The sequence below is a fragment of the Dipteris shenzhenensis genome, chromosome 32 (assembly GCF_047967505.1).
Source record: "Dipteris shenzhenensis isolate YYH24624 ecotype China chromosome 32, Dip_SZ_1.0, whole genome shotgun sequence".
Taxonomy (NCBI): Eukaryota; Viridiplantae; Streptophyta; class Polypodiopsida; order Gleicheniales; family Dipteridaceae; genus Dipteris; species Dipteris shenzhenensis.
Window position 1 is genome coordinate 10,735,166 of NC_141627.1, and position 144,179 is coordinate 10,879,344.

General features: G+C 43.6%; 2 protein-coding genes across 4 annotated transcripts; both read right to left on the reverse strand.

Moving 5' to 3' along the window:
• Window positions 1-10,720: 10,720 nt before the first annotated feature.
• On the reverse strand, window positions 10,721-55,542 carry LOC147880293 (uncharacterized). Of its 2 annotated transcripts, none has more exons than XM_087371030.1 (8): window positions 55,357-55,542; window positions 55,077-55,231; window positions 54,688-54,977; window positions 47,511-47,583; window positions 17,964-18,057; window positions 17,681-17,785; window positions 17,505-17,565; window positions 10,721-11,335 (listed from the first exon to the last, which is right to left on the reverse strand). In XM_087371030.1, exons 3-8 carry the CDS (start codon window positions 54,718-54,720, stop codon window positions 10,886-10,888), a joined length of 816 nt encoding a protein of 271 aa, XP_087227156.1. In that variant the 5' UTR covers window positions 54,721-54,977; window positions 55,077-55,231; window positions 55,357-55,542; the 3' UTR covers window positions 10,721-10,885. The 2 variants fall into 2 exon arrangements, with proteins under 2 accessions (XP_087227156.1, XP_087227155.1); XM_087371029.1 differs by having other exon boundaries at window positions 54,688-54,981.
• A 27,549-nt stretch (window positions 55,543-83,091) lies between these two features.
• Window positions 83,092-125,189, reverse strand: LOC147880294 (Leucine-rich repeat (LRR) family protein). 2 transcript variants are annotated; one of them, XM_087370583.1, is made up of 11 exons: window positions 124,957-125,188; window positions 124,572-124,725; window positions 114,487-114,558; window positions 114,143-114,214; window positions 95,523-95,594; window positions 95,294-95,437; window positions 94,954-95,034; window positions 85,964-86,035; window positions 85,727-85,798; window positions 84,112-84,183; window positions 83,098-83,897 (listed from the first exon to the last, which is right to left on the reverse strand). In XM_087370583.1, exons 1-11 carry the CDS (start codon window positions 125,036-125,038, stop codon window positions 83,807-83,809), a joined length of 984 nt encoding a protein of 327 aa, XP_087226709.1. In that variant the 5' UTR covers window positions 125,039-125,188; the 3' UTR covers window positions 83,098-83,806. The 2 variants fall into 2 exon arrangements, with proteins under 2 accessions (XP_087226710.1, XP_087226709.1); XM_087370584.1 differs by lacking the exon at window positions 85,964-86,035 and having other exon boundaries at window positions 83,092-83,897; window positions 124,957-125,189.
• Window positions 125,190-144,179: the final 18,990 nt, after the last annotated feature.

The following is a 144,179-nucleotide window of genomic DNA, read 5'->3' on the forward strand; positions in this document are numbered from 1 at the left end:
ACGGTGGGATTCGCAGTCTTGCGGGTTGGGCCATCTCTCACAATCTGCTCGCAAACAGAAACACACTACCAAATCTTCTTGCTAAAGTCCAGGCTCTGATACCATGTAAGAAAATAATACGTCGTCTGTGCTCAACAGATAATAGGATCTCATACGCAAGAGAGAAAACAAGATAGTATGGAGAATCAAAAATTTGATTACTGTAGAACTGATACAATAGATGGCGCTGCCTCCCAACCGTGCACTCCTGTGAAAGAAGCCTCGATGGCGTGCTGGAAACAGTAAAAGACAGAGGCTGGATGCTAAGGAATCAGGGTTGCTGTAGCCAGTGATGAAATGGGCTTCACGGGCTTGCTCTTATATGGCCACCAGTCGTAGTCGGTTAGGCTCAATTGGGTGACCGATCCAGTCCGCCCAAAACGGTCGACTGGGGGTTGGTCTCAAAATAGGCCACCGATCATACGATAGAACCGGTGCGCAAAACAGAGCAACTGACCTACAGACACTGTTCGGCCCAGAGCCATCCGGGATCATTTGAGGCTCCAAACGGGCCCCGCAACCCGAGAGTGGGCTACCCCGAAAAATGCTCCGTCTACCCTCAGTGCGGTCAGTCAAAGGAGGATGCCTTCCCACACTTGCATGTAGCCTAGTTGGCAGTGTGCCAACTCTATTTGAAGCCGTCCAACCATCAGGCCACACATGGCCCCCATCTAGTGTCCAAACCAGGACCTATCGGATAACCGAGCTACTCAAATGCCTTCTCCTCATATGGGGTGCTTACAAGTAGAGTTAGCTGGTTCTCGCATAGTTACACGAGAGTGGAGCATTGATATCTAACAAGAGAGAGAGAGAGAGCGATTGAAAAACACACACACACACACACACACACACACAGAGGAAGATTGCCTTGGGAGAGCACATAAAAGAGAGAGAGAGAGAGATGAACAAGGTCGTGCCAGAGAGGAGCTAGGTTTTCTTTACATCACCTTCTTTATATACATTTCTACTATGACAGCGCTCAGAAGTGTTTTGTCAAAAGCTTACATGTGTAAGGCTTCAAACTTTGAAAACGTTGAATAACTTGAAAAGCGAAATATTTCTAGTCAAAAGCTGACATGTGTAAAGCTGCAAACTTTGAAAAAACTTTACTTGAAAGGTTTAATATCATTTTCACGGTTGGTCTATAATTATGAACGTGGCTCAAAAAACCAAAACTCGTGCCTACCATAACTAGAAATGTGTGCTTATAGCATGTTTAGATTTACTATTTTTTAAAGAGCAACTCATATGTTACATTTTTTATCAAATTTTTTTTATTTTTTTAATGAATATCTATTTGAATAGCTTAAACAACCATTAATAGTAACTTTTGTGTCATATTGGGATAATTAAAATATATTATTAATGCCAAGCAAGTTTTTCTGGGTTTTTGATATGTTTCTTGATAAACTTCATCTTGTTGTATTCTTTCACCATTGTATCTGATGTCCTTGGTTTTCTTTTCCTTTTTTAGAGAACATAATCGCTAATGAAAAAGGACATTAGAAATGACACAAGGTCCATTGGACATCATCCCCTATGAATACCAGGGGTAGTTCTTTTTTTATTCTTGATAGGCAAAGACCGCAATCATGACCTTTAAGATATTATCACCTAGACTTCAATCACATGGATGTTGGTATTACCTTCCAATGATTTTGCACCAAGGTCATTTTGTGTGACTATCTAGTGCTCACTCACCACCATCAACAACATGCATTAGAAAAGAGAGGTTTGGTTAGCTTTTGATAGCATCATTTTACTTAAGTGCAATAGCTTACTTAGACATATTTAATTGGTGAATAAGACCCCCTTTCAAAAAATCCAAATAATGATATTTGAAAACAAAAAACTGGAAAATAAGAACATAGTAAAAGAAAGAGGAAAAATCGATATGTGATGTATGGGGAGAGGAAGCATACTACCTCTCCAGTTATTTATAATATGAGAGCGTAACTTTTTATTGTTTTGCTTTCTGTAATATGCAATTTTCTTTCTGTAATTTTTTTCTGCTTTTAATTTTAGAAAGGTTACCTTTTGATGAGTTGTCGATATGATCCTTTGTGCATGGCAATGAAAATAGGTTCAAGATTTTAACATTTTGTACTTATTATATCTATCTCTAACATCAGAGACATCTGAATCAATAGAACCAAGAGTAGTTGAGTTTGCAGCGACCGCGGGGTGCTTTGAGGTGGCTTCGCAGGTCAGAGAGCAAGCCCTACACTGTGTGCCATTGCACAAGCAAGGGATTCAATACACCAAATTCTATTATTTATTCAGTGCAAGAGACAAAGATGATTAGTGTGGATCTACAAGAAATCAAGCAGGAGCGAGCTGCTGATTTTTGTGGACGAGATGTTTTTAATTATGAGTACTTTATCTTTAAGTTGTATACTCACACCTGGTTCTCTATCAAGGCTTGAGCCCAAAATTAAGGCTCTTCTTGGGGCAATGGATAGAGTGGGACAATGGCCCAGTGAGGTCCTTTGGGGTTTGGAGATGACTCCCTTGCGGTGCAGTGGCTAGACTTTCTCATCTCAGAGGGGAAAGTATTTGAATGACAGAGATTGATGCAATGATCCTTGTATCGAGGAAGTGTAATCTATATCTACATGCCGATGAAACAGGGTCACCATGGCTCAATCCCTACACTTCGTGCCCAATACTTCTTGAGGGAAACGTCTATGCCAAAAAGGTGAGCACACTGTTGAAGCATCCATTAGTGGAGCTATGTGAGTACAACCTCCGGTGGCAAGTGGATCACTACTACTACTAGGCTTGATCTTGGCTTCGCTGGGGGAGAAGCCAAGCTGAAAATACATGGTAGTACCATGAGCAAGCCAAAGGTCCACTCATCCATCATCTGGTATACCTGATGCTCCATCATCACATCGAAAAGCTTTGGAGTCCACTTCTCCACCCCTGTGGAGGCAAACTAGAGGATGCGAATCGGGCGGGTGCGAGATCCTATGAACTGATGCCACCTTTTGGGGCCTGCAAGATCAGAATGGTCAATTCCAAGGGCATGAAGAGGTCTCATATTTCAAAATAAGAATATGTTAATTTGAGAGTACCTATTTATATCTAATATTTTAAACATGGATGAATTTTCACAAGTGGTTATGAATGGTTTTATAATTTATTTTGTGATGGGTTTTGGAATATAGAATGAAGGTAAAGATAATAACATGGGTTGTTTTGGAATTTAGATTGAAGATAAGGATTACAACATGTGTTTTGGAATGTAGATTGAAGATAAGGATAACAACATGGATTGTAATGCAAATATTATCTAAATTATTGAAAATTTTATCTGGAGGGGTTATGAATGGTTTTATAATTGATTTTATGATGGGTTTGAAATGTAGAATGAAGATAAAGATAATAACATGGGTTGTTTTGGAATATAGATTGAAGATAAGGATAACGACATGGGTTTTGGAATGTAGATTGAAGATAAGGATAACAACATGGATTGTAATGCAAATATTATCTATGATCCTCAATAGGGACTGTATATTTCTCAAAGAATGCAAATTGATGACAAAGATAGCAACATGGATTGTAATGCAAATACTATTCATGATCCTAATCCTCAACATGGACTGCATATTTATCAATTACTACAAGATTATGCTATTTTGATTAAAGAGAGGACACCTATACTATACCCAATGCTTTAGATGCTCCTAGGAATAAGGTAACTCTTCTTGGACTATTGATGCATTTCTTTACCCTTGTCTATGTCTATTAGGTCTTTTTTTTGGATGATCTCTTTTGGGGTGATTCTTGAAGCATTGACTAGGGTATGGATTTCGATGTAGAGATGTGCTCCTTTGACACAAAGCCTCTTTGATAGCAATGTTGAAGGTCTTTCCCTTTCTTGTTGATTTGGCTTTATCCTTCTTTGTATTTGATCCTATTTCTTTAAAGGCCTTCAAGTCTCTATCCTTCTTGTCACTTTGTCTTCTCCCTAGAATTTGGAAACATGGATCAAGCATCATTTTTTTTCCAAAGAAAAGAAAATTATATTAATGCTTGAAAGACACCATACAAATCAGCTTCAGCAAGGAGCTAAAGATGGTAAGTACAATGAGAAAGAGGCTGTCATAAAAAAAACAACCTGTTTCTAGAGAACCAGGTCAATGCCTAGGGAGTCTCTAGAACAAGGGCTAACAATCATGGTGATGTTCTATACATCCAACAAATACCTCTAGCAAAAAGAGTATAAAAGATGCATGTAGGCCAAGCCTTGTAGAGACAGTCCCACCTTTTGGTGGTCCCTCTTGAATCTGGAGTCCCACTCTCCTAAGTGGCATGCAGAGTGAAGATGATCTCCTACCAAATGGTGACTATGGTAGTCGATGGAGTGACCGACTAACCCCCCATCACCTAACCACATTGAGCAACCTAGATGTTCCAAGCAGTATGTTCGACACCTCAAACACTGTCCTCTGGCAAGAAGATCAGTTGTGCATTAGAAGGAGGCATTGCATCATAAGTCTCTATCTGAGAGACCTACTAGCCATGAACCTTGTAAGTGGATCAATAGAGAAGACATGCCCCCCCTCTATGAGCCAATGCACCATCCCCTAAGTGAAGTCTCATTGTGTCCTCTGTGTGCTAGCCACAATCCTGAAGGTTGTTACCCAGGTCCTCTTTGCAAAACTGTACATCCCCAGAGGCAATGGGTGATCATCTCCAACGCACCCTCTCGGCAGGAGGCATCTGCCATCTTCCTGCATTTGCTTCAAGGGTTGCTGGATGACCCACCAACCAAAAGAAATAGGATATATTTTGTGGTCTTAGATGGTCTAGAGATGAGGCAAGAAGTTGGAAGAGACCTCCTGAGGGACATCCGCTCTACCTAGTGGCACTCCCTCGAGAAGTTCCAAGCTGCAGCCTCCAGTTGAATTCTCTGTCCCCAATACGAGTCATGTAAGAGAAAAAGGGAACCTCCTCTAGCTACTTGAGCTGGCTAGAGCCACTCGATTGAATTCCATTGTAAGTCCCAAAGGGGCCGGCCCTCTTAGAGGCAAATATACTAATTAGCTCCCTCTTGTCTTGAAAGGACTATGCTTAGGTCACTATGCCAAGCCTTGTCTGGGCGACCAACTATCCTAATCCTATACCACTCTAAACCATCCAAGGCTACCTCATCCCCACGGTCTCTCTTCATAGTGGCTTCTTGGACCCACCTTGTAGTAGCGATAGCAAAAGGACATGAGGGTCTCTTGGAAAAAATGGATCATGAGTGGTACTCCTGTCCAGCCCAGCAATGAGGAGTCTAAGGAGTATGTAATCCCTCCCACCCCACTCTGCAATGGTCCTTCACTTGGAGCAGACCCATCATAGACTTCCCCCCCTCCCCCCAAAAGGGGATCCGGTGGAGGTTCAATAGGCGATAGTAGAGCTTAGAGACAGCTTGAGAACAAACCCTACGAGGGATTTAGATGACATGGGTGGCTGAGAGGATCCTGCGGAGTAGCCAAGAGTTACAATGCCAGACTCTTAGATGAAGAGAAGCTTTGCAGGAGCAATGACCTAGCATCTATCGAGAGACTCCAGGAGCAAGATTTGGGTCCTAGTGGCTCAAGGACCTCCTAGAGTGTGCAAGACCTGGAGCTATAGGATTTGGAGGCCTGCAAAGCAGAGTTCTGCTATCACTCTTCCCGAGCCAAATGGGTCCATCATGACGACAAATTGACCGGACACTTTTTTCAGACCACAGGAGTCTATCGGACTAACTGCGACTCAGGGACTATGGACATATGCATACAAACCCTTAGGAGATCCTCGAGATGACCATGACCTTCTATCGCCAGCTCTTTCAGTTGAAGGAGGCTTCACCCACCACTCTTCTGGCTAGAGAGAGCAAGCTCCCTCAGTTGTTTCGCAAAGTCTTAGCAAACTCCTTGAGGCACCCTTCATTGATGAGGAGAGTGCTCCAAAGAGGACGGCCTAACCCCAACCTTTTTTCGATGCTTTTGGGGGTATCGCGGCTTCCCACAGTATTGTGCAGCCTATTCTAGGCCTACTAGGCATGCGCATGCGCCAGGTACCTCAATATGTGCTATCCACATGACAACCATGATGTTGTCCATGTGGCAGCCCCTTAATACTTTCCCTTGTTGTCTGAATGATGCCCACATGGCAGCCAAGATGTTGCCCATGTGGTACTCCCTCAAACCCAGGTTTCACCCCCCCCAATGCATGGGGCCATACGGACGGGGAGGTGACCTTCTATATTCCAACAGCCCCTCTCATTGACCCATCTTAGCCCGATCTCAATCCGCCGATGAAGATGCTCCAACTAGATTTGACTGATTCCGGCTTAAAAGATCTTTGTTAGTGGAGGCCAATCACCCTTCTTGACATGACTTAAAAGATATTGGCCAAGGTCTTAAGCTTGCGTCTGAGACCCCATTTACCAGACATCATTCACAAGATGCAGACCAATTTTGTCCAAGGTCGTAGCATCCTGAATAATATCTTCACTTTCTGGAAGGCAATGGGTTGGTGGTCCAAGACAGAGTCACTATCTCTTGCCATTCTTCTTCTTGAACTCGAGAAGGCATATGATAAGAGAGTGGAGTGGTCCTTCTTGGAGAGTACTATGACGCGGTGGAGTGGTCCTTCTTGGAGAGTCAACTTCTCGAAGAGATGGATCAGAGGGGTTTCAGCTCTTTACGCGAGCAGCTCCAGCCAGGTGATTATTGGGGGCCACACAGGAGAGGCTTTTTTTATTTCCCGTTCAGTGAAACAGGGCTTCCCTTTGGCCCCTCTATTTATTCGGCTTTGTAGCGAAGGCCCTATGTTACTTTCTACACTCTCAGACACTTGGCCTTTCGAGGATCAAGCTTTCGATCTGGCAAGAGCAAGAGCTCTTACACTCCGAGTTTGTTGATGATACAGCTCTCTATGTGGATAGCTCAACATCCAGTCTAGAGAAGATTAGAGGAGCCTTATTGCAAGGCTTCTGGAGCTCGCATAAATTGGACCAAATCTATTGGTTTCTTCACATGCCTGGAGGAGATCCGGGAGGTTCGAGATTGTGGAGCTGATTTTGGCTTTTGGTGGATCTCGAGAGAGGAGACGACGAGATACCTAGGCTGCTAGGTTGGCATAAACATCTCGGAAGAGCGACAGTTCAGCCTAGTCCTAGGGAGTGTTCCACGTAAGCTATTATACTAGAGCTCCACCAAACTCTCGCTTGCAAGTTGAGAGCTAATGCTTAACCAAGTACTCCTTGTCACGACCTGGTACATTGCCTCTTGCTGGTGTTTCCACCGCGGCTACATGGGGCAGCTACGGTGCCTAGTGGAGAACTTCCTATGGTCAAGATTGGATGGAACACGTAACACCAGAGCCAGGGTGGTCTGGCAAACTATGATTTTTCCCCATGCATAGGATGGATTGGGCATTATTGAACTAGAGATGCAGAGTTGAGCCCTTTTGGGCAAGCTGATAGTGACAGCCCTCCCCCCAGTAGCAAAACCTTAGAAGCTCCTCCTCCAACAGGAGCTTCTTGGAAACATTCCTCGCCCAAGAGGCCAATGGTAGCAGTCCTACAAGTGGATCTTCTCCAAGGCTCCTTTCACAACGAAGGGCACTCCATTAATGAGAAGTCTTAACAGAGTGTGGCAGAGATTAGCGGGAGGACTCATTCGGGCTAGGCCATTATGTAGGGAGGAGTTTAAGAGACAGCCACTCATATGGAACCCAAAGGTCAGAGATTCGGAGGGACACATGCTCGATCAACGGTCTCGCATTGGATGGGCGCAGTGGGACAGTGGACCATCTAGATCCTTTGGGGCGTGGAGGCCGCTTTCCAAAAGAGCCAGAGGCCCGTAGGCAACAAGCCCTCGCTAATGTCCGAGGAGCAGGTACCAGGATGGTGGAGATCGAGGCAATGATCCTGGATTCATAGTGGGATGGATTATGAAGTCCATGGGCTCCCTACTTGTGGTCAAGAAAGTTCTCATGGAACGGGGTACCACTCAAGACACCCTTCTTTCGTGAGTCTCTCAGATCCTACCAGTCTCGATTATATAGGGTGGGACCTGGAGGCTCGCTGTAGGCAGAGTCACAGGTGCATGATGATCCCACCATAGTTTTATCGACCCTGGAGGGATAACGTGGCGACGCCTATGGATTTAGGAGGGCAGACCCTTATGCGACATTTAGTGAGATCCAAGGAGTGGTTCTGGCCAGCCCGCATAGAGCAATCTAATCGAGTGGAGGAGGTCTCCTCCTTTTCCTACACGACTCGGATCGGGCATCACCTACCAATAGCATGGCCCCCCTCAAGGGAATGCCATAGGCTAGAGCAAGATATCCCACGAGAGGGTATTTCCCGTTTCTGGCCTCGCCTTTGGATGAGCTGGCACACACACAAGATCTATTTCTCCCGGCTAATGGCTCAAGGGGGTCTTCCCATTGGCCCCTGGCTAGAACAGATGCGAGTAGATGGCACATGCATTGGCTCACAGGGATCTTCCCATTGGAACAGATGCGAGTAGACAGATTTTATGGAGGTTTGATAATACATTAGAAGAGTGGAAAGTCTACATGAATTTGAAATCTTTCAGATGGAAAGGAAAAAAGTGCTCATGACGATCAATGGAGAAAGCAAAGGAGCACGCATTATTGATTTTAGCATGACTTGCTAATGTAAGGGACAACATGAAGGAAGATTCATGGTGGATAAAAAGGAAATTAAAAAGAGGTTCAAATAGTCCAAGCTATTCTAGGATATTGGAGAAGTAATCCATCTACAGTTCCATTTAAGTATGTGTTGAGGATATGTACTTAATGTTTATTAAGAGAATAATCTTCCTCACTTCTTGTTTCTAGATGTTTAATTCTTTTAGCATGTGTTTCTAGTAAGATATGACTTGCAATTTAAACTTTGCATATAATGACCTTTTGTTTCTATTGTGAGATGCAAATTATAATTTAAATACTTGTAGTTGCAAATAAGTATGTTAAGCAAGATCTACCAAGTGGTGATTAAGAATGACGTGCATGATAGACAAAGGAAGGACATGAAGTCATACTAAGTTCCTAATGTACACATGGATAGACATGAGTAACATAATTTTGCAATTTATTAATGTATGATTTCGATGTATAATTTCGATGGGCTTGGTGATGCAAAATGCAAGGGATTGAAGGTTTTCGGAGTGAAACATGGTAGAAGTTTTGGAGAATGATTCTTGATTAGCAACGAAATCCCCATCTATGGGCATCGTCCATTTCATGTGTACCTTATGCGACCCAAATATGATCTTTATCAAGTCCTAAATGCCATTGGCAATTTGGATCTGCGTGGGTGGAGGAACAAGCCAATATCATGACTTGCAAAAGACGTAAATCACTGTGTTCTAGGACAATTCATCCTCATCATATTTCTATTGTTGTTAATCTCTCCTTCTGTCTAAAGTTTGGTGTTATGGAGCAAAAGGACAAGTTAAGTTTATTTTTCTTGGGAGTGGAGGATTGTGGTTTGGAAGAACCACTATTGATAGAGCAATTTGAAAACGGATAGAGAAGCACTAGAATTACTAGAGCCTATGCAAAAAAATAAATAGCTCCCAATTGTAAGTCACTAGGAAACAACTTTTTCGTTGGTGCACAAAACCCTTCTCCCTGTGTAAAGCTATTGATTGCAATATGTTTTGCAATTTGGTTGAGTGTGTTAAGACATAACCCAGATGCTTTCTATGTTGTTGCAACTTACCCTAAAAGCGTCTTTTTTTAAATATTTGCAAGGTGTGAGATGCAAATTGGGCAACATAGAACTCAAATGATTTATACTCATACATTCATAATTTCAAAATCAAGAATAAGTTTGTGCAAGCCTCAAGATATTGTATGAGTGACCTTACTCTTGTATGCTCCATCCAAGCATGTACATGCCAATGGAATGCTTCCTAAACATTATTAACCATATGGAAATTGAGGTAAGGATAAAGAATACGATGAGATAGAGGATGCTTTGTACAACATCATGTATACCCAAAGATAACAACTAATCTAGAAACTCCAAAGGTCCCATGTCTATGGTTGGGCAAGGTCTGTCAAGCTAATAGAGAGGATCTCAAACTTAAGTCGCACACGTACAAACTTACCCATTGTCTCTGAGGCTGAGACACTTGGCCTCATCACAATATTAGTACTCAATGTAGACACAAGAACAAACAATAACCATAGAAAGTTAAACGGTAAAGCAATAGTCATGCACCACTATTATTTATTGATCTCTTGTAGATGTGAAAACACATAATGACAAAGGATACATGTAGGCATGAGAAATTATGAATAAGGCTTCTTGCCTATAAAAACGCATAGAATGCCTACATATAAATACACGCATGAGAAATGGTAAAACAGGCCCCTTGGAATTTTGTATTATAAGCCTCTCTCTCTCTCTCACACGCACGCGCGCACACATGCACGCACACACAAATATCAACATGTGCAAACATATGAAGTACAATCACAAAAAGGGGCGTTTGGCTCGTACAGCCATCCTTGATATTTGTGACCCCTCTCACGAAAAAGGATCTTGTTTTTCGGTCATACAGCCCCCCCCCTCTCTCCCTCTCTCCAGGCCCCCCAGCCCACTCTCTCTCTCTCTCTCTCTCTCTCTCTCTCTCTCTCGGTCCCCCCAGCCCACTTTTTTTTTCTAGGCAAGGGGATAAAAACAGGAATGTGCACCTGGAAGCTCGGCAATGACGTGTGTACAGGTAAATGGTTGAGGAATTCCAAGAGAAGTGCACAGGTTATACATTGACCAGAAGGGAAGGAGATGAGAAAAGCCAAATTTTTCACCTGTACGTCAATTCTCATCTTCACAGTCATAATCTTCCTCTGGTTGGAGTACATTTTTGTCATCATGTAATTGTGATGGGAGAACTTCCGTGCTGTAGCCTTCAATGCCAGTCCCCATCCATTGAGAATGAGAGAGTTTTTCTTCTTCTGCTTCTTTTCGCGCAACCGCTACTTCACCATTCTCATCCAGTTCCATGTTAAGGTCAAAATCTTTTGGACATGACTTCATTTCAGCTGTTTCTTTGCTTGCTCCACTGGTCTCACCTTCATGCATTTTTGTGTCAGCAGCTGGTGACTTAGGACTAGTTTCACACTCGTCACTAAGCTGAGGTGATGATACAGTGTCATGGTCTTCAGGCTTTTCATACTCAACTACCCTTGTTTTTTCGCTGTTGCCCTTCCTTCCTCGACCGCGGCCTCGGCCCCGGCCCCTGCTGCTAGGAATTGTCTGTGAATCCTGTTACAGAAGACCTGTTCTTCAGGATCATGCACAAAAATCCCAGGGATAAACATTGCAACTAGAGATCACTAAACATACAGTTTTACACTTTCAAATCGTAGCAGCTGGAAATAACTAGGACAATGTTATCTAGAGTACCTATCTACTACGAAATTAAACAAGACTTCCATATTATTCAAGACTAAAGAAAAATATTTAAATGCCAAACATGCAAGCCAAACTGAATCAGAAAAGAGGAAACCCTACAAACCTAAGACTTTGACTGTCTTCTTCGCACGATTGCACACGCCCTACCAGGGGCTCCTCACCTCCTCCCTTGGTTCTGAACCATTACAAACAGAAGGGCGTTTGAAATTTTGAGGAGAACCGGCACTTCATGGGAGATTTTGACAGAGAGGGGATACACTCTTCCATTTATTGGCATGTGTGTTGTCGTTCCTTGATCTCATGGACCATCCACAGACCATTTTGATATATTGTAGACGTTAATACTCTCTCTCTCTCTCTCTCTCTCTCTCTCTCCCTCTCTCTCACTCTATATATATATACATATATATATATATATATATATATATATATATATATATCTATATCTGTATCTATATATATATAGCGGCCTCCGGAGATGGACTTTATCTGGTGAGCTCACTTGTTTCCCATATGGCGGGGGGAGAAGTACTGTGGACTACCTGCTCGGCCAACTAGCCTTTACCCCACGGATACATGATTTTACTGTGCCTCCCCCACTCAGGGCCGACCACTCATACCTTGCCTTTTGTATATCGGTCGCCACCATGCCAGCCATGAGGAGGGCCTCCCCGCCACCCACTCACGTTCAGATCCATTTTGACGGTGCTCGACCCGGTGTACACGAGCCACCTGGCTTCTGAGCTTCCACTATTACTTGGAGAGGGGATGGACCTCACACATGCATCAGATACCCTTGTCTCACGGATACAGGACATTGCTACCAGATCCTTCCCCACGACACGATCTTCGTGTGTCCCAGATGGGAAGATGCCCCCAAACCCTTGGTTCGAAGATGAATGCAAAGAGATGAGAGCCCACCTTACACGTGCGCCAATACTTGGACACTTCACCAGAGGCATAGTGGATCTCACACCAACTAACACGGTGTAAGGAGCTAGCTTTCCTCATACACAGGATGGATGAGGTGATCAGATCCTTTTGCGGAGGAAATCCTACCACGGGATGGGGGCTCTTGTCGGAGGGGAAGTCGCCCATCCCCATCACAGATCCAGCAGTCTGGCATACATATGCATGCTCTCTATATGATGTCCCAAGTCAGGCACCACCTGGTATGTCCTCTATGCCCAAACCTACTACATCTCATTTGTTTACTATGCAGAATGTACGGGCTGCCCTTCTCCGGCTTCATAACCGAAGATCACCAAATCATGAGGGACTACGCACTGAGCACTTTGCACATGGACAGGAGACATTGACCCTGATCCTACCACAGATGTTCAACCATGCCGTATGCCATGGCTTCCCGCCTACCTAGAGCACTACCACCATAGTACCGATACACAAGGTAGGTGATCCCATGGACACTAGGAACTACCGCACTCTCATGATTGGCCACACTTTGGCTAAGATACATGGGTTGGTACTAGAGAGGGAGATCAGCAAACACACAAAGGGTCACGGGCAGCGGGCTCTTGGCCAGGCACGTTTTCGAAGACAGCACTCCACCCTAGATCACATTTTCACCTTGAGGGCTATTATTGAGGCGGCGAAGTCGAGGCATCGGAAAGTCTACACTTGCTTCATAGACTTTCGTAAGGCATTTGATATTGTCACACGTTCTCACCTGATCAAGAGGTTATAGGAGTTGCACCTCCCAGAGATCATGATTTGGGGGGCCATGAGTCTATATGAGTCCGTTAGAGGGAAGGTACGTGCCCCATAGGCCTATCAGTCTAGGTTGAGAGCACTATCAGAGTAAAACAAGGCTGCCCCCTCTCACCGACTCTTTTCGGGCTCTATATCGAGGAGATTACTTCTTTTGTCGATCGACTAGGTGGAGAGGGTTCGCTTCTGGCTGTCTTGTAGTGCAGATATTGCTGTGCGCAGATGACATAGTCCTCATCCTCAGCAAAGGGACTGTGGAACTGTCTAGAAGCAACCCCACCTTCAGCCCCCTCCGTCGGGCTCTCTTGCTCCCCGTTGTCGCTGCCCCTGCTTCTCCGCTGTCGCCTCCTCATTGTCTTCCCCCCCCCCCCCCCCCCTCTCGTAGCCTCTCCCCCAGCCTCTTGCCTCGAATTCCCCCTCTCCCCTAGCCTCTTACTTCCTCTTCGTTTTCAGCCCCCTGGACTGGGTGTACCTCCCGCCAGGGGGGGGGCTCATGCTCCCGTTCCTGCACTAGACCTGCACCGAACACGGGATCAGTCAAAAGAAATGGGGAAAGGTGGCAAAGATACGGATAAAGTCGCCAAGAAAGACAACAAAAACAAGAAACAAACACAACTGAAACTCGAGGATGTGAACACACGCTACAACCGAAGTGGACTCGGAGTTGACAGCAAAGCAAAGGCGGGGTCCACCTGAGCTTCAGCTTCAACTTCAGCTTCAGTTTCAGCTTCACTCTTAGCTTCAGTCTCAGCCCCTTCTACATCCTCATCTTCAGCTTCAAAGCCAGCCTCAGTTTCAGCTTCAGCGGCAGCCTCAGTTTCAGTTTCAACTCCAGTTCCAGCCACAGCCTCTACATCCTCAGCTACAACTACTGGCAGTGACATACCCATACCCATGACATCAATTGCTCCACCCTCCCTTGGGATAGAGGGGTTGTCACTGACATCATCTCTTCCATCTCTCCCTTCCTCTCCCGCTACAGTTTTCTCACCGATTATGACACCTACTTCGGAGGGGTCATACACTGTTCCGCACTACACCTCGATCTTTATCTCCCCTCTGCCTCTCAGTCAGCCCACGTTCCCACCCCTGTTGGGATCGCCTCATCCAGCCACTATCATCTCCATATCGCACCCATCTCACCTAGTCATCACCCAGCCTCCAATCTCATCCTCACACTTTCATGCCACAGTCTTTTCAATTTCTGCTAGGGCACGGACGAGCTGACCCATCGGAGGCTTGAGAGAACTTGCTGATGGAGGTACATAGTTATCCGAGAGCGCGAGATGGAGCTGTCACGCTTCGCACAGGAGCAGACACGCTTCACCCAGGAGCAAGCGCGTCTCATACAGGAGCAAGATCATGCTATCTGAGACCAAGCTGATCTTATTCAAGGACTCAAACAAGAGATCTCACAGATCACTGCTATACGCACACTCTTAAGGAGCACTCCAGTTGTGCAGGCACAGGTTGCGAGCATGCAATCTGCCATCGAGGAGACGTCCAGATGGGTCAACGTAGCCCAACGGGAACCTCCAAGGATAACCGTTTCGGCTATCCTCCTGGAGTAGCAGCAGAGAGCCACTAAGGCTCTCAACAGAGTACGTGGGATCCCACGCACTGAGGCTACACCATTGGCAGATGCGACGGCCTTCGTGGCCACTACTCTAAGGGTGACTGAGCACAGGATTGAGAGAGCATGGCGGGTGGGGAGAGACCCCAACCGAGAGCAGCCCTTAATCGTACGGTTCCATGACGCTCAGGCACGACTTTCGGCTTTACGTCGTAGGTCAGTCCTACGAGACCAGCTAGCGATCTCCATGGATGAGGACCTCACTCCACTACAGGTTGAGGAGAGACGCTTCATGTTGCAGCAACGGGATCAGGCTCGCAAGGAGGGAAAGTGGGCAGTAGTACGAGATGGACGACTTCTTACAGGCGCCCGTCGGTCACCCACCTCCCCTCCCACATAGGGAAGCGGAGTCTATGAGACTCGGATATTCGAGACCCTATCCTGCACCATCTGGAACTGTAATGGTACCTTATGGTCAGAACCAGGGAACTTCTCAGAATCCTATACAGGTCACAACATAGTCTTTTATACAAAGACACATCAACGTCCACCGCGTCCACTACCAGTAGTCAGCGGGTATACATGGGAGTCTGCCTACAGAGATGAGACAAGGGATACAGGGGGAGTTCGAGGGTCAGGAGGAGTCGCAGTCCTTTACAGATCCACACTTTTAGGAACCATCTCAGTAGAGCAGAGAGATGCACATTCAGGTTTCTTTGGATCCGCATTCGGCACATGGACAGCCGGGATCTGTTCGTTGCAGTTTGCTACTTCCCCCTTGAGACCTCCCACTTTGCCAGAGATATTGGATGAGACATCTCCATTTGCTGCATTGTTGACTTCTCTAGCCGCGGAGAAGTCCTCCTAGTTGGGGACTTCAACGCGAGGACAGGTGCTCGTCAAGCACCACTCCTCAAATTCAAGGATGATTCCACTCTACTGCCAGACATTGACCTTGAGGAGGCAAGTATGCTACGGGTTTCAGCTGACAGACGAGGTCCGTTCACACCTTATGGGCAAGCCCTATTAGAACTCGACAGGATGCATGATCTCATTTTTTATAATGGTCTTGACAGATGGCCCGCCTCTGGTGGTTTCACGTGCTTTCCACATGGGGGAGGCTCCAATGTTGTCTGCCTTCCCATCTCGCATCACTGACTCTGGACTGCGTAGACAAGGGTTATAATTTTGTAGCTATCGTTCATAATCTTCCTCTGCATGGCATTCAACAATCTCGTTCAAAGTCTTGGTTCATTATCATAATACGTATTGTTAATGTTTCAACTTTCGTTTTCCCTCACGTTTAATCTAAACTGAGTTTCCAACTTTCGTACAGCTACCATATTTGATATATTGATATGTTTTTACTGTCAAACTCTCAAATGGTTCATGCTTAATTTATATATATATATATACCTTTGTAAGACTAGAATAAGTCCAATCATACAAATTTAGAAATTTTGTTGTTCTAAAGATCAAAAATCTACAAAGAAAATAAAAGAGAAAATGAAAGAGAAGAAAAAAGAGGTAAACAAAAACTTTTAAGAAAAACAAAAGGAAGACATACTTAGCAAGCAAAGCAACACTTATGTCGTCATCAGTGCCCAAGCATAAGCAGCTATACTGGGTTTCTAAAGACCCGCGGAGTCTCTTGCTTAATTTAAACTAACTTACTTTCCGTTTTTTGTACAGCCACCATTTTTGATATATTGATACAGTTTTTACTGCCAAAGCGTCTGTTATTTTATAATACGCATTGCTAAGGTTTGAACTTTTCGTTTTACTTCACATTTTATGTAACTAAGTTCTTCTCAGAGGTCGCTAGAGGTTTGAGGTGCTGCACATTCAGCCTCAGCCCTCAGGCTTTTTTGATGAGTAGGGATTGACCCTCTCAGGTTTTTCTCACGCTACACATTGTGTACTCTTGTCTTGAGCACTTTACTCTTGGGGCTTTTTTCATACTTAATAGAAGTCTTTCTCCAAGAAACAATGCCCACATTTGTTGTAGATCTATCATTTAGTATAAAGCATAGATCTGTTTTTTTTCTATGTACTGTCCACACAGGTAAATGCTTGGGCAACAAATCTTATATGTCTAATATATTATCTGAGACAAGACAAGTATGATATGCACATTGTTGCTGGTTGCCAACAATACCCACATGTTCTGCTTGTATTGTTTCTCACTCAAGCATAGAATGTCATGGCACTAGCAAAACAGGACGATGAGCAGCACACTTCAGCTCAGAGCATACTTCTTTTGCAGCTTAGAAAGGTGAAAGAGTAGAAGGAATATCTCATCGGCTTTTCCTTTGGGGCCTTCGTCGGCTTTCCTCTTGGGATTTTGTGATGATATTCTCGTACCCCAGAAACCACTGTGAGTGAAGTGGGCCCAGGTCAGGGCAAGGGCAACTTTTTACAATGTCAAGCTTCAAAACTTGGGCTTAGCATATGTGCCAAATCGAAGAATACAGATCACCGTGCAAAAAGTCACTTCAATGCCGGTTGCGGCCTCTATAGATACATCACGTCACACTGTTTGAAGAGCATCACATTTTTACAGCTGCATCAAATCAAACTCTTTGTAATTACACATTTCTCAACCTGAAAGGCACATTTTTGCCTCATATTTTAAAATATGTCGCGTGCAAAACAAGCACACAACCATGCACACAAAAAGATCCAGACCTGTGTAGAACAGATCCGCTTTAAACATACCGCTTTTGGTCGTTTCACATCCTCTTCACAACTGTCATCATTGTCACCCTCTGCAACTTTCCTGTGCAGATGCAGGACGAAACATTGAATGAAGAGACTAAAACAGACTTCTTGAAAAACACAAAGCTCGTAGTAATGAATACATTCAAGTTCACAAATTAAGAAGTATCTCCTACCTCCGGCGTCCCGTGTCTCCTCCGATTTCAGAATCAAGATCAGGAACTCGAGAGACAATCTCTCGTAAGAAATCAAAAACACTATGGCTGCGAACACATTCCTTTCTGCAACATTATGAAACTTGTTCAGGTTCTTCGTATCTAGGTTCTCCAATTACAAAGATCCAGAGAGGATCTACTATGGCACAACCACAAAATGACAAATAGACCCATATGAGATATTTGCACTCACAAAGGATGCAAAAGATCTAAACACAGAAATATAACAGAGTCTCAGACTCACAAATGGTGTGAATTCATAGTCTTTGCTCCCCTCTTTAGAGTAATTTCATAAGTTCTGTCACACAAGTCTTGCAAAAAAAGCTCCAATGCCTTGGCTACATACACAAAGCAAACAGTCAGAATCTCTCTCTCTCTCTCTCTCTCTCTCTCTCTCTCTCTCACCTACTCCATTCCGGAGAACATACTGCATAGATACGGGCTCCTCAGATCCAAAATGCATATCTTCCAACAGTAACAAGTGATCACAGATTTGAAGTTAAGACTCTTGGAAGTGGAATCACCAGTCAATGCTACAGTATTCAGAATTGGTGACAATTGGACAGACTGAGAAATGCTTCAAGTTCAAAAGACAAAGATGCTCATGACAATAGATAAAAGGGTCACAATAGGGAGCCCCCCCCAACCACCACCACCAAATACACATCTCTCTCTCTCTCTCTCTCTCTCTCTCTCTCTCTCTCGGAATGCAGGAGACACATGACGTGTTAGAATGACCCAACAGAGGGTACGCACAGCGGAAGACTGATAGTAATGCCAAAAAGCTCACACAGTGTGCGTGTGGGGTGTGGAATCACAAACTTCTTAACTTAAGTGCATAGATGTGCAAGCCAGTAAATAGAGAATGCTCAAAAACAAATATAGAAGCAACTCTTTATATTTCCGTCCGTCCACAAAGTAGGACAGGATACAATACCAAATTCTCCTACTAGATGTCAAGCACTTCTAGAACTCTGAGCCCGCGTGCTCTACCTCGAGCAAATGTAGACTCTCTGTCTAGAGTGATCCTCTCCACCTTGCTGTCTGGAAACCAGCCTAGGTGGGCAGTCCTTCTCAGCTTAGTCTGCAGCTTCTCTGTACCTCCTTCACCTCCTGGATATAGGCCCAAGGTAGGTCTAGTGCTGCTCCTATCTGTTAGCTGAAGTGCTGCTCCAGAAGATGTTGATCACAACACCTCGCTGCCCTAGAAGACAGCCAAGGTCCAGCCTCTAGGGAACTCAGACTGCAGCACACCTTCCACTCTCCTTCACCCCCAGTGTGAGGCCCAAGGGAGTGGCTTCTGGCTGCTCCTGTCTGCTCCTGCTCTTGCTGGATAGTTGGATATGAAATGAGGCCCAGGGCCTCTCCTTTTATAGGGCTCAAGGCCCCCTTGAACCAACCGACCAGCCAGCCCTAAATGGGCCGACTGGCTGGTCTGTTTGGGCCCACCAGTCTGCCCCTCCCCCCCAGTCTGTAAAACCGACCTGGTTGGGGCTTTTCTTCAGACCCTAGCCAGGCCCTTTTGGGCTGCTGCTAGGCTGCCCTTTTGTTGCTGCTGGAGACCCTCTTGCAGGCTTCATACCTGCCAACAGACCCTCGCCATGCAGCTGTACTGCAGCCGTACAGGTCTGCACACCCTGCTGATGTCATCGCGCCTCCAAGGATCTGCACAGTCTCGTACAGCCACGCGTCATCACCCGTACTTAGAGACGCTGCTGTCCCGTACTGTTCCTTCAAGGATCCTCCTCTATTGGCTGTGAGGTGCTACCCATGTGGCAGCCCCCTCCCTCTCTCTTCTCTAGGCATCTTCTACCCTAGGTCTCCCTCCCCCACGCTCTCCTCATATGGGGGCTTACAGATGGGGAGGTGACCATTCCAACATGACGGTGTCGGACTGACATGATTGTGCCACAGAGTAGAGTAAAGATTGCTATATGGAGCTATAATGGCACTCTTTGGTCAGATCCGGAAAGGCTTTTCGAACACTCTTAGAGAATCATTCTACGCGGAGACACACTGATAGTCCGAAGAAAGCGCTGGCTGTAGTAAAAGGCTACACATGGTAATCAGCCTATAGGAAGACACTAAGGAGAGACACTAGGGTCCGAGGCTCTGGGGGTGTAACTGTCCTCTTCAAATCACATTTCCGCCCGCTCATATCTGTGACGCGTAGAGAAGAACATGCACAACACATGTGGATTTGGTTGCAGCCACAAGATGCAAGGGCTATTTGCATTGCAGTATGCTACTTTCCTCCAGACACATCATCGTATGCCCGTGATGTCACCACAAAGGGGCACAGCCCGTATGAGAATATATGATGACATTACAGAGTCCTCCAGGCAAGGTTGGAGATGACTACCGTAGATTGACCAAAGAGATCAATGAAGGTCTTGTCCCATCAGCTGAGGATTGAGACAGAGGAGCATTTCCTTTGTACTTGCCATGTATATACTGAGATTTGAGGACGATACCATTGCTTACCTCTCTTCCGGCTAATCCATTTCTAGGACCAGGTCTACATCGGTCTCTATTTGATTGAGATGCGACGACATAGAGAGACCTCGATGTGCCGCATTAGAGAACAGGAGGAGACAATGGCCCTTGCAAACGAGCTAGACCGTGCCCAACGACAGGTTACAAACTTTTACAATTTTGCGTCCACCCCTAGACAGTGGAGCCGACTCTCGAGGAGGAGGAGATAGATGACATGAGGGCTGAGTGGGCTATCGGGACCAGGCAACAACATGGAGAGACGCAGCCAGAGATGCAGAGACAGACCAAGGCATGCACAATGGAGGTCCACCCCATCGCAGCTATATTCAGAGGAGATCGTCCGACTAGAGGGATCACTATCAACATGGCCCGTCAAATACAGAGATCATGAAGACCACGCCTCCCACCGCCGAGACATGGCCCAACATACACAGATACGAGATATATCCGCAACTCATAGGAGAGCCACCCTGGCACCAGGCTATGTATTCCGTTCTTGAGTTTGAGTAGTAGAATTTTGTTGCTTTTGTTTTAGCCTAGCGCGTAGTACTTTGCAAAGAGCCTTAGCAAGCCCTTTGCTTCGGCCCACAGCGGCTTGTATGGGTTTCTTCGGGTGGAGGAGGAGCTAGCTGATATGCGGGCAGTCTAGATCAGCAAAGAGAGCTAACACGATGTCGCACAGAGAGAGAGAGAGAGAGAGAGAGAGAGAGAGAGAGACGCAGAGACCACTCAAGGCACGACTAGAGCACGAGTGGCACGACTAGAGCACACTCTATTGAGGTCCGGCCTATCACAACTTTCCTCAAGGGAGACCCTCCAAGACGAGGGGTCACTCTGAACATAGCCCAGCGGGTTCAGAGATCGAGAGACCATGCCCCCCCCCCCCCCCAAAACAACATGAGACAACCCCACAGACGTAGATCCGATATATTTTCACCGCTCACAGACGAGCCACCATGGTGCCAAGCTTCAGTTTTCGAGAAGCTCTTAGTCTGCTTTAGTTTGTATTTGATTTGTATTTGATTTTTGTTCAAGCTATTGAGCTCTTTAGATCAGCATAGTACCGGCGTGCAGCCCATTGAAATTTGAAGCTTGTATGAGTTTTCCCTTTTTGGTTTACTTTGTACTTTGTCCCATAGCCTCCCGCGGACGTTAATACATCTTTCTTTCTTTCTTTCTCATAGGCCCTTGAGGCCTCCAGAGGACGTAAATACATCTTTCTTTGTCTCTCTCTCTCCAGAGGCCTCCAGAGACTTGCAGAATTACAATGCGTACACAAGGGTGTGTGGAAGACACTTGGGGTAAACAAGCACTCGAGGCTGCCATAAATGCCTACACAGCAGGAGGGGCACCCGAAGGTATCACGGAAGTCATTTCTCACTTTCATAAAATTTGTCTTGTGCTAGTTGAGAAGGTTGATGGTTTGGAAACCACCAATGTGGCAAAAGCAGGGTGCACGGATGCAAGAAGAATGGCAGAAAGAGAAGCACACGAAGGAGTGGGAGAAAGAAAGAGTAGCATGGGAATTAGAGAGGACTAGCCTTAAAGAGCAAATGCAAGCATGGGAACTGAATTGCACAAGGAGTTCCGGAAGGGACATGTAAGGCAATAGAAGAGCTCAAATCTGAGAAGAAAAACTCAGGAAAGACTTAGTATTCTTGCAGGCACTATGCAAAGTAGGCAAAGTTTTCACAAAAGCTCACTAAAGGGGAGGCTGCAATTCTTGAATGAAATCAGCTCACATAATGGAGATGAGGAGAGACAGTGGGGTACGAGTCTCACGAGGCTCTGGTGGTGTGGCTGTCCTTTTCAAATCCCACTTGTGACCACTTATATCGGTTATACGGAGAGAGGAACACGCACACTATATGTGGATACAAGTCCAGCTGCCAGAGGCACAACTGACCTTTATAGCAGTGTGGTACTACATCATCATACGCATGCGAGGTCACCATAGCAGTGAGGAGAGAGAGTGGGGTACGAGGCTCTGGTGGTGCGGCTGTCCTTTTCAAATCCCACTTGTGACCACTTCTATCAGTGATATGGAGAGAGGAGCGCACACACCATATGTGGATACGAGTCCAACTGCCAGAGGCACAACCGATCTTTGTAGCAGTGTGGTACTTCCCACCAAATACATCATCATACGCACGCGGGGTCACCACAAAGAGACATAGCCCATACGAGACGATACATGATGGCATCATGAAGTTCTCCCGACAGGGAGACTGTCGGGAGACACCCTCCTTGGTGGTGACTTCAATGCACGCACAAGAGACAAACAGGTGGGACTGCTTGACTTTGAAACCGCTCCCCTCATTGTACCTAAGTTAGATGCAACAGAGCTCGCGATAGTCAGGCACTTAGAAGATGCGCCACATGTGACAACATATGGCCGACATCTACTGGATTTGGGTGCAATCCATGATCTGATCACATATAACAGTCTAAGAGATGGCCATCATCTGGTGGGCTTACTTGTTTCCCACATGGTGAAGGGGACAAGTACAATGGACTACCTACTGGTTCCCTTACCCTTTGCTTCTCGAATATATGACTTTGGGGTTCCCCCTCCCCCACTCGGTGCTCATCATTCATACCTAGCCTTCTATATCTCTACTACCAGGCCCGTCACAATGAGGGCTCCTCCCACTGCCACTCGTGTCCAAATCCACTTTGACCATGTCCTTGTCCCAATGCATGTGAGCCACCTAGCTCAAGAGCTTCCAGCCTTGCTTGGAGATGATACAAATATAGATCTCGCCCATGCCTCCGACACTCTCGTCTCAGTGGTACAAGATGCTGCCACCCGATCTACACATGCCCTAGTCGAAAAGATGCCTCAAAACCCTTGGTTTGACGACGAGTGCAGAAAGATGAGGGCTCACCTCACACATGAGCGAGCCTTGGATCACCTAACATCAGCTGAGGCACAACGGATCTCACGACGGCTAACGCGCCATAAGAGGCGGGTTTTCCTCACACGCAAGATAGATGAGGTGATCAGATCATTCCGAGGGGGAGATCCTACCATTGGGTGGGGACTTTTATCGTAGGGCAGGTCACCTATTCCCATCACAGACCCAAACACTTGGCACACATACGCATGCTCTCTCTATGACGCCCCATTGTTGCAGGCACCACTTGATATATCCTCTATGCCCAGGCCCACTACTTGTCATCTATTCATTGTACAGAATGTGCGTGCAGCACTCCGTCGTCTCAATAATCAGAGGGCACATAACCATGAGGGACTACGGACTGAGCACTTTGCTCATGGGCACGAGATCTTGGCACCGATCCTAGCGAAGCTAGGAACTACCGCACTCTTATGATTAGCCACACTCTCGCCAAGATCTATGGATCGGTACTAGAGAGGGAGATTAACGGCCACACAGGCCCATGGACAACGAGCACTAGGGCAGGCAGGATTTCGAAGACCACAGTCCACAATGGACCATATCTTCACCCTGAGAGCTATCATTGAGGAGGCGAGGTCGAGACGCCAGAAAGTCTACGCTTGCTTTGTAGACTTTCAAAAGGCCTTCAACACCATTCCACGATCCTGCCTTATAGGCTACAAGAGATGCAGATTCCAGACATTATGATTTGGGGAGTGATGAGCCTAAGCGAGTCTATCAGAGGGAGAGTTCGCACCCCACGAGGTCTATCGGATTGGGTGGAGAGCACAATTTGGATGAAGCAGGGATGTCCCCTCTCTTCAGTCTCTACATTGATGAGATCACATCTTTCATAGACCGGCCTCGGAGCTGTTGGCTGACCTGATGATACAAATACTAGTCTATGCAGATGACATAGTCCTCATATCATCTTCAGTAGAGGGGTTGCATAGACACTTGGAGGCCCTAGAGGTGTTTTGCTGAGAGAGAGAGACCTGACAGTCAACCTTGGAAAAGTTAAGGTTATAATCTTCAATACCTCACGCGCGGTTCTACACCGACATAGTTTCATTTACCGAGGTGAGGTAGTGGAGATAGTGTAGTCCTTTCATAGGGCTAGTTTTCACGATGACCCATGCAGCTAGAGCACGACTCACACGAGCTCGAGGGGCCTTGTTCACCTAGAGAGGCAGTGCTTCCGGGCACACTTACAGGACCCGCCAACAAAAAGTTGGCTCTATGACACCCTAGTAAGACCAACTGCCATGTACTCTACATCTTTTTGGGGGAGTGATCTTCCGGTGACAAAGTGGAGGAATTCTGAATGGCTACAGGTGACTATGGCATTTAGAATGATGATTCGGAGTAAGCCCTCAGTCCCCCATCAGATAGTACAAGCGGAGTTTGCCATGACACCCCTCCAGATTGATGCCATCTTTCAAACAGGGACATTCCTCCATAGAGTTTGGGCCCTACCCCACTGGAGACTACTGAGGCTAGCACTAGAGTCATCCAGGCGACTAGCAGAGAATGGGATGGATACAGTATGGTATGCACGCATATCCACTTGGTTTGCCAGACACGGTATCCAGATAGACCGACTTTCCTCCTTTCAGTACAGCATGGATGCACCACCTGAGTCGTGATCCCACGAGATGAGATTAATCATATCATACGATTAGATCTCCTCAAGCTCCATATGTCTCGGACTTGGGGAGGGGACCAAGAGTTCCCCACCAAGATCCGATTCTACCACGATCAATTTCTAGGAGAATCGAAGGATGGACTCATCATTAGACCCCAGTACGTCAAGGACAGAGGAGTCACATGCATTGGGAATCGCTATTGGCAGACAGTGACTTTCCTCCACATAGTATAGGCCTTACCTTGCGAGAGATTACCGAGACTAGCACTAGAGTCATCCATACGATTAGCAGAGAGGGGAGCCAATGCAATATGGTCTGCACGTGTATCCACATGGTTTGCCAATCATGGTATCTAGATGGACCAGCTTCCCCCCTTCCATTACAGCATGGATGCATCAACCAAGTCAATCCCTTGAGATGAGATTAACCGTATCATATGGTTAGACCTCCTCCAGATACATACATTACGGGTTTTTTTTCTTTCTTTTTTTTGGTGGGGGGGTGGGAGGGGTGGGGGGAAGGGGGACCAAGAGCTCCCTACCATGGTGCAATTCTATCGCGACCACTTCTTGAGGTTATCAAAGAATGGACTGATCATCAGACCCCATTACCTTGAGGACAAAGGAGTCTCACATGCACTAAGAATTACCATCGGATAGTCTCACATGCACTAAGAATTACCATCGGATAGATGCGGGTCTCATTACATCAACTGGGGATTGAGGTAAGTAGAGCTGCAGAGGCTTGCACACTGGGGGAGATTGAGATAGAGGAGCACTTCTTATGTGTCTGCCAAGCCTACTACGAGATCCGAGGGCAATAGCACTGCCTCTTTCAAGAGGGACACGGCTTTGGTCCACCCTCACAACTGATCCGTTTTCAAGACCGGGTCTACATTGGGCTTTATTTGATTGAGATGAGACAGCACTGAGATATGCTACTACAATAGATTAAACAGCAACAGGAAGGTACAGCATCACACTCTGTGTAGGCAAACCAAGCATAGTGACATGTCAATCCTTGAGTCGGCTCCAAGACATAGTGGGGTTGAGGAGGTAGATAACCTACGAGGGCTGTGGATCAGTGCCCGACACGAGGAGTCACTCTTGATATAGCCCATCGCATACAGAGGTCAAGGAGACCATGCCCTCCGCCACAGCGCGAGACAACTCAATAGATGCAAATCTGAGAGATCTTTGCAGCCCACCAGAGAGCTACTACAGTGCCAGGTTTCAGTTTCTCATTCATCTCCAGACTCTCACTTCCAATTTTTTGCTTGAGCTTTTGAGATCTATAGTTATAGCTTAGATTAGCATAGCACTCGGCAAGGACCCTAGGACGCCCTTTGTGTTAGACTTCTTATCATATTCTAGGCAGTGGCCAATGTAATGTAATAAGTGGGTTAGGGGCACTTTTCCCTCATAGAGGTTTTTCCCCCTAACCACAGTCTAATCCCTAGCTACAGTTAGTGATTAGATAGGGTTTTGTCACTTAGACACAACCCCTCATCTCTCTTTTGTACTTCACTTCACTCAGTCCACTATTGAGTGACCTACGTTCAGCTCACTCTCTTGCTCACTCTTGCTCTCCTTTCTCACATTTGGTATCAGAGCAATGTTTCTTCTCGGACCTGCTCCCAGCTCCCGCATGTGCAGCTCCCGTCCGTACAACATACGGACTATTTGTCCGTACTGCAACGTACGGACTATCTGTTCATACTGTTCCCCCGTATAACGTTGTATATCACCGTACAACGCCCGTACTAGACTGCACCGCCATCCGTGTTGCTACATTCCGTACGACCGTACAGTCAGTACGTCTGCAATGCCGTCTTTCATACTACACAGGCCGTACAACTCTCGGTACCCGCATTCCATACACAGGCTCCCCGTACCGCCGCACGTGCGGTGTTGCATCTGTGCTGCATTTCGTCCGCACCATCTGTCAGTCCGTACGGACTGACAGTTCCGACTGTACGTGTCAATACCGTACAGATCCAATCTCTGCACCGTACAGCCGTACGGCTGTTTTCGTACAAGTGCAGTTTTCAAGGCTTTTTTAGGAAGGTGACCGTACACCATACAATTTTGGTGAGCTGCAACAGTCCGTACAATTTGCTAGGTCTCGTTTTTTTGAAGGCGCATTCTTTGCTTTAAGCCATTGTTTGGCTCAGATTCAAGCAAATTTGGAGGAAGGTTTGTACACATTTGTAGGTGTTGAGCACATTTGGAGCTTTGGCAAACAAATGGCGAATTTGGGGCTTTCAGTCAATTTGCCATTTCACCCCAAAATTTGGGGCTTTTGGTTTTGAACTACACTTTCATGCATTTTTTGGGGTTTCAGTTAATTTGCCCTCTTTTGGATGCAATTTCCCTGAAGAAATTAAGGTTTTTGGCATTTGGATGCAATTTGGCAGTTGAAAGGCCCCTTGGGAGATTTGCAAGCAGTTCTGGACTCAGTGTGAGTCAATTTGCAGACATTTGCCACTTTTTGCAGATTTTATTTGCAGATTTTTGGGCATTTAGCAGAGCATTGTGGTGCATTTCGAGCCTTTGATAGGCTGTAACAGTATTTGTCACTATGGGCAAATTTTCTTTGGCAGATTTTACTTGTGCATTTTATATCCCAGAAAGGGATGTTACTTGTTCAGTTTGCTGTATTTTTTCGTTTATCTAGCAAAAATGGCTCAGAACAACCCCAATGAGGTGTTTGGAGTCCTCACACAGGAGGATAAGTTGGATGGCACCAACTACTCCTTGTGGAGTTTTATAGTTCGCAACATCTTGGTTGGCAGACATCTTTGGGATTATGTCAATGGAGATGAAGCAAGGCCACATTCTATGGCTACACCTGTCACTCCTACAGCTCGAGGTAGGGAAAGAGGTCAAAATGCAGCACAAGTAATTGGAGTTGCTGCTCCAGGGGCTCCCACAGCAGAGCAAAAAAGATGGGATTCTAGAGATGCACAAGCTCTATCAGTGATTTCTCTCTGTCTCAAGAGGTTCATTATTCCTCATATTCGCTCATGCAAGACCTCAAAGGCAGCTTGGGAGATATTGGAGAGTATGTTTGCAGCAAGAAATGATGCCAGAGTTTCCTTCCTAAAGAGAGATTCCATGAATACTCGCCTCACAAAGCTTCAGGATTTAAGGGAGCAATTGCTGAATATTGATGAAGTCATTCCAGATTCAGAGATGATTACCACCACTTTGAATTCTCTTCCTGAGTCCTATCTTGGATTCCACACCTCGCTGAATTTGTCATTGAGAGGGGGCAGCAATCCTCTCTCTTTTCACGAGTTGGTAGGACTTCTCTTGCAGGAATAGCAGACACGAAGAAATATGGCAACACGGGCTGGCGAACATGCCATGCTTTCTAAGTTTAAGCCCAAGGGAAAAGGGCAGCAAAAGCAACATGCCAATCAGCCCACACATCAGCATAAAGCTGATTCAGGACAGCCCTTTTATAAGGCTAAGGGTGATGCAGATAAGCCTAGGAAGAAGGGCATTTGTCACTACTGCAAGAAGCCAGGTCATTATATTGGTGAATGCAAGAAGCCCATAGCTAAAGAAAGAGATTCAGGTTTGGCTGTGTCAGATGCATCAGCTCCTCATTCACATGATGGGGGAGATGTTACAGCCAACTTTGTCAAAGAGCACTATGCCTTTTTGTCTTGCATTTCAGATTTTTTAGTGGGTATCAGATGCTACAACCACTATTGAGGATGACCCTTATGCTTTCTTGACTTGCAGTTATGATCTTTCAAAGGATGCATGCTCTCTAAGTGTCAATGAGACACTGAATACTTGGTATTTTGATAGTGCTTCTAAGCACATCACTTCCAAGAAGAGCCTTTTTGCATCTCTGCATCCTCCACCTACTAAAAAGAAGGTGAATTGTGCAAATAATTCTTCTTGTTCAGTGTGTGGAGTGGGGGACATTATTCTCACATCCACTGATGGCACAGATTTCAGAATTTCAGATGTTCTCTATGTGCCAAGTATAAAGAAGAATTTACTTTCAGTGTCCTCTCTTAATAGAGGAGGATTTCAGGTTGTATTTGATGATGCCAAGTGTGCAGTCAGAGTGTGCAGTCAGAGACAAAGACAATGACTATGCTTTGATGTTGTCTGGCACTTTGTATCAGGGTCTTTTTTAGCTTGATATATATAAGAAAAGATCCGATCTTGCATTATCAGTGAGCACTCCCACTGCTGCGATGCAGAGTGCGGAGTTATGGCATGCCAAGTATGGGCACATGAGCTATGGCAGCTTAATGACACTTCAGAAGCATGCTTTGGTTGATGCATTGCCTACTTTAGAGTCACCTCCTCCTCATGCATGTGAGGGTTGCATCCTTGGCAAGATGCATAGATTTCCTTTCAAGAAGGATGGTGCAGTGAGAGCTACACGCACATTACAGCTCATTCACGGGGATATCTGTGATCCCATGAGAGAAAGGAGCTTGGCTGAATTTGCCACGACATGCCAAAGTTTGCAGATTCTGTGATTCACAGACAATCGAGACAAAGGCACATGTAGCCCTACAATGCCCCAGATATACACATATCAAGGACGACTACCAGCAGATACTGGTAGACACCACTCAGCTCTCATCAATTCTCACCATTGCCCCTCCTGCAACGTTGGGATCTTTGGTCACCCATCTTTTTTCGTACCGTCAAGAACTTGAAAATTCTCGACCCCTCCACATTGGAGGAGATTTTTGTACTGATGATTAGGTCCCATGCCCGAGGACAATAATAAATTCTACTTCTACTTCTACCTCTCTCTCTCTCTCTCTCTCTCTCCCCCACACACCACCCACGCGCAAAGGAGGAAAACAAAGAAATGGACCTGGTTGCCACAGAAAACCAATTGTTTAAAAGGTTGGGACACACAAGCACCAATCCAGTCACACCAGACAGCATCTATTCCAAATCAAATTACCCCTCAGAAAAATTGACAAGAACTGTGTGCACTTTATTGCAGTCTCTCACAATATAATAGAAGAAGAACATATTGTGTGCAGCTTTAATCTGTTCCCTTGTCTTAGCATTAGTTTCATAGTAGTAGTTGTTGTTTTCTCCCCCTGCCCACCCCCTCCCCCTTCTTTGGGTTGGGTTGTATTGTGGTGAGAATTTAACGGAATATAATTCTCTCTCTCTCTCTCTCTTCCTTTCTGTCTCTTCGCATTTTTTATTCTTATTTTCTGCTTTGTTTCTTCCTTTTTGCCATCGAAGTTTTTTGTTGTTTGGTTCAAATTTCAAAGCTTAGTAAGCACTAGGTTTACCCAAGAGTTCTGTAATCTTCTGAAACTAGATGGTAGGTTATGCTTGGGTACTGATGAGAACATAATTGTATCTTTGCTTAGTAAGTTATTTTTATTTTTATTTTTCTCATTTACTTAAATTTTTTCTTCCCTTCTTTCCTTGTTCTTTTGCTTATTCTTTTTTTTTTAACATGGGTAAGATTGGTTATGAAGATATAAAGTGTCTAGGGGTTCCTGTTTTGACCCCTTTATCTATCTTTGTGAGTCTATCATTCAAAGTGGTAAGCAAGAAAACAAATGAAACACAATGAAACGCCAACGTACATATAAAAAAACAATGAAACACCAACGCAAACACGAGGAAACAATTATTATCATTATTTTTCAATTAGTTTGTTTTTTATTTATTTATTGTAAAAATAAGAGAGAGGGAGTAAAAATATAATAAATTGTACATCCTTGCATACATACATACATATGTGTGTGTGTGCATGCAGCATGTGTAGGTGTTGGGCGGGGGGGGGGTACGGAGAGAGAGAGAGGGGGGGGGGGGAGAGAGAGAGAGAGAGAGAGAGAGAGAGAGGTATTAACGTCTTCAAGAGACCTCGCGGGTCTATGAGACAAAATATATGTAGCCCATACAAGCCACTGTGGGCTGAAGCAAAGGGCTCTCACTAAGGCCCTTGTTGAGTACTAAGTGCTAAAATGCAAAAAGCTTGTACAAAATATAATAGGAAAAAAAGAGCAATCAACTGCTAAGAACCAGAGCTCCATGTACATGTGGAGGCTTTATATAACCCGGCTCCCTGATGGTCCTTTGATGTGATGCAAAGAGCTCATGTATCAATCGGGCTGTCTCCCGCGGTGGCAAGGGGCGCACTCTCCTCGATCTCTGTATCCGATGTGCTACATCGAGAGTAATGCCTCGTCTCTGGCGGTCTCCTTTGAGGAGGGCTGAGATAGGTCGAACCTCAATCGTGTGAGCTCTAGTCACCCCACGTGCCGTGAGTGGTCTCTGAGTCTCTCGTCCAACCACATCGTGGTGACGGGCCTCATTGCTAATCCATAGTGCTCTTGTCTCCTCAAGCTTCTCCCTCTCGATCTCATCTGGTGCTGACGTGTGTCTGTGCTCGGTCTAGCTCGGTGTCCTGAGGCATCAACTGTAGCTCATCTCTGGACTGCCGCACAAGGGAATCTCTGTGTCTCCGCATCTCAATCAGGTAGAGCCCAATGCAAACCTGGTCAAGGAAATGTATCAATCGAGTGAGTGGGTCGAAGCCGAGACCCTCCTGAAAGAGACAGTGGTATCGCCCTCGGATCTCATAATAGGCCAAAAAAACACATAGAAAATGCTCCTCTGTCTCGACCTCCCCCATCGTGCATAGTCTGCAAACCCGCTGCTCTTTAGGTATGCCGGCCGCTCTCCCAGCCTCAATCCGCAACTGGTGGGACAAGACTCGTATCTATTCGATAGCAATCCGCAAGGCATGTGAGACTCTCCTATCCTCGAGGTATTGGGGCCTGATGATGAGACCATGCTCTCATATCCTCAGAAAGTGGTCATGATAGAACTGGGTCTTGGTGGGGAACTCCACCCAAGCCCGAGAGGTGTGAAACTGGAGAAGGTCTAACCGTAAGATATGGTTGATCTCATCATGTGGAAGGAGCTCCGGTGGTGCATCCATGCTGTACTGAAAGGAGGGAGCCTATCCATCTCGATATTATAGCTATCAAACCATGTGGACGCCCGCGCATACCATGCTGCATCAAAGACTCTCTCTACCAGGCGTCGGGATGACTCCAGTTCCAATCTCGGTAATCTCGACTGAGGTAGGACCCAAACTTTGTGGAGAAACGTCATGGTCTGGAAGAGGGCGTCCACCTGTCATGGCGAACTCTATCTGCATGATCTCATGGGAAACTGAAGGCTTACTCCGAATCATCCTAGATCCCATGATCACCTGTAGCCTCTCAAATCCCTTCCAGTCAGTAGTTGAAAGGTCACTCCCCAAAAAAGGTGCTGCATACATGGAAGTCAGTCTCACAAAGCCAGACCTTCGTCGGTGGACCCTGGAAATGCGCCTGGAAGCATTGTCTCTCTAATCAGGCCAAGGCACCCTTCCCTCGTATGAATCGTGCTCTGGCGGCATGGGTTATCGTGAAGCCTGGTCCCGTGAATACTGTCCCTAGGTACGTGTAGGACTACACTATCTCCACTGGCTCCCCATGGTAAGGGAAACTGTGTCGACATCGATGTTGATGAAGCACCGCTTGGGATGTGTTGAACATCATAACCTTGGTTTTCCCAAGGTTGACTGTCAGGTCCCTCTCTCTGCGAGACATCTCTAATGCCTCCAAGTGTTTCTGCAAACCCTCTATTGAGGATGAAATGAGGACTATGTCATCTACATAAAGCAGTATATGTATGTACCATCAAATCAGCCAATAGGAAGCCCTCTCCTCCTAGGCGATCAACAAAGGATGTGATCTCATCAATATATAGTCCAAAGAAAGTCGGTGAGAGAGGGCAGCCCTGCTTCACTCCTATGGTGCTCTCAACCCAATCTGATAGCCCCCCAGGAATGCGGACTCGCCCTCTGACGGAGTCGTATAGACTGATCACTCCCCAGAACATGGCCTCTGGGAGATGCAGCTCCTGTAGTTGCCTGGTCAGGCGAGAGCGAGGGACTATGTCAAAAGCCTTCCGAAAGTCCACAAAGCAAGTGTAGACCTTCTAGTGTCTTGACATCGCCTCCTCGATGATGGCTCTCGGTAAAAATATGGTCCAATGTGGAATGCTGTCTCCGGAAGCCTGCTTGCCCAATAGTCCGCTGTCCATGATCCTTTGTACAACTACTGATCGCCCTCTCCAGTATCGATCCATAAATCTTAGCCAAAGTGTAGCCAATCATGAGAGTGCGGTAGTTCCCAATATCCATGGGGTCCCCTACCTTATGTATCGCTACAATGGTGGTGTGAGGGAAAGAGTGAGGGAGTGGAGATGAAGACAGAGAGAGTGAGGGGGAGACACAAAAGTGTGGGTGTGAAGTGTTGAGCCACACCACAAACTCATAGGTTTTATTAGGATTAGGCTTTCACCCTATGACTGTCTTAAGACAGTCATAGGTGTCATAACTTTAACAAAAGGGTGGCAATGTGCCTTTACCCCAACAACCTCCCACCTAAAGGCCAATGTGCCTAAAGGGGAGAAAAGAATAAAAATTACAGCAATATACAGTTACTGTATACAAGACCATAAAATAAGAATGGTCTCATCCTAATCCCATGATGTGGCGGCAATGTGCAAACCGCTCTGTAGGCAAGCTCTTAGTGAGCAAATCTGCAGGATTATCATCAGTATGCACCTTCACAAGCTCAAGTCGCTTGTCTTCCAGTACCTCTCTGATGAAATAGTATTTCACATCTATGTGCTTGGTCTTTTGATGAAAGACCGGATTCTTTGCCAACATGATAGCACTCTGACTATCACAATGCAAAACTGGCATATCTCCTGTAATGCCCAAATCTCCCACCAGCCGAGTAAGCCATATTGCTTCCTTGCAAGCCTCAGTGGCTGCAACATATTCAGCTTCAGTGGTTGACAGTGCAACGCATTTCTGCAACCGAGACACCCATGAGATAGCACCTCCTGCAAATGTGAAAATATAACTGGTAGTAGACTTCCAGTTATCTGCATTCCCTGCATAGTCGGAATCTGTAAAACCATGCACCAATGCATCCTGCCTACCATAGCATATGCACAAGTCTTTGGTACCCTTGAGGTACCTCAAGACACCTTTCACTGCTTCCCAGTGCCGCTTGCCTGGATTTGCCATATACCTGCTGATGACTCCCACCGCAAAAGCAATATCCGGACGAGTGGCATACATCAAAGAACCAACTGCAGATGCATACGGAACCTTGGCCATTTCAGCCTTATCATCATCTGATCTGGGGCTGTCCTTACTGCTGAGTTTTAAATGTGGAGGCAACGGGGTACTAATAGACTTCCCCCCCTCCATTTTAAACCTCTGCAGTACTTTGTCAATGTACTCCTTCTGTGACAGAAACAAAAGTCCCTTGGACCTGTCACGAATAATCCGCATGCCAAGAATATGGTTTGCATCACCCAAGTCTTTCATGTCAAAAGACTTATGCAGTTGCTTCTTCAAAGCACTAATCTCCTGCTGAGATTTGCTGGCAATCAGCATGTCATCCACATATAGAATGAGTAGCATCAAACTGCCATCTTTTGCCCGTTTGGTGTACAAGCAGTGATCGGTCTCACACCTATGATACCCTTGGGACTGCATGAAGGCATCAAACTTCTTGTACCATTCTCTTGGCGCATGCTTGAGTCCATACAAGCTCCTCTTGAGCTTACACACAAGCTGCTCTTTCCCTTTAACAGCATATCCCTCTAGCTGACTCATCATGGAGATCTCCGTGAAGAAAAGCAGTCTTCACATCCATCTGACATAAATCCATGTCCTCATGAGCAACAAGAGCTAACACTGCTCTCAAAGTAGTCATCTTGACGACAGGGGAAAAGATCTCATCAAAGTCAATGCCCTTCTCCTGCTTAAATCCCTGGCAGCCAATCTGGCCTTATACCTCGGTAAAGCATTTGAATCCACTTTGACTTTGTAAACCCATTTGCATGGCAAAACCTTTCTGCCTGCAGGTAGCTGCACCAAGTCCCATGTATCATTTTGAAGTAGGGAGTCCATTTCTGACTGCATGGCTTTCTCCCACTTCCTTTTCTCTATTCTTCCCATAGCTTCCTTGAAGCTGGAAGGCTCACCACAATCTGTCAGCATGATAAAATCAGCCACATTATTGGCTCCTAGAACAAACCTGTCAGGAGGCCGTTGTACACGGGTGCTCCTCCTAACAAAATGTTCCGGATTAGGCTGCTGTCTAGCCTGTTCGTCATGCATGACGGGTGGCTGTACCACCATATTTGGCTGTTCTACAGCCCCATTTGCTGGCATATCCAGTGGTGCATCATTGGCAAAATTGTCTGGCTGATTTTCAGCCTGTATACCCTCTTGAACAAGGTTATCTACAGCAGCCTGCTGCTGCATATTAATGGGCATTCTTTGCTGTCCGACATCATCATAAACAACCCTCCTGTATTCCACAATTTGCACGGGTTCTTTGTGTACACTATCCTCTTTAAAGATGACATCATTGCTGCGTATAATCTTCCGTTTGACGGGATCCCATAACCTGTACCCCATTTCACCTTCGTCACCGTAACCCATGAAGATACATCTGAAAGACTTTGGCTCCAGTTTGGTGCGCAATTCTTTGCGTACATGAGCAAAGCACTCGCAACCAAACACACGTAAGTGCTTATATGAAGGTGGCTTGCCAGACCACACCTCTTCTGGCACTTTCAACTCCAAAGCCTTATTCGGCGACCTGTTAATTAGGTGAACTGCTGTTTGCACGGCTTCTGCCCAAAAGCCATGGGGCAATGCAGCATAAGACAACATACATCGAACCTTCTCCTGAATAGTTCGATTCATCCGCTCACTCACACCATTTTGAGATGCATTATGAGGGGCTGTGAGTTCCTGTTTAATGCCCTTAGCTTCGCAGAACTGTACAAAAGCATGTGACACATACTCACCCCCATTATCGGATCTGAGGCATTTCAGCCTGCGACCTGTCCGATTCTCAACCTGAGCGACAAACTTCTTGAAAGCATCTAAGGCATCGCTTTTATGCTTCAAGAAATAGACCCACACTTTGCGTGTGGCATCATCAATAAAAGTAATGAAATACTTTGCACCCCCTAGTGATAGTTGTGGCATCTCACACAAATCAGTGTGCACTAGATCAAGCGGTGCTCTATTTTGGGGAGTTCTCCTCTTATGAGGAGTCATAGAATGCTTGCCAAATATGCAATGATCACAAGTAGGCAAATTTGAAAATGAAAGAGACGGCAAATAACCCAAACGTGACAGTTCTTGCATTCCTTTAACGGACATGTGTCCCAACCAGCTATGCCACAATGAAACCTTTGGCAGCTCGGTTATGGCAACAACATGATTACCTACACTGGAAACATAAAGAGGGTACAAGGTATCACTCTTATAACCCTCAGCCACTACAACCTGGCCATCAGTAATCACCCATTTGGAATCCCCAAATGTGGTGTGGTAACCACTGTCATCCAACAAGCCAGTGCTAATCAGATTTTTCCTGATTTGCGGCACATGGCGAACACCATCAAGCATAAATGTGCGTCCATCAGGGAATACTATCTGTATACTGCCAATCCCTGCAATCTGACATGCATAGTTGTTCCCAAGGTGAACAACTCCATGAGTACCTGTGTAGGAAGTAAACCACTCCCTATGAGGAGTAACATGAAAAGAAGCACCTGAATCCAAGAGCCAGGTGTGCATGTCATGGCCATCAATAACCAATGTATGTGCAATTACAGCAGAAGAGCATAAAACATCATGTCTGTCACTTTCACTGTCCTCTGCTGCAACATTCACTGCATCCAAGTCATCTGCCTTGGCCTTGCCTTTGCCTTTGCCTTTGCTTCCACTGCCTGCATCCTTTGTCTCAGCCTTCTTGTCTTTCTGATCCCGTATAAACTTGAAGCACTTAGACTTCACATGTCCCTTCTTGCCACAATAAAAGCATTCAATATCCTTTTTGCCACGGGACTGACTGCGGGATTTGGACTTTCCAGCAGATCTCCCCTTCTGCTGAGTCCTACCTCTTTCCTGTACATGCAAAGCATTGGAAGACTTGGTGCCCATATTATTCTTCCTGCTCATCTCCTCCATAAGGAGAGAGCTCTCCACATTAGCATACATAAGAGTGACATTTGAATTAGACAGGGTGGTCTTGAAAGTGTCCCAACTCTCAGGGAGGGTACACAACAAGAAAGTAGCCTTGAACTCCTCATCAAGGTTCAACCCCTGTGCAATCAGCTGTGTAAAGACGGCATTGAACTCACTCAAGTGTGAGGTCATAGCTGTACCTTCCTTCATGCGAATATCGACAAGCTTCTTCAACCAATAAACCTTACTGGCTGAACTCTTTTGGGCATACAACTCTTCTAGCATCTGCCATAGACCATAAGAGGTCTTTTCAGCCTGAACATTGAACACAAGAGAATCGCTGAGAGTAAGCATGATAGCAGCCCTAGCGGACAAATCAAGCTCCTCCCACTCATCATCTGACATCCCAGATGGCTTGACACCCTTCACCCTTATGGGCTTAGAAATCTTCTTTAGCAGAAGAACATTCAAACACTGTTCTGCCCATAATGCATAATTGTGTGCCCCTTCCAATTTCTTTATGTTCAGAATTGAAGATTCACTTCCCCCTGATGCCATATCAAATAAGGAAAGTACCTGACTCCCTGTAAGTCAAAAAATGACTAAATAAAATTCTGATTTCTCAGAAAACCTGCTCTATCAAGAGCCAGGAGCACTCACAATAGTGCTGTTTTTACTGTCAAAAAATCTGCAGCAAAACAGAAAATTTTCCCTCCAGTCACTGTACCTTCTGACACACTGTACCGTGCTCAAATAGGCATAAAACAGTAACTTCAGAATGCTGCAGCTGTTCCACAAGTGCTTTATCAGTGCATCATCAGCTGACGAAGCACAAAACACTGCTGTCCTGGACACTTCTCCCACCTCAGATGAGGTATTGCACTGATTTTATATGCATAAACCACTTGTCATACACTGTTTTGTCCACTAAAAGAGTCTCCAAACACTTCAGCCTGTCACAAACCTGCAACAAAGAATGGGACAAATCCCAAGCAATCACCCTTCTGCCAAGGGGATAAAAGGCATCTGAAGGTCTCAAACAGTAACTCAAGTGCTCACAAGCAAAATCTGGGCAAAAGCCCCTTGATTTGACACCTGTACCAAGTGAAAAAACACCTCAACACTGAGGTAGCATACAAAATACAGCGCTCTCCTGGCACTTTCACCTGACAATGTAATGCATAAACGGCCCTGTGTACACAGTAACAACACAGATCCCAACGTACAAACACTGAAGAGAAAATCTTTTGAGCACTGTCAACGATGGACAGTTAGGGACCGAGTAAACTCAATGCGCCCTGGCCAAGCATGGCTCAACTGAGATTAAGAGCCTCCAATTGACAACGGCGACTCCATCAATAATCTAAGAAGGGGTCTACACCTGCAACAGCAACTACTACGTTTGCAGGTTGCCTCCTAGCAAGGCGACGCCTGTGACCCTGCTCATGCAATCACAGTTGGCTCATAGGCGCTTCCATCCTACAATGAGACGGTGACCCAGAAGCTCTCCACTTCTGCAACTACTCCAACTCAAGTCGTAAGGCCTAAGCTTAACGCTTAAAGCGGCGCCTTTGACGCTCTTCAACCGAGCCTCCACACAAAACAACATAGAAGGAGAATTGTGCAGAAATGTTGCCTTTGAATGGATAAACTAATGGGTGAAAGCTACAAACAGTTGTGGTGATTTTGCCTTGAAAAGGAGCCTGAATTGGGGGCATTGAGTGGTTTTGTAAATGATTTCCAAAACTAGGGTAAATGTATTAGAAAAAGTGTGCATAAAAGCTCTTTCAATGTGTGAAAGGTGGGCTTTGACAGGGTCCAATTTGGGCTTCAAATGACCAAGAAAAAGGGCCTTAAATTAAGGAGAAAAATAATCAATTTTTGAATCAAGGGCTCCCTTTTTTTTAATGAGAGCCCTAACCTAACCTAATGTATTATGGTTATTTTAACTAACCTAAGGGTTAATTTCTATCCTAACTCTCTCTCTTGAGTGTCGTACACAGAATGTGACCTGCAAGAAATGTCACTGAATACACTGCGGAAACAAGACCAATGTGGGCACCCTGGCTCCACACTGCCTCAAGGCATACACTGCATAAACTTCCAGGCAAAAGCCCTTTGAAATTGTCACCCGAAAGCTGAGATTTGCACTCAGCAAAAGCATAAAAGCCCTCTGCAAAATCAAGGCATTTGACCTTCCCGAAACAAGATAATTGTGCAACCACCACACACGGTGGCACTAGTCACCTCAAGCACAAGGGACACGAGGGTACTTGCTGTACCTTCAACACACAGTTTTGAGAACTGAACAACCGGGAATGAAGAGCAGAGTGCTCTCTCTTTTCCTTCTTCCCCAGAAAAAAAATTTGTGCCTCTTGTACCTGCTGTACCTGCGCAAGGTACCTGCTGTACCCTGTACCTGCGAGGGCACAAATCCCAAGAAAAAAAAGTTTCTGACCTGTACCTCCCTGACGCAATGTCCGTACGGCGGCGTCCGTACGGTACGGCTGCCTTGCTGGCCACGCGACCGTACAGCCGTACGACGACCTGTACGGATTCCGTACAACCGGTACGGGTGGCTGTACAGGTCGCTCCTGTACGGCTGCCCGTGTGCAGCCTGGGTGCGCGCTGGCTGCGCCCGCTTGGTAGCGGGTAGCAGCTAGCTGCTGCTGTTGCAAGTGCGAGCTGCCCCGCGCTGCCCTGTTCTGCCCGCACGCGCTGCCCCACTCTGCCCGCGCGTTGCCCTGTGCGCTGGCGCTGCCCCGATCTGCTCGCGCTGTCGTCCTGCTAGCCGCTGAGGGCACGAGACCCGAGGGGAGAGGGAGGGGAAGAGGGAGGGGTAGACCGAAGTGGAGAGGGAGAGGAAGAGGCTCTGATACCACTTGTGAGGGAAAGAGTGAGGGAGTGGAACGATGAAGACAGAGAGAGTGAGGGGGAGACACAAAAGTGTGGGTGTGAAGTGTTGAGCCACACCACAAACTCGTAGGCTTTATTAGGATTAGGCTTTCACCCTATGACTGTCTTAAGACAGTCATAGGTGTCATAACTTTAACAAAAGGGTGGCAATGTGCCTTTACCCCAACAGGTGGTAGTGCTCCAAGTAGGTGGGAATCCATGACATACTGTATGGTTAAACAGTTGTAGTTGTGCAAACAAAGGAGGGCATTCCTCACGTTCGCCGCAGTGAACAAGTGACAAGTAGTGGGTCTAGGCATAGAGGACATATCTGGTGGCATCTAACCTGGGATGTATAAGGAGCATGCATATCTGTGCCAAATATGTGGGTCAATGATGGGAATGGACCGTTTCCCCTCTTATAGGAGTCCCCATCCGATAGTCAGGTCTCCCCCTCGAAAGGATCCGACCACCTCATCAATCCTACAAGTAAGAAAAGTCCGCTTCTTACGTCGTGTCATCCAACGTGAGATGCAATGCACCTCAGATGAGGTCACGTGTCCCAAGGCCTACTCGTGTGTGAGGTGAGCTCTCATCTCCTTCCACTCATCATCATACCAAGGGTTCAGAGGCATCTTCCCAGCCGGGGCATGTGTGGGTCGAGTCGTACGGAAAGATATGATGGCAGCCTCGTGTACCACTGAAGCCAAAGTGGCTGAAACCTAAGCAAGGTCTACCTCCGCTCCTATGGTGATGAAGGATGGAGGGCAAGCCTAGGTGGTGTGGGGTGTGGAATGGAAGGGGATGGAATGATGGGAGAGTAGAGGTAGTGGATGAGGTGCCTATGGGATTAATAGGAGGGATTGGGATTAGCGGGTCTATGACTAAGGTATTAGAAGAGAACCAAAAAGGAGGGGATCAAACTTGAATTTATTTATTTTTAATCCATGTCAATCTCTAGGTTTGGCATTGGGCTAGACATCCCCAAAATAGGATAGCGGGAAGGTGGTGTGGACAAGTGGAATACAAAAGTGACATGTGAGGGGAACAGTGGTTCGTAATAGAAGTAAAACATGACGTGAAAGTAAGGCAATCATGCTCATCACTCTAGGAAGGTGAGGAATCGAAATTTTATAAACTCAAAGATCAATCGTAGTTGAATTAAAAATAGAGGCCCATGACTTAGATGACCATGATGGGCGAGATAGTCAAAGATGCTTCTATTGAGACAATGTGACCTCTTCCTCTCTAAAGCTCAGATGTACTTGTATAAGGACAGAGGTAGCCATGGTGGATATTGGAAGGGGAGATGATGGCAAAGATGATTGCAAAGGTGTGGTGATAAGAGGGGGAGTTGATCGTGAGGTTAGTGAGATGGTAGACACTCAAAGTGGAGACTATGGCAAGGATGATGATATGATTGAGATGGGGGGGAAGATGGTGGTGAGGATGGTGAAAGGTTAGTGGCAAACATAGGAGGAAGTGGAGCTAGCATGGCAATCCTGTGATTTAAAGAAGAATGTAAGGGTGGTGGGGAGTCAATGAAGAGGATGATGAAATGATACCATGGTGGAAAATGAAGGATTGATTTGTGGGAGGGATGATGTCACGCGGCAAAAGAATGAATGCATTGATTGGTTTCTTTCAGAAGAAGTAGAGATAGCCGAGACAGGATATGAGGATCCCTCCATGATGTCCTAGATATGATTTAAAGGGTAGGGTAAGACAATGAGGTGAGATGGGAGGTGTGATGTAGAGGGCAGTGAGGGAGATCTAAGTGAGGGCTACCAAGGCTCTGCAAACATAGAAAATGGAGGTAGCATGGCAATCCTGGGATTTAAAGAAGAATGTAAGGGTGGTGGAGGGGTAGTCAATGAAGAGGATGATGATGTGAATACCATGGTGGAAAATGAAGGATTGATTTGTGGGAGGGCTGATGTCACTCGCCAAAAGAATAAATGCATTGATTGGATTCTTTTAGAAGAAATAAAGATAGCAGAGACAAGAAATGAAGATCCCTCCATGATGTCCTAGATATGATTCAGAGGCTTAGCTCAGTGACGATTTACTATGATTTGGGAGGTTAAGACAATGAGGTGAGATGGGGGGTGTGATGTAGAGGGTAGTGAGAGAGATCTGAGTGAGGGCCACTGAGGGTCCGCAAGCACTACATGGGGGGGGGCACCTAGAGTAGGGTAGGGTCAGAAGCTCTCAAGCTAAGGGACTCATGTAAACTGGATCGAGAGTCCGCTCAAAGTGAACATGGGGCGCATGGAGGACTCTCTCTGTGACTGGCCTAGTAGTGGAAATACAGAATGTTAGGTATGAGTGATCAGCACTGAGTGGGGGAGGGGGTACTACAAAGTCGTGAATCTGAGATGCGAAGGCGAGGGAGCCCATCAGGTAGTCCACTATGCTTGCCCCCCCTCCATGTGGGAAACAAGTGAGTCCACCGGATGATGGCCATCTCTGAAGGCCATCGTATATGATCAGATCATATACTGCTCCCATCACAAGTAGGTGACACCCATACCGTATCACGTGTGGAGAGAAAGAGATATACACACACACACGTGTGTATGTGCGTGCGTGTGTGCGTAGAGAGAGAGACACATACACACACACAAACACAAACACACACACCTAAGAGTAGATGATCCCAAAATAGACAAACCTAAGAACTAAAAAAAAAGTGGGCACTTTGGATTTTGATTCTATGTTCAAGGATCCTAAACATACAAAGACACTTTATACTCAATACATGATACAACTGGCAATGGGCATTCGATTGAATGGCTCCCTAGAAAAGATCCAAGAATACAAAACATGATCACCAATGAATGCCTTGAAGATTTCCATCATCTATGAATACTACATTCATATTGGACCTTTCTATGTGGGAAGCTGATGTGTGAACTCTTTCAATTTGAAAACATTCGAAATCTACTCTTGTATGTTATCTTGTCAAGTCCATGGTAACTTGTACACAACCTAGCGGTGTTGTCCTAGAGTTGGCAAACAATTCCTAGGTTTAATGAAGATGATGTAGTCAACCAACAGTCAAGTTCCTCAGAGGGTGGCCATGATGTAGGTAGGAGGTCTTTGAAATTCTTGTGGTAGCTTCTCTTGCCTTTGATCCAAAGTTGATCAGAATTGTTAGTGTCAACAAAGAAATGTTACTTCGCCAGTTTTTCTTATGTCACCATTCTTCTTGGTGGTGTTGTGGAGCTGATGCCTTGATAAGATGGAATTTCGGTACTTTTTGCCGAGGGCATTTTTTTCTCATGCTCTTTGCTCACAATTATGAAATTTTGTACTAACTTGGACATATATACCTATGTTATCAAAATATTTACGTTTTCCTTGCTATGCACACTAGATTGCATTCCGCCCCAGTAGTTAATTGAAAAGTACCCTGAATCACCTAGGGTATGAGCCAAGGGATACGAGTTATGACAATAGAAAAGAGTGATACAACTAGTAAAACCGGTAGATCTAAATATGGGTAATGACAAAGGAGCCTGCTGTCAAGGACACAGAGAAATCAGTGGGCCGATGAGCTGCTGCAAGCAACAACCGCATTGCCTGATGTTAAAGATAAAAAGATTATCACTGAGCTACCTGAGCTGCTCGTCACCAATTTAAAAGATGCATGCCACGTATACAAGAATTTGGGTCCAAGTCCGAGGAGCCAGACAACTCTGAGCCATATTAGTTCCCCAATCCACCAAAGTCGTGGGACTGTTATCACTGCTCCGGAGGTCCACTAGATGCTGTAGGGTATAGGATGTAGAAAATTATATCACCTAGAGCTTAGAACAAGAGTCTTAATTTTACAATTTAAAGAGCGTATCTGAAATACTTTGGGGGCAAATCATATTTTATTGTCCTATTGCAAAGTTATCCATAGTGGAACTAGATGCCTTTATTAAAATTCGATTCCTATAAAAATAAGATAAATGTTAGTAAAAATGCTTGCATATAGTCACTCATTGGTGGCATCTAGAACCCATTGGTAAAACTAGAATTCAATTTTAGATAGGAATCAATTATGGAAAGACGCATTCAACTAGGTTAGTGTTCCTGAATTAAGAAGGCCAAGGCATGTCATTTAAAAGAAGAATATCTACATGACAATTTTTAATACCAGCATGAATTCCTACAAGGTGGATTTGCCTGGAAGGCACAAAAGCATAAGCTGCCATCTGGGTTTCGAAAGATTCCAGAATCTCTTGGGTAAACCTAGTGCTTACTAAGCTTTAAAATCGCAACCAAACAACAAAAACTTTGAAAGCAAAAAGGAAGAAACGAGCGAGAAGAAAAGCAAAGAGAGAGACAGACAGACAAACACACACACACACACACAGAATAGGAAACTCTTTTTCTTGAATGCTTCGAGAGGAATTAGAAACCTTAACAATACGAATCGCTCATACATAATCATTTAAAATCCAGCTTGATTGTGAAGGGACATCTGCCTCCTTTAATAAGTCCCTCCAAAGTTAATGGACACTAGGCAACATGGCTTTGAGATAGTAGCTTAGAAATCTAGGCTTTTTTGGACTTTTGTGAAACTTCCAAGCAACACAAAGAAAAGGGATACTTGGATTGCAAACAAACCTTGAAGACTTACAAAAACTCCAGTGTTTTCAGATCAGATCCTTTTAAGAAACTAAGACAGGGCCATAAGTTTTGGCAAACGAGTTCACTTCTCTCAAAAGACATTGTAAGTAAAAAAATTTGCAAATAAAAAGAAAGTTGTTGGAGCATTTGTCCATCTAAAATATGACAAATTTCCTCTGAATTTTTTAAGAAGAGTTTTGTCCTTTTTAAATGTTTAAAGATAGTTGACCTCCTAAACTTTCTTCCATTTGAACCCTGAGGTAATCAACCTTGGGTTTTCTGCTATACCAACTCCAAGCCTCAAAGGGAGTCACAGTTTTCAAGGCTTTGGTTGGATATCTGTTCCAAATGTGTGCTGCACACATTATTGCCTCCATCCAAATCTGTGTAGCAACCTTTTCCCTTTGATCATGCATTTGCCCATTTCCATTAGAGGCCTATTTTTTCTCTCAGCAATACATTATTTTACAGAGCTGTCTATGGGGCTGTACATCGACGCATAATCCCCCTCTCCATCAAGAAATATGTGAAGGCATCTGACATATACTCCCCCCTCTATTTGTTCTCAAAGTCTGCACTTCGCACCCAAGCCATAGCCACGGATTGCTTGAACCACTAAAGGATGTGAGTACTGAGCCCCGTAATTTGCACGGCGGGCAAAGATACACAACCATCCTCAACCACTCCCTATTTGAAGGTGGATGTTCCCTCAGCTAACCAATATGCTTCAGGGAGTCATGCCCCCATCGTTCGATCAGTTTCTTATGTGAATGGTCTCATAACTGGCTGTGGCTTAAGAGTAATGTAAGAGGTTGCAAGAGATCCACTTTGTACATTGGAAGAGGACCATCATTTCAACATGAGGCGGAGCGAATCAAGCACTTTGTGCAAGAGCACACATATGATCACTCCATTCAGCTCCTTTTGTAAATGCGAATCTATTCTTCTAGAGATTATACTATAAGTTTAGTGGAAGAGTTTCCAGTAATCCGGCAATCGTGATTTATAAATTAAATGCCACAAGGTAGGCCTCATTCTCCCCTAGATCTTGAATGATTTCGTGCCTAGATCCAATTTGCTTCCTTTGTCTAGATCCAATGGAGCTCTCGTTTGTCTGCTTGCTGGAATCAAGGAAATGGATCAACCAAACATTAATTCTGAAATGGCCAAAGCAAAAACAAATGCATATTTTAAACACTCAAAACTCCTTTCTGCAGCAGGCGTCCTCTTCAATATTGTGATGCGTGCTGTCGATCATAAGAAACTTGGATTGGCTTTAGAAATTCTGGCTACATCTTAACCCAAGACTCTAAGACCTTCCATCTCCTCCCTTCATTCCCTTGACCCTCCATATCCTCCTTCCTCCCAAAGTTGCCTCTTGTCTCTCCACCTCCCCACTCAAAGCCTGCCTCTTGTCTTTCCATCTCCTCCCAGCTCTCAAAGCCTCCATCTAGGAGCTCCTTCTTTGTGACATGTGGCAAGCTCTTGTTCTCTATGCTGCCACGTGTCCTCTCCTTTTTTTTGCAAGAAACGTGTCCTCTCTTTTTTTCCCTCTTGTCCCTGGTTAATAGGTTAACATGTAGTTTCCTGGACGAGCATCTTCACCTGGAATTAAACCCCAAAGACTCTTGCAACCAACAGATTGTTCACCATTAAACTCCACACGGTATAATTGGCGCCATCCAATTTATCATCCTGGGCCAAAACTCCAAACATATCTCCATGATTTTGATTCTGATCTACGAAGATGAATGCACAAAGTGTCCTAAAAAATTCACGTGCTGTGAATTATGTTGCATCAGCAAATATCACCGTTCCACAAGCCAATGCTTGGAAAGGCAAATGCAGCCTAATTGTGAAGTTTGGAGCTGAAAAGGGTCGGCTGTTTGAACAGTCCAAAGAGCACAATTGTGCTCCTCCAATTTGGACAGCATAATACCACATAGTCTACACCAAATATGGTAAATAAACCCCTGTTCATGAAACTAGAAGGCCTGACCAAGAACAGGGTTTTTGACCTCTATTTTTGACAGTTTCAGAACAGCTCCTGTGCAAAATCAAAAACTGCCTTGAAAATGCAACAGTTGCTGGACACTCCTTGGACAGAAACAGCTTATATGGCATCCAAATGATGGCAACAAGCAGAGGCATCTGTTGTGCACCTCCAAATGTGACCTGCTCCACAATGTGTACAGGCTGCTCTGAAAGCAGACTGCTGCAGGATACCTAGCAGGCAGATACCCTGGTCAGCAGCACGGGCCTCAAGATCTGCACAAGTCCTCCAACAGGAGCACCTTACAGGCGCATGTATTTCAGAGGTGGTGGGCAGCCTGTCCTTATACCCTAGCTGCTGCAGAAGTTGAAAAACAGCAGGAGCACGTGCAGAACCACCACCAGGTGAGTCGAGCTGTCACAGCAGTTTCAGCTTTAAAATAGGTGTATCTGCCCCAAAAACAGAAGAACTGCCTTGAAACCTGCATTACAACAGGTTGCCTAGCTGCAGGGCAGCTCTTGGAGTATAAAAACAAGTTAATTGAGGCTGTGGATACAGTGTCCTCGCAACAAAACTCCTCTCCCAAGCTTGGAGCGGAGTGGGCAGTGCAAGGGTCACAGCAAGGCTCTTGATACCAATGTAGGAGATGGCAAGCAAAAAGGTGAAGCTCTATTGAATTACAGTTGCAATAATGAAGATACAAAGGGCTGTCAACATGAAAAAACTTAAACCCTAGGTTAGCCTAGACTAGGGTTAGAAACCACACAAACCTAAACAACCACTAACTATGGTTAGGGGGGAACCTTAGAAGGAAAAAGTGCCCCCAACACCTTAAACATTACAATATTTCCAACAATATGAGACCCTTTATCAACTAATGAGAAGATCAAACAAGACACAGCTAATAAGAGGGATGCTTAGTATCTGCTAAAGACCTATGGCGGTCTATGAACTCAATGCTCTATATTCCATCTATTTCAAAAAGGGGACTAGCTAACCAAATGTGTGATCCTAAAACATTTACTCAAAGAGTAACTCTGACATTGGACAAAAACAAAGAATACAAACTAAGGTGCCAACCAAGAAGAAGCCTCGTTGCAAGCATTTGGACAATAACAATGAGAACACCTGTAAAAGCCGTAAAAGGTTCAACTTACAGATCAAAACGGGTGTTGCCATAGCAATTTTACCCACTTCTTCGTCAGCTTGCATAATTTTTTTAATCCTAGCCTGTCCATATAAGAAGTATTGGTTGAGAATATGAATCCTTCAGAAGGCTTACCATGACATACAATTCAAAGCATGCTTATTGCTCAATGCTCAGCAACAAAAAGAAAACACCCACGTGAGTGTACACACAAGCACGTGCATTAGTCTCCCACCCCCCCCCCCTCTCTCTCTCTGTCTCTGTCTCTGAAGATGCATGTGAAATCAGGGAAATAGTGACCAGCAAGACCCAGGGACAAAAATGCAGTTCTACAAACAGAAAATCAACTCAATGAACAGCTATGGAATGCAGAAATACCTCGGGGAAGACATATCAATATTTAAAAGACATTTAATCTACAAAATCAAAACTAGTTCACATGATCTCGAGGTGGAGAGGGGTAGGTGGGCAAGACCCAAGATTCCCAAAGAGGAAAGGACCTGTAAAATCTGCCCCACAGGAGAGGTAGAAAATGAGCAGCATGTATGCCTAAGATGTAGAGCTTATACTCACATCAGAGAAAGATATGAGGGCAGCAGAGCCAATTTGAAAAATCTGTTGGTGTAGCCAGCCAAAAAGCTAGGAAGCTACTTGAAAGAGGTAGTGGAACATCGAAAAAAGGTATTGGGTCTAGCACACAAGCTAGCCCAACAGTACCCACTACATAAAGTTTGTAATATTTTCTCTCACTGGTAGTCATCACTACCTAAAGGGTCTCACAGTGGACTTTAATACAATCATATCATATCATCTCTCTCTCTCTCTCTCTCTCAAACTGATGTATGGCTGATTATGTTTTTCATTTCAGACTATAATGTAGATACTCTAAATACTTGGAGTTGTTTTTTTTTTTTGCACTCCTTGGGAGCTTCCATGTGCCCTCTCTTTTTTTTGCACTCCTTGGGAGCTGCCCTGTGCCCTCTCTCTCTCTCTCTCTCTCTCTCTCTCTCTCAAATACTTCTCTCTTCTTTAGCATATCCATCCCTCGCCTCATGACACAATCCACAACCACACACACTCACACTACTTATTGCGATGTACACTTGGAGAATAGCATGTCATCCGGATGCTCTGCACGCCCTTCCACATTACTCATATGTGCTGACTACATACCATTGCTAGAGGATCGGGCCGCTCTAATCACTCGATCGCTCCACGAGCCCATCCTACACACCACGTGTTCCACTTGCCCACCGCCGGTGTCACGGGGACGTGATGGCAAAGTGATTAAACTAAGCGCCACTGAATTTGGCCTAGGGGTGCCGAGCTAGGGGCATTAATTAATGTCCAAAGAGTACCTATGATTAAATGTGCAACAAGTGCAATTCCTAGTGCTATTAGCTTGGTTCCATTCACTAGGGTCATATACCTAGAATCCAAGAACATTCCCAAACTCATCCTCTAAAAACACAACATAGTGCAGTTTCAATCTCACGATAGTCACTCATAAGATTAAAAACCATAACTCCATCGTGCATAGCAAGGACTAGGTACTATGACATCCCCACTGATGTCATCAGCGCCCAATAGTGGGTGTAGACCATAGTATACTTCTCCTGCTGGAATTTCCTGCTGCTTGCATGCTCCCTGGTCTTGGGCATCTCCATTCTGGGCCTTTTCTTATGCTTTTCTCGACATTCTTCACGACAAATTGCTTCCTTTTCACTATATGAGGCCATAATCCTGGTAGCCAATCTCTTGGCTCCTATCTGGTGCTGTGCACACTGAAATCGGAGATTGCTATGGGCTGAAATCCTCAGTTGGTTGGGTGACTTCATGGCAGTTTGGTTGCTGATTGCTGGTCGACTCTTCTTGCGAATCTTTCTGGTGCTGGAAGGTAGTTAGGGACAGCCTCCTCCTGCCAGAGTCTGTTAACTGCTGGTCGACCATCTTTTAGGGCTGTTTCAAGTTGAAATAGGCTCCATTTGCTCATCGACTCTTATCTTCTTCTTCTGTGTGTGCATCTACTACTCTTGCTAAGCTTTGGAAGTTTGCTTGTCCTACCATTAGCCCGGAAGAAGATTGGGGCACTGGTTGTGTTACTCTCTTCCTGGGTTATTCCGCTTGTGATATGCTTGGCTACTAAAGGGAACCAAGACGATAGCACTGGGTGTTGGTCACTTGCACAGCCACAGGTTGGCATTGTACTGGGTTGCACCTGCGGGTGAGTTTAGAGTCCCTTGTAATTGAACTAACCAGTGAATAAATAAATACAACAAGGGGCGCCAAGTGTTGGGGCCAACAGGTGTCACTGTGTATGCTTATTGAGTGTTGGGATAAGTATGATCAAGGGCTTGCTCTATGGTGCATGTGTGCATCTAGGGGAGTCACATGTGTGTTTGTGTGTGTTGTAAAGGCACATCAAGTGCTATGATGTGTCTAGTGTGTGACCTAAGTGATGATGTAAGACAAAGGCAATCCCACTGATGTAGGGATTGATTCCCACTGATGTAGGGGCTGATTGCCACTTATGTAGGGAAGGCATTACCTTCTCCCCCTTTCTATAAGAGAGAGTCCTCTCTCTCACAATCCATAATAGAGAACTACCATCTTTCTTTCATTGTGCTCTCACACCTCTTGCAAGATGCATCTATTCTATCCTACGGGATTCTACACTTGGTATCAGAGCTTTAGGTTCTAGATCTAGCCTAGCCTAGCATTAGATGCTTTCTCTAGCATAAACTACTAGTTTCTCAAAGCTTCTTCATCTTCTCCATTTTCCTCCTTCTTCCCCAAATCTTTGAGAGCTCTGTTCTCTGCCTACAAACAACCATTGCTCAAACCCTTTGAGCTGCAGACTCCTCACGTACGGGCGAACTTCCAGCTGCAAGCATTTAAGGAAATTTCGACTGTACGCGCAACGCCAACACTCAGACTCCTCGACAAACTTTCGCGCAATGCTGCCTCTGTGCTTATCCTTTTGCAAATTCCTCTGAGCCCGAGCTGCACGACACGGAAGGCAAGCTGCTGTTGAAATCTGAGCTCATTTGGTCAAGAGATGGAGGCGCAACAGACAAAAAACCAGTCGGTTTTCTCAAGCATCTTCAGGGCGACCTGGCGCAACATTTCGCCCTTTCTTGCTGGTAGCCCTTCTCTGGTATAAGGCCTTTCTTCCTGCATAAAAATCCCCTTGAAAAGAGCTATGAGCTATGAGAATTGCACCCTCCAATCTACTCTGTTCTCAGTTGACAGAATTCTGCATATTTTGGTCAAAAGGTGTTGAGTAATCACTTTAAGGTTGGGGCTTTCATTATTTACTGCAGACTTTCATTGCTTTGATTGTACTTGAGTAGTAGAACTCAGTCATGGAGCTCATAAGTGTCCTTATACTTTGCATTTAGAATGATGACTATGTCATTCTCTTTTATGAGTACTTGAACTATAAACATGACTAAACCCAAGCAACAAGAGAAGTTGGATGGAACTAGTTTCCATACTTGGCAAACAAAAGCCAAGTTTATGCTTATGAAAAAGAAGATATGGAATGTTGTGAATGGAAAGAAGTCTACAAAAGAAAAAACTAATTGGTTGATCAAAGACAAGAAGGCTCTTGCTATCATAGCTTTGGGATTAAGTGGCTCATACATTCACCACATTGATGGAAGGAAGTGCTTCAAATATATCTTGTTCCTTTGCCTACAATTGGAAAAGGGAATGTGTTATTCCATGAAGAACAACAAAGAGAATCAAGCATTTCTTGTGAAGAAGGACTACTTCAACAACAAAGCAAATCTGGCTGAAGGAAGAACTCCATCAGCAAATGAAGAAAATGAAGACTATGCTTTTTAGGCACTTTGTCTTTTGAATTTTTTGTTTATCATCACTTGGTCAAATTTTGAGGTTCTCTGCCTGAAGTAGTACTCCAAAAAGAATATCATATGTTATGTCTTTTGTAAATCACCTCTAGTCACCATATGATGTAGACCATGTGATATGTGTGGTCTATCCCATTTCTATGAACCTCACAACCTTGGGAACCCTTGCTAGCATGAGATCCTAGCCATAGATTTATCCTTGACCACCATGAGAAACTATGAGACTAGATGTATCCTTGACACTGCAAGAGGCAACCCCTTGAGGGGGGGTATGTTGGGATGAGTATGATCAAGGGCTTGCTCTATGGTGCATGTGTGCATCTAGGGGAGTCACATGTGTGTTTGTGTGTGTTGTAAAGGCACATCAAGTGCTATGATGTGTCTAGTGTGTGACCTAAGTGATGATGTAAGACAAAGGCAATCCCACTGATGTAGGGATTGATTCCCACTGATGTAGGGGCTGATTGCCACTTATGTAGGGAAGGTATTACCTTCTCCCCCTTTCTATAAGAGAGAGTCCTCTCTCTCACAATCCATAATAGAGAACTACCATCTTTCTTTCATTGTGCTCTCACATCTCTTGCAAGATGCATCTATTCTATCCTACGGGATTCTACACTGAGTAGGGGCATTCTAGCCTCCCTTGTTTCTATGATTCAATGATGCTATGCTATGGAATTGTATGCTCTAAATATCGTATTTGGCAATGGCAATGGAATATGGTGGTCGTATTTTTGGTGTTGTGAGAAAGTAAAGTAAGATACACTTCCCTTTGTCAGTCAAAGGCCGGTTACAGCCGGTGTACCCCGCAATAGTTGGTATGTTGATGAGTGTAATGATCTCCGCCGTCAACTCAGATTGGAGACCAAGCATAACCTTCTGAGTGAGGCAGAGACGATGCGCAAGTATTGCCACATTGTCCGCCGAAAGAAGCAACCTTTCGTTCACCAAAACAAGGAGGACTTGATAAACATTTTCTTAGTAACAACTCTAAGCGACTTTTGGCAGAAGTTCCTCAAGCAATGAGCCCCGTCTCATCTCACAGACAACAAGATATGGCACTCATATGCATGCACATTATATGACATTCCCAACTGGCCATCTCCTAACCTCTCACACTTACCCCATCCCACCTCTTGCACTCTTTTCACAGCCAGTGGTGTAAGGCACGCAGCCCTGAAGCCCATATGGCTAAGAGAGAGATCATGAGAGCTTACGTACTAAATCCATTACATGTGGAATAGATACTATGGCCCTAATCTTCGCAAATTTCTTTAATGACGCGGTTTGCTTAGCATCCCTCACACATAGACCCTTAACACCATCTCTCCCAGTCACAAGGCAGGGGGGCAGGGGACCCCATAAGCCCAAATAAATACAGGACCATTATGATTGGACATGCCATGTCCAAGATTTAGGCATCGATACTCAACACACAGGTCAACCTGTTTGCAGGGATGCAAGGACTCGGAGTCATAGGTTAAGCGGGCCTCCAAAGAGAACACGGGAGCCTAGATCACAGAGGTGTCATTGCGGAGGCCGCAAATCTTTTGACACATTGCGGAGAGCTCGACTCATCAGACGTCTGCACGAGTTGGGATATCATTAGAAGATCGCTTGAGCAATCATGGCACTTTATGAGAGTGTCTCGCGCAGCGTTCGGACAGGTGCAAGATGAACAGAGGAGATTATGAGCACTATAGGGATCAAACAAGGTTACCCACTATCACCAACCTTGTTTGACCTTTATAGAGACAACCTCGAGACTTTCATTGGGACTGTAGGGGATACCAGCTGCTCTGTAACCAGATCCTTGCTCCAAATTCTACTATTTGCAGATGACACAATCCTACTCTCATCCTCGATAGAGGGCCTCTAGCGATACTTAGATGCAATTCATACTTTCTGCCAAAAACATGACTTGAAGGTCAACCTTTATAAAGCCAAGGTCATGATCTTCAATACATCTCGGGCACATTACACTAGATGGATTACCGATGCAAGTTGTTGCATGCTAAAAATACTAGAGATTCTTTTCTCTAAACCCATTTTCACCCTGCGACTAGTGTTGCAGGCCCTACTGAGCAATTGAGAGGCCGCACTTGGTAGACTCAAGTGGCAATGCTTTCACTCTCATTTACACGATCCTCGAACCAAGTCTCTTCTCTTTGACTCTTTGATCTGCCCAATGGAGTATATCATGTACTTGATTCTCAAGTCTTTAGTTTTAGATACATACATACATACTATTAAATACATAGATGAATTCAAGAACATGCCCAAAGTCTTAGAGTTTCCATCTCATGATGTTGTCTATTTTGTATGAGGGCTAAAGGACCGATGGCCTCTTTTCTTGTATTTTGCATATCATCTATAGTTACTAGTATGATGTATCATCCATCTTCTATGGCATGATGCAAACAATGGTAAAGATGCCAACCAATTATGATTGCTGTTTGCCGCCCTAAAGGAGACATCCAAGAAAACTCAAAAAGGAATGGCTGTCGATGCCACTGTATCAAGCATTAATACATTCCTTTGAAGACTTGCGGATATGTACAAGCAGTAATGATGGTAGAATGAAGAACCATTGTGGTAGCCCCCATATCAAAAACATATTACCATGCAATCAGCATGAACATTTCAAGCTACTGAAGTTAACATGATGCCCAACTTCCAAAGCAGTAGCATGTTGTTCCCTAACTACCTCTCTACAATATAGGTTATGCCTTATGTAATTTCTTCTGCTTAGACATAGCAATTTTTTCTCGTTTCTCCCTCTAGACTCTCCTCCCCCTCCCTCAAATATTGTGCATAGAGAGTTTTGTTTCTCACTGATTTCCAGGTGACTTTCATGAGTCTCATCCTTTACCCATCCTATTTCCCTAGCTGTCCCTCGAATATACATGGCAAGTCTCAAGACATATACTTGGCATCTGCAACCCAAATTTTGAAATCGAGTAGAAGATGTTTGATATTTGAGACCAGAATGTTTAAAACGTAGGTTGCGTGTACTCTGCATGTATAAACCTAGCAAAATCCAAGTCATTTATGAATGTTACCAGAAACAGCAACCCAAAGCACTAAACATATCTGCGTATGGTTGTTTAAAACGTAGGTTGCATTGCGTATTCCCTGTATGTACACATCTTGCAAGCTCCACCTCATTTATGAATATTTCCAGAAACAGCAAAACACAAAAAATATGCTTTGCGTAGGCTGTCAAAATTTTATATTCCAGTTCCTGCAAATAACGATGGCATTCCGGTAAAAATATTAATGTCCACATAACCTTTGGTTTAGAAGTCGTACCGCAGGAAAGCGTGTATCCAGCTTTTTCCTCATCGTGCTGTAGTAGAAATGTACAAGGGATTGCACCGCAACGGCAAAGGTTTCAAACACTTCAATCTTGATATGCACAATTGCTCCTACCCCACGATCTCATTTCTTTAAGAAGCAGTGGGGAATTCCACTAAAACTGATCCGTCTATTTACCCTAGTCTAAAATCTCGATCATCCTTGATGTAATTCAACCCCAGTAGCCTAAGTAAAACGGCCGGGGAAGTCCAACCACCCCTATTGAGGGCGTGCAGATTCGGTGCCTGTCTGTCACAACAGACATTTGTTTTCTTAAGTCTGCGTTTAATTAGCCACCATAAAAAGACAGAGTGAGATTGCCCGAAAATGAAATCACAGCTTACGTTTCCAGAACTTGCGAAAGACCGACAACTCCTTAATAAGAAACGGGCATGCACGGCAAGGTCGTGAAAAGGACCCCGCAGAATTGACAGAAACGTTGAAATGCGGGGCAAAAATTGGGAGGCAGGGAGGCAAAATTTCAAAAATTCGCAGGGTTCTGCAAGGCGCCAGCCACAGTAAAAATTCCTGGGAGTAAGGAGGAGAATTGCAACGGGGAGAATAGCGAAGCAGAAGAAAAGGGAAGGGAAAATTTTTGTTTTGAAAAGGAGGGGAAGGGAAAACCTGAAGGAGGGGGTGGAGCTATGATGGAGCTGAAGGAAACCCTGATTCTTGAAGCAAAAGAGAGCAGGAAACGATGGAAACAACGAAGAACAGGACGATTTTGAGCAGCAGAGCAAAGAAATTGCAGAAAGAAGAAGATGAAGACGAAGAAAGACGGAATTTTTTCCCAAAGAACCACTAATCCTATAATCAACTCTAAATCCTCCCCATCTTAACTAAAGATAAGATTATCAAGTGTCTTTCTTTCTTACCCTCCTATCTATTTCCCACTAACGGAATTTTCCTTCTTTTAACTCTTTCCTTAGTTTGCTTCAATTGGAAATACGTACTTTAATGGTTCATCTTAACTCAGGATGATTCGGCTCACGATTTCTTGACAATTCAAAAGTATCCTCGGTTGACTATAAGAAGCCATTGTGACTTCACAATGTAAAAATTATATTGTTTCATGTAGACAAATGTGCAACATGTTATGGCATAGCATAATGAAAAATAAAATTGAGTTATTAAGGTTAACATTAATGTAAGTGAACTCGCTAAATTAAGGTTGACATTAATGTAAATGGACTCTCTAACTAACATAACATGCCTTTAATACACTTGTTTCAACTTTCAACTTCGATTGTTTAGAATAAATGAACTCTCTATTACGGTTGTCATTAATGTGAATGAACCCTCTATATTAAGCTTACTAATATAACATAACACCAGGGGGAAAGGGCCTTGTTTCAACTTTCAACTTCAATTGTTTAGGGTAAAGCTGAAGACTCCCTTTATGTAAGGGACTTTGCAATTGTGAGGACATAAGAACATTCCTACCATATGATGTCATCAAGAAGACAAGAAAATAATGGAAGGCCTATGAGTGGCAAGAGCTCAATATCAAATAAGAAAGGACTAGTTATGTTAGAAACATTTCTACCAATCACACTTAAGCATATCCTTGACATTGTTGACACTTAAGGATCTCCCTTATATTTTTGAGCCTCATGCGGCATAACCTTGATGGCTGAATGCAAAAGTGGAGACAAGAGGGGGCAATGTTTTCATTTGATAAGGTGAGATACATAGAACAAGACACCGTAGTCATCAAATCCCGCAATGCTAATCAAAAGGAGCTACTAACCTGTGATGGGATTAACCACTTAATCCCATTCTAAATTAGCTAAAAAATAGAGTGGAATAAACCTCATTGTTCCCCATCTTGAAGAAATCTCCACACCTTATTAGGCTACACATTCTAGTTATTAAAAATTAGGAAAAATGTCGCTATTATTTTATCATATCCTATGTAATATGGGTTTAGGACAGGTTCCTAGAAGTATAGAGGTACACATATCTATTTCCATTCATGTGTCAAGATGCTAAGTGTAGTGTGTACGATTGTCGTCCTGTATTTTAATGTTGTGGAATGGAGCCATGCTTTTTATCCATTGTATTTTTAGCTCATTATAAACATGTTTTATCATGTGTAATTTCACAAAGTGTCCCTCAATATTTTACACATGACTCATCCACCTAGTTTATTTGGACTTTTTTTTTCATACACAGATTTTACTCCCAAAATCACATCCATAAAATGCAAACCATGCTTCTTTCAATTACTTCAAAGGCATGAAAGGAACCCATAAACAAACCTTTTATATTACGTACATGGTTAAACATGGGGAAACACCTTTACCCTCCCCCCTCCTCCTTGTTCCTATATATGTATATTTATATTTATATTTATATACAAACTTTCATCCTTTCTCACTGTAGCATTAGGACCGTTATAGATAACTCTGACCTCTCTTTGTTTTCTTTTTTTTCTTTTGTGTGTGTGTGTAGATATATAGTTTTTATGTTATTTTGTACACTGAAAATGGTATACCCAATAAGATTTTTAGAAATGTAAAGAATTAGTCCTTTTAATTTTTTTTAATAGGAATGCTTTCCTCATCAATAATCGATTATCAATTGATGCATTCCTTAAGATTGTAATGAACATAGAACTAAATGGGTCCTTAAAGCATTGTAAGTGAGACAATATATGGTGAACTTTAATTATACTAAAACGAAGCCCTTTCATTGCTAAGGTATGCACACTTTCAATCATTCTTCTTTGTATAAGCTCTATCTTCCAATGTGCTAATCTTGCTAATATCTCAATGCACACGTATTAAGTCCATTTTTCCATTTGTTATTTTTGAATAATTGGATGAACTATTATAAGTGTGAAAATCATGAGAAGTCTAAACAAACATTCAAGATGTTTTGATTTTTTCAACATATTAACATTGCCTTGATCAAATCAAATCAAGTTGTTTTAAAGTATTTGTCTTTCAATTAATCCCCTTTCAAAATTAAGTACTTAGTAACTTAGAAACATAGGTTAGGAAACCCATGCTAAGAATGAGTATAACCATTTGGTAAGTCTTAGTAAAAGTGTTGATTTATATTAGTACATGGCAACTCCCAAACAAATAGTTAAGGTATTTTGTAAGACCAAGAATCTCACACTTCCATTTGTAAATTATTTCTTTACACAAGATGGCCAATATAGATAAGCGTTCTCACAAGTAGGCCTTTAAAGGAAATGATAAGAAATTTGATAAGTCTCATGTTTAGGATGTTAAGTTATTCATTAGAGTCCTAAGTTATTCTAATGAATATGCAAGCTTACATTGTCTTCCTTCCTAATATGGTCATTTAGGCAACTTTTACCCTAATGAAATTCATTTGTACATCTCTCTAATATGCCATCATGTTAATATCAAATCAATGCAAGTGTAATAAGAGTGTATTTAGAATGAATAATGGAAACAAACAACCATACCATGAAGGTAAGCACAACGCAAACAATCAAAGTAACACCAATGACACTTGGTAGCACAAAAAATAAGTTGCTTAAACACTTGGTAGCAAAGAGGCAACCCTAATACTAACATTCTACAAACCATTGAAGAGCATACTTGCAATTGCAATTTGGGCTTCATAACAATCAAAATAGTCAATGCATATCTCATGGTGAACAAAGCAAGGCATGGTGTAATATAATAAACCTTTTAAATTTGCCTAATTTGGAGCAAGCATCAAGCTTGTGTGCCCAATTTAGATCCAACTACATTCCACTATTTCTCAAGCAAATCTTGTGTGCCAAGCAAGCTAGCTATGTAAGGATACAACAATAATTCTTCAAAAGAAATATCTAAATGTGCACCTAATATTAATAGCACATGGTTCACACTACATTATATTCCATGTAAGGTCAAGATTGTCTAGCTCTTGGATAATGGATATTAATGAATCAAACCTATAGAGTAGAGGAGTGATGCCATACCATTAATTATTTTTCAACCATTGCTCCGAAATTCAATCATCACCCTCAAGAAGATCATGCTTCATCATCCCAATCATCACCTTCAATTGCCTCTAAAGTATCTCAACAATGCATTACACAACATAGCATTGGAGTCTATAACAAAAAAATTTCCATTACACATGTAGTCCTAACAAGGTTTTGGATATGTCCAAAAATTTGGCTAACCATGTAAATAATATGCTAACTTAACAAATAAATAACAAATTTTGATTTACCATAATAATAATAATGAATTAAAAACCAAAATAATTTTCAATTAACCATGATAATTATAATAGTGACTTAAAAACCAAAATAAGAATGAAATTAAAAAGGTAAAAACCAAATAAGAATAAGATTAAAATAATAATATGACTTAAAAACCAAAATAAGAATGAAATTAAAAAGGTAAAAGCTATGTTTAAAAGTAGCAATAAAAGGAGTAATTAGCCATCTATGGAATTGAGATCCTTAATACTAATTCAAACTCATATTCATAGTTTAGTATGTTCAAAAGTTCTAGTAAACTAAATGATGATGAGTGTAAGGCTTTACAATGTCAACTCAAATTTGAGACTAAGCATCACCTTTCGAGCAAGGAAGAGATGACACGTGAGGATAAGGAGGAGTCAATAAATATGTTGTTTAATAACAACTCTAATGACTTCTGATGAAAATTTCTCGAGCGATGAGCACCCTTTCCTCTCATAAACACGATTTTCACACTCCTATGCATGCACACTATACGAAATTCCCCACCAGCCACCACCTCACTTCTCACAATTACCTCACCCCACCTCTTGCACACTATTGAAACACAAAATCTTCGCTCAACAAGGAGTTTCCATGGAGCAACAATAATCCAATATGGTATCTCAGTACATCAAATGATTGGATAGTGTCATGAATGTTTTTGTAGTCAATATCTGGCCTATGAGAGACAGAAGATGTCTCTTTCAAGCACTCCACATGAGACCTTTTGCTCCCAACAGTGACTTCATCTCCATCTAACCCAACACTTGCCGTGGTTAATGATGCAAAACTAATTGCATCACAGACAATATTCCCAAAGGCTATCCCTCTTATAGCATCCTTCCTATTAGATGTCACTCTCTTGAGCAAACTTTCCATACTTGGTCTCATACCTATGTGGCGTCCTTTTACATAGGATGCATACCTTGTACTCTGCATTATGGCAATCACCATGTCCCCAACACAAGCATCATACTAGGAAATTTCTTACTGGTATGATTCTAATGCCAACCAACTGGCATGTTTTGACTCGTAAAGATTTGTAGTTGGCAAAACAGCAAGCTCCTCATCACCAGCCACCTACATAGAGCCACACTTATTAATCAAGCAATCCACAATTTCACTAGGTGTGCCAAAACCTACTCCATTTAACAAATTCAACAAAGTTACAAAGGCACACACAATGAAAGAGACACTCATAGAGTTCCCCCAATGAGAGTAGCGTACATGCCACCATGTCAACCAATAGTCCAATGATTGGATTTGGTCCGAATATGCTGCACTTGATCTCCAAAATGACTTAAACTTATTGCATTTTATAGTAGCATCATTATTGTCATGTGCATTTCTCCATTCTTCACAAAGTTATAGGTATCTATGACGACAATCTTGGTAAGGCATTGGTTGGTATGCTTTGTCAAGCTATCTTTGAAGTGGAACAAACATGTTCTCTCCCTTCCTTATAGAGGAATTTCCTCTGCCTTTCCATATATTGCTCTCACAGCATGCCAATTTGCAGTTGCTTCATCTGCCATGAACCCATGGAAGTCCCACCATCAAGTCCATGTGTTTTCATCACATGGTTTAGCATCTCCTAAAATTTTTCCTGAGCCACTGTGTCCTCCACCTTCATCTCACATACAACAATGCTTTGCAAGGTTTGAATACTAGAAGACATGTAACTTTTGTTAATTTTTTGTATTAGTGCATTGAATCTGATTACTACAAATTCCTAAGGTAGAAACTGGAACATACCTTGGATCATAGACATGAGCTGCCATTGTAGTCCAATCACACACCCTTTTGACATGGTCGAAGCAAATCATGCATGATGCAAGTCACCACTCTACATGTGTTTCACCAAGTCTACCCCAGATGCAAGTCCAACTGTTGACATCTTGAAAATGTAGCATCGCTCTTTTGAATAGTCAACCAGTTGTCCTGGGAAAAGGGAACCTTGAAAATAGTCATACTGGCATATTTCTTTCAACCTCAAAATGGAGTCCAATGAATCACATCTTTCATTATTGGAAGCTCTACACTCTTTAATCCATTTCCTTAGTCTGTAGGTTAAAAATACATAGAGAAATGTGAATGTTCATAAGAAGAAAACTCATGAAAAAATGAAATAAAGATTTTGAGTTCTACCTTCTTTGGTGTGTCAATGGCTACAAAGCATCAAGCATGGAGTTAAATTTTTCTATTGTCAAAAGCTCAAGCTTGCATTGTCCTTTTTTAGAAGATAAGACATGATGATATCCTTAGCCACATCCTTCTCAAATTTTTTTTGAGCAGCTCTCGGCAATTTTAACACACATTCGTCCATAACATTTCTCATGTTGGCAATAGCCTCTTTAGATACTCCCTCAGGCACCGCATAAGTGTGTTCCCCAAGCAGTATCATGATCCTTGTGTATTGGATGTCTGCAGGAATAATGTTATATATTTTGCATGGACAGTGGTGCAAACAAAAAGGCTTTTGTGTGCAATGGAAGCATGAGAATCCACCATGTGTCTTATCCATTGCTCCCAAAGGACAATGTTTGGAAAGACGTCCTTTCCATTGTGCACTGTTTGCAATGCCTCTAAGCACAAGGTACCCACAACTTGTATTCTTACATACAAACGACCCAGCAGAGATCGATACTCTCATGTCACCCTGAAAACAAGCAATTTTTGTTGTTGAATATCTAACCCAAGGATGCCCATCCTTACTCTGCTCCATTCCTTTCATCAAGTTTTCTTTCTCATCCACACTAGGCAACTCAAATAAATGATCACCATCGTACCTTAACACCACTTCCATTCACACGGTAGGGGATCCCATGAGCCCAACAAACTACAATACCTTACGATCGGGCATGTTATGTCCAATATCCATGCATCCATGCTTGACACACAAGTTAGCCAGTTTGTAGAGCTCCAAGGACTTAGAGCTAATAGATAGGCGGGCATTTGGGCTATTCATGTGACTTTAGATCATATCCTCACACTCAAAGGTGTCATTGAGGAGGCTAGAGGTTTATTTTTGCTTTGTGGAATTTTGCAAGGCTTTTCACACAATCCCAAGAGATCACCTCATCAGCAAGATCTAGGTTCTAGTTAGGAGATTTTTTGGGCAGTCAGGGTTTGGATGGCTACAAGATGGATAGAGGTAATCAAGAGAACTATCAGGGTCAAACAAGGTTGTCTACTATCACCAATCTTATGTGGCATATACATAGACAAGCTTGCAACCTTCATTGGGACAGTAGGAGGGGAAGGCTCTCATCTCTCATTAGCTACCTGATCCAAATTCTCATCTATGGAGAGAATATGGTCTAACTCTCCTCTTTTGCTGAGGACCTCCAACAATACTTGGATGCACTCCATACCTTTGCAAGAAACATGATCTGAATGCCAACCTTCGTAAAACCAAGATTATGATATTCAACACATCTTGGGCAACCATGCATAGAAAGCAAGTTACACTAGATAGATTACCGATGTAGGTTGTCGTATCCTACACAATATTTGGGATCTCTCTTCTCTAGCTCAATTTTCACAATGCGACCAACGATGTAGGACTCGTTTAAGGGATATGCAACAATTGCTAGACATGACTTCACTCTCATTTCTAGGATGGAGAGGCTCTAGTTCCTCTTGTTGTCATGGATGATCCATCCTAAACCCTTAGTCTCACATTAGATGATTTGGATGGCCTTAGGGTACCCTCCACTATAGCTTGATTTTATCATTCCATGTGATTACATACCTCTATAAGTTAGATCTTATGGTTCCTCGACCTCAAGAAAATATAGGTTTCCATGGCTTACATTACCATCCATGGCATTAGCAACTAAGGGCCCTCAAAGGCGGTGGTGTGCACATACATGCAGATGGTTTGAGAGCATGGGACTCCATATGAATAGAGTTCCACCTTTTTAATATAGCCTTGTTGTTCTGCTCACTTACCATGATGCCAACCAAGTTATCTAGGAGGGTCTTATATAGCCACAAACATTCAAAAGCTACGCAGGCCGTAGTGACTTCTTGTAAGCTAAGACTCTACAAAGTTCACTCCTTACATATATTAAAGGAGGACTTCATTATTCCACCAAGCTACATACGAATCCATCTTCCCCCACTCTTTGAGGAATTTGATTGGGCATTCTATGTCTCCTCACCAACTACGGATTGAGGCTAGCAGGGCTCAAGGCATGCCTCGAGAGGGCTGCATTTGCATTCTATGTGATTATAGTAGATTCAGAGAAGCATTTTGCTTTCAAATACCTTGTTTTTCTAGTTGATAGCATGGACCAACAGACTGTAGGGAGATGGCATAGCCAAGGCCTAGAGTGAGAGATATGGTGCATCCATTAGCATGTCAATATATTAGGCCCGAGGATCTTCCCTCCATATTCACCAGACAAAAGGCATGACCAACATGTGTGACAATGGCACTTGTTTGACGTAGGGCCATGGCTAGGAGACCACAATGGACCATCTATGTTGATCAATGTTAGCACTCTAAATGGATTTTTATGCTATAGGCCGAGGCACCAATGTGCCTAAGGGAATCACATTGTTTCCTAGCCCTTGAAGAAACAATGAGCAAGTTGAATAGTTTATTGTTCCAATGGATGTCATGTTATCATAAGAGATCATGGTAGCACCATCTTGGACTACACCTAGACCAAGACACATAATTCAACATGAATGTCTATCCTAAAATAGACTTGCATTTGGGGCCACCTCCCCATAGAGCCCATCAAGCTATGGTTCTACAAATGGGGAATATTTCATAGCAAATATTAGACTATGTCTATGTCAGTAGGTAGAGAGCTTACCGTGTTGATGTCATCAAGTAGATGCTTATCGGTATCATGTAGGATTTGAAAATGGTGCACTCTCCAAGTTTTGATGCTTGTCTCTGGTCTTAGTAGGTCTACTTAGAGGTATAACATCCAATATTTCAAATTGCTTGAACATGGACTCGATATATCTTGTTTAACTTAAAAATGTGCCTCCCTCGGTTTGTTCTATCAAAACAATCTAGTTAATGTGAGAATCCCAAATCATGCATTTCAAGCTGCTTCAAAGATGAACTTGAGCTCCTTCATTAGTGTTAACCCAGTATAGTATCTACCCAGATATAGGTTAGCAATGTAAGATCTAAGAGATATGAAATGAATTGACACAATTGCTAGAACTAGATATGATGGTTTTGGAATGATGTATGCGGGATGATTGATCTCTCTATGAGGAAAAATGTTTTGATCTTGTAATCCATTTTTTGGATCTAAATTATAATACGACGATTCACAATTTTGCTGGCCTCTCTTGTGTTTATTTTTTGTTTATTTAGAATATTTCAATCTAGAATATGAGAGAGACAGAGAGTTCTCGCTTGATTGTTTATTAAAATTGATTCTAAGAGAAGAGAGAGAATCACAAAGTGAGGTCACACCACCTTTGCATTGCAAACCATTCCAACCGAATATAAAATGGAAGTGCTCAACCTCGTTAACACTGGTGGTGATCTTGCATGTTTGAAGACTCGATCAAGTTCGATGATTGTAGACTCAGAGGGCGTGTTGGTGCATACCACAAATGAAGGCTTGTTTGCGATCGGATGGACACTTCTACAATCACAATGATGAAAGTATAGTCATTCTGTTCCCAGTTCGCAGCTTCAAATTGCCCAAATCCAGAGTTTCAAAAAAAGGCCGATCCTGACATTTTTGAACATCCAATGGAGTAGGTATGGCTTTGGAATTTCTTCTGAAACTTAATCAAGAAAAATGCATGTGACCATGGCAAGGCACATGTAGGAGAATGAATGTCAAAGAACCAAAATGATAAAGATCCAATATCCAAACGGATATGTATCTGAATTTGACTCTAAAGAGAGCGTATACAACAACAAATCAATGAACAAGACATAAATGGGGGTGAGATTGACTCCATAGTTCCACCTCGAGTGGACGATGAAGCTCAAACATGTCTCAGGGAGAAGCAAAAGCACAATGTCCACAAGAGCAATTTAGAGTCAATTTGGAGCTTGCTGCAATTTTGGGAAAGGATGAGTTGGAAAACAAGAAGAGCCAACTGTCAACTACCTTTCAAATTCTTTTTACCTAATGAGTTAGAGTACGAAGAACTACCGCCCAATCTCCCACCACTTGAAGAACCTAAGAATTTGGTCCTCGAAAATTGTAAGGAAGCATCAAGAAATCTAGTTACAAGGAACGAAGAATCCAATCAAAAGAAGTAAGAGAATTCAGACGAATGATTTGAAAATTTGATAGAAGAATTGGTTCAAGAATCCGAATGCAAAGAGAAGACGACCTGATAGGAGGAGTTGGGAGACACAGAATGAATTTGGACAAAGAATCTGAGCAAGAAGAAGCATACCACACTTTGCCTAATAGCCCAAGGGAGGAAGAGGAAGTCCCAACTACAAGGCAGATCACCATCTTCAGGGGCATCAACACCGTCAGTACCTCCGTTGTTGCTAGGACATTAAATGATGCACCCACAAGTGGCTAGTATGAAGTATAACTTCTCGGAATTTCTGGGGTACAAACAAAGAAGACCCAAAAAATCATGGGAAACAAGAAGAGCCAACCATCAACACAAAGACCCGAATAGTCATGGGAAAGGATGAGTTGGGAAACAAGAAGAGCCAACTGTCAACTACCTTTCAAATTCTTTTTGCCTAATGAGTTAAAGCATGAAGAACTACCGCCCAATCTCCCACCACTTGAAGAACTTGAGAATTTGGTCCTCGAGAATTGTAAGGAAGCATCAAAAAATCTAGTTACAAGGAACGAAGAATCCAATCAAAAGAAGCAAAAGAATTCAGACGAATGATTTGAAAAATTGATGGGAGAATTGGTTCAAGAATCCAAATTCAAAGAGAAGACAACCCGGTAGGAGGAGTTGGGAGACACAAAAGGAATTTGGACAAAGAATCTGAGCAAGAAGAAGCATACTACACTTTGCCTCATAGCCCGAGGGAGGAAGAGGGAGTCCCAGTGCACCCAGATCACCATCTTCAAGGGCATCAACACTGTCAGTACCTCCATTGCTAGGACATCAAATGGCACACCCACAAGTGGCTAGTATGAAGTATAACTTCTCGAAATTTTGGGGGTAGAGATAAAGAAGACCCAAACAGTCATGTAGCACAATTTGAAACACAATGGCAAGCTAGTAGCTTTGACACTTTGTTTGAAGATGCAAAGAAGTTGCAGCAATTTGCTGGTACCCTTGCTAGAAAAGAAATGCGATGGTTCACTCCATATGGAGTGGATCACTTCCACACGTGAGGAATTGAAGGACCAATTTTTGGAAAGGTTACAAAAAGAGAAAACCCCAGTGATGTTAGGACAAATCTAAGGGAACTAAAGTAGAAGAAGCTATCTGTAGAAGACTATGCCCAATCAATTTTTAATTTAAATGCAAGACTTGCTGTGGTAGAAAGACAGACCCCTAAAAAGATGGAGGTACATTTATGCAAGGGATTAAAACTAGAAATCCATAGTGTGGTGGGAGGCTTGGCACTGCTAATAGCAACAAAGGATTCGACACCTTGATTAACTCAGCCAAAAGAGTTGAAAGACGTATCAAAACAATAAAGAAGAAGAAAAGGAAAGCAAACATAGATTTTGATACCCATACAGACAACACAGAAAGTGAGTCCACCAGCACAGATTCTGATTCAAGTGATGATGATTTCAATAGTGATTTGGATGATGAAAGCAAGAAAAAGAAGCAAAATAAAAAGAAAAAGGTGGAGAAGAAAACCAAAAGGGAAAAGTCCAAAGAAAAGAAAGAAAAGTTGAAGTCTAACAAGGCTTCAACATCCAATGATATTGAGAAGCTTGTGGAGTAGAAACTCTAGAGTTTGGGAATGATTAAGAATTGACAACAATTCCAGTGTGGCATCTATACAAAGAATCACCCAACATATGTATGTTGGTATAATCTGAACGTGTGAGCAAATCAGGGTCATGCACCATTACGAACTCTGGTAACCAGAGAAAATGCAATAGCCATCGGCACAAATGTAGTAGAGGTGGCTCAACAAATGCAATAGTAGTAGTACCAAGGTAATTGGAATCCACTACGACATTGGAATTAGCAAAGAAGTTGGAATCAGAATAAAGGAGGATGGGACCCAAACGCCAAGGAATCCGAGTATTGTCAAGCATCTAAAGACCATAGACTGGGACCAAATTGCCCACTGTGGGTGAAGCATCGTCTGGAGAGGGGCTTGACGATTACAACACACCCACCTTGGAACTCTCAACAAAACCCACAATAACCACAACCAATGCCATAGGTAAATGCAGTAATAATACAGAAACAGTCAAATACTATGCAGCGTAGGTGACCATTGCTCGTGGAGAATCAACATTATGACCCACATGAACTGTGTGATTGTTCCAGATGTATGCTCATTGAGGACATCCTCAAATGTTTGGAGAAGGTTGCTATTTTGGTGGTAACGAGATCCAAAGGTCCAATAAAGGAGAAATCATCTGAGGAGAAGGAAACAAAGAATAAGTAGTTGCATTGGAAAGACCAAGAAGAGGTATGTATATTAGCATTGAAGGAGATACAGAAGATATAGTCTAAGGAGGCAAAGACCTTGGTCTAGCAGTAGCAGCAGCCAAATGAGAAATTTAGTGGGACAAAAAATCTAATGGATGATCCGACACAAAGTCCGACTAAGAAGATTGACACAAAATCCAAAGAAAATAAGGAGCCGAGTGAGGACAGTGTCTCGACAGAATTGTTCAAAGCCTTTAAGAAAGGAACAATCAAGATCACATTGGATCAGCCATTGAGCTTTGGCTCCAGCATTCTAGGAGAATCTTACCAAAAGATTTTACTTTGAAGCTAAAGAGGGAAAAGGCAAACAACCTTCAAAAGAGCAAGAGAACCATGATAGTTTAGTAAGCCCACCATTTTTGCAAGTGGAACCAGATGATGTGGACTATTATGCATATATTATCGAGCGTTAAATAAAATCACCATAAAAAATAAGTATCCTATGCCTCACATTGATGATCTCTTTGATCAAGTGCAAGGGGAAATATATTTTACTAAAATTGATTTAAGGTTAGGATATCACCAAGCATGAATTAGGGAAGAGGATGTCCCTAAGACATCATTTCGTACTAGGTATAGGCATTATCAATTTAAAGTAATGCCATTCAGATTGACAAATGCTCCAGCAACTTTCATGACCCTTATGAATAGTGTCTTCAGGCCATATTTAGAGAAATTTGCTATAGTATTTTTAGCTAATATCCTTATAGGATCTAGCATGAATATCCTCCCGCAAATTATGTATGAAAAAATGGGGTTGAAAGAATTGGAAGAAGCCCCATTTCAAGTCAAAATGGTGGATCAAAGGCGGGTCCAACCACTGGGCATTGTTTAGAATCAACAAATCAATATTGAAGGTATGAGGTTCAAGGTGAATTTTGTCATTCCATAGAAGGAAAAAGGTGACTCATCATACCCCATGTTGCTTGGCTGACCATGATTTAAAACATCCAAGGTAAAGCAAGATTGGGGGGCATCCAAGATCATAGTCCAAAGTGGAAAGAAGAAGCTACAAGATTGGACATGATCCCAAGGTGGTCCTGCATAAGGAAAATCAACCGCTTATTACACAATGTGTGAATATGAGGAATAGGAATTCCTCAATGTGAATCCATCTATTGTACCTTTGTTTGAGGTGGATGTTAGACACACTGTGCAGTAGTACCTGATCGAGCTAGTATCGGTATATCAAGTCGTAGCACAAAAGTTTGACAAGGTTCAGAGGAAATCTGTAAGAGCATCGTAGACTCAGATTTTGAAACAAAAGAAGGAGACGGTTTTGTGCAACAAAAATTGAATCAACATTGATTAAGGAAGCTCTGGAAGCTTATGAAGATCAAATGAAAAGAACAATGAGAGTGAAGGAAGATGATTTGGAGAAGTTGAACCTTGGGATAGTAGAAAAGCCATAGCCGGGTGAAAATTAGCATGCATGCAGCAAGAATGTTCAAGGAAGATTTGGTGTAGTCGTTAATGGAATTCAAAGATGTTTTTACTTGGGAATACATAGATATGAAGGGAGTGGACCCAGTCTATGTGTGCATCCGCCGATAAACCTTGAAAAGGATGCAATGCTTGTGGTGCAACATAGACACTGAATGAATCCCAATTATGCAAAGCTAGTGAAAGCAAAGATTGTTAAGCTGCTTTATCTATCCGGTGGATGAGGTCACATGGATGTTACCAATAGTTATTGTTCCGAAGAAGAACAGTAAATTGCAGGTTTGTGTGGACTACAAAAATTGAATGTAGTAATAATAACCAACCCATTTCCTTTGCCCTTCAATGACACCATGCTGGATGCAGTTGTCGGGCACGAAGCTTATAGCTTTTTGGATGGATTCAGTAGATACAATCAAAATCAAATGGATGAGGAAGATAAGGACAAAACAAATTTTATGACAGAATGGGGAGTGTTTGCCAAGCAATGTCATGAATTTTGGGCTAAAAATGCACCACCTACATTCCAATGTGGATACAAAAAGTATTCATCCATATCTTACAACCTTTATGCAGGTATTCATGGATTATTTTAGTGTATTCAAAAAGAAGGAAGATCACATCAAACATTTGTGGCTGTATTTCACTAAATGCAAGGAATCCACTTTAAATCCAACAAACTGTGCTTTCATGGTCCAAAGAGGAGTTCTATTTGGGCACATTATTTCTAAAGAAGGGATGGCAATTGACCTAAGAAAAGTGGCGGCCATCTAGGATGTAGTCACCACACAATACGAAGGAGGTTATGTGATTAATTGGATAGATCAAGTGGCACAACCAATTCTTGCGATACCTTTCTCATGTCTGTCAGCCTTTGATAAATTTGACAAAGAAAAATGAGTAGTTTCTATGGAAGGAGAATAAGAAAAAAGCATTCCAACTGTAGAAGAAAATGCTGATCATGGCATCGATTATGGTTCCATTGGATTGGAGTCTAGAGTTTCATGTGTTTGTGGATGCATTCGACATAACCATTGGAGTAGTCCTGATGTAGATGAACAATCCCAGGTAGTTCCAATTTATGTATACGCAAGTCAAACATTGTCGCCAGTAGAAATTAATTACTCAGTCAGGGAAAGAGAAGGACTAGAATTGGTTTATGCCATGTAGAAGTTTCGACGTTATCTTTTGGGTAACCATGTAGTGTTTCACATGGATCATCGAGCCTAATTGTAACTTGATGAATAAGCTGCAACCATCGGGAAGGCTGGCTTGTTGGATATCGTTCCTACAAGAATTCTAGTATAGGGTTGTGCACACTCTTAGAAGGCAACACCTGGTGGCAAATCACTAGAGTCAACTAGAGTTAAAGAAAGTCTAATGGGGGGGAGTTCTAGATGATTTGCCAATAGCTCACTATGTTTGATTCAGCCTATGAGTACCATGAGCTAGTATGAATAGATGCTGCAATTCCTCACAGACGGAGTGTGCCCAGAAACATTGGTAAAGGACCAAAGATATCAATTGACACTAAAAAGTAAGCCATTTATGATCATTATAGGAGCACTGTATAGATATGGAATTGACCAAGTAATCTGACACTATATCCTGAATTATGAACAACATGATGTGCTACAGGAAGCCCATCAAGGGGCATCAGGAGGACATTTTGCTAGTGATATTACAACATAATTTTTTTAAAAGGCTAGACTTTGGTGCTAACAGTGATCAAAGATTCTCACAATTTTGTGGCCAAATGCTGGTATTGTTAGAGAGGTGGGCAACCCAATGATGCAGATCAATTACCCTTGAATCCCATTCTCCCACTCGATCCTTTTCAAAAGTGGGGGTTAGATTTTGTAGGCTCAGTTAAGCCAATGGTGGTGACATGGCTTACAGGGAATAAATTGATTCTAATAGCAAAACAGACTTCTGCACAAAATGGGCGATGCCACAAGCATTCAAGGACAACTCCGTTGGCAAAAATTTTGTATCAAAAGATCATTACTCGGTTCGGATGTCCAATTGAGTTGGTGTTAGATCAAGGCAGTCACTTCCTGGGAAGAGCAAAGAAATTAATAACAATGCATATGATCATCCACAAATCGGCTCCACATACCACCCACAGTGTAATGGGTAGGCAAAAAGCACTAACAGAACACTCAAACCAATTCTGAAATCGATAGTTTTAGAAAACAAGACTGATTGGGATACTAAGCTTGATTCCACTTTGTGGGCATTCCAAACAACCTACAAAGTGAGCACCAAGATAACACCTTTTCGACCAGTCCATGGATTAGAAGAAGTCATTCTAATGGAATTCATAGCTGGCAGCCTTCGAATCATGACAGAAAAATTAAGTCCCGAGGAGTCAATGGAATTCTGACATGATCAACTTGCACGGCGAGAGGAAGATAGATTACAAAGCCAATATACATCATAGGTTATTAAGGAGGCCAGACAAGCATGGGTGAACAAAAATGTCAAATATAAGCTGTTTAAGGAAGGAGATTGAGTATTGATGTTTAACTCTAAGTTGGGGAAATTTTTGGGAAAATTGAAGCTCAAATATGATGGCCCATTCAAAATCAGTGAAAATCTAGGTCAGGGGATGTTCCAATTGCTAGATATGTAGGGATACACTCTACTCAAACCCGTTAATGGATTTTGACTCAAGCCTTTCATTGAACTTTGGAATAAATCCGATGAGTTAGCATAGTCAGAGTTTGGTATAGATCCGATGGGTTAGAATTTGTCAAAAATCGGAATCAATCTTTAAGCCAAAAGTTGTAGTCAAATACCTTGGGGTCATAAATTGCCTCATGAGTGCTTAGAGTGGTGACTGTGATGGCTCACACATGTTGACATTTTCTATTTAAAACTCAAATTCACGGTGCATGATCAATTGTTGTTGTAGAATTTCTAAACTGAGAATCCTTTGTCCTCCATATATTCTTGTTAATCGTATAAGCCTTCGTTTCGATCCCCTCAGTAGCATGCTAGGTGCATTACACCTAATTCCAGAAGATGAAGACAACGCACTGGTAGAACAAGCTTTGTGGGTTTATTAAGATTGACTCTGAGAGAAGAGAGATTGAAAGACCTATTGTGATGCACTTGAGTCCAATATCTATACATCTTGGTCAATTTTTGATGCATTCATAGCTATGCATAGTTTGATATCCTTGAGATGTCTAATGTCTCTATAGGACCTATTTGTTATCACAAATGGCATTTTGCATTATAAATCTTATGTAAGGTATCACCTCTTTTTTAACCTTCAAAAGCATAACTACTTATGCTATGTGCGCTCAAAACTATTTCTTGCCATTGTTGGCATGTCTACTCTTTCACTTGCTAGGATAATGATTAACAATGTGGCCTAGCTTGCCACAATCCTAACACTTTATTTTTCTCTTTGAAGATGGATTCCAATTGGCTTATGCTCGTTGTCTTTGTTAGCCTTGAGTGTTCTTTTTCTATCTAGGCTTGGAGAAAGAACTTCTTTCGAGGCTTCTTGCCTTTGAGCTACATATTATGCATCTTTGCCATTAGTGTGCCTTTAATAGTGCTTTAACATGGTCTTTCCACTAATCTTTTCCCTTGATATTCCTCTTGGATTAGTAGGATTATCAATTCATACGAGTTGAAAACCATGCCTCTAGCAATGACACAACTGTGTCCTTATGTCTTGCCCTCAAAAATAGACATTAGCATGTCCATAGCTTGCATTTCATCATCCACATCTTAAATGCTTTTAAACATATATTTCTTTAAATGTGCTTTGAAAATGTTTATTACATCTTATTGTTTATTTGCTTGTATGGCATTCTATGCTGGAGCAGGTACTTTTTCATCAACAAGTTCCCATAATTTTTGCTCATAAAGAGATTTGTTATTTGGCATATCTAGATGTGAAAGTAATTCTCATCAAACATTTGAGTGTCTGGAACATAAAGCTAGCCACCATTGTTATCCTAATTTTGACTCAAACACTGTGTACATTGAAAATCAATCTTTTGATGCAATTGCCCATCAAGTGGCTTAGAAATTCCAATTGAGCAATGCACACAATGAAGAGTAATATATACTCTTTATTAGAAAACACTTAATTTAGGGTTATGAGTAGAAAGTTATTCCCCTCCAAAATTTGATGGGGCAAACATGCTCTTTGGGTGATCAAAAATCAAAGACCCATTAAAAAAAGAGCCTAGAAGTGAAGTTTTTTATGCTAAAGATGAGGGAAATATGGTCTTTGGGTCAAAGTTCCATTTAAAAAAAGAGCATAGGAGTGAAGTTCCTCAGCTTGATACCTCCTCCTTTGGATTTTTTGAGCAGCAACTTTTGGTTTTTTGTAGAGCAAAGATCAATTCTAGGTATTGGAGAATTAAAGAATGAAGGTTGAGTTTTTATGACACGTGTTCAAAAATTACCTCACCATCATCATAAACTCAAGACCTCCTATACATATGAGAAGGTAACCACTGGGCTATGCAATCCCATGTGACATAATTGAAAAGAGATTGATGATAAGGCTATTATCGCCTTGGATTTTGAAGATGTCCTAAGGCTATTTACAAATTGAACACTTGTTGCTAGGTGGCCATTCTAATCAATGGGAGACTTGGGTTTCCACGGCAGGTGAGCAACCCATTACACATTGAACATCCAAGCTACAAACCTTCCTTCTTACATGGATGCCACTTCATGTCTGGGGAGATCCCTTCTATGGGCAACAAAGCTTGGCTATCTAACAATGGGAAAAGGGCCAACCAACCATTCATTATTTTGCAATCCCTCCAACAATGCCAAGCTTCCCAATGGGCGGCCAACCCATTACACACTGAAGGCCCAATGGGCACTTCAAATTTATTCTAAATTTCAGGCGTTGCCCATGACAACGTGCCCATCTCGATGCCCCAACACTAAGCACTTATTGGGCACATTTTGAGGTTTGTAGACAATCAAACCTCACGGTTTAATTCTTTTTGGCCTGCCCCTCTAGGGGCAGAACTTAGTTACTATTCGAGTTCCACAAAAGAGAAATTTGGTATTATTTGTGGTATTCTTTTTCAAAGGGTCTTCCAGCTTATTGAGCGCCCACTTGCTATTTTCTTCCCTCCATCTTTTTCTCTACTCTCTCTCTCTCTCTCTCTCTCTCTCTCTCTCTCTCTCTCTCTCTCTCTCTCTCTCTCTCTCCCCCCCCCTCCCCCCCCCCCTCTCTCTCTCTCTCTCTCTCTCTCTCTCTCTCTCTCTCTCTCTCTCTCTCAACCTTCAATTCATCATCTCCCGCACCCTCTGCCCTCCTTTTGGCAATGCACATCCAATTCGGTTCTTTTTTGCTATGTTGGATGCCTTATGAATGATTTATTATCATTCACCTTGCCTCTTCTCTTCTTTACCTCCACCGTGCTCTCGTCCTTGGTGCCATAGCCACTATGTAGTCCAATTATGAGTTAGTCCAAGGCAAGACCACCGTTCATCATAAACCTCTATCGGCCATTTCCTTCAAGACCTTTTTCAAGATTTTCTATTGTTACAATTCAAGTTCTACTCACTGAGACTCTTCCCCTAGGCTATTGTAGGTCTTTCTTTTCCTTTTGCAAACTTCTCCTCTACTTGGCTTTCAAGCTCCTCAGGCTTCTTCCATGATGATCTTGCCGCTTACATTCCTCTCCAAGCTTGCTCCTCACAAGCTTGGTAGAGCCTTGTGATGCTACTCAAGGGGCTTCTCGTCGATCTACTTCTCTAGGCTTTGGCATGGTAGGATCCCTTTCTTTTGATTTTGCTTCTAACACTCTCATGTGTTGAGCTACTTTTTATCTGCAAGAAAGTATCTTTCTTCTCCAAGCTTTGAATAGCTTGGTTTTTCTTACAAGTTGTTGCTTCAAGCTCCTAGGACACGCAAGAACCTGTCATTACAATTAGCAAACTTAAAATCTTAGAAGAAATAGAGAGAACTTTTCACCACTCTCAACCTTTGGCAAACATTTTTGGAAATTTTTATTTCTATATCTTTTGAAAATAGAGTTTACATGCTATTATTGAGCAAGCTTCATTGAAAAGACCTTCCCAAGTAACTTGAGACACTCATCCATTCCATGGTAAACCCACACTTAGGATGTTCCCATGTAAAAATTCTCAAAAATGTGATAGCAAGAGAAGGGAAACGCTTCCCGAAGGCACTCGGTCCACTATCACACATTGTAACTCATACAAATTCAAAAATCTAGCACACTCCTCTCCCACACACACTCAACAAGGATTCATGATCTAAGAAAAATGAGAAACCCACATAGTCAAACCGACACACAATTAGGAAAGGAAGGAAACCAACACAATTAGTGAATATGTGAGCTTACACAAAAAATGACATTCTCAACCTTCCACCTTAAGGCTAACGCAACATCCCTACTCAAATACTCTCCCTTGCCAGGCTAAACCATACAGCTTTGATACCATCTTAAAGTGAACACACAGCTCACATACTCAACATACACAATGATGAGAAGACACAACAACCTATTGGCTATAATTCTCTCTTCTATATTCTAAAAAGATGAAAATCATACAATATATATTGAACCTAATATGTAGAAATGGAGTGGGGCCAGATTTAGAGAAAGGGATAGCATCAATTGATCAAAGAGTGAGGGAGGGAGAAAGGGAATTAGAGTTAAGGAGAGAGAGAGGGGGGGGAAGAGGTTTGTATAGGGAAGAGAGAGAGAGAGAGAGAGAGAGAGAGAGAGAGAGAAGTGAAGGAGGCGATAGGGTTGGAGAGATAGAGGAAGTGGGATGTTTGGGAGTAGGAAGCAAGGAGGTAGGAGAAAGATAAAGAGTCACATCAAAAGGTCTGTATAAAGGATTGGGGAGGTGAACTTAGTCCCCCATTATTATAGCTCCTTTTTGCCCCTCTCTAGACCTAAACAGCCCCTAGCCAAATTAACCCTAACCCTCACTAGCTTGGCCCAATCTTGGCCTTCATTACAATCAATCCCTCCTCAAAATTGTAGGTGATGGTTAGGCACCAAGGCCCCTTGCTATAAAAAAGACATACTCCATCATGGATGCCACTAGGGTTGAAAGCAAAGGTGATATATTCCTTTGCCTTGGGTGTTGTGGCACCTCGAGGCTCATATGGGTGGTAATCTATCCTAGCACACTCATCATCATAAAGCTCCCCAATCACATAAGTTCTAGATGTCCCCATGGTTTTTGTTCTGCACACCCCATTGTGCTTTGATCTCCACTTTTTTGCACATGGGAACATTGATCCTTTGTCATATACCCCACATGGTAACTTCAATGAGCTAGCTTTGCATTACATCTCTAGTTATGCTATCCTTACCACATGCGAAGAACTAAAATCACTCTTCATTATAGCTACTGTATTTGGACTCAAAAAACTCCATAATTTTCTCTGATCCCCCAACATTCCATGGATCTAGAGTTCTCACATATGAGACAACATAGGTCCCAATACTTGGAAGCTAGCATACAAGTCTTTTGATGTCTCCCAAAGACGATGTCTTTGCTCAAACATGGTGTATCTAGTCTCCAAGCAGCCAAATAATTTGGGAGAGACAAATCAGGCTTGCTAGGAGTTATGTAAGCATGGTCCCACAATCTTTCCTTGTGACAAGATACACCATAGTCCAACCCTCTGAGAATAAAGTAAATAAACACATTGTTTGAACCTATTTTCATAGAACAAGGAGAGGGCATTAAATTATATAAGCAAATGCTAGATCCTATTTTGGTAGAACAAGGAGGGCATTGGATTATATAGGCAAATGCTAAATCTTTTTTGACCTCGTGGTCGAAAAGGGTCCGCTGCCCTATTTTTGTTGTAGTAGGAAGACTACATAAAGATGCACATCCCCCAAAAGCTATCAAGCATGTGCAACCCAAAGTGCATGCTAACCCAAAGTCTTGAGTACACATGGCATATTGGCTATAACTGAGCATGATTGAGCAAGTCAGCTCTTCCATAATCCTCAAAATACAATAAACCAAGATCCAATCAAGCATTCTAATGAGTATCCCTTATTTCTTGAAGGTGAGGCATGAAGTTGCATATGTTGATATTCAAGATATTATGCAACCAAATCTATAACAAAACCACCATTCACACTGGATGTATGTTTCTGGCCCTTTTCCCACACAATACCATCAGGTTGCATGTAACATGAACATCAAAATCGGAATAATGAGGCCTAGTCATACATTCTATTACAATCACTCCATTCCAATTGTCTCCTTCAAGCTTAGTTAGTTCTTTTGTAGAGTTGCCTTTGCTTATACAAGGCACAATTCCCAAGATTGATATCATTGCAAGATTTTCAAGCAGTTTTGATAAATAAGTTTCCATAAATCCTCATTGTGAATGGACTAAAATAGTGGCATGCACATAAGGTTGTGTAATCCGCTACCCCTTGAAAATAATTACACCAAAAACTTCAGTACTAAAGCCATAATGCTCAAACATGTAAGTACAATGGACCCATTTCACATGCCTAAAGGTATCATGTGTAAGTGCATCCAAATCCTTATCTTGCTAGTCAACCTCTCCCTCTTGATTTCTACCATATGTTTGCTCATTATTTCTTGGCTCATCATCTAACTTTCACCCATCAAGTTGTTTCATTGTCACTATTATGTAGGCTTGTTCCATAACCTTGCATATAGGTATTTCTTCCATTAGTTTAATGAACTACCAAGGCATCATCTAGAGTAATGTATTGTTCCTACAAACTAATATAATAGCCCTGTTGCACTATTTGTTTCCATCATGTGGGTTGTTTTTTAATTTGAGTATCTATCCCCACAAAACCCTTTTGTATTTGTAGCCATAATCACCTAGAAATAACCGAAAAAAATTTTAAGAAATCTATCACCCATCAAGCTCATATTACCTTCATAACTATAAGGGAGTCATTGTGTTCTGCCAATTGTTAAGGTAAAATGGTCTTTCTCTAGCTTTTTCTCAAAGACACTATATCATTTGTTTCTTTTAAGCACAACTCACTTGCATTCTAGAGTATGCTACATCAAAATTAGGAGGATGTCGTTTCAAACTTATTTGTTAGAGTATACTACAAACAAATTTTCTCTAAAATGCAATTTCGTCAGTTTCTTCAAATGTCTACTCCAAATCGTGTTTTCAAGCAAATGTTTGCGTGGCTTATTTCTTTGGTATGTTTGGATTTATGTTTAGGAAAAGAAAACAATAGAGTATGGCAAGAACAAAAGCAACATCCAGGAAGAATGGTAAGGGACTTGACATTACAGGGGCTGCCATAGCTACATCAAGATCAAAATCCTGAAAGAAGGGCAAGTCTATGCATATGCTAGCAAGGAACAGGAAGAAAAGACTCAGCCAAGGTAGATCTATCTTGATGGAGCTTAGGAAGGCCCAAAAAGCCATTGCGTATGCATCATGGCACCATTCCAGAGGCTTGTGAGGGCAATATGCAACAACTGAAACTTGGACTTCAAGTGGCAAAGGGCTATACTGCTTGCTCTCCAAGAAGCTATTGAAGAGTGGCTTATAGAGTTTTTCCAAGACACAATGCTGGTAGTAGCACACACAGGGTGACTATAATGAGAAAATATATCTAAACACTTGTAAGGGTTAGGTGGAGATATGACAGGATCCTTAATGCAGAGGATAGTGTTGGGTTGTGGTGACCCACAAGGATGGTGGATGAAGGTCCATCATGGCAATTAGGAGTTCAAGCACTCGTTTATGGAGAGTTTGGATTTTGAGCTGATGGTTATTTCTTCAGTGGAACATCAAAATGAATGAGAAGGCCAACTCACAGACGATGCAAAATGTTAGACCTCGAGTTAAGCTAACATGGAGCCAAAGGTCCAAGTATGGTCACCAAGTGCCGACCTTGGTAGCAGTGGAGCCTTAACCGAGCACCATTTTGTAGTGGAGAGTCCACACCCGAGCATGCCATCCTTAGGATTGCAAGAGAAGGCATCTTCACCAAGCACAACATTGGGTTGGCGCCTTTTCTAGGTTTTTCACAAGTGGGGAATTGAAGCGTCAACACACACACACACACAAGAGAGAGAGAGAGAGAGAGAGAGAGAGAGAGAGAGAGAGAGAGAGAGAGAGAGAGAGAGAGAGAGAGAGAGAGCATTTTTATTTTATTTTATTAAAAAAAAATCTTTTGTTCTGTACTGCATTAAAAAAGTAGCTAGATCAATATTATACAATTTGTACAAGCTTCAACCATATTAACACTCTAATCATCAAATTCCTAGATGAGCTGGTCCACTAGTTGAGGGCATTCACTCCATTTTTATTTTTGTAATGTTAAAGACTCTCATCATCAACTTCCCGCGACACCTCGAATTGGCAGTTAGCACACCATCAATACACTTCCAAAATAGTTTGCAAGTAGTCTATACTTGAAACAATAATGACTTAGTTCACTTTGGAGGAATGCCACTCATTGGGAGAATAGGTTCCCAATTAAGGATCCTATCAATCTCGAACCATTTGATCATGGAGTCCCAGATAACCATGGGGAATGAAGATATAAGCAACATCCTCCTTTTCTGTATGGCACCTTTAGCACCACCCCAACTTTCTCATCCTATAGGGAAGTACACGTATCTTTATCCAAGGTCAACCATGGTAGGACACCTAAGTCTTAACTATAAGGAAGTACACAAAGGTATATGCAAGGTCAACCATAGTAGTACACATAGCTTTATGCAAGGTCAACCATAGTAAGACACCTAAGTCCTTTAAAATGGTTTTCCATTGATGGCAAGAATCACTTAATACCATATCAAGTTGAGCACTTGTATACAACTTGAGTTGTTAGGTGCACACAAAACTCGCAACTGCAGAGCGAAACCTTATCTTAGGGAAAATCTTTGAAGTTGTTTAGATCCTCCCACCCCCATCGATTTGCGATCTTTGAGAGACTAAAGGGCCATTCTTCTACTCTATCAAAAGAAGATCTTTATCCTAGGGGAAATCTTTTAAGTTGTTCAGATCCTCCCATCCCCATATATTTGAGATCTTTGAGAGACTAAAGGGCCATTCTTCTACCTTGTCAAAGTATGAGATCCTTGATGTAGGCATCTCTAAAATTCCAATAAATCTTAGCAAAGTCTTCTTATTGTATTGATTCTCATTGGAGATCTTTGAGAGACTAAAGGTCAATTCTTCTAACAAGACCTCTTTGTCAAAGCATGAGATCCTTTGTCTTGGAATCTCTAAACTCCACTCAAGGTTGTTAAAGGCCTTCTTATCATATTAATCTTGTTAATCTCTCATTATACAAGTATCAATTCACATGTTCTACACTCTATCCTAAATAACCAAGTAAAGTGTTTCAAAATGTGAATAGACGCATGGAATCATTAATAAACTAACTTAACAAATATTTCTATTTTTCATCTCTATGTATTACAACATATCAACCTTACTTTTATTAAATCATGTTAATTTTTCAACTTAGACAGACATTAAAGAAATTTGTCGTTGCCCATCCCAAGGAGTAAAGTGTTTCTTTTGAATATTAAAGATTAGCTTCATTATGTCATTTCCCTTAATACATACAATTCCTAACATCATCAAAACAATTGCTACAACTACCTCCTAAAAACACATTGCACCAAGTAAGCTTCTAGCTTGAAAAATTCCAACAAATCCAAAAAGATTATCAAGGCAAGGCACTTTATGAAACAAACTCACACACAAGGAAATACCATTGAGAATCTAACATCAATGTAACACAAACACAAGTAAAAACAAACACATTTGAGCAACATCCAAACAACAAGTCAAAACAAACACAAGTCAAAATTGGAGCAACATCCAAAAAAAACCAAAACATTTGAGCAACATTGAGGAAAAGAGAATAGGAGAATGACTCTTGATTTCAATTTCCAAGCATTGAAGCGATGCTAATTTTAGGACAAATGTACTTAATGTTTTCGCCCCCACAAACAACATGGAAATTTTGTATTCAACCAACCTAGAAGGAAAAAGGAAAACAAGCCCTACCAAGAACTCGTTCAACCATGGCTAGCTCTTTGACTTTGGTGGGGTTGCCGACTGAGCTATCAAATATAAATGGAAACACATAGGGAAAACATAGTCAAGTTGTTCAAACTCTTGGCTATATACAAACAATTTTATCGAATGTTGGTATTATACAAGCATTAGAGAACAAAGCTAGAGTTGCAATTGGGACTACAAGCATGGGAGTGTTGTAAAATACTAGCTGTGCTAAGAGTAAAGCAAGAAATTTTGAAGATTTAAAATCCAGATAATAGAAATGGAACTTTTCAACATACCCTAGATAATCCCAATATGCATTCGACAATATAACCTTTAAATACAGCAATATAATCCCAATATGCATTTGACAACAAAAACATTATTAGAGTTAGTATATATGGAAAAGCTTGGCAAGCAGGGCTTAGTAAGTAGTGTTCTCAACTTTCAAAAGCTTGGAGAGAGCCACATTATCACCACAATAACCACCACCATGCATAAATCCAAAGCCAAATTTAGAACAATTTAATGAACAAAGAAAAAGTAGGAGCAAAATAGTAGTGTGCTCTAAGAATATTTTGAGAAAAGAAATGCTAAAACAATATGTTTTGATCTATGTTAATAAGAGCTAAAGACTTCCACACACACACACACACACATTGCAAAGAAGAAGTGCACTTGCATACTTGCCTGAAGTTTCAAGTTTTCTTTGGAACAATTCACAAGTTTCAAGATTTGGGTTCAATATTAACTTGTTCTAGGTTTTGGCTTCAATTATCCTAGGTTTTAGGTTTGGGAATCACTCATTTTGTGTACTAGGTTCTTGTTTCAAGTTTTGTGTTTACTCAATATAGTTATTCTGAGTTCACTTGTTCCAATATCCGAATTCAATTATTTCAGGTTTCAAGTCTACTTGTTTGGCCTTCAGAGTTCCCTTCTTCTAGATTTTAGGTTTGCTTGTTCCAAAATCCATCTTTTGGGTTTTTGGTTCATTTATTTTAACCTAACCTATTTGAGATACATTTGTTGCGGGTTCCAAGTTTCAAGTTCGCAAATCCTAGGTTCACTTATTTTGGGGTATGAATCACTCAAATTGATTCCATGATTTATAGCTTTCATCAGATGCAACCCTTTAGATTATTTATGGCTTATGACTCTTGATTACATTCATTTAAACTTATGAAGCACTCCGTACTTTTCAAACAATTTATCTTTTTTTTAATGAGTGTTTGAAATGTTGATGAAATAGACAACTATAATATACATTAAAGCATGTTTCCTTAAGATGGCAAGTTTTAACTGTGTATTGTGGGATGGTGGCAAGCTTTAACATCTTAATGATAAACAATAAGAATGATTTTACGAGATACTATTGTTGCTTGTACAATGAACTTTATCTTGTGACTCTTTGATGAACGCCTCATATTTACCATAAACTCCATAATATATAGCAAGGACTAGCTACAATGGCATCCCTAACAACATTATTAGTGCGTAATGAGAGTATCAAAAATGCACATGCCCTCGTCAAGCATGTGCAAACACTCAAGAGCATCCATTTGCCTTCTGATTGAGCTTCTCATAGACTTGGTCATGACAAAAATTGGCGAGGCCAATTAAAAACAGTCCACATTTTCTTCATCCAAGCCAAAACAATGTGAATATGAGAGTATATCATTTAGTCCCACAGCTCTAGGTAAAAGAGCTACAAGGGTGAAAACACTTCAACATACAAGATGGCCTGCTAGCATCCAGTTCAATATATTCAGCATTCAAAAAATGAGTTCGTTTTTTAATCATGATAAAAGATCCACCTATTAAAGGAGACCAATTGAAATGATTTAGATCCGTGCTCCAGCAACAATAAGAATAGCATGTTGAATCAGATATTGAACGCTTGTGTAATTGCTTCTTATATGAACAGAAAATGCCTTGCTTCCAGTTTTGGCAATTGCACCAAAGGAGTGCCAGTAAAACTACAGTATTTCAAGCACAATCTTTTGATAATAAAATTCGAATACAGGTCTAGTGGAACCCTTGCTTAGTTGACTGCATCATGATACCAATCAGCAAGCAACAAAGACATTGCCACAGTCAATTTCTAGATTCTAGGGACTCACTAAAATTTGAGGAAATGTTAAATAGTAACTTCTAGAATTCACTATCAAAATAATTTACACTACTGCCATTGTGTTGCCTGAGATTCTACTGCAAGCAGATTTCCGTCAACGACTAGGCTGAAGTAATCTTGTAAATTCTAAGCTGTACAGAGCTACTAATTACAAACAACAGCCCTGGGGGGGTTGAGGAAAGTATGAATTGATGTCCTCGTTTTTTTACCACTTCCATTGCCACTATGTGGGACACATTTGGAAATTGACAGAAGGTTGAAAGATTACTCTGTCAATCTCTGCATACAGAATACAGACTGAATCCTCCTCACACACTTGACTGCTAATAGATTGCATATCTTAGACAATAATTGTAGCCACAAAATCAATAAAGATGCACAATTGGATCAAGACCCCTCCAACAATGTTTCATTGCTCTGTATGAGCTTTTCAAATATTTATGTCTTTAGAAACGCCCAACATATGAATCCAACCTATCCAGCTCCATAGTGTCACACATTGCAACTGCTGCCCAATCAGCTCAGCAGGACTTCACAGTCACATGTCAATGGTATGAACCTTGAGCCCAATCCCATAGGTGTAGGAAACACGATGTCATGTACTATGCATATATATATATACAAAAACAGTCCAGCAAAATGTGCAACTCACTGTCTAAAACAAGAACTCTGTGTCAGAGATCTCCATTACCCTATGAACACCAACAGGCTTTACACCAGGGCTAAAGTTATTCCCTTCAATATACCTGCAAAAAAAGAAAAAGCTTTCTTGCAGACATTCATGATAAGGACAAACCTGTTTTCAACAAGACAAACCTGAGAAGAGCACAGCATGTTGTTACCTCTTTTTCCCTTTTTGGATTGTTCTTAAAGTAAGGAGCAGACAAAGGGAGGACACTTTTAGGAAGGAGGAGGGAAAATAAAAGGGGGGTTCAAAACAAGGGGGAAGAGAAATCTCACATTTCCTTTAAGCTTTGATGTTGGTAGAATGGTTCTGGAATTCTTCCAGTCAGCATGTTGTTATTAAGATACCTGTTGATCAATAAATCACTCAGCTTTACAAGAAAGATAATCAATGAGCTTTAATGGAAGTAATATACAGAAGACATTTACCACACATTCACAATACAAGCGTAAGATGAGGATAACATGATTTAAATATTACACAAGTTGATCCACTTTGAGCACCAACGAAATACCGTATGCTAGACGTGCAGAGGGAGGGAGGGAGGGAGGGGGGGAGGATATACAAAAGCCTCAATACGAAAACATGCACATCTGGACAGATGCGAGCTCAGGCGTGTGTGCTTGTGTGTGTAATCCCCACAACGTGGCAGAAACTTAACAAAATGCATGCAGCCTCAATTTCTGAGAGGTGACAAGGTTATCAAATCCATCTTAAATCATCTGGAGTATGTGGTATTGCAGACCAGAAGAGTCTGCTGCGTAAGAATATACACTGAAAATTCACTGCAACAAAAACCTTTCTACAAGCAAAACTCGTACAGTGTTAGCAAACCTAATCAGCCACGATGCCTTTAAAAACTAGTTTGATGAAGCCTCCTTATAAAATTCCACAAACAATGTAATGAAGGGGAAAAAGGGCCAAGTTAGAGCCCCTTTAGGTGGAAAATGTGGAGGGACTATATAAGTCCCCATCCACCCCCTACTAGGTGGCACGAGGCATGGGTAGGTGGCGCAACCGACGGCGTGGGCGGCGCAGGAGGCGGCGACGGCCAGGGCAGACGACAGGATCAAGGCGACGGACAAAGGCAATGCGAGCAGACTGGATGGCGCAGGCAACTAGAGAAGACGGGATGTTTTCCCGTCCTTAGTGTTTTGTGCTTGCTTGCATTGCCGTGATCCCATGCGTGCTTGGGGCAAAAGCGTTGCGATTGGGGATAAGGTGCTGCTTGCAATCTGATGTTAGCATTGGCATAGCAGCTCTTGGGATTTGAGTGAAGATGAATGGGGAAGCAAGCAAAGGTGCCAAAGTCGTGCTTTGATACCAATGTAGAAAAGTAATAGGGACAGATTTGGAGAAAGGGGATAGAGGAGCAGAAGGGAGAGAGAGATGGGGGAAAAGGGGGAACAGGAGGGGCAGGAGTGAGAGAATGAGGTAGAAGAGAGAGAGGGAGAGAGAGTGTGTGTTGGGAAGAGAGAGAGAGTGAGAGAGAGTGGGGAGCAGGTAGCAGGAAGGAGGTGGAAGAGTAGATAGGATTAGATGTCATATCAAAGGCACATATTAAGGGGTGGATGGGGACTTATATAGTCCCTCCACATTTTCCACCTAAAGGGCCTCTAACTTGCCCTTTTTCTCCTTCATTACAAACAATATTCAGTTAGTGTGACAAAAACTGCCGCTAAAGCTAAAAACATTCACCTTAAGAATCCTATCCAACCATCCCCACATTAAAGAAACATTTTCACCATTCTAGCAAGCCCTGTCTGTATTAGTGCAAATATGGTATTTGACATAGAACAGCCGCCACAGTGAGATTTGCATGCCTTTTGAGAGAGTGTAGTGAAGAGAGAGAGAGAGAGAGAGAGAGAGAGAGAGAGAGAGAGAGCTCACAAATAAGTCAGCCTGGGAAGAAATGCCAATGATTCAGGCACTGGCCCTGTCAACTTGTTGTGGGAAAGATATCTGAAAGACCATTTATGAAGCTCAGTAGCAAGACAGATCTTCAAATTTTATTATCGTAGTTAACTGCAATCTAAAGTGACACCATTGATCAAGATGAGAAGACAAAATAAAAAGTTATATGGCCAAGATCATACAACCATATAGACACACACTATGTTTACTTACAGGATCTCAAGGTTTCCAATCTGTGCAAGCTGAGATGGTATTCCACCGGTTAACCAGTTATCATTTAAATATCTGAACCAACCGTCAGATGGTTAGGTCAGAGTCTACCCAATAGCAATATATCTAGCATACTGTGGTTTGAATTCAACAAATGTGGGATTGCCCTATAGTGAAGACAGTGCAGTTTTCATTGCGCTTTTTCATAAAAAAGCATGTGGTCAGTCATGTGAATCATTAAGTGAATCTCCAGCATGATCCTCTAATAACATATGAGCGCCATCATGTTCATCCTATGCTAACTCCAAAATATCCTTTGCATCAACAGACTAGATCCCCAATATCTAGGTGGGTCTGAGAAACGGACCGAGGGGCTATAATCCCATCCATGCTAAAGAAGAGGAAGTTTCGAAGTTAGGTTGATGGTTATTTGCTAGTGATTCCAAGCTTGTGCAATATCCCAATGGTTCTTGTGTAGAGGTCCGAAAGAGGTCCGGTAATTTTCTCAAAGGTGTGCAAGAGGCCACTTGTGGTTCTTCCTATTCGACCACGATCATTGAGATAGTGTACGCGTATAGCCTACCAAAAGCCCTTCCAATCCAACTCCATTAAGTTTTGGGGGTTCAAATGACTAAATTAGGGGTACTAGCGGGAAGTCAGCAAATCCTTTTGGCTATAGAGAGAAGTTTTATGTCCACGAGAATAGAATAAGGGAAAGGCCATATGAGTAGTCAATAACAGGCGTGTAGCATGTGCAGTATTTGTGCGATGCTCTAGCATGCCATATACGGCCACAAGGCCTCCATTCTAGATTTGTATATCGCAGCGTACTATTTTCCCCCAAAGGTATCTGAGTATGCCAACTTGATACTATTTTCCCCCAAAGACATCTGAGTATGCCAACAGTTCAAGTATGTATGATATTTCCTTCTTGGTAGTATACAAGGGAACCCAGAGGTATGGGCAGCAAGGGAAATTCTGATCGCCAGGACCTGTAACATGTAGGTAGAGTTCTTAGATTTTTTTCAGATGTCCCCTGCTCCCACAGGTGGATGTCAAGTACAATTTTCAGCACATAGCAGAAGATCCAAATCTGTACAGCTCACGGGTTGATCATATATAATCGTTTGCATAGTTAGAGTGATACACATGCAGCCCTCATGGGTGCAGCCATAGTGTCATTAGGGTCTCCTGCTTTGCCTTACAGATATCCAGGCTCACAGTTTACCCACTGATGCAAAGACAACTACTCACACATTTCCTTCCATCTAGCCTGGTCTAGCCACTGATGCAAAGACAACCACTCACGAAGTCCTTCCATCTAGCCCCATGGCAACCAGTCCTGTCATAGTGTCATTGGGTCTCTTTGCCTTACAGATATTAGAGTGTACCAAGAGTCTTGTGGACCTCCTACACAAACTTCGTTCACAACTTCGTTCTTACATTATCCAAGTATTTGGGACTCAAGACCAGCTCCATCAGTAGCAGTATCTTGTGGTCTTGCCTGATGTAGCCATAGATACAATCAAGGAAGAACTCAGACACTTTCTGGGGCAGGCAGGCACACCCTTCCGCACTTTTAAGTAGGAGTCTCTTTTAAGCTTGTAGGATGGAAAATTTGGCCAAAATGGAATGGGGCAATCAAGGCACTTGAGGATGCATTCAAGCTTATGCCCAAAACCCAAGGAAAATACCTTATTAGTTCACGACTGCATTGACAAAAATGGAGGACTGTACCGCCCTGTGCATGGAGAGGATGATCATCCTCGTGGACATACCAGATGCAAATGAAGAATAAGCCTCTAACCTCAAAGCACTTGAGCACGAGATACAAGAAATACATAAGGAACGAGGATATATATCTAGATGAATCCAGGAACATGCCCAAACTCATCCTAAAGACACAAAAAATAGTGCCATGAACTCCATCGCGCATAGCAATGGACTAGCTACTATGACATCCCCACTGACATCATCGATGCCCAACAGTGGGTGTAGACCATAGTATAAACATTTGCTCTCACACATACAAAACATACTTGAGCATCCATTTATACAAAATTCTTCGTAACAGTGAGGATGCTTGAATCAAAGACTCTAGATGCTTTGTGATAGAAAAGTGCAGACTTAAAAAATTCTAGAGGAATTGCAGAAAGCTGGGGGGCAAGTAATGGAGGCCAAAATCAAGGTCAAAATCGAAAAGCATACCAAAGAAGCCAAGCCTTGGTCAGATATGGTAAATGGACACATACCCTAAGGGTAATTCACGAAACGTTTGAGGAGGAAAATAGAAGAACAAAGCCTCAAACCCGAAAATGCTTGGGCAAAATGAGGATGCAATCAGCACAAATTGAGAATGCATGGAGGGCAACAAAACATGATTCATGGGAGAAGCCTCTCATCATCAATTTCAAACATGCTCAAATGAGATGGGACCCCTTGAAACAAAGAGGAAAGTTACCATTGTTTACTAATATCAATGAGGATTTTAGTGACCCTTACGCAAATCAAGAAAAAGAAAGAAAATATAAAGAGGGTCATGGACCCTCTTTATCAATGAGGATTTTAGTGACCCTTACGCAAATCAAGAAAAAGAAAGAAAATATAAAGAGGGTCATGGACAGGAAAAGTGGGTGCATTATTCAGGATGGGAAACTCACCTCCAAGTGGTTGTCACTTGCCCTTTAGAACAGGAATGGGCGTCTGTAAGCCCCCATATGAGGAGAGCATTTGAGGGGTGAACCTAGGGCTTCAGGGAGTACCACATGGGCAGCATCTTGGCTGCCATGTGGGCACTATTCAGAAAACAAGGGAAAGTATTAAGGGGCTGCCACATGGACAGCATCATGGGCTGTTATGTGGGCAGCACATACACAGAGGTACCTGGAGCATGCAGGGTGCCTTGGAGGCCTGCAATAGGCTGCGCAGATGCTGTAGGAAGACGTGATGATGCCATCAGCAGTACGGGGTGTGCAGGCATATGTATGGAGGTATGGCAGCCTGGTTGGTGCCTTGTCAAGGCCTGATCAGAGGCAGATTTATAAAGGCATACAGGCGCAGGTATTGGGCAGGACTTGGGCGTACAATAGGTCCTGAAATAGGGCTGAAAGGGGCCTGGCCAGTGGCACAATGCCACGTGGCAGGTTGGCCCTGCAAATGGTCCTGAAGGGCCAGCCTTGTTTTGTGAGCCCCTAGAAATCGGGGCGAAGAGGGGGGACGGGGGGGGAGGCTGAGTCAGAAAGAGGGGTCGGCTTATCCCCCTCTGGGTCGGTCATTTTGGGGGGGTACCTCTGCCCTATAAAAGGGAGGCTTTGGAGCCTCATTAATTATCATCTGGAGCAGCCTCTGAGAGCAGACAGGAGCAGCAAGAAGGAAAGCCTTGGACCTATCCACAAGAGGTGAAGGTGACCCTGAAGGAGCTGCAGGCTGAGCTTGGGTTGCAGCCCACGGCTGAGGTTCCGAACAGCAAGGTGGAGAGATCCTTTGGACAGAGAGTCTACATACGCTTAATGGAACACCTGGACTAAGAGATCTAGAGGTGCCAGGCATTTAGTAGGAGAACTTTTTGGTATTGTAACTTGTCTAGTTTGTGGACGGAAGGAAAAATAAAGCGTTGTTTCTATATTTGTCTCTGAGCACAGTCTATTTGCTAGTCTGCACATACACAGGAATGTTGTAAAGTATGCACACTATATGAAGCTTAATTCCATAGCGAAACACTTCCACGTGTAATTCATGGGCTAAACTATCAGTCTTCCACTGCGGAATACCCTCTAGTGGGACTTTGGTTTTCTAACATGGTATCAAAGCCCTGACGGAAGTTCTCAGGAAGTGGAGCTTGAAGGCAAGGACCTTACTGAAGGATGACCTTGATTCATTTGCTCGGAGGAATTATCTTTGGTGTCTGAAGGATTGTACCCAGACGGGGAGGCTTAGGTTCAAGTAGACACCTAAGGGATTGTACCTAGGCAGAAGGCTCAGGTTCAGAGAGGTGTACGACACTCTAAACCCTTTTGCTATTTCAGTTCATGGTCATGGCCAACAGATACCACATCCCAAACTTTGGTGAGACAAGCAAGCTCAATGGGACCAACTATCCATTGTGGAAAATGAAGGTTCGAAGCCACTTGGTGTTGAGAGAGTCATGGGGGATTGTGACAGGGATGGACCTGAAACCTCAGGCCACCATAACTACTCCAGCCACATCAACCTTGGCGACGGTGACAATGCCAGCAGACCCTATCTTAGTGAGACCATGGCATATCCGGGATGCAGAAGCCTTGGCTATCATTGACTCACGGATATGCTCCTGCCACATTTTCAAATGGCGGACGCTTCTTTCAATGCATGGATGACATTGAGGGATACGTATGAGCTCGACAATGAGTTGAGAATCTTGGACCTCGAGATGGAGCTGTATAGCATTGAGTATGGATGAAAGGGAATCGGTACAAGGGCACATCACTAAGATGAAGGTGGTGCGGGATCAACTGGTGGCAATTGATCAAAGGAGGAGCTCGACTACGATGTCAAGGATGTTGCTGGGACTGCTAATATAAAGTGTTGCTTCTATATTTGTCTCTGAGCACAGTCTATTTGCATACACATGAATGTTGTGAAGTACACACACTTGATGAAGCTTAATTCCATAGTGAAACACTTCCGCGTGTGTATACTAGGACACACCAAAGCCACGAGAGGGAACTACCCATAGTACATGGGTACATGGCATAGTCCACATTCCAACAGAGACCATCTCAATTGGAGGTGTACGAGGGTACAGAGGAGTAGCGGTCTGTTTCCACTCAATTGTAGGTACAAATCACAATCATTAATACAGATGACAATACATGTGGATCTAGCTCACGAGACCACAGAAGTGTATATCGCAGTATGTTGTTTTCCCCCATACACATTTCACTATGCTAGGACTACCTATGGGAGGGCACATATCTCACCATTCTTGGCACTGTATTAGGATATCCAAAGATATAGGCAACAGGGTGAGGTTCTACTTATGGGAGACTTCAATGCTAGGACCAAGGATATGTAGATAGAGACCTAGATTCCCAGGAGGATGCCATCATACTCCCATCTACACTGTAAGAGCTTAGCAATAGTCGGAGATTAGGGGATGTATACTAGGCCCATCGTCACACAATGTGGTAGGTATCAGTTCATGAGTTGCTTATTTAGATAAGAGGGATATGCATGTTGTCCGTATTTGGGTGGCCATATTGTGGTGGGCTAAGTCATGGGATCCCTAGCCTTCAATTCAAGGATATCTAACCTCTTAGTCCACACCCTAATGCCACGGGTAAACCACTCCCACTAATCCTTGGACCTGCCACTCTCCCAACCTATTCAAGATAGTCAAAAGGATCTGAGTTGTGACTTTGAACCAAGATACAGTGGACTATTCTACATCAGTGCCAAAGTGGTGTCCAAAGAATAAAGTTGGAGGAGAAAATAACCGCTTCCATAGATCAGCTAGATCCAATCGCAAATCTTTTGTTACGTGGGGGTAAGACCAGCAATGTGCCCCACCACTCCTCTGCCTTGCAAGTCCTAGACAGCTTTCTACACATGTTTATTGTCCTCAAGGGAGAGGGGAATCCAAATGGTTAAGGGTGTCAAGAGCAATGCCATGCAAGTCCAAACCACATGCTATCTTGGAGGGAGAGGGGAAAGGCAAGAAAAAGTAAAGGAAAAGACGAGAAAAAGAAGGGGTAAAGAGAAGGGCAGGTGTGAAAGGAATGCAAATAAAGGGGAAGAAAAAAGCGTAAATAAACCTACTTTTTGTTCTCATTAGCTGTTTTGCCTTTTGCAAACGCAAATAAACCTCCCTCCCTCTCTCCCCGCCCCCCCCCTCCTCTCTCTCTCTCTCTCTTAGCGCAAGGGCCCTAGTGCGTCCTTTGCTCCAGCCCTTTGTGGCTTGTATGATTTTTTTCCCCTTTTGGTGTTTTCTGCACTTTGTCCCATAGGCCCGTGAGGCCTTCCGTGGACGTTAATCTCTCTCTCTCTCTCTCTCTCTCTCTCTCTCTCTGTCTCTCTCTCTCTCACAGCCCTCCACCATCTCCCTCCGTAGCCTTTCGTAGCTCTCCACCATCTCTCTCCGCAGCCCCCCCCTAGCCCTCTGTAGCCCTCCTTCAACTCCCTCCATAGCCCTCCTGTAGCCCCCGGCTGGTCATCCCATAGCTCCTGTCTGCTCCTTCAGTAGCCCCATTCGGAGCTCCCCTAACTCATGTTGTTATTACATTTATCCTACAACAGTCCTACAAGCTGAAGGAGCTAAGCTATGGATAGCTGAGGAACTTATTAAAACTCAACTGAAGGATAAAGCAATGGAATTAGCCAAGGTTAAGGCTGCCAAGAAGGATGGAAAGTGGGTAGTGTACCATGGAGGAATAGCACTCGTTAAGGAATTTAAATCAAAACCAAAAGACTCTCAGTCTTAAAATGGTGTATGGTCGATTATATATGTTTTTTTCAGGATATAATTTTGGTACTCTATATAACTGGAGTTGCTTTATGCACTCCTTGGGAGTAGCCATGTGCCCTATTGTATTAGATGGTTTTTCTATTGTCCCATAGACCTTCGGTCTCCGGTGGACATTAATAGAATTTCTTTCTTTCTTCCTTCTTTCTCTTGATGGGTCAATTTCAGGTATCTTCACATAGGCTATTGGTTGAGACCGGATGAGTAGACGGTATCCCATGCAAGAGACAGGTCTACACTTTATGTGATATGCAAGAGACCGAGACAAACGATCACTATGCTTTCAGATGCCCGCTATACTATGAGATCTGTGGATGGCACCACTATCAATTCTGTAGATTTTCTCCCAGTCCGAGAGTTCTTGGCATATCCAGATCTGTAATGGGCAGCTATTATCCTTCTTTCTTGAGGCCCAGAGACAGAGAGATCAGCCATATGAGCATAGAGGAGAGCACATGAGGGACCGGCCAAGCCCAGTCAAAGCACAATCATGAATTTTTCTTCGGTGACCTGAGCCAAGGACAACAGGGGATTAGACACAGGAGAGAGCCACGACATGACTCCCCAAATCTGACCCAAAGTGGACACTCACATGAGGGCCGTAGACATATCTTCTCTCTTCGACATTGCGAGACAGACCACTATAGCACTTGTCAGACAATGGGCACATCATGGAGACTACGGAGGAGGAGGGATGGACCCACACAAGCCGAGCGATAGCATCATTCTATCACTAATTTTCTCTCTTGATGCCAACCCTTGCCAAGTCCAAAGCCACTATCAAACGAGCTCCTCTTGTCTCTCCATAGTCATTTAATTGTGTTGGTCCCACATACTATATATACTCCAGCCATTGAGGGACAGTTGACCGATTGATAGACCACGAGGGGATTCCCCTTAGTGTTTGCTCCCCCTTTGTGGGTTTCCCTTGCAGCAATAGTGCGATGAACTACTTTTATTTCTCGTCACAGACATCAGTCTTGGGTGGGGGTACTTCATTTTAGTGGCCCCACCCTTAGGTTTCATGTTATCTGGTTTCTTTTCAGTCTCATAGACCCTTTGGCCTTTCATAGACGTGAATAAACTTTCTTTCTTTCTTTCTTTCTTTCTTTCATCTCACTCAGTTCTCAGTTCAGGTTCAGTTAACAATCTTTCTTTCCAGCTTAGTTCACAGACAAATCACCCCAGGTTGGGCTGAACACCTGGCCCAACTTGGGGGTTAGTTTCAGCAGAGGTGCACTTAAATTTACGCATTCCACGATGGAATTTCCCAACATGAAGAACTTCGATTGTAGCATGAGGGGGCTAGCTGTGAGAGTAAGTAAACCCTCGTACTGATTGTAGCATGCGGTAGACTAGTAAGTAAACCCTCTTACTCAACCCTTGCAGCCTCAGACACCCACCACTATGCAAAGACATACAAACGGAGCATCATCTTAAACCCACGAGCAAATTTATGCAGGCTTCAGCTTGCAGCCATTGGGAGAAAGTGCACGATATGGAAAGTAATGGAAAGCAGGAAATCATTGCAAAGGTCATACACAAATGCAGTACATCTCCACCAGCACCGATACTTGTCTACACGGTCAAGGAGATGATCATGCATCAAATGAGCTCAGTCAAGCAAGAAATGGCTGTTGATGCCAACAACAAAGTAAATAGAGAGGATCTTTATGTGGAAGCAAAAGAATAGGAAGCCATAGTACAAAAGACAAAAATCACAAGCCTCAAGAAGGAAATACCCCAGGTTGAATGGAATGAAATTATATAAGCTATATCACCTCAGAAATGCAGGTTTATTTCAGAGAGAGGGCAGCAAGAGTTGAGATTCTCTGACAAAAACACAAGCTGAAGGGTACAACGCTGAAAATGATATAAGCTGTATCACTCAAAAGGGAACACAAGTGCAGGTTTATTTCAGAGAGAGGGAAGCAAGAGTTGAGATTCTCAGACCAACAAACAAGCTGAAGGGTACGAGGATCTGGATATCTCCAACCCAGATCAAATAAAGGAACACTAAACTCACTAAAGTGAAGAGGCACATAAAGCGGGCAAATGAGCGGTCTACCGAGATGGGCAAACATTAATTAGGGATTTCAAATCCAAACCCAAGGACTCTCAGTTTTAAACTGATGCAATGAAGGCCACTTTAAATTAGGACTAGAACATAGTTGTGTGCTATAATGACTTCGAGCTCAGATGTCATGCGCACTCTTTGACTCTCTGATACTCAAAGATCTAGTTGCTACTCTTTTCTCGTGTTTACTTTGTCTCATAGGCCCGTGAGGCCACCTGAAGACCTCTCTCTCTCTCTCTCTTTCTTTCTCAAACACACACATGCACATGTATTCACTGACATATTTACACACAATAACTCCCCTTCATCATTAGCAATGGGAAAAACAACTTACAAGTTATCAAGGGAAAGGAACATCTCTCTCTCTCTCTCGCGTGCATGCACCCCTTCATCATAGAAGTGGAGAAAACAACTTACAAGTTACGAAGGGCAGGGAAACATCCCTCGTTTCTGATGAGCTCTCGGAGAGTCCCTACTAGATGATTGTTGCTCAAATCCCTAAGAGAAGAAATAATCCGCGTATTTTACTAATCAATATTAACGCATTTTCCACACATAAAACTCTTATATGTTTAGCAAAGCAAGCATAATCACAAATTTTGCAACAAATGGTCCCACCAAATGTCTCGTTGACAGAAAAAAGAGTTATAAAACAAGACTGAAAGCTTCTGACTAGCTACTCACAACGTAAACATTGCAATCATGTTCACAGGCCTATGAAGGATCCTATGTAAAAGCCTTAAGGTGTTGGGCTTACAAGTGGCGGAGATGAGGTAGATTTCCAAGCTCTGGAGGGACACGACCAATTAACCGATTCTCATGAAGGTACAAATATCGGAGCTCCGGCAAATTTGCTATTTCTTTTGGAATGGCTCCCTTTAAGTTGTTAAAGCTCAAATACCTGACAACACCTTGCATAATCAGAAGGTACTATAGATTTGAAGTTAAAAACACGATGCAATTGCTGCCTTGCACTGGGAACATACAAATTTTTCAGCTTCTTAAGCTCTCCTATTTCAGGAGGTATTGAATCCTGTAACTTGTTCCATCTGAGATTCCTGTATCAAATAAACACAAATAAATCCAGTGGTCACATTACATAAATATTGCACCGTATAAATAAAACTCGACCATCTATTCAACTAGCATACAAACCTAAGGCTCCTAAAAGGTTAAGTGTCCAAGATTTAAGCTTGTGCATGCTCAAACTGAAATATGTTATCAGGATAAAACAATCAAACAATTGTTTTGCAAATTTTAACTAAAAATGTTTCATAAGGTGGTTTCTGGTTTAACAAAGCCATAGCAGAGTGCATGGAGTTAGCCGCCCTGACCAGGTTGGGCTAACCAGACCTGGTCAGGTCAGTCGGCCAGGTCAGCAGACCTGGTCGGTCAGTTCATTGCCAGCCCCCCCCCCCCCTCATATAGGGCCATTTGTCCCTGGTTTTGTACACATTGTAGGTGCAGTTCCAGCCTGCTGTTGGTGTCCGTGGAGGTGCAGTTCAACCTCAGTTACCAGTCCATCAGAGGCGCAGTTCGGCCCTGGGGTTTTGATCAATCATTGAAGGTTTTCTCAGCAGTTATATGCAAAGGTTTTCCTGTATTCTCTTGCACGTCGATTCTCTCTAGAGTCGCAGTTTGCAATCTCTCTCTATTCACAGATCTGCTCTCTATCCGTTCACAATATTCCGCTGCTTTTTGATAGCTTCAGACGTGTTGTTACATTGGAGGGCAAGTTTTTGTACTTAAGATACTTATATCTTCTGGCTACTCTTTCAGAACTGGATTGTCCTCTTACTTTCAAGTAAAGCACATGTGTTTGAGTTGTGTTCCACGTGCTAGGATATTCTGATCTCAGGGTTCATCTTCCACTGCAGAGTATTGTTGGCCCTTCTATATTTTCTAAAAGAAAGAGCATGAAATGACCACGGATGGAGGTCAGCTGAGAGGAGCTACTGGTGGAGACATCAGGCAGGAGGAGCAAGACATGGGAAAAGTGAAGGGAGGCCCTGTCACATGCATTAGTGCAGGGGACAGGTGTCAGTGATACCTGGCTGCCCAGTCAGCATTTCGCTGCATATAATGTCTTCGGCAAACATCAAAGGACGCACCACCATTGGAGTTGCTGTGTCAACCCCATTTGATTCGTGTTAACCTGCTCAAACTTTTCATCAAGAGCAGTGGTGAATTCGCTGAAGGCTGTCTTCGTAGAGTCCCTGGTCATCCTCTGCATGGTAGTTCATGGTAGCCTGTTTTCTTCATCAGATTCGATTCAGTTATGGCGGAGGCTGTCAATCCAGGAGCCGAGCTCCTTGCTGGCCCGTACGGAAATCTGCAGCAGGCGGAATCAGGGCGTCAAATCAGGATGGGGATGTGGAGGGGTAGAGGCTTGCGCACAAATCTGCCCGTAGGGGAGGAGCTGCTGCTGCATTAAGGTCTAGAGTGGGGAGCGATGCTGTTAGAGAGCTCAGCCTCTAAGAAAGCGCCCCCCTCCTAACTTGGAGGGGTATTGCTTTTTTTTAGCATCCAGCCCCCCCCCCCGATTGACGCAGCTTTACCTGCAGCCTGCTCCAAGCTATGGCGCACCCCTCAACTCCCTCCTTGGCTGCGAACAGCCCTTGGCGCCCTCGTGGTCCCTGCTCAACCTGCCGTACCTAGGTTCAACTGAAGCTCTGCCTCAGCCCTTCGCTTACCAATGATCAGCCCATCGCTTCACTCCTACGAGCGCTTCTCTCCTGCAATCTCTCTCCCCTGCAATCATTCTCTGTCCCTCCAAGCTACACCTCGCTCTCTCTCTCACCTAATGCCTCAGTTCAACTTCGAATTCACTCACTCTCTGCCTTCTCCTACCTTCTTTCCCTAATCTTAACCACTTCCCTTAACCGATGAACCAAACAAGCACTGGCAGAGTAATGAACATGAATTTCGAAATTTGGGCATACCTGGAGAAAAAATCGTCCAAAATTTTCGCAATAGAAGTTCCTACCTCAAGAGTTGGCTCTGATACCAACTGACACGACCCCAACATTCTTGAAACCTCTGATCTGCAAGCAAACACAAGAACACACCAAACGTGAAGAAACTGAGCAGGCTGCTCACCACCCAATCATGACATCTACGGGATGATATCCCAAATCAGGAGATGTCCCCTCCAAGCCACGAGCTGAGCTACTGGCACGAACTCCCAACCAAATCCTAGCCAGCCTGGTGTCCCATACCACCAAGTGGCGCTGTGAAGTCTGGGATCTGCTGCTGGGCCTTGGGCTATGCTATGATGCAGGCGCGCGTCCGTGACTCAATCCAAGATCAGACCTAGCACCTAGGAACGAGACTTGCTCCCATCGGCTCACTTAGAACTGAACCTCTGGGCCCCCTTATATAGACTCAGGCCCCAAGTGCCAAAAATAGCGAAGACCTCTATCTGGTTCGTACCCTTGCCACTCAACCTGAGAATCAAGCCTGCGTAGCTCTAAGCCTCCCCAAGCTACCTAAGCTAGTCTTGTGTACCCAATACACGTCAGATACCAATCCGTGCACATGACACAACTCATAGGTCTATGTTGGAAAGGTCACCTCCCCATCTGTAAGCCCCCATATGTGGGGAGTGAACCTAGTGTCTGAGAGAAGGCCACATGGGCAGCATTTTGGCTGCCATGGGGGCAGAGATCAGAGAAAGAGAAAAGAAAGAGGGGGGGCTGTCAAACAGGCAGCACCTCACATCAAAAGAAGAGAGGAAGGTGCCTGGCTGATCTGCAGGAGCATAAGGCGGAGCAGAGGAGAGCAGCAAGGACCCAAGAGAAGAGGCATCTCATGGCAGGGCGCTGCAGCAGCAAAGGTGCACACGTGCGGGGCAGGATTGGGGCCTGCACAAGGGCCTGTGGATGCTGGAACAGCTGCAGCAAAGGGCAGCCTAGCAGCAGCAGCCCAAAAGGGCCCGGCTAGGGACCTTTTATAGGGCTGGTTGGACCAGCCAACCAGGTCGGCCAGGAAGCTGCTGGCTGGCCAGTTTTATTGCAGCGCCTTGGGGGCCTATAAAAGGAGGGCCTCCACGCCTTCATTCACTCTCACTTGGAGCAGCATTTCAGGCAGCAAAAGGAGCAGCATAACAGCCACCTGTGGGCCTCTATCCAAGAGAAGACAAGTGGGCTGTAGAGCTGCAGACCTAGCTCACGTGCTGCCCACCTAGGCTGGCTTCCGGACAGCAAGGTGGAAGGGATCTAGATGGAAAGCCTACTTACGCTCGAGTCTAGAGATAGCCGGCAGATAGGAGAAGGACCTTGTGGTAAGATTAGAGGACCACACCATTGGTGGGACTCTGGATCTATCTCTTTTGTATTATGTCCATAGCTTTAGACGGAAATATATTATTTTGGTGGTTTCTATATCTAGCTGGTTCATTGATGAGTTTATTTGTCTATTAATGAGTTTTCACATCTATTTGATGCACATTAAGTTAAGAAGTTTGTGATTCCACACACCACACCGCATTGTGTGAGCTCTCAGGCTATTCTATCAGTCTTCCGCTGTGCGCACCCCCAGGAGGTCCGTTTCTAACATGGTATCAGAGCCCAAGTATGAGGCTCACAGGTGTGGGAGCCTTAAGGCAGGGACCTTGCTAAAGGACAACACTGATTCAGAAGCTCTTGGGAATCGACTTCCACGACTGGAGGACAGTGCCCTTGCGAGAAGGAGGGTGGCTCAGGTTCAGTCAAGAGCGTAAGGAGTTCCGGTCTACGGAAGGTTGAGTTTGTTTGACTTTGCTGTGTGGTTTAGCAACAGAGATGTCGATCTCTTCAACCCTTGCTCTTCCTTCCTCCTCGCCCAGATTTCTTTCTTTGATCATCTCTAACTTTGGAGGGTCTGGGAAACTGGATGGGACAAATTACCCGATCTGGAAGGTGAAGATCCGGAGTCATCTAGTGGCTCGAAAGCTGTGGAAATTGACAACGGGAGTGGAGGTGAAGCCGGAGAATATGGTGGACAAACAGGGGAAGATACTCATGCCAGTAGATGGAGAGGAGCTCGAAGCTTGGGAAGATAGAGATGCCCATGTCCTGGCATTGATCATAGGGACTAAGGTGAACTCTGTGCTTCCTCACATCCAGATGGCCGACATGTTAGTAGAGGCGTGGATCATTCTGAAGGACCTATACGAGACAGACAACACATCCCGGATCTTGCTTCTTCAGCATTAGCTCTACAACTTGGATATGGATGAGGGAGATTCAATACACGACCACTTGATGAAGGTCAAGGTGGTGAGGGATCAACTGGCATCGGTTGGTCAGAAGGTGGACTCGCGCCATTTGGCCTTGATGGTACTGAGGAGGCTACCTTGGAGTTTCAAAAGCTTTGTTACGTCTGTGACAGTAGGACAAAGGACCAAACCTCTGACTTTTGAGGAGTTAGGTCCATTATTGCTACAGGGAGAAGCTCTACAACAATGACAAAGATGACAAGGCATTGTTGACGAAGGATTACACTGGCAAAGGAAAGGGCAGGCCTAACGGTGGCAAGTCCAAGAAGGATGACTCTGATGACGACGACAGTTCCAAGAGGAAGCAGAATAAGAAGTGCTTCTATTGTGACACGCCCGGTCATTTTGCCAAGGACTACAGAAAGAAGAAGGCTAATTAGAAAAACAAGAGGAAGAAGTGCAACTCAGATTCAGAGGATGACACAAAAGCCAAAGCTAATGTGGTAATCGAAGAGTTGTTCTTGGTGACATCTCTGTGTGTTACTGACATCAGATATGCCGACCTAGAAACCACACTAATGATGTCTGACATTGATATGTGGGTTGACAAGGAGTTAGAAACCTCTGTGAAGGTAAAGGACAGCATGGAGTGAGAGGTTGGGGAGAGAGAGAGCAAGAGAGTGTGAGCTTGAGAGCTGAAAGCTTGAGAGCTGAGTTGCAATAGAAGAGTGTAAAGAGTACAACTGAAAGAGTGAGAGATAAGGTTTTGTCCTAGTGACAAAACCTTAGAGTCACTAACTATAGTTAGTGAACTAACTGCGGTTAGGGGGAAAAACCTCTAAGTGCCCCTAACTAGCTTATTAAATTACATTGGTCACTCCTGAATTATATCTATAATTCTAACACCCCCTTGCAGTGCCAATGTCATGTACAAGGCTGATTAATCACCAAACGGATATAAGTTCAAGGCACTGCGAAATGCCTCAAACTTTTCACGTGGTAGTGCTTTGGTGAAAATATCTACAATGTTGTCATGTGTGGACACAAAGATCATACTGATCTCTCCTGCATGCAACTTCTCTCTGACGTAGTGATAGTGAACCTCAATGTGATTCGTGCGAGCATGAAACATTGGATTCTTTGCCACTGCAATGGCACTCTGACTATCAGTGAGAATTGGAGAAAGACCCTCCAAAGACAGATGAAGATCAGCGAATAGACGTCGCAGCCAGACACATTCAATTGTTGCTGTGAAAGCTGCCCTGTACTCAGCTTCACATGATGAGGTAGCCACTGTAGATTGTTTCTTGCTCAGCCATGAAATGCAAGATTTACCCAAAAAGAAACAATTGCCACTAGTGGACTGCCTAGTGTCATAATCACCAGCCCAATCTGAATCACTGTAGGCATGCATCTGCAAGTCACCCCCCCTGGGAAATAACAAGCCAAAAGACTTCGTGCCTTGCAAATAACGGAAGATGCACTTAACTGCCTGCCAATGCATAGTTTTTGGGCTGTGCATGTACCTGCTCACCTGAGATACTGCAAACTGAATATCAAGTCTAGTGTTGCAGAGATATATGAGGCATCCAACAGCCTGACTGTAAGATGTGGCATCAACTGATTCTCCTGCATCATGCATTGTGAGTTTCAGCGCCAGCTCCATGGGAGTGGCTATGGGCTTAGAATCATGCATGTTAAATCTATCCAAGAGTTTCTGCACATACTTGGACTCAGACATAATAGTGCCACGTCTCTCTTGAGAGAACTGGATCCCCAAATAAAAGTGAAGCAGCCCTAAATCTGACATGTCAAAGGTGGTCTGCAAATCAGCTTTGAAATCTGCAATTTTATCTTCATTGGACCCTGTGAGCAGAAAGTCATCGACATAAAGAAGGATGACTAAAATTTCCCCCCCATCCATCTTGATGTAGAGGGTGCTCTCAGTAGGACTATTGTGCAGCCCCTTGCTGGTCAAAAAGGCATGAATCTTGGCATACCATGCACGAGGGGCCTGTTTCAGCCCATACAAAGCTTTGTTTAGCTTGCATACTTGAAGTGCATTTGCTATAATTTCAAAGCCTGGAGGTTGTTTGACATACACCTCTTCCAGCAAGTCTCCATTTAAGAAGGCTGTTTTTATGTCCAACTGATGAACATTCCACTCAAAATGTGCAGCCATTGCAATAACTGATCGGATGGTGGTCATCCGGGATGTAGGAGCAAATGTCTCCTTATAATCTATGCCCTTTTTCTGAGCATAGCCTTTAGCAACCAGCCTTGCCTTGTATCTGTCAATGGAGCCATCTGGCTTCCGTTTGACCTTGAAAGCCCATCGTATGCCAATGGCATGTTTACCTGGTGACAAGTCTACAACATTCCAAGTCTGATTTTTTTCAATGGACTGCAACTCATCGTGCATGGCATTCATCCAATGCACATTGTCCTTTGCTTCTTCGAATGTGGCAGGCTCCTCCTCATCAAGAAGAGTACATGCATATGCTGATTCCACTGAATTAGCACCTTCCATCTGCCTTGCTGCATTGCGAGTCCTACCAGGTAACGGAGCATCAATTTTACTCTCCCTGAGAGTCTGTAACAGCCAGTTTGGGACTGTATTTGCTGCATGTATGTCTGCAATTTCTTGCTGCACCACCTGTTCCACTGCCTGTGGAGGTGGCAAGACATCTTGTGGCGGAACTAAAGCATCGGGAGGTGGCTGTAAATTCTGATTTGCATCAAAAATATCAGCAGGGGAACCCAAGGCAATGGGTAGCAACCCCTCAAAGACATCCTCTAAAGAAGAAGGCATTTGAAATTCAGCCTAAGTGTGAGCTGAATTTTCTGCAAATATCACATCTCTATTGACAATGATTTTGCGTGTAGCAGGATTGTAGAGACGGTACCCCTTGCTTTGTGCACTGTACCCAACAAATATGCACTTAATGGCCTTATCTGACAACTTGTGCCTAAATTCAACTGGCACATGAGCATAAGCAAGGCATCCAAAGACTCGGAAATGATCCACTGAAGGCTTTCTCCCATTCCAGACCTCATAGGGAGTTTTTGTTTTTAAAGCCTTAGTGGTAGCCCGATTTAAAATGTAATTGGCACACATCAGACCTTCAAGCCAGAATTTGTGAGGCATGTGTTTGCTTTTCAGCATACGTCTGTCCATCTCCATGAGAGTTCTATTTTTCCTCTTAGCTTTGCGATTTTGCTGAGGGGTCAGCCTCACTGTGAGCTGATGCACAATACCCTTGCCTTTCAGAAAAGCATCAAAATCTGCAGACAAGTATTCCCCACCTCTATCTGTGCGCAATGTCTGTATCTTGAGTCTGGTTTCATTTTCAACCATGGCTGAAAAGTGTTTAAACACCATGAACACTTCTAATTTGAGCTTCAGCCCAAAGACCCAAGTGAAATTGGAGTAATCATCAATAAAGGTAACAAAGTAGAGATGACCACCCAATGATGGAGTCCTCATGGGACCACGGACATCACTGTGTATAAGCTGTAATTTGCGAACGGCTTTAACTGAACCATCCTTTTTGAAGGGGAATCTATGCATCTTGCCTAAAATGCACCCTTCACAGGCATGTGGAGGAGGTATCTCAAGAGGTGGCAATGCGTCAACCATAGAGTGCTTCTGAAGTGTCATCAAGCTGTTGTGATGCATGTGGCCATATCGCGCATGCCATAATTCTGCATTCTGCATGGCAGCAGTAGGGGTAGAAACTGCAAGAGCATGGGCTGCTCTTTTCTCAAAAAGATCAAGCTGAAAAATCCCACGCAGCAGAGTACCAGATAATCTTAAGGCATAATCGTCTTCCCTGTCTCGAACAGCACATTTGTCATCCTCAAAGATGACATGAAATCCAGCTCTGTTAAGAGTGGACACTGAAAGAAGATTTTTGGTGATACCAGGCACATATAAGACATCTGAAGTCTGAAAACTGAGCCATCAATGGCAGTAAGCTCAACTTCTCCCGTGCCACGTACTGAATATGATGAGTTATTGGCACAAGTGACTTTCTTACCAACGGGAGGTGGATGCAAGCAAGTAAAAAGACACTTCCTAGAAGTGATGTGCTTGGATGCACCGCTGTCAAAATACCAAGTGTTCAGTGTTTCATTGACACTGAAAGCAGATGCATCCGTAGAAGAGTCATAATTGCAAGTAAAAAATGCATATGTATCATCATTACAAGTGGCTGTACTATCCCGAGCATCTGGAGCAGTCTGAAATGCAAGATCAAAAGGCATAATCCTGTCCAACAAAGTTGGCTGCGGCATCCCCACTATCAGATGCATGAGGAGCTGAATCTGAAACAGCCATACCGGAGCTGTTTTTCTTCTCTTTTGCAAGCCTTTTCCTGCATTTTGCAATGTGATGACCTGGCTTTTTGTAGTAATGACAAAAACCCTTCTTCTTGGGCTTACTTGCATCATTTTTAGCCTTTTGTGAAGGCTGTCCTGACCCACTGGAAGGCTGATTTACTGATGTCTTTGCCTGTCCCTTTGTTTTTGACTTAAACTTTGAGAGCATAGCTTGTTCACCTGCACGTGAAGCCAAGTTTTTCCTGGTCTGCTCTTCCTGAAGCAAAAGTCCTATCAACTCATGAAAAGTGAGAGGATTTGCACCCGCCCTCAATGATAAGTTCAGCGAGGTATGAAAGCTGAGATAAGACTCAGAAAGAGAATTCAGAGTGGTAGTAATCATCTCTGAATCAAGAATAATCTCATCTATGTTCAATAATTGCTCTTTGAGATCCCGTAGCTTTGTGAGGTGAACTGACATGGAGTCACCCTCTTCCATATGTGTATTACTTAACTCTCTTTTCAAGAAAGATACCCTTGCATCATTCCGGGCTGCATACATGCTTTCTAAAATATCCCACGCTGCCTTCGAGGTCTTACACGACCGGATATGCGGAATGATAAATCTTTTCACTGAAAGAGAGATGCATGACAAAGCTAAGGCATCCTGTGAATCCCATCTCTTCTGCTCTGGAGTAGTGGCTATAGCTACACCAATAACTTGTTCTGCAGCTGCACCTTGTGCACAACCTCTTCCACCTCCTTACTGAGGAGGGGTATTAGGTGCCATACCTGCTGGTCGAATCTCACCCCCATTAACATAATCCCATAAAGTGCGAGAAATCAGAATATTGCGTACCATAAAACTCCAGAGGGAGTAGTTGGTACCATCCAACTTGTCTTCCTGTGAAAGACCACCGAACTAGAAGTCATTCTGATTTTACCGGGCCATATCTGAGAAAGAGATTTGAGCAGATACAAAACTGAATTCCCTTACTAGGAATGAAATGCACAACTCCCAAAAAAAAACACAGCCAAGCACTAGCTGTAAATGCAACTCAGATTTTCTGCACTTGCACTGTCAGAAATCTGTCCAAGCATCAAAAACTCTCTAGAATCTGCCAAAAGTGCTGCAAAACACTTCAAGAAAGGCAGTATGAACTGAAAATTCCAAAATTGCTCTCCCAACACGAAAGCCCCAAAATAGGCCCGAAATTGCAACCGGAAAGGGGCAAATTGATCAAAAGCCCCAAATGTTGCAAACTGCGCTCTGTCTGCAAAAGCCCCAAATTTCACCGCGAAATTGCAGTGTAATTACGAAGTCCCCAAATTTCTTCAAGAAATTGTACTGCATAATCAAAAGTCCCAGATTTCGAGCTTGAAATTGCAACCAGAGAGGGGCATAAGCTCAGAAAGCCCCAAATTTTGCAATTTCAACAGAAAGCCCCAAATTTCAGACCAAATCTGCAATGTTTGCTCCAAATGCAGCTCCGAATCTACAAATTGATTGCAATGTCTGCAACAAACAGGATGCCCCAAATGTGCTCCCAAAAAATAAGCCAAACAATGGATGTCTGCAATTACAATGTGCGCAAGTACAACATGTACGGCTAGGTACACACACTTGGAGTAAGAACCGTATGGCTGTATGGCCAATGGTGTATGGCTGTACGGCAAGTAAGGCTGGTACGGCCGATGATGTAAGGCTGGTACGGATGCAGGTACGATGCAAGAGCTGTACGGAAGCAGGTATGTGACAAATGTACGGGATATGGCACAGGCTGGTACGACGATACAACGTACGACGCAGGTACGTACAGGGCTGTACGGCGATGAGTTGTACAGCCGTACAGTCGCACAATACTACGAGACTGCATGTACGGAAGGTACGGACACATTAGGTGCGGTACGACAGGGTACGATACGAAAGGTACGAACGTGCAGGGTACGGATTCCGTACAGTCGTACGAACTATACAAGCAGTCATTTGACTGCTTTGAGCAGGTACGGACGAGATGTAGCAACAGAAGCGTGGGTTGTAAGCTGGAGCTGAACGGGGAAGGAGCAGTGAGCAGGCTCAACCTAGCTCTGATACCAAATGTGAGAGGTTGGGGAGAGAGAGAGAGCAAGAGAGTGTGAGCTTGAGAGCTGAGTTGCAATAGAAGAGTGTAAAGAGTACAACTGAAAGAGTGAGAGATAAGGTTTTGTCCTAGTGACAAAACCTTAGTAGTCACTAACCATAGTTAGTCAACTAACTGTGGTTAGGGGAAAAAACCTCTTAAAGAGGGAAAAGTGCCCCTAACTAGCTTATTAAATTACATTGGTCACTGCTGAATTATATCTATAATTCTAACATGGAGTGCTTGGTATCTTCCAAGTGCGTAGCTATTGATACTGACACTCCTGGGGTTTCATGTTCAAATGGACGATGTACTTCAGAGGGGTCAGTACAGGATTACACAAACTATTGGTATGTGCCTCGATGAGGTGCATGGTTTGCTTTCAAAGCAAGCACACAGGCAGTACAGCGATCTGGTAAATACTTGATGTTCTTAATTTGAGCCTATACAGCATGCTGTGGAGAGAATGTGCTATTCATCTATCTCACGTAATGCGAGATTGGAAGGAATTGGCCTTCTTCGAAGGCAAAAAGGGAAGTGTGGGTGCTTAAAATCTCGGACACAAATTGCTGGAAGGTGACGGACAAGGTGTACTGAACCCAGAAGAGTACCTGCTTGAGAGCTCAGTGTGAGTTCGTGGTCCAGGTTATCTGGAGATATTCATTTTTTGCAGACCTTGCCAAGGAGCGACTGGATGAAAAGTCAGGAAAAGATTTCGACAACCTGGTGGTATGGGACACCAGGCTGGTTAGGATCTGGTTGGGAGTTCGTGCCAATAGCTCAGCTCGTGGCTCGGAGGGGACATCTCCTGATTCGGGATCGCATCCCGTAGATGTCATGGTTGGGTGGTGAGCAGCCTGCTCAGTTTCTTCACGTTTGGTGTGTTCTTGTGTTTGCTTGCAGATCAGAGGTTTCAGGAGTGCTGGGGTCGTGTCAGGTTGGCTGAGGATAGACAAAGATGATCTCGTTTGATAGTAGCTCTAGATGTGGTAGGGGCTGGCGTCGTCTAGGAAGAAAATCACTGATGGATCGCTGCTGTTGATCTGCGTGTCCAGACTGTCTGCGTTGGACGTGCAATTTGTACACAGGATCGTCCAAGAGGGGGTTCCTTGGGAGCTCCTAATAATGTATGTGGAGAAGGGGAGTCTGAGTTGGAAGAGCAATTTGTCCATAAAATCTTCGAGAGTGGGTTCTTGGGGAGCTCTTAATAATGTATGTGGAGAAAAGGAGCCCGGGGTATCAACATGTGAATCTGTTCCTTTGTAAGTTTAAAGGAACTTGTCATTTGCCGTAGTATTTGTTGGGAAGAACAGAAAAAACTAATGGGTGTGTGAAACCTCAAGGAATGGAAGGAGGCCACCTGGTAGAAGGAAATCATTGCCATTTTACCAATTTGCGTGGGGTCTGATGTTGCAGTCCAGGCTGCACAGAATTGCACGTCCCATCTCCGGAACCTGTCTTGGTAAGGAACAACGTGAAAATCAAACTAGAGGGGGTGCTGTTGAAGAGGCAAATGGCAGCATGCTCGAGGCAGAAGGTGTACTGTTTCGCAGATGTGAGCCCCTAGGCAAATTAGGGTTGCTGAGTTACAAATCCAACGCAGCAAAGGCTGGCAGAAAACAGGTTCTGAAGTGTGCTATGCAGCTGCTTTTTGCCAGGAAAACATAGCAGTACGGCAATCTGTGTAACATGCAACGGTTAATGATCATGTAATCGCAGCGAGACCTTCTTTAAACCTTTGTGCGAGGCGTATGCTTATGCACCATAAAGAGGAAGAGAGAGATTAGGGTTAGAGAGAGAAGGTAAACGACACTAGATTGGGTCCCTATACCCACTGAGGGCCCCCTTCCCCAAAAAGGGAAGAATTAGCTTTATACTTGGAGAGCTGTAAAATATACAATAACTCTCCTTCAGAGAGCAAGGGCTGCAACTCTTAGGATGACCCTTTGACACTGAGAGCTGACCCATGAATGCTTGAGAAGCAACCCAATCTCAACCAAGACCAACGCTGCCCACATGGAAGATGTGGACCACTGTGCAAGGCTATTGAAGGGGCTTGTGCTGTCCCTGGGCATGCAGCGGAGCTGTGTGAGTGAGAGAGATGAAGGGAAGACGGAAATCTGAGATATGGAGCTTGAAAGACCTATATGGAAGCTGAGAGAGATGGAGCTAAAGAGAGCTGAAGATAGAAGTGAGAAAGAGCTGGAAACTGTGAAAGAAAGCTGCTGAAACAGAAACCCAGACCTCTACTCCGAGCCTTGGCTATGGAGCTGCATAGGCACTCTCCTAGACTTCCCCAAGGACTGCTGAAACTTGCTGCTGTCTTGCAAGGAAAACCTGGAGGGCTGGAGGCTTGTCGAAGGCTGGACTTGTGAGGCTCTGGATGAGGAATGAAGGCAGCTAGCTCCTCCTTTTATCAGGGCTGTGGGGGCCTGGTAGGGCTGAGCCAACCAGCCCAAAATAGCCGACTAGCCAGTCAGTTGGCTGGCTGGTTGGGCTCACTTCCCTACCCCTTTGCTGCCTAGGGAGGGGCACAAGGCAGCCTTCCCCCCAGCCCTTTTCCCTTGATCGAGAGCTGCCTCAGGGGCCCTTTTGGGGCTCCCTCCTTGGCTGCTCCTGTCCCCATAACTTGGTCCAGCCCTTGGGGGCCCTTCCGGGCTCCTAACCTAGGCTGAAACCTAGACCTAGCTAAAACCCTAAAACACTAACCTACTGTTCTCTAGTGGGTACTAGTGAACAAGGACTTGACCTAAGGCTGAGAGACTGACCTACGTAGCTCATGTCTGACTATCCCTGGACATGGGTTCACAATGGGGTCATGGCATACGACAATATATCCTATAATAAGAACTATTTGCACTTTGTCGATGAAGCCAATCGTCACCTTGCAGCCACGTGCAGGGGTGCATGTGACAATCTGTCTGTATGGTACACATTAGGCTGCAAATGTGTACAGCCAGGCAGGGTGCATAGAGATGTCAGATGATAGTTTGGTGTGGCAGATATCAATTGTGTACATCCAGGGCAAGGCACAGGTACAGCAGATGGGCCCCGCTGAGGTCAGACTGGCATGCCTGTTTCCAAGATAGCATGTCTGTCGCAAGGGCGGCACTTGTTGCTGGTGGTGTGCTTGCAGGGGGGGCTGCTTTGCACAAATTGGGTCACAACAAATGTGAAAGGGGGCATCCATTCAAGGGGTGTGTCCCTTTGAAGGGTTGTATGTCTTCGCGAATGGGGGTGTGCCTTCATGAAAAGGTGTATATATCTAGATGAATCTAGGAACATGCCCAAACTCATCCTCTAAAAACGCACATAGTGCAGTTTCAATCTCATGATAGTCACTCATAAGGTTCAAACCATAAACTCCATCACGCGTAGCAAGGACTAGCTACTATGACCTCACCACTAACGTCATCTGTGCCCAACAGTGGGTGTAGGGCATAGTACAAACATATGCTCTCACACATACAAATCCACACACCCACACATGCTTGAGCATCCATTTATACAAAGGCCTTTGTATTGAGGTCCTATCGTAACTCTGGAGGTGAAGGGCAAACTCAGCTGTGACAAAGGCTGGCACTAAAGGCGAAAGCTAATAAAAAAGTAGTCCACATTCTCTTCATTCAAGCTACAACTATTTGTGAAGACTATACGATTTCATTTCAGTCTCTCCCAAATGAGCATCCAAGCAAAAAAATGCTTTGAGAAACGGTGTGTCCTTTCATGTATGAGCTGTCTTTTCACGAACGTATATGACCTTGGGCATGAGGGCATGTGTCCCCTTCATAGGGGAGAAGTCTAAAAATGAAGTGGTGTGACACTACATGAAAGGGTGTGCCCCTTGGGTTAAAGGTGTGACTTTCACGATGGGGTGTATGTCCCTTGGTTAAATAGGTGTGACTCTTCATGAACAAGGTGTGTCCATCAGCAAAGAGGTGTGTCCCATGGTCTGGGCCCAAGCACATGAAGATAGGAGTATGGTATTGCCCATTCACGTCATTGGGTGATGTGAGTATTGAGACATTTCAAGATGGGGTATGTCCCTTGGTTGAAAAGATGTGACTCTTCATTAACAAGGTGTGTCCAGTCGGTGAAGAGGTGTGTCCCATGGTCTAGGACAGCCCAAGCACACGAACCCATTCACGTCCTCTAGTGACGTGAGAGTACGGAGATTCTAAGAGTCGACTTTAAAATTATGTGGGCAGTGGGTGAAAATTCACTACTCTTCCCATCCATCTCTTCCATGCAAAATGCGTGGAACACCTTCTACCACAGGTTGGTACCGACTAGAGACTAGAAGATAGCACGATTTGCTCTTATATCACTGTTAGAAATCCTAGTAATCTAAAAGATGATGAACAAAAAGGAGATTGTAATGATAGCAAAGAACAAGAATATATGTATTGCCTCCAATGTGTAAAGAGTTAGAAGTGTGTCTGATCCATCTAAGAGGCCTCCCTTATATAAAGAGCGAAGAGCCATACGTGAAAAGGTGTGTGCTCCAAAGGGTGTGCATGAAGAGGGGTGTACCTCTTGTGAAGGGTGCATGCAACCTATTGATGAAGAGGCAAGCATGCTAGCAACCGATCTCGAATATATTCCAAAGAGGAGGCAAGCATGCTAGCGACCGATCTCGAATATATTCCAAAGACACAAGGACTCCCATCATAGTCAGGCCCATGTGGAGCTCAGACTGCTCATGGCCTAAAGGATAGTATATGACATGACAGGAGCTATTCTTGACATATGGAGCTTCTTTCACTTCATGTTGTTCCTTGTGTTAGTTTATTAGTGATTTCTTGAAGGTGTGATTGACACGTCTAGTTCCTCCCATGGGGATGAAGTCTCATGATGATTTTCAGGGCTTTTTTGGCCTTCCACAGCGTTCATAAATCTCTCTCTCTCTCTCTCTCTCTCTCTCTCAATACATCTCGAGCTAAGGTCATGATCTTCAATACATCTCGAGCCATCATGCGTCAGGAGCACTTCACATTTGCGGGGTCATTTGTTGAGATAGTTTCATCATACACTTATCTTGGGGTTATCTTCTCCGGACCGAGCTTCACTATGAGGCCCGCGATGCAGGCACGCTTGAGTAGATGGTATGCCTCATTGGCCAAGCTAGAGAGGCAGTGCTTCCCCTCACACTTTCAAGATCCACGCACCAAGGGGTTGCTTTTTGACTCCTTGGCTCGCCCAGCGGGGATGTACAGCAGTCCTTATTGGGGGCCAGACTTGTCGGATACAGAGTGGGCCCGTGTGGAGCGGCTACACGTTCTCATGCTATCACGGATGACTCGTGGTAAGTCATCCGTTCCTCACCAAATCATTCAGGCTGAGTTTGGGTCACCCCCTTTACAACTAGATGCTGCATTTCAGGTCATCACATATCTGTACTGAGTTAGGGAATATGGGAATTATACCTCGGGGCATAGCAGGCTACCATGGATAGCTTTATCCTCTTCTATGGCACTTGCAGCAGGAGGAGATCACAGGTGCTGGTATGCACGTACAGAGAGATGGTTTGAGCGACTAGGGCTCCACATGGATAGACTACCTCCCTTTCAGTATAGCATGGATGCTCCATTCTCTCCCCTCTTATCACACGAGGCCAACCAGGTTATCCGTGAGGATCTACTACAGCTACACACTTTTCGGACCTGTTTGGAGCCGAGTGAACTCCCAGTGAAGCTTAGCTTCTACAGAGATCACTTCTTACATATCACAGCGGAGGGTTTCATTGACCCACCAAGATACACATAGATTCACCTACCCCACTCGATGAGGATCTCTCTTGGGCACTTCCGGGTCTCTTCACACACACTTCGCATCGACAACGGCAGAGCAGAGCGACTACCCAGGGAGCGGCGCATATGCACACTATGTGACATACAAAAGGTTGATACAGAGGAGCATTTCATCTTCAGGTGTCCTGTGTACTATGAGATCCGAGAACGTTTCCACTGCCTCTTCAGAGATAGTTATGGGATTTTAGCCCATTTCCTCTCCTACCCAGACCAGCGGTGTTTGGCAGATTTCATTCATGAGGCACTTAGATACCGCGAGAGGATACTCCGAGCACGGAGACAGGAGCAGACTTCTTCCTCGGTTGATCCCTCTCACGGCTCTATCACGGAGTTCTTTCAACTAGATCACATGGACCCCAACGAGACGAGGCCTCGACATGACCGTGTCCCGGAGCCCGTGACCCGACAGCTCAGACAAAGGGTCGACACACAGATCACACTTGGAGACATCCCCTCCTTGTTTAGAGTTGGAGCCCGACCGACGGGGGTCACAGTAGCCCTGGTTAGATGCAGAGCTACAACCAGGAGACGTGCCAGGACCGCACCTCTGAGTGGCCGACAGCACTCTATTGCCGACCTCATGCCTCCACTGCCTCATCCATCCTGATATCTTGCTGTTGCTGGGGATGATGATGATATTGATGATGATGCTGAGATTGATATACAGTCGACCATCGACATGACTACGTTGTAGTTAGGACTTAGTACTGCCATTCTGCATTTTTTGCATTTTTTGCATTTTGCATTGGTATGGATGCTCGTTTAGTAGCTCCACTACCACAGCTCATTGTATCAGGATTTTCACAATCTCATAGACCCATCGGTCTTCCGAAGACTTTAATAAACTCTCTTTCTCTCTCTCTCTCTCTCTCTCTCTCTCTCTCTCTCTCTCCTGTTTGCCACTATACCCCCCCCCTTCTTTCGCTTCCAGATCTGCTCTTCCTTACCGTACCTTTGCAAAGCTCTAGCCAACGGGGACAGGTGCCATAGCAATGCATCTAGATCCAACTCTGTTGCAGGTATGGAAGAAGTTGGAGAAAAAGGCTCCACCCTGTCCCACAAGATAAAAGAATCTAACCTCCAACTTCTCTTTTATTGAAGACGTGTGGTCAGATATCCTTTCCACTTCCCAGCTGAGAGCAAAAATGTTGAGTTTGATCTCCTTACTTCCTAAGCACTCTTTCAACTTACCTTTATGGCACAGGCAGTCATAGAACAGCACAGTCACCTGCCAGAATCAAAAAGCTTATTTTTCGACTCTAAACCCTGAGCTTTAGCTATCTTAGGATAATCTATATCAAAGTTGATAAAACCCGAGATTTGTGCGTATCAGATGCTCCAAAGACCTTGAAATAAGCTTCATTCAGTTAAAAGTCGGTATAGTTTTCTTCTGATTGCTTGCTTCCAGATGAACTGACTCGTTGCAAATCTCCCCCCCCCAAGGCAAAAGAAAAAAAAAAGTAAAAAGCAAAAGAAAAAGAAATTCTTTCCCAGACCATGTAAACAAGGGTCACCCTCACAAAGTCTAAAGCTCAAAAACATTTAAAATACAGTAACGCTTCTTCCTTCTCCAATAACTTTTCAAGAAGAGATGAACTTTTCAGAAGAGAGATGAACGACTGATAAGAACACAGCTAATGATGCCCATAGTGGGATGATAACCTACAGTCTGAAGCTAATAATGATAGTGGGATGATAACCTACAATGGACTTCCTCCGCTTAATGCTTCCAAGGTTAAGAGAGAGACATAAGACATAGAACTGAAAACTACAACAACTCTTAATGGTTGTCAAGGAAAGGAGCCACCAAAGAAAGAATAGCTAGGGGCTTCAAAAAAGCACCCCAAAAAAATGCAGTAACAAACACCCTAATTATTAGAAAAACCTAAAACCTATTTCACTAATCTTAGAATGTACAAAACCTTACATAGAAGATCTGTAGCCTATACATCTTATTGAAGGACATATTCTGGCTTGTTCTCTTCCATTAGAGATTTACTGAGAGTGATATGATTCAGTTATCTTTCAAAAATAGGACAGCATAGATTATTCTATTAGAAAAGAAAAAATCGTTCTCACATCAACAGCAGATACACAAACAAACAGAAATCATACTATGTTCGGAGTTTAAATCCCAGGAGTTGAGAGAAGCCGCCTACAAAGTTTCAAGATTCTTCAATCGCCCAATCTGAGGTGGTATTGAACCTGTCAATTTATTGCCGTGAAGATCCCTGCAAATTCATCCAGAGACTGTTAGCTGCCAGCAGCAAGCAGAACCATGATGAATAAGAATCTCGCTGATACATTTCTGCATTAAAAGTAAATGGCATACTTCCATACATCAAACTCACTACACACAGAACCTCTCCCAATACCACTGGGCTTCCTCTTTCTTAGATTTTGATACACGTGCCTCTCTTATGGATGGAGCTAGATTAAGCCATCCATTCGCACAAAGATGCAGATAGTAAAAACAAAAAACAGCAGGATGACCAGTGCTCACAATTTTTTAAGGTCCAACAAATTTGTCACTGCTGTTGGAAATGGGCCCACAATGGATACTCCATACAACTCTCTGATGAATCAAGCATAAGATACAGTCAGTTTTTAGGCCAAATCATTTATGTATGTGCATACCAATAACATCCTTTGAATGCATGTAGATCTTACAAAGAAAGACCAGGATGCATTATTAATGAGCAAGCAACAACAGACACTAAAATTTACCAAGAACATGTAATTAAAAAGTAAATAAGCACTACTGACCTCAAGGATATTTCATGTAAAAAGATAAAAGTCACATTGCAAGCAAAACTCAAGAAGCTTATAAAAACCAAAAATTAGATGCATTGTAAGTCTCTCTTATCACAAAGTAATTTTGAATAATCATTCCAAATGCACAAGTCAATGACCAACGAAGAAGGACGATGATGTGCTGCCTACATCAAACCTCCCTCATCTATTAAAGAAGTATTGATGGGAAGCTTCGGGTCTATTCCCAGCCTAGCAATAATGTGTATACTGTGACATCCGCACTCAAATCATTAGCACTCAAAAGCGCTTGCTTGTCGCATGCACAAAACTTAGTGGTTGTGCTGAAGTTCGAACCTCCAATTTAATTCTTACATTGACTGAGTATGCTGTCAATGCATGCAGCACATGGCTCATTTTGTAGCCTATTTCCCTCCTCTTGAACACAAACAAGGAAATCCTCAGTTCTTTGATTGATATCTACTTTTAGATTTTCTGTCCTTACCTGCTTGATTATCCATTTATAAGAGCTACCAATTGGAGCTGAAGCCCCTCACACATGTCCTTTCAAAAATTAGACACCAACCCATGTGCTGAGTTCCTGACACTGACTGGAGGCAAAGAGCAGATTCAGCCATGGTGAAGGTAGTATTCGAAATGCGGTCTTTTCAAATCTCATTCAACCACAAATGTAGAGATACATTTTCTGGTCAAATGTAGCATGACGACTGACAGAAATTTAAGAGAAACTTTGGCAAGGTGGCTAGGTCAGCAAATTCATGGACCACAACTGAAAGGTAACTGAAAGGTTAATCAATTACAAACCACTCAAGCAAGAGCTCTATGTCTATAAACAATACTTTAAATTATAAACAGGTGAAGTCCACAGATTTCCATGTCCTTGAGCTTGAAGTCATTTGGCCAGAAAAAATCAAACCGGCAACTTCATCACATAGTGCTATGTGAATCACAAGACTAGATTGTCATTGAGTATCCTCATGAAAAGGGAGAGGAGGACAAGCAGATATCCATCTAGGTTGATGCCATCTTTCAAACAGTGACTTTCCTCCACAAAGTCTGGGCCTTACCCTAGTGGAGATTACCGAGGCTAGCATTGGAGTCTTCCAGGCGACTAGCAGAGCGGTGTTGATACAGCATTGTACGCGCGGGTATCGACACGGTTTGGTAGTCACGGCATTCAGATGGATAGAATTCATCCCTTTCAGGACAGCATGGGTGCACCACCCGAGATGATCCCACGAGATGAAATCAATTGTATCATACGGTTGGACCTCCTCCAACTCCATACATTAGGGCTTTGGGGGGCGAAGAGTTCCCCACCAAGATCCAGTTCTACCAACCACTTCCTAAGGGTCTCGCAGCATGATCTTGTCATCAGACCTCAGTACCTTGAGGATAAGAGAGTTTCACATGCGTTGATCGCCATAGGTTCTCGTCACATCAGTTGAGGATTGAGGCAGGGAGAGCTGCAGGCATACCCAAAGAGCAAAGGATCTGCACACTATGCCGGATGGCGGAGACCGAGACAGAGGAGCACTTTCTATGTGTCTGCAAAATCTACTAAGAGACCTGAGGGCGATATCACTGCCTCTTTTAGGAGGGGTATGCCTTTGGTCCACTTACACGGCTGACCCAATCAGGTTTGTGTTGGGCTCTATCTGATTGAGATGTGAGAACAAAGAAATATACTGATGCGACATACCAAAGAGCAGCAAGGATTGATGCCACGGGTCACCGAGATCGACAAAGCACAAACACTTGTTACAGATTTTTATGCATCTGAGTCAGCTGTCGGTGAGGCTGAGGGAGAGGAGCTTGATGAGATGAGAGCATCATGGATTACCAGTGGGAGTCTCCGCCATGATGCTGCTAGAAGAGACACGTACTCCACATGCGACATGGACCAGAGCACGCACGATGGAGGTCCAGTCTATTTCAGCCCTCCTCAGAGGTGACCGCCAAAGACAAGGCGTAGCCCATTGGATACAGACATCGAGGAGACCACCACATCGAGAGATTGCTCGGCAAACACAATTACGAGAGCTCCTCACATCTCATCAAAGAGCCACAAGGTTACCTAGATATATGGAACCTGGGCATGTAAAAGGAGCGTTAGCTCTGAGCACCTGATACTCTTCTAATATTTTGCTACTCTACTATTTTGTTCGCTAGCTTAGCACTTTAGCTTTCAGCAAGGGTCTTAGTGAGCCCTTTGTTCTTAGTGGCTTGTATGAGTTACCTTTTGGTTTTGCACTTTGTCTCATAGGCCCGCAAGCTCTCTCTCTCTCTCTCTCTCTCTCTCCCTCTCTCTCTCTAAAATGAGGACGATTTCATCCAAGGACCAAGGTACTTATATATTCACCTTTCCCATGCAGACCGAATCACCATGAGCCACCTCATGACTTCACCTCATAGATTCCAAGATGTGAGGTTGCAGCCACAAAACATTGTAGAGATCCGAGGCTCTATATTCTTTGCGACACATAAAAGGGGGAGACAGACGAGCATGTTCTAATGCAATGCCCTAAATACTACGAGATCCAAGAGGGATACCATTGTCTTTTCACCCATGGATACACAAACATGAGAAAGTTCATTGATTCCCCAAATCAAAGATGTGCCACATTATTCATACACAAGTTTATCCAAGTCCAATCCCAACTCATGAGGTGAACAACAAAACCCAACCCTGGTCCCCAAACAGCAGCAAATCACAGACATCTTCACAGGAGTAGTAGTTAGAAGACACTGCAACCATGAGCTGAACACAAACCAATGATTATCCATCCCATTCGAGGTATTGTCCATGCAGAATCTTGACGTTAGGCCACCTATGATCTATCACCACCCTAGAGTTGACACTACAAAGAGTAGTTGTGGACGCCAGCAGCGATCTCAGATATGTTTTAGAGCCGCAGCGACTCTTGGTCGGATCCTGGTCATGCGCTCAGGCTACCCCCCTCCCCCCCGTTTTTTTTTTTAATAACAAAAAAAAAAACCCCACTCTCAGCTCCGACCAAAAAAAAAAAAAAACAGCAGCTTCGATCTTCTGCAGTCCCTTCTTTGCCCACTGTTGCCTCCCCCATAATGAAGAACAGGGGGATGAGGACAGGAGACTAGGCGAGAGACCCCTCGATCCAAATCTGCATACGCATGGAGATGGGGAAGGGGAATGGTGACAAGGCGAAAACACAAAAGCAACTCAGTCTGGAGGACTTCAACAAATGCAGCAACCGGAGCGGTTTGACAGTGGACAGCACCGCGGCCCAGAAGAAAGGGGCCCGCCCAAAGCCCATGCCACTCACCACATCCTCGACCTCTATGGTTACCACCACTATTTCACCACCATCATCCGCCTCATCATCTACGCCACCTCTCTCCTCCCCCTCTCCTGCATCATCATCACAAGTCTCCTCTCCAGTGGCCTCACCACTGGCCCCACTAACCACGGCTCCACAGTACTTTCCCCTCGTATCACCTCTACCTCTCAGTCAGCCACCCTTCATCACCTCGTCCGGCCTCGCTACTCTTACATATCACTCCCCCGCCCAGATCATGCTGTCCCCACCCTCAGTACAACCTCAGCAGCCCACCTTCATTCCAACCCCTCTTGAGATCCAATTCCCACTTGGACCAGGACATCTTAGGCCCCCGCCAGATGCTTGGGACTCCCTATTGGCTGAGATACACAGCATCCGGGCCCATCAGGCAAAGCTGACACATTACACCCAGGAGCAGGCCCAATACACCCAGGAGCAGGTCCGCATTATACACGAGTAGGGCACCCTTATCCAGGGACTCAGACACGACATCACACAACTTCGAGAGGAGCTCGGGACCCTCAGAGCAGTGCCTGGAGGGACCCCAATCACAGAGATGGAGGCATAGATAGCCACAATACAGTCGGCTATAGCAGAGACGACTAGATGGGTGGACGTGGTGAAATGGGAGCCTGCAAAGGCAACCGTTTCAGCCGACATACAGGAGCAGCAGAGGGCTTCGAAGGCCCTCAACATCAGCACCACTACGACGCCCATGGAGGAGGCGATCACCTTTGTGACCACCACCATGGGGGTCCCCAACCATGGCATAGAGGGAGCATGGCGTCATAGTTGCACGAAACGGCCGTTTCTTGGCTGGAAACGGAAACGGCGAAACGGAAACGGCGTTTCTTGAAGAAACGCCGTTTCGTAAAACCTGTTTTTGCCCTAAATCCCAAAAGTCGTGATTTCGCCGCCTGGCTCCATTTTTCGCCGCCTCCTGCCGATCGCACTCCTCCTGTGCATCCTTGCTGCTCTCTCCACCTTCTCTAAGCTCTCTCCATCCCTCCATCCTTTGCTCTTGGACTCTCCATCCCGTTTTCCTCGGACCTCCATCCTTCTCTCTCCATCCTCTTCATCCTTTGCTCCATCTTCTCCATCCTGCAAAAGCTGCAGCTTGGCAGCCTGCTCTCCATCCCTCCATCCTTCTTCTCTCCATCCTCTCTTTAATCTTACCTGTAACCTCTCCATCCTCCTTCACTTCTACCTCTAGGCTCTGATCCTCCAGGCTCCTTCCACCTCTCCATCCTCTTTTACCTCTGAGCTCTCCATCCTCCTTCTACCTCTCCATCCTTTCTCACTTGTGACCTCTCCATCCTCCTTCTCACCTCTCCATCCTCCTCAATGCCGAGAGATGCTTATTGGGTCCATGTCTCCCTCCTAGATAGTTATAAAGGAGGCACTGGCTCCAAGAAGTATGAATGATGCATTGATGCTTGAAGGCTGAAGCTTCAAGTCTAGATAATTGTATTATGTATGATTTGCAAATTGCACTCTATTGATAATTATATTATGTATAAAAAATAAAATTCTATACATAAATTGTATCATATTGCCGTTTCTTCCGTTTCCGTTTCGGCGGGGCCCGGAAACTCCGTTTCTTCCGTTTTCGTTTCTTCCGTTTCCGTTTCGGCTGGTAACTATGCATGGCGTGTTGGGAGAGATCCCAACCGAGAGCAGCCCCTAGTCATTCGCTTCAGAGATTCGCATGCTCGACTAGCGATACTCCGACACCGAGCCTCTCTACGAGAGCATCCCACCCTGTCCATGGACGAGGTTTTGACACTACCACACATTGAGGAGCGACGAGTTCTTCTGCAGCAGCAGGATGTTGCCTGCAAGGAGGGAAAATGGGCCGTGGTCCAAGATGGTAGGTTGTTGACCAGCACCCGTCGGCTCCCACCCGTATCCCCTAGGGGGACGGGGCCTATGAGACTCAGGTTTCCGAGACCCTGGACTGCACCATTTGGAACTGTAATGGTACCTTATGGTCAGCCCCAAGAAACTTCTCGGAGTCTTATACAGGACGAGACATAGTCTTTTACACGGAGACACACCAGAGCCCCGAGCGTCCACTACCGATAGTCAATGGCTACACATGGGAGTCAACCTTCAAGGATGAGACGAGGGATACAAGAGGAGTCCGAGGATCAGGCGGGGTCGCAGTATTGTACAAGTCTTCCCTCGATGGAGCCATCTCCATTGAGAGGAAGGACGCACACTCCCGATTCATGTGGATCCGGATCCGACGCACAGACACCCGTGACCTTTTCATAGCAATATGCTACTTCCCACCAGACACATCCCACTTCGCCAAAGTGGCACGAGAGGAGGGTGAGACATCGCCATATGCACCCTTACATCAGGATATCCCAGACCTTTCAGCCCGCGTGGAAGTTCTCCTTATTGGGGACTTCAACGCCAGAACGAGTACACGACAGGCACCACTCCTGAACTTCCGAGACGACTCTATCATGCTACCAGACATGGACCTAGATGGAGCAAGTATGACTAGGACCTCATCGGACCAACACGAGCCTGTTACACCATATGGACACGCGCTCCTTGATTTGGGCAGGATGCATGATCTCATCATCTACAACGGGCTCGACCTATGGCCCTCCTCGGGTGGTTTTACTTACTTCCCACGCGGGGGGGGCATTAGTGTAGTAGATTACATCATGGTATTCCCTACCTTCACTTCATGTATCACCGACTTCACCGTAGCACCACTCCCTCCAAGAGCTGATCACACATACCTATTCTTCACTATTGCCACCCCACGCTTAGCCACACCACATAGGAAGCACGACACCTGCCACGACATACACTTTGATCACAACCTCTAACCGGCCTACTCTCGACGCCTAAACAGACTCCTAACCTACATTGATCACATACCACTCATAGAGGACCGTGCTGCCCTGATTAGTCGCACACTCCACGAGGCTACCCTCTAAATCTTTCCCCACACCACACGGTCCACTAGACCACCACCTCTTGGTTCTATATCCTGCAACAATTGGTACAATGCGAAGTGCAAGGCCAACTCCGACTTGAAACCAGATGTCACCTCCCGAACACACCAGACACAATACGCAAGTACCGACATCTCGTACGTCGGAAGAAGCAGGCATTTCTTCGTCAAAATGAGGAGCTGCTACACATCTTGTACAACAACAACTCTAAGGATTTTTTGCAGAGATTCCTTGAGCGTAGGTCCCCACCATCACCCCTCACCGACACGAGAGTCTGGCACACGTATGCACACCATCTTTATGATGTCCCACACCAGCCCACTCCAGATCTCATACACACCTCGCCCCACCACTTGCACATTGTTCACCACAGGGGGAGTCAAGGACGCGACATTGAAACTGCACAATGGCCGAGCTAAAGATCACGAGGGGCTATGCACTGAGTTTATCGCATATGGGATCGACATGTTAGCCCCGATCCTAGCAAAGCTATTCAATGACGATGTTTGCCTTGGCTTCCCCCGCACTTAGACACTCAACACCATCACCCCCATCCACAAGGTAGGGGATCCCATGGACCCGAGTAACTACAGGACTATCATGATTGGACATGTGATGTCCAAGATCTATGCAGCTGTATTGGATGCATCGGTCAGCCTGTTCGCAGAGATGAGAGTGCTCAGAGCAGAGGGTCGTGCCAGTTTCAAGCGAGACCATGGGACTATGGATCACATACTCACACTCAGGAGTGTCATTGAGGAGGCTAGATCACGGAAGGAGAAGGTATATTGTTGCTTTGTGGATTTCCGCAAAGCCTTTCACACAGTACCTCGAGCTCGTCTTATCACACGCCTACAGACACTGGGATTTGATCAAGAGATCATCTGGGCAATCATGGCATTGTATGAGAGTCTCAGGCCGAGTTCGTACAGACGCAGGTTGGACAAATGAGATCTTGAGTACCGTAGGGGTCAAACAGGGTTGTCCCTTATCACCGACCCTGTTTGGCCTCTACATCAATAAGCTTAAGACTTTCTTGGGGACGTTCGGAGGGACCAGTTTCAGAATTCTAATTTATGCATATGATGTGGCACTCTTGTCCACACCCGAGGGGCTCCAGTGACACCTGGATGCACTTCAGGCTTTTTGTTTATCCTATGATTTGGAGGTCAACCTTGGCAAGACCAAGGTCATGATCTTTAACACATGCAACGGAAGCAATTTACTTTTACTTTCGGTGGGTCACCAGTTGAGATCGTATCCTCATACACTTACTTGGGGGTCATCTTCTTTGGCCCGATCTTCACGATGAGACCAATGACGCAAGCTAGACTAAGCAGGGGATACGCCTCACTGGCTTGGCTAGAGAGACAGTGCTTTCACTCCCACTTCCAGGATCCTCGGACCAAGGCTCTTCTCTTCGACTCCTTGGTCCGACCAGCCGGTATGTATGGTAGCCCTGGTTGGGGACCTAACATGTCAGAGATAGAGTGGACATGGGTGGAGCACTTGCAAATCCTCATGCTCTCACGGATGATCCGGGGAAAACTGCCTGTACCACATCACATCATTCAGGCCGAGTTAAGTGCTTCTCCACTCCAGCTAGATGCAGCCTTTCAGACCATCACATATCTACACCGGGTTAGATCATATAGGGACTGCACATCAGGGAGACATAGGTTGCCATGGTTGGCTCTCGATTCCTCCATGAGGTTGGCAGCAGAGGGAGACGAGCGATGCTGGTATGCACGGACTCACAGATGCTTTGTGAGACTAGGGTTCCACATCGATAGGATACCTCCTTTTCAGTACAGTTTAGATGCCCCTCCGGTACTCCCACCCACCATCCCGATTAGGCCACATACCAACCAGGTCATTCGAGAGGATCTCCTACAGCTACACACCTTTAGGACCTGGTTGGACCCGAGGGAGCTTCCAGTGAAGCTGAGTTTCTACAAAGATTACTGTCTTCACATTTCGGAGGAGGGATTCATCACACCACCGGGGTACATTGAGCTTCATATGCCTCACTCACTACAGATCTCCATCGGGTAGTTTCGAATATCATCACACCGCCTCCGCATAGAGAGCTACAGAGCAGAGGGGATTCCTAGGGAGCATCGCTTATGCATATTGTGTAACTGTCAGGAGGTTGAGTCGGAGGAGCATTTTATTTTCAGGTGCCCAGTGTACTACGAGATTTGAGGTCGCTATCACTGTCTCTTCAGAGACGGCTCCGGGCTCCTTTCCAAATTCCTCACCACCCAAATCAGAGATGCCTCGCAGCCTTCATTCACGAGGGAGTCCGACACAAAGAGTACTTACTCAAGCGACAGGGCTTGGCCACATCATCAGACCCCTCTCAGAGCAAGATCACAGAGTTCTTCCCATTGAGTGACATTGATCGTCCAGCGGGCTCCTTTCCAAATTCCTCACCACCCAAATCAGAGATGCCTCGCAGCCTTCATTCACGAGGGAGTCCGACACAAAGAGTACTTACTCAAGCGACAGGGCTTGGCCACATCATCAGACCCCTCTCAGAGCAAGATCACAGAGTTCTTCCCATTGAGTGACATTGATCGTCCAGTCTCTAGCCGCATACGTGACAGAGACCCCGACCCAACGATTGCAGCACGACACACGAGACATCGAGGAGACACAGATCACTCTGAGGGACCTTCCATCATTGTTTAGACCCGAGATACGTCCCACGGGAGTCACAGTGGCTCTGGTCTTGCATCGAGTCTCATCCAAGAGACCGAGACACACGGCATCCCTTGACAAGCACCAGCGTCCCATCACCGGCTATGCATCGGCCAAGGCGACATAACATACAGAGGATTCCGCTCCGCTCCAGTCCTTTTCTTTTCATTGTTACATCCAGATGTATTTGATTATGTATGATCAGACTTAGGATTCAGCACGGGTGATGATGCTCATTTCAGTAGCTCCACCCTTACTGTGATTTGTATCAGGTTTTCTTTCAGTCTCATAGACCCATCGGTCTTCCGAAGACTCTAATAAAATTTCTTTCTTTCTCTCTCTCTCTCTCTCTCTCTCTCTCTTTCTCTCTCTCTCTCTGAGCTCAAATTTCACTCATGGCTAGCACCTGACGGAATCTTCCTCACAGGCCACACACGTGCATTCGGAGACCATCTGTATTCGTTTCCATTAGATATTTAGGATGCTCCCCTATTGTGAATTTGTATTTCAGCATTCGCCTAAAAGGCCCTTTTGGGCTTTCGTAACCGTTAATAATCTCTCTCTCTCTCTCTCTCTCTCTCACACACACACATAAATCCTTGGAGCATACTCTGCAAAGAAGAGTTGAAATAAGAGATTTCTAAGAACTTCGAGTTACTAAAACCGTGAAGTCGTTCCAGGCTAACAGAAACATAGTCTACACCATCCCAGCGTTCTCGTTTAGTAAACTCCCTGCATTGCTTAATGTCATCAATCATGCGTGTGAACAAGTAGGAACCTAAGCACACCGTTCCCTTGATCTGCCGTACACTTACAGTTCTGTGATAACACGATGCTCGCCCTGATTCGGAGGAGAGCAAGTGATTCCAACCCAGGGAGCAACGTCTCCTTCGCCGCAAGGATCATCTCCAACCCATGCATAGACTACCTTCCAGCCAAGAGACGCTTTGATTTCGTTCAGCGCTCTCACTGCAAGGGGACAGCAAGCACGTTACGACATGCTCACTCTTAACTCAGCCAACGCAATGTTCTCTGGGGAAAAAAAAGTCAGCCAACGCAATGCTTACAAATAGCAACAGCTAAGAATGAATGATACATGGAGAGGTGAAAGTATCTTCCCTCTTTCTCGGTGTGATCCGCCCGTTACCAAGCAACATTGATTTAAAAAAGAATACATAAGCTGATTCTCAAGAAGCTTACCATCGCGTTTGAGAGTTTTGGAGCGAGCTAAGGGGATGAAGAAGAGGAGGCAGGAGAGGAGTAAGATCCGGGAAGGCTCCATAGCTGAATATCAGATCCGAGCTTCACCAACGTTTGATCTGTTGGAAAGCTTCGTTGCTTGCCCTCTCTCACTTGTCTCCTTCATTTGGGGAAGAAGACACTCACCAAATCATACTTAACTCCGTGTTAACACAGAGAAGTTTTACTTTTCTACATAGATAAGCTAACCATTCATGTGAGTGTCTATGTGCCGGTCCTCAGATCAAGTAGCTCGTGGTCGCCCCCGTATATCGAGGCGCTACTGGCACTTTCAATTTCGATACCGCCAAAAGAAAACACTTCTCACCTCACTGGGTACCTAAAACTACTATGGACCCGCACTATGGACCCGCACGTTGCTGTGGCACAACATGATTGTGCCTGGTGGAGTTCCTGCAACTATGGAGTTCTCGAGGAGTTCTTGACAAATGGTGAGGGAAGTACAAAATGAAGAATAGTATTAGATTATACTTTGCTTACGTGGCAGAGAAGAGTATCACTTTTGGCTTGTTGGTCAAATTTGGTAGGTAGCCATGTGGCACGCACGTTCGACGACCTTCTTTACTCTAGTCCCTGTGCATAGCTAAATCACCACATGGCAACTACACATTTCACCTACCTCTCCTCCTACTTGCCAAGCAACTTGCAATTTCATCATTTTTTACACCTCTTTCCTAAAGGTGACATGTGTAGAGAGAGTGTCGAGTTGTAGAGAGAGAACAAGGTCAATTACATATAGTATAGACAAGTAGGGGACCCACATATTATTACAGCACAACATGATTGTACCTGATGGCAAGTGAAGTTCCTTGCACAAAATGAAGGAACAGTGTTAGATTATTACATGGCAAAGGAAAGTGTCACTATTGGCTTGTTAGCATTCTTTGAAGCCACACATAATAGTTAAAATTTTGGTCGACAATGTGCAGCCATGTGGCAAGCATGCGTAGCTTCCTTCTCTGCTCTAGTACGAGGCAATTCAAATTTTGGTGGGTAGTACACACTCATGTGGCAAGCGCATGTGGTCATCCTCTCTGCCCTAATACAACCCCCTTGCTATGTTTGGGATTCAATGTTGTACTTTAATGCAATGATAGCCCACACTATGCATAGGTTGGCATTCATGGTAGGCTAAGGACCTTCACAATGGGATTTTGTTAAAATGATATTAATATGCCAAGAAGTAAACTTCAAGCATTGAATGCATCTTTAACAATGTTGCATTCAACTTTTGTAAATGATCTATAGCCATCTCTCAATTTTGAGGCATTCTAATGTAGCATGTTGATGTAGTAGTAGGTGTGACATGGACTATCTACATGACAATGATGATGTGGGACTATTACCATGTGTTAGCTTCTACTAAGTTGCTTGTCCAATTACTAGTACGCGATGTGGCACTTTGATCTGAGCCTACAGTTTGTGGCTAATCTACCACTCCATAAGATACAATTGGGGGCTCTATCCCTTGATCTGCCACACTAATTGTGCCATGTCATTGGCTCTTTCCCACGGCTTCCACAGGAAGAGCAAGGTATTCTTAGTATGTAGGGTTTCGAGACCTACAGATATATTGGTGTGGTCGTTTGTAGTGTAAGTGTAGCTTAGGACCTTGGGTCATATTCTGGTGAGAGACATAGGCTTAAGTGTGGTAAGCAAACATAGTGCATGCATGTGTGAAAGGGATGTGCATCATCATGATTGAGGTAATGAAGGCTTTTGCCTTCATTAGGGGTTGAAGGGTTTAAGAGGAGTTTGAGGGTTAGAGGGAGGTTCAGGGTTTAGAAGGGGGATCCAAAGTTCAGGGTAGAGTACATGGCGGACAACTCTTCTCCCTTGTAGATCATGGAGGTCAAGGGTTGAGGGTCTAAGGGTTTTGGGGGAGCATAGGAGTGGGAGAGGAAGAAGGTGTAAGAGTAAGGGGGAGGAGGATACGGTGGAGAAGCAAGGAGGAGAGGGAGGAGAAGGGAGGAGGAGGAGGAGGAGGGAGGAGGAGGAGGGAGGAAGAGGAGGAGGAGGAGGAAGAGAAGCGAGGAGGAGAGGGAGGAGAAGGGAGGAGGAGGAGGAGAAGGGAGGAGAAGGAGGGAGAAAGAGGAGGAGGAGAAGGAGTTGGGAGGAGGAGAGGGAGGAAGAGGAGGAGTTGGCAGGAGGAGAGGTGAGAGATCTCAACAATGGAAACGTAACAAAAGAAGGTGAGAGAGAGGGAGAGCCAAAAGAGAAAGCCACACAAGTTTTGGTGGGTGCAAAACACCCTAATCTTCTATATCATCCATATACATATGCGTTTGAGTATGAGTTCGTAGGCTTTTAAGCATTCAACCTGACTGATTTTCAGCCAAAGTCAACCATTTTTGAAATACCTAGAACACATTGCTCTTCCGAGCTATAGCATAAGCCCACACTTTCCTAGTTGCATCATCAATGAATGTCACATAGTATTCAACCCCGCCTAATGATCGTGTAGGCATGGGATCACATACATCTGAATGTACAAAATCAAGCCTTTCAAGCTCTTTCTTTCCCCTTCTTTTATGGGTTGATTTAGTCTGCTTCCCATAGAGACAGTGCTCACAAAATTCAAAATAAAAAAAACTCAAATGCGGTACATAACCCAAACGGCATAAGAGTTTCATTCCATTCTGGTTCATGTGCCCCAATCTGCAATGCCACAAAGAAGTACTTGGCTGCTCAGTTATTGCCACAACATGATCAGACACCCATGATACATATAAGGGATATAAAGTCCCACACTTGGCATCCTTGGCCAAAACCATAGAGCCCTTCTGAAATTTCCAACTCTGAAAGCCAAAAGTGGTCTGAAAACCAACATCATCTAGTTGACTCGCTGAAATGAGACTCTTGGTCACCTTAGGAAAATGTCTCACATTTTTTACAAAAATGCAAACCCATTTGCAAAAAAAAACTTTGTCACTTGCTTCCACTATGTCACATGCATAGTTATTTCCAAGATGCACATGATTTGTCTTTCCACTATCATATAAGTGGAGAGCCATTCCGTATGGGGAGTGATATGGAATGAAGCACCAAAATCCAAAATCCAATCCTGAGAATATGCATCATTTGAAGTGGTAAGCAAGTATGCAGATAAACTAGACATGAAGAGAATGTCATTGTCACTTTTATCAATGAAATGATTGCATTGATCTCCTAGATCTTCATTTTTCCTTTGTCCTCCCTTGGACTCTCTTCCTTCTTATTTGCACCCCAATTTGCATTCTTTTTCTTATCCTTTTGCTCTCTTTTCAGCTTGTAGCAATCCTTTTTCATGTGGCCCTTCTTGCCACAATGGTAACACTGAATGTTCCATGCCCTGGATTTGCTACGAGACTTCCCTCTTTCTTGGGACCCCCCCCGGAACTGTGATCTGCCCCTTTGCACATTTAAGGCTACATCTTGCTTGTTGCCATTTACTGACAGTTGTATAGAAAGTATCCCATGAGGATGGTAATGAGCACAAGAGGAATATTGCCTTAGTCTCCGCATCAAAATTCATCTTCTGAGCCTGAAGTTGGTTGAAAATAATATTGAATTCATTCAAGTGAGAAGCAATGGAGACCCCTTCCTTCATCTACAGCTCAAATAACCTCTTCATGAGGTAAACTTTATTGAGGCAGTTTCCTTCTCATAAGTGGCACATAATTTCTTCCATAAATTTTTCGTAGTCTGCTCATTTACTATTGTGAAATAGACTGACTCTGCAAGATGAAGTCTAATAGTAGACTTTGCTAGTGCATCCAACTCATTCCAATCATCCTCAGACATATCTGCAAGCTTAGCTCCAATCCCTACCAAGGGTTTAATTTGCTTCTTTTGAATAAGCGCATCCCTTATCTGTTCTTTCCATAAAGAAAAGTTTGTCCCATCAAACTTTTTAATGCTGAAAAACTCCTTTTCAGACATGAAAGAGGATGTCATGATACAAATGAAACAAAGTCCCAAATGCTAGTACCTGCAAGAGAGAAATCACATCAAATACCAAGTGCACCCAAATATGTCTGTCTTAATGAAGGATATTGTCACCAAAACTCAAGTCTCAAAGCATCAAAATGCATCTGACTCATGTGCATATACTATGCATCCATATGAGCAAATCTGGCCCAAAAGAAAATATCAACCTACAATGACAAAACAATAGCAAACCCAATGTCAATAAGAGCTAAATGCCTCAAGCATAAATACCATCCATGGGAATAAGCATTAATAACGTCTCATCCAAGAGAGCATAGCTCTATGAGTGCATCAATTGCAATGTGTCGAAGCTGTCCCTCAGCATAAAATGGCATCTGTGTGCTAAACATCCATTAATAAAGCATCCCACAATGCAATTTTAACCTATCAGTGCATCCATCAAGGATCGCAATGCATCCAAATGGCTTGTAAAGCATCCACTTCAACCCAATGCAAACCATGAATGAGCCCACACGGCTCAGACTGCAACCAGAGTGATCTGCATAAGGTAAATCCAAAAAATCATGGCCCCATGGCAATGACCACTAGTGAAAATAGAACCTGAGATGCCTCAAAACATGGGCATCACTACATAATCGGACTCAGCAAGACCATTTGCAAATATCTTTCTTCTGCTAGAACTCCAAAATCCCAACCGATGAATGGGAAACGGGAAGTCAACCCTTGCAATTGACGTACAATCCAAAAATCAAAGGTTTGAACCTTTGAATGGATTTTTGACAGAGAAATAGACGATTTGGTGCTTCAGAGAGACGAAACTTCTCCAAATCTCCAAGGAATCGTGGAAGCACTAGTGGTAGGTAGGGGGTTTTGGGCCTCCAGAATGTAATGGAATAAACGGTTTTGAAAACCGTGGTCCAAATCACCAGGTCCAACACACTAACCAAAAAACGTTTTTGCAAACATACATGTTTGTAAACATCACTAGAGTGCTAATGATGAGCAACATAAAGGTTTTAGGAGCTGCTGAGTCCACCGTAACTAACAGATCTACGAATGGTTGCTTCAAACTCGAGTTCCAACACAATGGCAGAAAAACGTTAAAGAAGAGACAGTGAGTAAGAAATCCAACAAAATTACAAGTAGAGCTTTGCCTCTACTCTACACACACATTTTGTGCTACACCTAAGTCCATGTTGGCACAGAGACAACATACTCCCAGATCCATTTTATTAGCTGTCCTCGGGTTATGGCTTATTTTAATTTTAGAGTTGGGATGTCATGCGTGTAACCCAGTGGATATTGAACTTATGGCATGTCAGTCTCGCTGTTGCTATAAGCTTATACAATTTTTGGTCTATAGCTAGGAAGCTTATATCCACTTGAGGAGAGGTAGACGACTGTGAATTTGGAGGGGATCTCATTCCTAAGGTTGCGACTTTGTCATCAAATCTTCTTGGGAAGAGGTTTGGTGGGGGTCTCATTGTTATTGAGGCTAGCATTTCTTGCTATCTTGCATTCATGTTGGATGGGATTGCACCTGGATCATTGAACTTGTAGATCAGTTTGTATGAAAGTGTGATATTTGTGCCGACTGTGATGTTTGGTGGGGGTCTCGTTGTTTGCTAAGGCTACAAACTCTTTTGTTGAATCATCTTCAGATTTGGCATAGCTTCTTGTCTTGCTTGTGAATTCATTGCATGCTTTGAGAGTATGGAATGAAAGTGTGTGATACTATTATTGATGCAATCTATGATGTGCCTCTACAAAATCGTGTGAGTGCACATGATCTGTTCACTAGGTAGGGACTAACTAGATGTTTATTTGTGGGATTTCATAGGGCAACTAAGACTCAATCATCCCTAGATGGAAATTGATTAGGTCTACCTATAGGTGCAAAAACGGGGATATGCCAGCGAGTGTGCATGTAACAATCTAGTGCAAACTATATGTGCAAAAATGTGCATATGCTTGTGAGTGCGCATGTAATAATCTAGTGCTAACTATTGAAGACTTGGGGTTCCCAAATCTTCATTATTATCGGGGATGGCTTGCATGTTGATGTAGTAGCACTTAGTCGGCTCCTCTTTATGGTTGTGTTGAATTGAACTCCATCCAATGTTTTTAGCAGTGCAGCTCCAATGAGATTCATTTTTCTTACTCGATAAGGTCCTTGGCCTAGATACTTGAGTTTGCCCTTGTGGACTTTGGCATTATATAGTAAGACTAGGTTACCTTCCTTGATGTCTTTGGCTTTAAGGTTTCTGTCAAACCATGCCTTTCTTTTGCATTTTTCTATTGTCATGGCATGGTAGGTAACTAATCTAGTCTCTATATGCTTCTCCAATTGATAGAGTCTTTCTTTTAGGGATGTATGATCTCCCATGTGTTCCTGTATTGCTATGCAGAGGCTTGGTATTACAAATTCTAGTGGGACCTTATACTGAGTCTGGTTCGGTATGCCCATAACGCTAGATGTAGTTTCTCTACCCAATCAGAATGTTGTGGTTCTACTACCTTAGTAAGGATAATGCATAAGATTTTATTAGTGGATTCGGTGTGTCCATTCCCTTGGGGGTGGTAGGGTATGCTTTTTCTATGGATTACCATAAAGCCAGACAAGTTCTTGGATAACCTCATTGACAAAATGCATGCCTCGATCTGACACAATTTCAATGGGACATTCAAATTAGGTGATCGCATTCTCGTATAAGAACCTTGTTGTGCTTCTGGCATATGCCTTTTTGACTGCTTTAGCTTCAACCCATTTGGTTAAGTAATCAATGGCCACAATAATGTAGCGTGCCTATGTTCCCTTTATTGCTAGATGGATGGGGCCCACAAAATCAATACCCCATTTTTCAAATGGTTTTTGTGCAGCAACTGTTGTTAGGGGATTGAAGTCCTTGTGTTGTGATTTAGTAGTCTATTGGCATACATCACAGCTTTTGACATATTCATAGGCATCTGCCCAAAGTGTTGGCCACCAGTAGCCTGCGAGAAGGACTTTTCTTGATGTGGCTTCCCCTTGGAAGTGTCCTCTTGCAATGCCTTTATGGACTTCACTAAGGATTAGCATGATCTCATGAGGCATTACATATCTTCTTAAAACCTGGTTCTTGCCCATCTTGTATAGTTGTCTTGCAATGAATTGATAGGGTGCAACTTTTAAAATTAATTTTTTGGCATCCACTGCTTTCATTTTCGGGGGTGGTCTTCTTGCCATTAAGTAACCAATGATATTTGCACACCAATCTAGAACATCTATCTGAAATAGTGTGGCATCTGGCAAGTCATCTTCTACTCGAGTGGCTTCTTCTCCAGACTCGATGCGAGACATGTGATTGGCAATGTAGTGTTCGGAACTTTTGCAGACCACTATTTTGAAGTTGAATTCTTTAAGCAAGAGTAGCCATTTGGTTATTCTTCTTGTTGTACATGGACAATTCACAAGATAAAGCAATGCTTGATGGTCAGTGTAGAAGACAAAATCATTTGCGAATATGTAGTGTCGAAATTTCTTAACACTATATACCATTGCTAGGGCTTCTCTTTCTATGGTGGTATAGTTGATCTCTGCATCATTGAGTTGCTGATTGGCAAAGTAGAATGGGTAGTCTTTCTTATGTTCACTAGGTTAGCAAAGCACACTCTCAATTGCATACTTGGAGCCATCAGTATGAACATGAAAATCAATATCCCAATTGGGAGATATAAGGATGGGTGATGTGATTAGGCACCACTTTAAAAGCTCAAAGGCTTGGTCACACTCTTCTATCCATAAGAATTCCACTAATAATTTGTAAAGTGGTATTGCTATCATGGAATACCACAAGATAAATCTTCTATAATTGCTGGCATGTCCCATAAAGACTTGTACACCTTTGGAATTCATAGAAGGAGACAATTCCATGATGATTTTGATTTTTTCCATGTCAGTTCAATCCCATGTTGAGAAACAGTGTGTCCCAAAACAATTATGTGGGTGACCATGAACTGGCATTTTGTTAAATTTAGGGATAATGGTATCTTGAGGATGGCAGTCAGACTATTGTCTAACTAGAATTTCAGACCATGTATTCCCCTTTGGCAAGTTGGATGCTGATCCCATGCACAATTCTCCATGCTCCTAGCTATGTGTTATTGGAAGAGGAAAGATTTTGCTCCTATCTTTCCCTGTTGTATCTACTTTTTCCGTGAAGGATACATTTTGAGGTCGTAATATATCTGACTAGCTTCTATTTTTGCACTATTTTGTTGTCTTTGCATTGCTTATACATAATCCTATTTTGGGCAAGTTTAGCCTAGACATTTGGCAATCCTCTAGTTGGTTCGTACCTTTAGATTATTGCTGCAAACATTCCTGAGGGTGGAGGGACAATGAATTCATGGAGGAAAGATTTTCTTCAAGAAAACTCCCATCATTAGTCTTGTTAGGCAGGCAACATTGTGGAATGAAAAGAAATTCTAGCTTCTCGTTGAGCCACGGGTCTACTTCTTAACCCTTGGGTTACAATATAATAACACAACATTACATAATCATAACCGCCTCATTCTTCTTCTGCTCTTCAATGGTCATCTCTGTCGTGCTGCAGCTTTTTAAGAAGGAAGAGCGTCTCTTGTCCCCTACAAATCGGTCCTTTCCATCCCTGTAGAGCGGAAGCTTACTTGTTGGAAAGCATGGGTTGCCAGATAATCACAATCATTGCGATTGCTTAGCCTCATCATGCTGTATTTTATCCCGATGCTTCAAGCTAGGAGGCACCTTACATTCTCCATTGATGCAGAAATTCTCTTGTCACAGTTACTATTGCAGCAATGATCCCTTGACAGTTTGATCTTCTAAATATTCTATATAGAGTGGTGATGCTCTCTCTCGCATTGAGTAAGAAAGGTAAGGAATACATACCTCGTGGAACTTTGCCCATATGTATATTTACAGCCATGGACAGTAATGGAATGAATGAGCTCCATGTATACATAAATCCCGTGTTAGACATCTAGTATGAGCAATTGTAAGCCCTTAGTTGCTAATTTGAAGATATTTTTTTTAGCAGGTCTCCTCCCACTCAAGCAATTCGTGTGGTTGTTAAATTGATTCGTTTCTTGGCTAATTGTCCTCATTACTAGGAGGTCCCCTGTCCTTCTCTTTGTTACTTTCTTGATTGCCTTTCCATCGTCATTAACCGAAAAAAGATCACTTGGAAACCCATCGAGTATCTTTACAAGGCATATGGTAAAAACTTACACTTTAGGTTCTCCATCTTCTACAATAGGGTAGAGGACAACCTGTTGCTAGCAAGTGGGGCAGGATTTTCCTTATTTGTAATAGCCAACGATCAGGAAGCCATGATTACAAATGGGAAGCACTCATATGGGTTGGCCTTTTTAGAAACCGACCGCAATCCTGATCCCAAACATGATCCCAATGATTGTATCACGTGTAGGAAAGGGAGTAGATGCCAACACGCAACCCCCAATCTCATAACCACAATGAGAGTATGTGGAAACCCGTGGGCATCCATGACTTGTGAGGGGTTGCACAAGCAACATTCTTGTGATGGGCTGCACAATCTACAAGCTAGGTAGAAGAGTCCTAGGTCAGCTTGGAGCAACTTGCAAGTAGGTTGAGCTATAAATGATGTTCATTAGATTGCATTCAAAGTATGAGATGAGTACGAGGTACAACATGGCCCCCTTTTATAGGTATAGGCTTGGGCAAAATTTACCACTGTGCTCTTGGGATGACTGTCGTAGGATGCCACATGGCAACATTAGGCCGTCCTACTAAATTACTGCTTATTTACAAAGCCATTGAAAGGATGAACTTTCTTACAGTCCACCCTACCTAAAGTAAATTTGTTCAATGGTGCTATAACAAGGAATTACAACCACAGCACTTGTATGGGCTAGCATTTTTAGAAACCATCCAAACAGATCAACAATCTGATCCCAAACACGATCCCAAGTGTTGTTGTGGATTGCATGTGTATGGAATGCTAGAAGTGCAACTTCGATGGCCACTATATCAATGACTATATCACGTGTAGGAAAGGGAGTAGATGCCACTGTGCAACCCCCAATCTCATAATCACAATGAGAGTATGTGGAGACCCGTGGGCATCCATGACTTGTGAGGGGCTGCACAAGCAACATTCTTGTGATGGGTTGCACAATCTACAAGCTAGGTAGAAGAGTCCTAGGTCAGTTTGGAACAACTTGCAAGTAGGCTGAGCTATAAATGCTGTTCATTACATTGCATTCAAAGTATGAGATGAGTACGAGGTACAACATGGCCCCCTTTTATAGGTATAGGCGTGGGCAAAATTTACCACTGTGCTCTTGGGATGACTGTCGTAGGATGCCACATGGCAACATTAGGCCATCCTACTAAAGTACTACATATTTACAAAGCCATTAAAAGGATGACCTTTCTTACAGTCCATCCTACCCAAAGTAAATTTGTTCAACAGTGCTGTAACAAGGAATTACAACCATAAAATGAAGCAGAGAAGCTCATATCTGGTCATAACATGTATGTAACAGTGAGTCCAACTGTCAATAGTCCCCTCTAGCACATGCTAATCTATAACTATAGTAATGATGGGGTAGGAGATAGAATAGAGGATGTCTCAATAGCTCCATGCAGCTGGATAATGGCCATATCTATCCAAAGCATCAGATGAGCAAATAAGGATATTGATCCACTATTGAAGATGGTTGCCATTAGGACTCATCATCTAAAAATCCCCTCCAATGGATGTAATAATCAATGTAGGGTTTTTTCTGAGAATATATCTTGCAATCCAATAATCTTCTTGGATAAATATTGTATGTGGGCCTCTTCATCCATGTGAGGAAGCTCTTCCATAATTTGATTTGTAGGTCCCAAATATTTCTTCAAAAGGGAGGCATGGAACACATTATGAATCCTTGGTGAAGAGGCAACTCCCGTTAATAGGCCACATCCCCAGCTCTCTGTAACACCTCATTATATATGTGTTCCCTTTCAATTACACATATCTAGACTTGTGGAGCTTGAGGAAGACATGATCCCTTCTTCAGATGCAAGCTCCCTCCAATGATCATCTGTATATGAATTCATGCATGCCTGGGCTTTCATTCTTTTGACATAAAGCGTGGCCTATGTAGGGCTGTTCTGAAAGTTACGGGCTATCACAAATATGCATACGGCATAAGTAAATGAGATAGCCCACAGCTTGCTGATAAAGGGTGGCATCAAATGGGGTACTCCCATCTTCATATGAGAAATGGAAGCGAGGCTCCAATGGTGTACAAATTAGCTTGCAATCTTCAAACTGGAAGCAGTCTATGAGCTATCCAATGTACTTGGACTGACTCATCATTATACCCCCCTCAAACTGGACGCCCAAGTAATACTGCAATGAGCCCATGTTTGTCATTGCAAATGATTTTTGCATATCAGCCTTGAAATCTGCAATTTTTCCCATATGTGGCCCAGTGACAAGCATGCCATCCACATAAAGAATGAGAATTAAAAATCTATGGTTCTTACATTGCCAAAGTAGGGCTGTCATATATACATGCTGGTTAGACATAGCTCCATCAAAAACAGTAGTGGGATCATGAACTTTGTACCCATACATGGCCTCAAATGGGCTCATCCCTATAGAGGTGTGCTTGGTGTTTTATAGCAAAACTCAGCCTAATATTGTGTGATTCTTAGGCAATATTGTTCTGTTGCTGCGGGAGTGATAGCTACAACAAGCAACCTCAGTTTGTGGTTAGTTAGTTGTACTTGGAGTAAGAAGTGTACCCAATCCCTTGAACAATTCTTGCCAAGACTGGCCCATGAATTTGGTATCTCTGTCACTTACTATTTTATGTGGTAGTTCATGAAGTTTGAACACATTCTTCATGTTTAGCAACCATAGAGGCCCTATGGCAACTTTCACTGTTGATGAAGACTTTTATTGTTGATATCAGCCACTATCCATGCTGATGCTAGGTAACCGTGACAACTCCACACCAATTCTTTTGGATATTGAAATCCTCCTTAGCTAGTAGCAATAAAAACTGAGATCCCGTGCAGCAGTGGATATTAGATATGACATACATAGCATGCAACCAGGCCTGTATAGACGAAGCTTGGCTTATCACCAGGTCCTCCACATCAGTTAATCCTTTGTTGCTTGGGATGGTACCCCTCCCCTTCCAAACCAGCCAATAGTATAGAGAGAAGTTTTAGTGCCAGCCTTTGATTTGGCATCTAGAGGTTTGTGATCAAGAGGGACACATGCTTGATCATTGCACTCTACATCAACTGGGGCTCTCGATGTCACCCAATGCAAGATCTCTAAAGTACTTTTGACCCTCTACCTAGGGCACTTTACATAGGGCAGTAAGCCCTCCAAATGAGGCCAATTGGCCCCCCAACATACTAGTCAAGAAGATTCTCAGCCCTCTTCATTATTAAAGGGTAGTTTCCCCTTTTCATGAGTAGTACTTTTGCACACAGCAGCAAGTAGTATTGGTCCTTGTGACATGAAGTTGGGGGCAATAAACTTCACGCACCTCTTCACTTCCTACTGCTTTCGAATTGACAGCCAAAGATATTTATCATTGAGAATGGGACATTAGAAAGAAGCTTTTATGCCAAGATACCACGCCATACTTTCCTCCCTCAGATGAGAATAAAGATGGTAACATCCCAAGTGATGTTGTAATCAAGCATAGGGAGAAGGAAAGGATCAGCAGAGGCCATAATCTCAGCGAGTCGATCTGCACCAAAGAGAAGAGCGATACGTTGTTGAAAGAAGATCTTGCGGTTCAACATGACATGAACTGATATATATCAAGGAGTTTGAGGGGGCTGATTAGGTCGGATGGGTAGATTCCGAGGAAACATTGCACCTCCTTTATAGACACCTTTACACTTAGCTCAAAACACTCTACAAACTGTCATTAGACATAGAGGCCTATAACTTTTAGTAGAGACATGATATCAGAGATTCAAGCACACAAAGAGATGTGCCTTGAGATGAGCTTCGTGCTGATATAAGTTTCATTGAAAACAGACAGACGGTTGAAGAGATATGGATAGTTTACTGGAAGGGGGTAAAAACTATCATGAAAACAAACTATCAAACACAGAGACTCATAACATTTTGCAGCAATATCTGATTCAAGATCTATGTACATAAAGACATGCGGCTTAAAGAGAGCTTCGTGCTGATATATGTTTCGTAAGAAACAGAGAAGCGGCCAAAAAGTTATGGATAATTTACTAGACGGGGGTAAAAACTCTCATGAAAACAGACTGTCAGACACAGAGACTCATAACTTTTTGCAGCAATATCTGATTTAAGATCTGATCACATAGAAACGTGCTCTTAAAGAGAGCTTCACGCTGATATAAATTTCATTACAATCGGACTACCGAGCAGAAAGTTATAAGCCAAACACTAATAGGGGGTCAAACTGTCATGAAAACTACCCTCCACCCAGGCTAATTTCACCTGAGCAGGATGCTCCCTCAAGACTCCACCTTCATCAACGATCCATCCCATATGGATTTCGCCTAGAAGAGGGTAAGAAGCTTGCATGGTGGCTCGGGAAACAGATGGACCATGTATGCACAGTGAGTTGCCGAATAGAAAGAACTTTCAAGGCTTTAAAAGAGAAAAGGGACGAGACACTCAAGAGAGAGAGAACCTGAAGTGACCTTCATTACAAATAGAGTGAGAATCCACTCCAACTCTACAAACACAAGGGAGAAGAAGAGGTTTCATACATACAAGAGGGAGCGGGAGCTCCAAGACTACTCATAGAGAGAGAATAAACTAGAGAGAGATGGACTCAAGAGTCTACATAAGAGAATATCTACAAGAGGGAGAGAAGGCTCATGAAAGAGGCTTGGGGAGACTAGAGCTACAGCAACATGAGGCCTAATGGTGGAAGAGATTGATGAACAAGGGAGAGGAGGGCTCCTTTTATAGAGATTTTGTTACCCTCCTTCACCCATTTACAATTGCTACCTGTAGATTCCTTTCCCCATCAATCACATAAGCACGTACGCCACCATCCATGTCCTTTTTGGCTACTCTTGCCATGTGTCCCATCAAAAGATGCTCAAGACTCTTAAAATATTGAGAAAGTCAAGAGTCTCCTCACATGGAGCCCATAGGGACCCTGTCTTTTTCACATGTCCACATCCTCCTTATTCCACATAGGAGTTCTAGAAGGATTCCTCTTGACTTCACACTCCTCCACATGCCTTCCACACACTTGGCATGTGGCCTCTCTTATATTATTGGAACACATGGACATGAGCCCACCTCTTTTTATGACTCACTCTTCCTATTTTCTAAAAAACTCCATAATATCCCATACACAAATAACTCTCACCCCATACCAAGGTATTTATAATTCATACCTATGGTATTTACAATGAGCCATTCCACTCATCCTCTCCATCCCATACAATATCATAGAAAATAGAAATAAGTGAGAGCCGCTAGGCTATCACTTGATACTCAAACTCTTATCAAACATAGAGAAAAACAATACCAATGCCAAATTAAAAATATCAATTTTGGGCATCACATCTTTCCCCCCCCCAGCAGATCCTCTCTAGTACAGAGAGGGTTTGCTGGCCCTCAAGGTGGTCGAGCATAGAAGAATTTAAGGCGATACTCATTGGTGCGTTCAAGTATCACCATGCCATCAACATCCTCAAGCTGATAGGTTCCATTTGTGAACTTCTTTTTGACTCGATATGGTCCCTCCCATCGGTCGATAAACTTTTTGTCTAGCCGCTTGTCCTATCAAATCTCATTACCAAATCTCCTTCTGCAATATCTTTCTTCTTGCGTAATTTGGTGTCAAAACGGGCCTTGCGCCTTCTTTGAGAAGATTCCAAGTTTTGTAAGGCCTGTAATCTGTATTCATCCAAGGCTTCTAGCTGTACCAAGCATTGAGAGCATAGGCATCCTCCTGTCCTTCTATTCTTGCAACAGCTGTGCGAAGACTATGTATCTCCAATTCAATGGGTAAAATGGCTTCTATTCCATACACTAGTTGGAATGATGTAAACCCAATAGCTAGCTTGTGTGTGGTTCTGTAAGCCTATTAAACTTCTGCCAAGTGCCTATCCCAATGCCTTTTCTTAGTGTCAACAAGCTTTCCCATTGAATTGCACAACAATCCATTTGTTTTCTCAACCAAGCCATTACATTGGGGATAGTATGGCGTGGACATGCTATGATTTATCTTTAGCTTATGCACCACATCTTCAATTAGTTCATTTCTAAAAGAGGTTCCTCCATCAGTGAGAATTTCCAAAGGACAACCAAAGCGTGAACAAATTTGATCAAAGAGAAATTTTGCAACTGTGCTTGCCTTGCTATTGACTGTGGCCTTGGCCTCTGCCCATCGAGTCGCATAATCTGTGGCCACCAATAAATAATGCTTGCCTTGAGATGAGAGAGGGAGTGGTCCCACAAAGTCCAACCCCCACCTCTCAAATGGTCCATATGCTGGAATAGGCTTTAAGGGCCCAGGAATCAACTGTCGCCTTCCAAACTTTTGGCATACTTTACAACTTCGACACCATTCATATACATCCTTATGGAGGCGTGGCCAAAGGTATCCTGCATTAAGAATTCTCCTAGCTATGCTTGCTGAAGCAAAATGACCAGAGCATTCATGACACATTTCTAGGATTCTCCTAGTCTCCATGGGATGGACCACCCAACGGAGCACCTTATCTTTTCCCAATTTATAAAGAATGTCATCAACAATAGTATAGGGACAAGTCTTCCTTACCAATCTTTGCTTCTGTTGTGGAGTTAACCCTCGAGGAAACATGCCTTCTTCCACATATTTTTGAACATCTTGTAGTTCTGGCCATCCAGTGTCTACCAAAGAAACCACCTCCCGGTCTTGCACTACAATGGCTTGAGTAGCTAACTCATCTGCCCTTTGATTTTCTTTTCTGTATATATGAACAAACTTGCAAAATTCAAACTGAGTACATAGTGCCATAGCCTTTTGATTAAGCTCCTTCAAATGAGGACTTCTTGTCTTGTAATGCCCTTGCATTTGCTTTATAATAAGCTGAGAATCTCCTCTTACTTCCAATTCTTTAACTTGACTTTGAAGACAACCCTCCAAACCAAGAATCAAAGCATTATACTCAGCTGCATTGTTAGTTGTGATACCTGGAAGCTCTTACCCTCTTGCCCATACCTCTTGACCTTCAGGATTCATCAAGACCATCCCCCCGGCTCCTTGTTGGCATGAAGGACTAAAAGCCCCATCAAAATACAAAACAAAACATCCTCCCATCCTATGAGCAAATCTGCCATAGTGGACCTAGTGGTATTTTCAGTGACAAAAGAGAAAGAGAACTCTTGAAGCTCTGACAACCATTTTGCAAATCTCCCCCCAGGATTAGGCTTGCGAACTAGATATGCTAATACATACTGAGAGGTAAGGAAGAAAAATGGTCGAGGTAATAAATAGGAGCGAAACTTTCTAACGAAAAACACCAAAGAGAGAGCTTGCTGCTCCATTTCTTCATACCTTGTTTCCACATCTGTAAGCTGTCGGCTGGCATAATAGATGGGTTGCATTCTACCTACCTCTCCTTTTTGTAGCAATACAGCACCAACTGAATGCAAAGATACACTTGGATTTACATAAAAGTCTTGAGACCAATCAGGGGGCTTCAATATTGGGCCCTTACTCATGGCCTCCTTAAGTTGCTGGAAAGACTCTTGTTGCTCCACACCCCATTGGAAAGAAACTCCTTTTCTTGTCAACAAGTTTATGAGATGCACTATCTCTGTGAAATCATCACAAAAGCGTTGATAGTACTTGCTCTTTCCTAGAATTCTGTGAACACCAGTGACATTCTCAGGACTTGGCAATGCCATGATTGCTTGAACCTTGTCAGGATCCATTTGTAGGCCTTCTTGAGACACAATATGCCCCAACAAGACTATTTTTATTTGAGCCAAATGACACTTGCTAGGATTTAGACACCCTTTTGCTTCATTAATCCTAGCTAAGGCCATCTTTAACTTCTCCATGTGATCTATGCATTGAGAATAAATGCAAAAATCATCCAAAAACACCCGTATGAACTTTCCCAAGTAAGGCTCCAGGACTTGACTCATGAACCTTTGAAATGTAGCTGGTGCATTGGTCAACCCAAAAGGCATCACTCTATAAGCAAAAACTCCCCAAGGTGTGATAAATGATGTTTTCTTTTGATCTTCCTCCCAAATACGAATTTGAAAGTACTCGGAATACACATCACATATAGAATACATCTCATGCCCTGCTACTTGGTCTAGTATTTCATCTTGGAATGGCAAAGGAAAATGATCCCTCTTAGTGCATGCATTCAAAGGACGAAAGTCCACACAAACTCGCCACTTATTTCCTTTCTTTGGTGTGATAACTACAGGAGATATCCATTCTGAATCATCAACAAGAAAGATGAATCCTGCCTCAAGTAGTTGTGTTACCTCTTTCTTTAGTGCCTCAGCTTGGATCACCCCCAATTGCCTTAAGCATTGCACAACTGGCTTGCTTTCTGGCTTCAACTCAATCTTGTGCTCCACAAGAGAGACTGGCCGAACCTGTGAATAGCTTGTTGCAAAGAGACATGGAAAATCATCTAGCATATCTAAGTACTGGAGCTTCTCACTACCTGATAGAGAATCACCAAGAAGCTCTTCATTGCATTGGCGTCGTTTAGTGTGCTCCACATCCTCCACATGAAGTGTCTCTATAGGATCTTCTTGCACCACCACCTTGTTCCTTCTTGACTCATCCCGATCAGCACCAAGACAAAGACCAAAGGCCACTCCTTCCACCTCACCCTCTGAGTTGGTCTCCATGGAGCTACACCCTGTCTCTTCTTCTTCGTCGGTTAAGTCAGAGCTTGAACTCTCTGATGTTGAAGACTCCTCCTTGACAACTTCCTTTTTGCGGCTTCTGATGTTGTAGTGCACCTTCTTATCATTTCCTTGCAAAATCAATTCTCCAGTATCCCACTTTTGAACAGCCTTCACTTGTGTAGCCAAGGCCTTCCCAAAATCAATGGATAGGCACGTGCATCTGGCTTGGTAGGGATCACCTGAAAAGTAGTCGGCACAGAAATTCCACATACATCCACTTCTAGATTCTTCACAACTCCCAAGGTCTTAACCCTAGTGTTGTCAGCCAATTTGATGCGATAAGGAGAGGTAGTACTAGAGTATTTTAAATTAGCATCTATCATGGTCTTCTCACTCATGACATTAATCGATGCACCTCCATCAATGTACACATTAGAAATCACTTGACCATCAATGATCACATCAACCACAGGTACATCATCACCAACATCTATATCTACCTTTTGAACAATAGGAAGGGCACTTTTCTTCTTTTTCTTCTTTGACACTCTTGTGCTTGCTAGTTTTCCCCATTCCTTCTGTAGTTTTGGAGACAAAGCAAGTAATTGACCAAAGGTGATATGAGCTTCCTTTTCTTTAAGGTCGGACAACAAGTCATAGCTTCCAATTCCTTGTCCTAAAGGAAAGTCTGATTGGCTGATTCTCCTTCTAGATGCCTTCTTTTTCTTACTACAGTGTTCCTCTTCCTAATGTTCCTCATCTACTTCTTTCTTGCTTTCTTCTTCTTCTTTTACTTTACCATGCCCCTGTTTAGCCATCATTACCTCTCTTTCCTCATCCCCTGAAGAAGCTTCTAACAAGGATACTTGTTTTTCTTCTTTCTTTCTCAATCTAGGACACTTGGGGTGATAGTGACCTTTTTCATTACATTTATAGCAAGTGACCCCACTCCTATCTCGAGGCCTATCTTCACTCTTTGGTGCTCTAGGTTGTCATGCATTAACAAATGCAATTTCAAATCAGCAAACTCTGCCATCAATTGGGAGATATTATGATCTAACTCAGAGGATTTTGGTACTTGAGGAGTGCCCATTACCTCCACCTTAGAAGTTGAAGTTGTTGAAGACACAAAAGAGAATTTGATCTTTAGAGAAGCTTCTTTCTTGGTTGCAATGCGAAGTGCCTCCACGTATGTTGTTGGATCTTTACTCATTAATTTTGAGTGAAGATGAGGCTTCAAAGCCATAACAAATTTGCTTATCTTTAAGTGCTCTATCCCTGAGAGACTTTGAGGGGTTGATGATGCAGATGCCACGCTCACAAAGCTGCCCTTTCATACTT

Bases quoted from the DNA above. Each gene is read 5' to 3' on its own strand.
- LOC147880293 (XM_087371030.1), bottom strand. From the start codon at position 54,720: ATGAGGAAAAAGCTGGATACACGCTTTCCTGCG. The intron at 18,058-47,510 runs GTAAGTTGAACC...TTGTGTATGTAG, and splicing joins GGCAACACCCGTTTTGATCT to CCAAGGCATTGGAGCTTTTT. The intron at 17,786-17,963 runs GTGAGTCTGAGA...ATAATGTTGCAG, and splicing joins ACTATGAATTCACACCATTT to AAAGGAATGTGTTCGCAGCC.
- LOC147880294 (XM_087370583.1), bottom strand. From the start codon at position 125,038: ATGGAGCCTTCCCGGATCTTACTCCTCTCCTGCCTCCTCTTCTTCATC. The intron at 124,726-124,956 runs GTAAGCTTCTTG...GTCCCCTTGCAG, and splicing joins CAAAACTCTCAAACGCGATG to TGAGAGCGCTGAACGAAATC. The intron at 95,595-114,142 runs GTAGGCGGCTTC...TATTTGATACAG, and splicing joins TTGAAGAATCTTGAAACTTT to GAATCTCAGATGGAACAAGT.